General features: G+C 37.3%; 7 protein-coding genes across 8 annotated transcripts; 3 read left to right on the forward strand and 4 right to left on the reverse strand.

Moving 5' to 3' along the window:
• Window positions 1–27,134: 27,134 nt before the first annotated feature.
• Window positions 27,135–30,837, forward strand: LOC144437906 (transforming growth factor-beta-induced protein ig-h3-like). The gene is made up of 5 exons (XM_078126938.1): window positions 27,135–27,422; window positions 27,795–28,018; window positions 28,958–29,153; window positions 29,428–29,646; window positions 30,716–30,837. The coding sequence occupies exons 1-5, from the start codon at window positions 27,191–27,193 to the stop codon at window positions 30,835–30,837; spliced, it is 993 nt and encodes a 330-aa protein (XP_077983064.1). The 5' UTR covers window positions 27,135–27,190.
• Window positions 30,838–31,534: 697 nt separating this feature from the next.
• Window positions 31,535–33,558, reverse strand: LOC144438219 (exosome complex component RRP41-like). The gene is made up of 3 exons (XM_078127259.1): window positions 33,265–33,558; window positions 32,554–32,760; window positions 31,535–31,900 (listed from the first exon to the last, which is right to left on the reverse strand). The coding sequence occupies exons 1-3, from the start codon at window positions 33,433–33,435 to the stop codon at window positions 31,538–31,540; spliced, it is 741 nt and encodes a 246-aa protein (XP_077983385.1). The 5' UTR covers window positions 33,436–33,558; the 3' UTR covers window positions 31,535–31,537.
• Window positions 33,559–33,738: 180 nt separating this feature from the next.
• Window positions 33,739–60,899, forward strand: LOC144437196 (5-oxoprolinase-like). 2 transcript variants are annotated; one of them, XM_078126084.1, is made up of 30 exons: window positions 33,739–33,968; window positions 36,247–36,438; window positions 36,548–36,679; window positions 37,104–37,210; window positions 38,310–38,425; window positions 40,036–40,168; window positions 40,879–40,991; window positions 41,754–41,842; window positions 42,394–42,511; window positions 43,246–43,388; window positions 44,382–44,510; window positions 45,451–45,563; window positions 46,286–46,456; window positions 46,985–47,128; window positions 47,286–47,424; window positions 48,120–48,299; window positions 48,637–48,774; window positions 49,195–49,305; window positions 49,639–49,740; window positions 50,170–50,344; window positions 50,894–51,003; window positions 51,385–51,459; window positions 52,523–52,669; window positions 53,332–53,466; window positions 54,077–54,226; window positions 54,430–54,504; window positions 56,822–56,904; window positions 57,226–57,386; window positions 58,025–58,122; window positions 59,200–60,899. In XM_078126084.1, the coding sequence occupies exons 1-30, from the start codon at window positions 33,780–33,782 to the stop codon at window positions 59,374–59,376; spliced, it is 3,945 nt and encodes a 1,314-aa protein (XP_077982210.1). In that variant the 5' UTR covers window positions 33,739–33,779; the 3' UTR covers window positions 59,377–60,899. The 2 variants fall into 2 exon arrangements, with proteins under 2 accessions (XP_077982210.1, XP_077982211.1); XM_078126085.1 differs by lacking the exon at window positions 54,430–54,504 and adding an exon at window positions 54,565–54,639.
• Window positions 60,900–62,874: 1,975 nt separating this feature from the next.
• Window positions 62,875–65,228, reverse strand: LOC144437907 (uncharacterized). The gene is made up of 2 exons (XM_078126939.1): window positions 64,793–65,228; window positions 62,875–63,089 (listed from the first exon to the last, which is right to left on the reverse strand). Exons 1-2 carry the CDS (start codon window positions 65,226–65,228, stop codon window positions 62,875–62,877), a joined length of 651 nt encoding a protein of 216 aa, XP_077983065.1.
• A 4,653-nt stretch (window positions 65,229–69,881) lies between these two features.
• On the reverse strand, window positions 69,882–71,916 carry LOC144437908 (cytosolic beta-glucosidase-like). Its single transcript, XM_078126940.1, has 2 exons — window positions 70,584–71,916; window positions 69,882–70,096 (listed from the first exon to the last, which is right to left on the reverse strand). Exons 1-2 carry the CDS (start codon window positions 71,914–71,916, stop codon window positions 69,882–69,884), a joined length of 1,548 nt encoding a protein of 515 aa, XP_077983066.1.
• A 1,049-nt stretch (window positions 71,917–72,965) lies between these two features.
• Window positions 72,966–84,541, reverse strand: LOC144437909 (uncharacterized). The gene is made up of 11 exons (XM_078126941.1): window positions 84,410–84,541; window positions 82,769–82,909; window positions 82,552–82,661; window positions 81,729–81,822; window positions 81,117–81,250; window positions 80,357–80,573; window positions 79,470–79,542; window positions 78,642–78,781; window positions 78,152–78,224; window positions 76,055–77,403; window positions 72,966–74,512 (listed from the first exon to the last, which is right to left on the reverse strand). The coding sequence occupies exons 2-11, from the start codon at window positions 82,877–82,879 to the stop codon at window positions 74,372–74,374; spliced, it is 2,442 nt and encodes an 813-aa protein (XP_077983067.1). The 5' UTR covers window positions 82,880–82,909; window positions 84,410–84,541; the 3' UTR covers window positions 72,966–74,371.
• A 270-nt stretch (window positions 84,542–84,811) lies between these two features.
• On the forward strand, window positions 84,812–99,204 carry LOC144437622 (partitioning defective 6 homolog beta-like). The gene is made up of 3 exons (XM_078126603.1): window positions 84,812–84,971; window positions 87,214–87,436; window positions 97,183–99,204. Exons 1-3 carry the CDS (start codon window positions 84,897–84,899, stop codon window positions 97,836–97,838), a joined length of 954 nt encoding a protein of 317 aa, XP_077982729.1. The 5' UTR covers window positions 84,812–84,896; the 3' UTR covers window positions 97,839–99,204.
• Window positions 99,205–105,468: the final 6,264 nt, after the last annotated feature.

Here is a 105,468-nt window from a genome sequence, read left to right on the forward strand (position 1 = left end):
AACAACATCAAGATCTTCAACTACCGATGCGCCTGCAACTACGGAGGAACAAACAACCACTTCTGATTTGACAACAACAGAAGGAGAAACCACCAGACCGGACGTGACAACTACCGATTCGCCCACAACAGAGGCAGAAACAACAACAGCTATTTTGACAACTACTAATGTGCCCACAACGACAGAAGCACCAACCACCTCAGCTAGTATAACAACTACTGATATGGCCACAACCGAGGAAGCAACCACAACAGCTAGTGCCACCACTACTGTTTTGCCAACAACAAGAGAGGAAGAATCGACAACAGCAAGTGGGACCACCACACAAGAGCAAACAACAACAGAGGAACAAACCACAACTGCTAGTGCCACAACAACTGATTTGCCAACAACAACAGCAGAGCAAGAAACAACAACAGGTAGTATAACAACCACTGACTTCTCCACAACAACAGAGGAAGTAAGGACAACCTCCAGTGGCACAACGACTGACACTCCAACAACTGCAGAAGTAGCAACAACAACATCAAGTCTTACAACTAGTGATGTCCCAACAACTTCCGATTTCCCAACTACAACAGATGAAGAAACAACAACAGCTGGTTTAACAACTTCTGACTTGCAAACAACAACAGCAACGACAACACAGGAACAGACAACAACATCAAGATCTTCAACTACCGATGCGCCTGCAACTACGGAGGAACAAACAACCACTTCTGATTTGACAACAACAGAAGGAGAAACCACCAGACCGGACGTGACAACTACCGATTCGCCCACAACAGAGGCAGAAACAACAACAGCTATTTTGACAACTACTAATGTGCCCACAACTACAGAAGCACCAACCACCTCAGCTAGTATAACAACTACTGATATGGCCACAACCGAGGAAGCAACCACAACAGCTAGTGCCACCACTACTGTTTTGCCAACAACAAGAGAGGAAGAATCGACAACAGCAAGTGGGACCACCACACAAGAGCAAACAACAACAGAGGAACAAACCACAACTGCTAGTGCCACAACAACTGATTTGCCAACAACAACAGCAGAGCAAGAAACAACAACAGGTAGTATAACAACCACTGACTTCTCCACAACAACAGAGGAAGTAAGGACAACCTCCAGTGGCACAACGACTGACACTCCAACAACTGCAGAAGTAGCAACAACAACATCAAGTCTTACAACTAGTGATGTCCCAACAACTTCCGATTTCCCAACTACAACAGATGAAGAAACAACAACAGCTGGTTTAACAACTTCTGACTTGCAAACAACAACAGCAACGACAACACAGGAACAGACAACAACATCAAGATCTTCAACTACCGATGCGCCTGCAACTACGGAGGAACAAACAACCACTTCTGATTTGACAACAACAGAAGGAGAAACCACCAGACCGGACGTGACAACTACCGATTCGCCCACAACAGAGGCAGAAACAACAACAGCTAGTTTGACAACTACTAATGTGCCCACAACTACAGAAGCACCAACCACCTCAGCTAGTATAACAACTACTGATATGGCCACAACCGAGGAAGCAACCACAACAGCTAGTGCCACCACTACTGTTTTGCCAACAACAAGAGAGGAAGAATCGACAACAGCAAGTGGGACCACCACACAAGAGCAAACAACAACAGAGGAACAAACCACAACTGCTAGTGCCACAACAACTGATTTGCCAACAACAACAGCAGAGCAAGAAACAACAACAGGTAGTATAACAACCACTGACTTCTCCACAACAACAGAGGAAGTAAGGACAACCTCCAGTGGCACAACGACTGACACTCCAACAACTGCAGAAGTAGCAACAACAACATCAAGTCTTACAACTAGTGATGTCCCAACAACTTCCGATTTCCCAACTACAACAGATGAAGAAACAACAACAGCTGGTTTAACAACTTCTGACTTGCAAACAACAACAGCAACGACAACACAGGAACAGACAACAACATCAAGATCTTCAACTACCGATGCGCCTGCAACTACGGAGGAACAAACAACCACTTCTGATTTGACAACAACAGAAGGAGAAACCACCAGACCGGACGTGACAACTACCGATTCGCCCACAACAGAGGCAGAAACAACAACAGCTAGTTTGACAACTACTAATGTGCCCACAACTACAGAAGCACCAACCACCTCAGCTAGTATAACAACTACTGATATGGCCACAACCGAGGAAGCAACCACAACAGCTAGTGCCACCACTACTGTTTTGCCAACAACAAGAGAGGAAGAAACCACAACAGCAAGTGGGACCACCACACAAGAGCTAACAACAACAGAGGAACAAACCACAACAGCTAGTGCCACAACAACTGATTTGCCAACAACAACAGCAGAGCAAGAAACAACAACAGGTATTATAACAACCACTGACTTCTCCACAACAACAGAGGAAGTAAGGACAACCTCCAGTGGCACAACGACTGACACTCCAACAACTGCAGAAGTAGCAACAACAACATCAAGTCTTACAACTAGTGATGTCCCAACAACTTCCGATTTCCCAACTACAACAGATGAAGAAACAACAACAGCTGGTTTAACAACTTCTGACCTGCAAACAACAACAGCAACGACAACACAGGAACAGACAACAACATCAAGATCTTCAACTACCAATGCGCCTGCAACTACGGAGGAACAAACAACCACTTCTGATTTGACAACAACAGAAGGAGAAACCACCAGACCGGACGTGACAACTACCGATTCGCCCACAACAGAGGCAGAAACAACAACAGCTAGTTTGACAACTACTAATGTGCCCACAACTACAGAAGCACCAACCACCTCAGCTAGTATAACAACTACTGATATGGCCACAACCGAGGAAGCAACCACAACAGCTAGTGCCACCACTACTGTTTTGCCAACAACAAGAGAGGAAGAAACCACAACAGTAAGTGGGACCACCACACAAGAGCAAACAACAACAGAGGAACAAACCACAACAGCTAGTGCCACAACAACTGATTTGCCAACAACAGCAGAGCAAGAAACAACAACAGGTAGTATAACAACCACTGACTTCTCCACAACAACAGAGGAAGTAAGGACAACCTCCAGTGGCACAACGACTGACACTCCAACAACTGCAGAAGTAGCAACAACAACATCAAGTCTTACAACTAGTGATGTCCCAACAACTTCCGATTTCCCAACTACAACAGATGAAGAAACAACAACAGCTGGTTTAACAACTTCTGACCTGCAAACAACAACAGCAACGACAACACAGGAACAGACAACAACATCAAGATCTTCAACTACCGATGCGCCTGCAACTACGGAGGAACAAACAACCACTTCTGATTTGACAACAACAGAAGGAGAAACCACCAGACCGGACGTGACAACTACCGATTCGCCCACAACAGAGGCAGAAACAACAACAGCTAGTTTGACAACTACTAATGTGCCCACAACTACAGAAGCACCAACCACCTCAGCTAGTATAACAACTACTGATATGGCCACAACCGAGGAAGCAACCACAACAGCTAGTGCCACCACTACTGTTTTGCCAACAACAAGAGAGGAAGAAACCACAACAGCAAGTGGGACCACCACACAAGAGCAAACAACAACAGAGGAACAAACCACAACAGCTAGTGCCACAACAACTGATTTGCCTACAACAACAGCAGAGCAAGAAACAACAACAGGTAGTATAACAACCACTGACTTCTCCACAACAACAGAGGAAGTAAGGACAACCTCCAGTGGCACAACGACTGACACTCCAACAACTGCAGAAGTAGCAACAACAACATCAAGTCTTACAACTAGTGATGTCCCAACAACTTCCTATTTCCCAACTACAACAGATGAAGAAACAACAACAGCTGGTTTAACAACTTCTGACTTGCAAACAACAACAGCAACGACAACACAGGAACAGACAACAACATCAAGATCTTCAACTACCGATGCGCCTGCAACTACGGAGGAACAAACAACCACTTCTGATTTGACAACAAGAGAAGGAGAAACCACCAGACCGGACGTGACAACTACCGATTCGCCCACAACAGTGGCAGAAACAACAACAGCTAGTTTGACAACTACTAATGTACCCACAACTACAGAAGCACCAACCACCTCAGCTAGTATAACAACTACTGATATGGCCACAACCGAGGAAGCAACCACAACAGCTAGTGCCACCACTACTGTTTTGCCAACAACAAGAGAGGAAGAAACCACAACAGCAAGTGGGACCACCACACAAGAGCAAACAACAACAGAGGAACAAACCACAACAGCTAGTGCCACAACAACTGATTTGCCAACAACAGCAGAGCAAGAAACAACAACAGGTAGTATAACAACCACTGACTTCTCCACAACAACAGAGGAAGTAAGGACAACCTCCAGTGGTACAACGACTGACACTCCAACAACTGCAGAAGTAGCAACAACAACATCAAGTCTTACAACTAGTGATGTCCCAACAACTTCCGATTTCCCAACTACAACAGATGAAGAAACAACAACAGCTGGTTTAACAACTTCTGACTTGCAAACAACAACAGCAACGACAACACAGGAACAGACAACAACATCAAGATCTTCAACTACCGATGCGCCTGCAACTACGGAGGAACAAACAACCACTTCTGATTTGACAACAACAGAAGGAGAAACCACCAGACCGGACGTGACAACTACCGATTCGCCCACAACAGAGGCAGAAACAACAACAGCTAGTTTGACAACTACTAATGTGCCCACAACTACAGAAGCACCAACCACCTCAGCTAGTATAACAACTACTGATATGGCCACAACCGAGGAAGCAACCACAACAGCTAGTGCCACCACTACTGTTTTGCCAACAACAAGAGAGGAAGAATCGACAACAGCAAGTGGGACCACCACACAAGAGCAAACAACAACAGAGGAACAAACCACAACTGCTAGTGCCACAACAACTGATTTGCCAACAACAACAGCAGAGCAAGAAACAACAACAGGTAGTATAACAACCACTGACTTCTCCACAACAACAGAGGAAGTAAGGACAACCTCCAGTGGCACAACGACTGACACTCCAACAACTGCAGAAGTAGCAACAACAACATCAAGTCTTACAACTAGTGATGTCCCAACAACTTCCGATTTCCCAACTACAACAGATGAAGAAACAACAACAGCTGGTTTAACAACTTCTGACTTGCAAACAACAACAGCAACGACAACACAGGAACAGACAACAACATCAAGATCTTCAACTACCGATGCGCCTGCAACTACGGAGGAACAAACAACCACTTCTGATTTGACAACAACAGAAGGAGAAACCACCAGACCGGACGTGACAACTACCGATTCGCCCACAACAGAGGCAGAAACAACAACAGCTAGTTTGACAACTACTAATGTGCCCACAACTACAGAAGCACCAACCACCTCAGCTAGTATAACAACTACTGATATGGCCACAACCGAGGAAGCAACCACAACAGCTAGTGCCACCACTACTGTTTTGCCAACAACAAGAGAGGAAGAATCCACAACTGGAAGTGGGACCACCACACAAGAGCAAACAACAACAGAGGAACAAACCACAACTGCTAGTGCCACAACAACTGATTTGCCAACAACAACAGCAGAGCAAGAAACAACAACAGGTAGTATAACAACCACTGACTTCTCCACAACAACAGAGGAAGTAAGGACAACCTCCAGTGGCACAACGACTGACACTCCAACAACTGCAGAAGTAGCAACAACAACATCAAGTCTTACAACTAGTGATGTCCCAACAACTTCCGATTTCCCAACTACAACAGATGAAGAAACAACAACAGCTGGTTTAACAACTTCTGACCTGCAAACAACAACAGCAACGACAACACAGGAACAGACAACAACATCAAGATCTTCAACTACCGATGCGCCTGCAACTACGGAGGAACAAACAACCACTTCTGATTTGACAACAACAGAAGGAGAAACCACCAGACCGGACGTGACAACTACCGATTCGCCCACAACAGAGGCAGAAACAACAACAGCTAGTTTGACAACTACTAATGTGCCCACAACTACAGAAGCACCAACCACCTCAGCTAGTATAACAACTACTGATATGGCCACAACCGAGGAAGCAACCACAACAGCTAGTGCCACCACTACTGTTTTGCCAACAACAAGAGAGGAAGAATCGACAACAGCAAGTGGGACCACCACACAAGAGCAAACAACAACAGAGGAACAAACCACAACTGCTAGTGCCACAACAACTGATTTGCCAACAACAACAGCAGAGCAAGAAACAACAACAGGTAGTATAACAACCACTGACTTCTCCACAACAACAGAGGAAGTAAGGACAACCTCCAGTGGCACAACGACTGACACTCCAACAACTGCAGAAGTAGCAACAACAACATCAAGTCTTACAACTAGTGATGTCCCAACAACTTCCGATTTCCCAACTACAACAGATGAAGAAACAACAACAGCTGGTTTAACAACTTCTGACTTGCAAACAACAACAGCAACGACAACACAGGAACAGACAACAACATCAAGATCTTCAACTACCGATGCGCCTGCAACTACGGAGGAACAAACAACCACTTCTGATTTGACAACAACAGAAGGAGAAACCACCAGACCGGACGTGACAACTACCGATTCGCCCACAACAGAGGCAGAAACAACAACAGCTAGTTTGACAACTACTAATGTGCCCACAACGACAGAAGCACCAACCACCTCAGCTAGTATAACAACTACTGATATGGCCACAACCGAGGAAGCAACCACAACAGCTAGTGCCACCACTACTGTTTTGCCAACAACAAGAGAGGAAGAATCGACAACAGCAAGTGGGACCACCACACAAGAGCAAACAACAACAGAGGAACAAACCACAACTGCTAGTGCCACAACAACTGATTTGCCAACAACAACAGCAGAGCAAGAAACAACAACAGGTAGTATAACAACCACTGACTTCTCCACAACAACAGAGGAAGTAAGGACAACCTCCAGTGGCACAACGACTGACACTCCAACAACTGCAGAAGTAGCAACAACAACATCAAGTCTTACAACTAGTGATGTCCCAACAACTTCCGATTTCCCAACTACAACAGATGAAGAAACAACAACAGCTGGTTTAACAACTTCTGACCTGCAAACAACAACAGCAACGACAACACAGGAACAGACAACAACATCAAGATCTTCAACTACCGATGCGCCTGCAACTACGGAGGAACAAACAACCACTTCTGATTTGACAACAACAGAAGGAGAAACCACCAGACCGGACGTGACAACTACCGATTCGCCCACAACAGAGGCAGAAACAACAACAGCTAGTTTGACAACTACTAATGTGCCCACAACTACAGAAGCACCAACCACCTCAGCTAGTATAACAACTACTGATATGGCCACAACCGAGGAAGCAACCACAACAGCTAGTGCCACCACTACTGTTTTGCCAACAACAAGAGAGGAAGAATCGACAACAGCAAGTGGGACCACCACACAAGAGCAAACAACAACAGAGGAACAAACCACAACTGCTAGTGCCACAACAACTGATTTGCCAACAACAACAGCAGAGCAAGAAACAACAACAGGTAGTATAACAACCACTGACTTCTCCACAACAACAGAGGAAGTAAGGACAACCTCCAGTGGCACAACGACTGACACTCCAACAACTGCAGAAGTAGCAACAACAACATCAAGTCTTACAACTAGTGATGTCCCAACAACTTCCGATTTCCCAACTACAACAGATGAAGAAACAACAACAGCTGGTTTAACAACTTCTGACTTGCAAACAACAACAGCAACGACAACACAGGAACAGACAACAACATCAAGATCTTCAACTACCGATGCGCCTGCAACTACGGAGGAACAAACAACCACTTCTGATTTGACAACAACAGAAGGAGAAACCACCAGACCGGACGTGACAACTACCGATTCGCCCACAACAGAGGCAGAAACAACAACAGCTAGTTTGACAACTACTAATGTGCCCACAACTACAGAAGCACCAACCACCTCAGCTAGTATAACAACTACTGATATGGCCACAACCGAGGAAGCAACCACAACAGCTAGTGCCACCACTACTGTTTTGCCAACAACAAGAGAGGAAGAATCGACAACAGCAAGTGGGACCACCACACAAGAGCAAACAACAACAGAGGAACAAACCACAACTGCTAGTGCCACAACAACTGATTTGCCAACAACAACAGCAGAGCAAGAAACAACAACAGGTAGTATAACAACCACTGACTTCTCCACAACAACAGAGGAAGTAAGGACAACCTCCAGTGGCACAACGACTGACACTCCAACAACTGCAGAAGTAGCAACAACAACATCAAGTCTTACAACTAGTGATGTCCCAACAACTTCCGATTTCCCAACTACAACAGATGAAGAAACAACAACAGCTGGTTTAACAACTTCTGACTTGCAAACAACAACAGCAACGACAACACAGGAACAGACAACAACATCAAGATCTTCAACTACCGATGCGCCTGCAACTACGGAGGAACAAACAACCACTTCTGATTTGACAACAACAGAAGGAGAAACCACCAGACCGGACGTGACAACTACCGATTCGCCCACAACAGAGGCAGAAACAACAACAGCTAGTTTGACAACTACTAATGTGCCCACAACTACAGAAGCACCAACCACCTCAGCTAGTATAACAACTACTGATATGGCCACAACCGAGGAAGCAACCACAACAGCTAGTGCCACCACTACTGTTTTGCCAACAACAAGAGAGGAAGAAACCACAACAGCAAGTGGGACCACCACACAAGAGCTAACAACAACAGAGGAACAAACCACAACAGCTAGTGCCACAACAACTGATTTGCCAACAACAACAGCAGAGCAAGAAACAACAACAGGTATTATAACAACCACTGACTTCTCCACAACAACAGAGGAAGTAAGGACAACCTCCAGTGGCACAACGACTGACACTCCAACAACTGCAGAAGTAGCAACAACAACATCAAGTCTTACAACTAGTGATGTCCCAACAACTTCCGATTTCCCAACTACAACAGATGAAGAAACAACAACAGCTGGTTTAACAACTTCTGACCTGCAAACAACAACAGCAACGACAACACAGGAACAGACAACAACATCAAGATCTTCAACTACCAATGCGCCTGCAACTACGGAGGAACAAACAACCACTTCTGATTTGACAACAACAGAAGGAGAAACCACCAGACCGGACGTGACAACTACCGATTCGCCCACAACAGAGGCAGAAACAACAACAGCTAGTTTGACAACTACTAATGTGCCCACAACTACAGAAGCACCAACCACCTCAGCTAGTATAACAACTACTGATATGGCCACAACCGAGGAAGCAACCACAACAGCTAGTGCCACCACTACTGTTTTGCCAACAACAAGAGAGGAAGAAACCACAACAGTAAGTGGGACCACCACACAAGAGCAAACAACAACAGAGGAACAAACCACAACAGCTAGTGCCACAACAACTGATTTGCCAACAACAGCAGAGCAAGAAACAACAACAGGTAGTATAACAACCACTGACTTCTCCACAACAACAGAGGAAGTAAGGACAACCTCCAGTGGCACAACGACTGACACTCCAACAACTGCAGAAGTAGCAACAACAACATCAAGTCTTACAACTAGTGATGTCCCAACAACTTCCGATTTCCCAACTACAACAGATGAAGAAACAACAACAGCTGGTTTAACAACTTCTGACCTGCAAACAACAACAGCAACGACAACACAGGAACAGACAACAACATCAAGATCTTCAACTACCGATGCGCCTGCAACTACGGAGGAACAAACAACCACTTCTGATTTGACAACAACAGAAGGAGAAACCACCAGACCGGACGTGACAACTACCGATTCGCCCACAACAGAGGCAGAAACAACAACAGCTAGTTTGACAACTACTAATGTGCCCACAACTACAGAAGCACCAACCACCTCAGCTAGTATAACAACTACTGATATGGCCACAACCGAGGAAGCAACCACAACAGCTAGTGCCACCACTACTGTTTTGCCAACAACAAGAGAGGAAGAAACCACAACAGCAAGTGGGACCACCACACAAGAGCAAACAACAACAGAGGAACAAACCACAACAGCTAGTGCCACAACAACTGATTTGCCTACAACAACAGCAGAGCAAGAAACAACAACAGGTAGTATAACAACCACTGACTTCTCCACAACAACAGAGGAAGTAAGGACAACCTCCAGTGGCACAACGACTGACACTCCAACAACTGCAGAAGTAGCAACAACAACATCAAGTCTTACATCTAGTGATGTCCCAACAACTTCCTATTTCCCAACTACAACAGATGAAGAAACAACAACAGCTGGTTTAACAACTTCTGACTTGCAAACAACAACAGCAACGACAACACAGGAACAGACAACAACATCAAGATCTTCAACTACCGATGCGCCTGCAACTACGGAGGAACAAACAACCACTTCTGATTTGACAACAAGAGAAGGAGAAACCACCAGACCGGACGTGACAACTACCGATTCGCCCACAACAGTGGCAGAAACAACAACAGCTAGTTTGACAACTACTAATGTACCCACAACTACAGAAGCACCAACCACCTCAGCTAGTATAACAACTACTGATATGGCCACAACCGAGGAAGCAACCACAACAGCTAGTGCCACCACTACTGTTTTGCCAACAACAAGAGAGGAAGAAACCACAACAGCAAGTGGGACCACCACACAAGAGCAAACAACAACAGAGGAACAAACCACAACAGCTAGTGCCACAACAACTGATTTGCCAACAACAGCAGAGCAAGAAACAACAACAGGTAGTATAACAACCACTGACTTCTCCACAACAACAGAGGAAGTAAGGACAACCTCCAGTGGTACAACGACTGACACTCCAACAACTGCAGAAGTAGCAACAACAACATCAAGTCTTACAACTAGTGATGTCCCAACAACTTCCGATTTCCCAACTACAACAGATGAAGAAACAACAACATCTGGTTTAACAACTTCTGACTTGCAAACAACAACAGCAACGACAACACAGGAACAGACAACAACATCAAGATCTTCAACTACCAATGCGCCTGCAACTACGGAGGAACAAACAACCACTTCTGATTTGACAACAACAGAAGGAGAAACCACCAGACCGGACGTGACAACTACCGATTCGCCCACAACAGAGGCAGAAACAACAACAGCTAGTTTGACAACTACTAATGTGCCCACAACTACAGAAGCACCAACCACCTCAGCTAGTATAACAACTACTGATATGGCCACAACCGAGGAAGCAACCACAACAGCTAGTGCCACCACTACTGTTTTGCCAACAACAACAAGAGAGGAAGAAACCACAACAGCAAGTGGGACCACCACACAAGAGCAAACAACAACAGAGGAACAAACCACAACAGCTAGTGCCACAACAACTGATTTGCCAACAACAGCAGAGCAAGAAACAACAACAGGTAGTATAACAACCACTGACTTCTCCACAACAACAGAGGAAGTAAGGACAACCTCCAGTGGCACAACGACTGACACTCCAACAACTGCAGAAATAGCAACAACAACATCAAGTCTTACAACTAGTGATGTCCCAACAACTTCCGATTTCCCAACTACAACAGATGAAGAAACAACAACAGCTGGTTTAACAACTTCTGACTTGCAAACAACAACAGCAACGACAACACAGGAACAGACAACAACATCAAGATCTTCAACTACCGATGCGCCTGCAACTACGGAGGAACAAACAACCACTTCTGATTTGACAACAAGAGAAGGAGAAACCACCAGACCGGACGTGACAACTACCGATTCGCCCACAACAGTGGCAGAAACAACAACAGCTAGTTTGACAACTACTAATGTACCCACAACTACAGAAGCACCAACCACCTCAGCTAGTATAACAACTACTGATATGGCCACAACCGAGGAAGCAACCACAACAGCTAGTGCCACCACTACTGTTTTGCCAACAACAAGAGAGGAAGAAACCACAACAGCAAGTGGGACCACCACACAAGAGCAAACAACAACAGAGGAACAAACCACAACAGCTAGTGCCACAACAACTGATTTGCCAACAACAACAGCAGAGCAAGAAACAACAACAGGTAGTATAACAACCACTGACTTCTCCACAACAACAGAGGAAGTAAGGACAACCTCCAGTGGCACAACGACTGACACTCCAACAACTGCAGAAGTAGCAACAACAACATCAAGTCTTACAACTAGTGATGTCCCAACAACTTCCGATTTCCCAACTACAACAGATGAAGAAACAACAACAGCTGGTTTAACAACTTCTGACCTGCAAACAACAACAGCAACGACAACACAGGAACAGACAACAACATCAAGATCTTCAACTACCGATGCGCCTGCAACTACGGAGGAACAAACAACCACTTCTGATTTGACAACAACAGAAGGAGAAACCACCAGACCGGACGTGACAACTACCGATTCGCCCACAACAGAGGCAGAAACAACAACAGCTAGTTTGACAACTACTAATGTGCCCACAACTACAGAAGCACCAACCACCTCAGCTAGTATAACAACTACTGATATGGCCACAACCGAGGAAGCAACCACAACAGCTAGTGCCACCACTACTGTTTTGCCAACAACAACAAGAGAGGAAGAAACCACAACAGCAAGTGGGACCACCACACAAGAGCAAACAACAACAGAGGAACAAACCACAACAGCTAGTGCCACAACAACTGATTTGCCAACAACAGCAGAGCAAGAAACAACAACAGGTAGTATAACAACCACTGACTTCTCCACAACAACAGAGGAAGTAAGGACAACCTCCAGTGGCACAACGACTGACACTCCAACAACTGCAGAAATAGCAACAACAACATCAAGTCTTACAACTAGTGATGTCCCAACAACTTCCGATTTCCCAACTACAACAGATGAAGAAACAACAACAGCTGGTTTAACAACTTCTGACTTGCAAACAACAACAGCAACGACAACACAGGAACAGACAACAACATCAAGATCTTCAACTACCGATGCGCCTGCAACTACGGAGGAACAAACAACCACTTCTGATTTGACAACAACAGAAGGAGAAACCACCAGACCGGACGTGACAACTACCGATTCGCCCACAACAGAGGCAGAAACAACAACAGCTATTTTGACAACTACTAATGTGCCCACAACTACAGAAGCACCAACCACCTCAGCTAGTATAACAACTACTGATATGGCCACAACCGAGGAAGCAACCACAACAGCTAGTGCCACCACTACTGTTTTGCCAACAACAAGAGAGGAAGAAACCACAACAGCAAGTGGGACCACCACACAAGAGCAAACAACAACAGAGGAACAAACCACAACAGCTAGTGCCACAACAACTGATTTGCCAACAACAACAGCAGAGCAAGAAACAACAACCGGTAGTATAACAACCACTGACTTCTCCACAACAACAGAGGAAGTAAGGACAACCTCCAGTGGCACAACGACTGACACTCCAACAACTGCAGAAGTAGCAACAACAACATCAAGTCTTACAACTAGTGATGTCCCAACAACTTCCGATTTCCCAACTACAACAGATGAAGAAACAACAACAGCTGATTTAACAACTTCGGACCTGCAAACAACAACAACAGCAACGACAACACAGGAACAGACAACAACATCAAGATCTTCAACTACCGATCCGCCTGCAACTACGGAGGAACAAACAACCACTTCTGATTTGACAACAACAGAAGGAGAAACCACCAGACCGGACGTGACAACTACCGATTCGCCCACAACAGAGGCAGAAACAACAACAGCTAGTTTGACAACTACTAATGTGCCCACAACTACAGAAGCACCAACCACCTCAGCTAGTATAACAACTACTGATATGGCCACAACCGAGGAAGCAACCACAACAGCTAGTGCCACCACTACTGTTTTGCCAACAACAAGAGAGGAAGAAACCACAACAGCAAGTGGGACCACCACACAAGAGCAAACAACAACAGAGGAACAAACCACAACAGCTAGTGCCACAACAACTGATTTGCCTACAACAACAGCAGAGCAAGAAACAACAACAGGTAGTATAACAACCACTGACTTCTCCACAACAACAGAGGAAGTAAGGACAACCTCCAGTGGCACAACGACTGACACTCCAACAACTGCAGAAATAGCAACAACAACATCAAGTCTTACAACTAGTGATGTCCCAACAACTTCCGATTTCCCAACTACAACAGATGAAGAAACAACAACAGCTGGTTTAACAACTTCTGACTTGCAAACAACAACAGCAACGACAACACAGGAACAGACAACAACATCAAGATCTTCAACTACCGATGCGCCTGCAACTACGGAGGAACAAACAACCACTTCTGATTTGACAACAACAGAAGGAGAAACCACCAGACCGGACGTGACAACTACCGATTCGCCCACAACAGAGGCAGAAACAACAACAGCTATTTTGACAACTACTAATGTGCCCACAACTACAGAAGCACCAACCACCTCAGCTAGTATAACAACTACTGATATGGCCACAACCGAGGAAGCAACCACAACAGCTAGTGCCACCACTACTGTTTTGCCAACAACAAGAGAGGAAGAAACCACAACAGCAAGTGGGACCACCACACAAGAGCAAACAACAACAGAGGAACAAACCACAACAGCTAGTGCCACAACAACTGATTTGCCAACAACAACAGCAGAGCAAGAAACAACAACCGGTAGTATAACAACCACTGACTTCTCCACAACAACAGAGGAAGTAAGGACAACCTCCAGTGGCACAACGACTGACACTCCAACAACTGCAGAAGTAGCAACAACAACATCAAGTCTTACAACTAGTGATGTCCCAACAACTTCCGATTTCCCAACTACAACAGATGAAGAAACAACAACAGCTGATTTAACAACTTCGGACCTGCAAACAACAACAACAGCAACGACAACACAGGAACAGACAACAACATCAAGATCTTCAACTACCGATCCGCCTGCAACTACGGAGGAACAAACAACCACTTCTGATTTGACAACAACAGAAGGAGAAACCACCAGACCGGACGTGACAACTACCGATTCGCCCACAACAGAGGCAGAAACAACAACAGCTAGTTTGACAACTACTAATGTGCCCACAACTACAGAAGCACCAACCACCTCAGCTAGTATAACAACTACTGATATGGCCACAACCGAGGAAGCAACCACAACAGCTAGTGCCACCACTACTGTTTTGCCAACAACAAGAGAGGAAGAAACCACAACAGCAAGTGGGACCACCACACAAGAGCAAACAACAACAGAGGAACAAACCACAACAGCTAGTGCCACAACAACTGATTTGCCTACAACAACAGCAGAGCAAGAAACAACAACAGGTAGTATAACAACCACTGACTTCTCCACAACAACAGAGGAAGTAAGGACAACCTCCAGTGGCACAACGACTGACACTCCAACAACTGCAGAAGTAGCAACAACAACATCAAGTCTTACAACTAGTGATGTCCCAACAACTTCCGATTTCCCAACTACAACAGATGAAGAAACAACAACAGCTGGTTTAACAACTTCTGACTTGCAAACAACAACAGCAACGACAACACAGGAACAGACAACAACATCAAGATCTTCAACTACCGATGCGCCTGCAACTACGGAGGAACAAACAACCACTTCTGATTTGACAACAACAGAAGGAGAAACCACCAGACCGGACGTGACAACTACCGATTCGCCCACAACAGAGGCAGAAACAACAACAGCTAGTTTGACAACTACTAATGTGCCCACAACTACAGAAGCACTAACCACCTCAGCTAGTATAACAACTACTGATATGGTCACAACCGAGGAAGCAACCACAACAGCTAGTGCCACCACTACTGTTTTGCCAACAACAAGAGAGGAAGAAACCACAACAGCAAGTGGGACCACCACACAAGAGCAAGCAACAACAGAGGAACAAATCACAACAGCTAGTGCCACAACAACTGATTTGCCAACAACAGAGGCAGAAACAACAACAGCTAGTTTGACAACTACTAATGTGCCCACAGCTACAGAAGCACCAACCACCTTAGGTGAAACAACTATTGAAACTCCAACCGCAGGCAAATCAACAACCAGTTCAACTACTGATATGCGAAGAACAGCTCCTAGCATCATGACAACTGACGGGCCAAAAACAGTTAGCACCACGACTACTGATGGGCCACTAACACCTATCATCACGGCTACTGATAGGCCAAGATCAGGTAGCATCACGTCTACTGATTGGCCAACAACAGGTAGCATCACGACTTCTGATGTACCAACAGTAGCTAGCATTATGACCACTGATGTACCAACAACAGCTAGTATCACGACTTCTGAGAGGCCAACAACAGCTAGCATCACGACTACTGAGAGGCCAACAACAGCTAGCATCACGACTACTGATAGGCCAAAAACAGCTAGCATCATGACTACTGATGGGCCAACAACAGCTAGTGTCACGACTACTGACAGGCCTAGCATCACGACTACTGATAGGCCAACAACAGCTATTGTCACGACTACTGATAGGCCAACAACCGTTAGCATCACGACTACTGATAGGCTAACAACAGCTAGCATCACGACTACTGATAGGCCAACAACAGCTAGCATCACGACTACTGATTGGCCAACAACAGCTAGCATCACGACTACTGAGAGGCCAACGACAGCTAGCATCACGACTTCTGATGGGCCAACAACAGGTAGTGTCACGACTACTGATAGGCCAACAACAGCTAGCATCACGACTACTGATAGGCTAACAACAGCTAGCATTATGACTACTGATGGGCCAACAACAGCTAGTATCACGACTTCTGAGAGGCCAACAACAGCTAGCATCACGACTACTGAGAGGCCAACAACAGTTAGCATCACGACTACTGATAGGCCAACAACAGCTAGCATCACGACTACTGATAGGCCAACAACAGCTAGTGTCACGACTACTGATAGGCCAACGACAGCTAGCATCACGACTTCTGATGGGCCAACAACAGGTAGTGTCACGACTACTGATAGGCCAACAACAGCTAGCATCACGACTACTGATAGGCTAACAACAGCTAGCATTATGACTACTGATGGGCCAACAACAGCTAGTATCACGACTTCTGAGAGGCCAACAACAGCTAGCATCACGACTACTGAGAGGCCAACAACAGTTAGCATCACGACTACTGATAGGCCAACAACAGCTAGCATCACGACTACTGATAGGCCAACAACAGCTAGTGTCACGACTACTGATAGGCCAACAACAGTTAGCATCACGACTACTGATAGGCCAACAACAGTTAGCATCACGACTACTGATAGGCCAACAACAGCTAGTATCATGACAAGTAGCATACCAACTACTGAGCTGCCAATAACTACAAAGATTGAATTCACAACATCCGGTATAAAGACGACCACTTCTCCAGAACCAGTTGTACGGGAAGATGACAATGCGGAATACAAAGGTATTTATTCCTTAACTTTTGATACTATTGCTTCTTTCGTAATTATTTGGAGGAGAGAGAGAGAGAGAGAGAGAGAGAGAGAGAGAGAGAGAGAGAGAGAGAGAGAGAGAGAGAGAGAGAGAGAGAGAGAGAGAGAGAGAGAGAGAGAGAGAGAGAGAGAGAGAGAGAGAGAGAGAGAGGGAGGGAGGGAGGGAGGGAGGGAGGGAGGGAGGGAGGGAGGGAGGGAGGGAGGAGAGAGAGAGAGAGAGAGAGAGAGAGAGAGAGAGAGAGAGAGAGAGAGAGAGAGAGAGAGAGAGAGAGAGAGAGAGAGAGAGAGAGAGAGAGAGAGAGAGAGATATGCTTGGAATATACCCATTGAGGCATTAGCTCAGCTAGTCAGAACACCCTGGTTAGTTCGAAAAGTTTCACAAATATGTTGGCGAGTTTCTTAGTAATGTATATGCAGAGGAACTCATTTCTCGTGTTATCGAATTCATGTACAGTGAAATAGATAAACTTTCAACAATAGTGAAAACAGACCTGTAGAGAAATGTATTGACCATATGAATTTGCGAAATTTGTCAAAAATGATAAAATTATTTCATTGCAAAGAAAATAGTTCTGACTAAAGCAGTACATTGAATAATGCGAAGAATCTTGTAGTATTTCTATAGTATATGTCGTTTCAAATGAGTAGAGAACCTGTTTGATGTATAGTGCCTGCATACAGCCCAGCATGATGTTAGACGATATACAGGCTCAGGTCTGTATTGGCAAGTTTGGTCCCATATCATATCACCGCGATCTCGTTTAATTGCTCAAAAATAACAATAAGAGTATTTTGTACATTTCACCCCGTAGACGGTTCAGAACCAGAGATTGTATATTACTACGACATGATGGTAACAGTGGAGGAGACGGTCACTGACGAGGAATTGACAGACTATATAGTCGACTACGTAAGTTTTACTCTCTCCAGTATTCAAGTATCTGTTGCTAATACACTATCTAATCCATCTGATGTATATTCGTTCAAAAGTTATCTCCAATGTCTTTTTAAGATCTTTTCAGTGAAGATGAAGATGAAAATGATAATGCAGACTATTTCATAATAAAATGTAGATGTGGGACAAAATACATCGGGAAGAAGATGTAACAGTTGCAGACATGTTGCTCCCTCCGTTTGATCTAGATCGGCAAATTGAAGCTGCTTTTGTTGTTGTTGTTGTTGTTGTTGTTGTTGTTGTTGTTGTTGTTGTTGTTGGTGGTGGTGGTGGTGGTGGTGGTGGTGGTGGTGGTGATGATGACGACGACAAAGTTGTTGATGTTGTTGGTTTTGTCTTGTCGTTTTTCTCTTCAATTCGTATATTTCATTTTTCTCATTTGTATTGTTTTTCTAATTCTGTTTTCTCTGGCAACTAGATATGTACGTACTATGAAGACTTTTACAAGGACGAATTTCTAGGTTGTAATGTGACAGAAATTACGTAAGTTGGAATATTTATCAAGATTGATACTTTAGTTTACCTTAATTAGTTGCCAATATTATCTGTAGGTAGTGTAGTGACAAGTTTAAATCTTGAGCGAAAGCTCTGTTTTGAATCTGTCACCATGTTAAAACTGTACTAATTGTAACTGTAATTACTGTATCAAATTTCGATTAGAAAACCATAGTATATTCCCTGAAAATTGTTAAAATACCAATAATGAGACATTGTACATGTTTATTAGTGGTCGATATTATCCATAAGCAGTACAGAAACAGGGTGAAGTCGTGGTCACCGTTGAGGGCGTTGATTTTAAGGTGCGGACCCAAAATTCAATTTGATTTGATTTGCCATGTATACAGCTACATAAATAAGTGTACTCACAGGCGATGCAATACTTTTAACATATTACGAGTAACTTACTGTACATAACAAAACATTTTCAAAAAAACTCGTTCCAGTTGCAGACAGTCAACAATTTGTTTCAAGTCGACTGGAATATATTGACAGTATTTCTTTGAATGACAAATTGAGACCAAGTATAACAAAGTTGGATATGTTCGTAGAGTGTAAATGACTGTGGAGTGAGACCCCTTGCTTGGGGGAAATCTCTGTATTAACACAATGTATTGTAAGATGTCTTGCGCTTGTGCCTATGGTTTACGACAGCATAGATTGTACAGTTAGTAGAACGAGTGAATAATTTCGACTAAAAATTCACAATATGGACATTCTTTGTCTCATTATGTTTGTTTAATTCAATTTTTCTTCAATAGGCGGGAAAACTCTGATGCCATAATTCTTCGACGGTTATTAAGTACGCAAAATGTAGCTGTAAGTTATGACGTAGTTTATCAGGCGTTGAGTGACGTAGCCAATTATACTGCCTCTGAAGTGTACCAACTATCAGGCTTGAAGGCCGACATTGAGAACAACACGTCTGACGGCAACTCTACGATCGTCATCACACAGCCACCATGTACCGATGAATGTGGCGGTAAGACATAATTTGTTTTAATAGTTCATCTTTATGTTTGGTCTCAGTTCTGTTTTGCATGACTGTGTATTTGTCTGTTATCAAGAGTGTCGTCAAACAAATTACGAATATACTGGTGTTGTCGAACAGAGCAGAGAGCACAGCGAAAGGATAGGTGAAAGCATTGCGTCACGGTTCATTCTTTATGGTAGCAAGGGCTTCGGGAACCACATTAAAGTTCTTAATATATCTCCAAACTTTTCTGTATGAAAATGTGTTCTTGGTCCCTTTGAAGCAGAAACAGAAATTTTGTTTTCAACATTATAGACAATTTGTTGTTTTCCCATAGAGTTTAAGAACACAGTGTTCAGCGATATTAGATTCTAGAAAAATTCTGATATGGTTAAGGTCATTTTGATCTCTCTTTTTCAAATATGTGTGCGGTGACCCTTGATTGTTGTTGTTCATGATTTTAACTGAGAATAATTTTGAGGTTTTTTAAAAGTAAAAACAAAACTTTAGGATTTTTAATTCCGACGCGTATACCACATTAACAATAATTATTATGACATTCGTGATTCTTAATGACTCTAACACAGAAAACGAGGTGGACTGGTGTTCAGGTGCTACATGTGACATCAACACCATAGCTGTAGACACCGGTTCAAGTTGTATGTGTCGATCGGAGTGTAGCTATGGTTACTGTTTGAATGATGGAGTATGTCAGCATCCGGAAGGTCAACCAATCTCTTGTAGGTAAGCAAACTTTCGAAACCGTTAAATGTATCTCTGTGTGTGAAGAATTCTAGAAGGTCAAGACCTGCTCAAATACATTTTTCTATTTTTATTTAAACGAAAAACCTTTACCCGGGACTGTTTGGCGAGAAAGTATTGGGGGTACTGTAGAAACCTGTAAGCCCACACTGTGGTCAAGCCAGCACTTCACATTGGTATATAAGGATTTCTTGTTCATGTATTCAAACAATTTAAGAAATGCATGTGCTGGGTTTATAATCAACTGACCAACAAGTCTCTAGGATATCTTGTGTTGTCATTTGATGTAAATCCACTCCTTTCTTTATATCCCTTAGCTGTTTATCGGGAAGTGGTCAAACTTTCTACGGAGAGCAATGCGAAAATGTTCGGTACAATAACCTAATCATCCTGGTGTTTTGTGGCATTGTGGCTATATTGGTTATTATTCTCATCATTGTCATCGTCTTCTGTGCTAAAAGACGACGGACAAATCTGGACATTGCAAGGAAAGCATCTGAGTGGAAAGGAAACCAATGGTACAGGTATGTTAAAACATATCCTATATGCCGACTTTACATATTACTACCTTGTATGGGCGTTGCACCGGAGAATGTGATGGTAGTCAACCGGCCGATGTTTAGGGCACATAACCTTTCTATCCCGAGGCACAATCACCACATCAGGGTTGTGTTATTGTTTATTTCATACCGTGTTAACGTCTATATGGCAGGAAATGTATATTGATATTCATAATAATAGTTTAAAATGCCAAATTTGAGAGCATCTTGTAAAATTCGCTGTTTAGATGGGGAGCTTCTTTTTCTCATGTTTATTTCACGTGTGGGCAATATAGCGTCACCTGCCTGGCCAGTATCCCGGATGTTCCTATATATATGGCACGGTAGCACGTATATTTAGTCACGTAGTAATGCACAGTGTATTTTTAAGTAAGAGATACGATAAACATTTTCATAAATCTGCTTACAAGTCGTCATGCTTAAAATACGAAACTGGTCAATGAAGTACAAAACATGATGTTGCTGTCTTCAAAATTAGGAAAGCGTGCCGATCGACGACTTGAAGTTCCGAAATCCGGTAAATCATTGCCTAAAATAGTTCTTGTACGAAAAAAATTGTATAAACATACAAACATTACATAGCAAAGTCGCAAAGTCCTTGTTGCGGCATATGAAAAAGCGCGGTTTGGTCGTGAACACAGCTGAAGTTTCAGTATATCATATATGCTACCCAGTACTGTGTTCCGGAGATATTTTACATAATTTTGACATTTCTTGTCAACAGGCGGTATGAAGCTGAAGTCACCCAAAACAACAACCCTGTGATGAATTCTGATGATGACAAAGACGATATTGCTACAAGTGTTGATTCAGATGTTTCGTCTATTGAAAAGACATGGTTAAGCAATAAACGAGAACAAGCCGAATCAACAGACGACATTTATGGTGGTTGGACGCCGTCTTCGGAGGATGGAACAGATTTCTTAGATGTGTACAGGGCATATGACTTTGACAGACTACAATTGGAACTGAAACAAGGGTGGTCAGATTCGCTAGGGAATTACAATGATGACACACCAACATCCCAAGATATTGACAGTAGAACAACGCAACAACAAACTAGTTCATATAATGAGAGAATAAGACCTGAACGGGAACAATACTATCATGACACAGATGAGTCACATGACTTCGATGACGTCTTCTCGACAACTTCTCTCAGTACACGGACAAGTATATCATTTGTAGAAGAAGACCAGAGGGTAAGCCGGAGCTCGAGGATATACCGAAACCCCGCAGTCAGCTATGTCGATCACGACATTGAGGTAATAGATACTGTAATATTGTCCTCAGACTTTGATAGCTATAAGTACTACATTCACTACTTGTTTCAAGTCAAGTAATTTTTGTTGAAGTCTATGAAAACATAGTATTATGACTGAATCAAAGTTGTGTGATGCATGATGATGATGATGATGGTGATGATGATGATGATGATGATGATGATGATGATGAAAGGGGGTGTAAATAAGTTTAAGTAAGTAAATTTGTTTAAGTAATTGAGTGAGTGAGTGAGTGAGTGAGTGAGTGAGTGAGTGAGTGAGTGAGTGAGTAAAATAAGTAAGTGTGCGTGCGCGTGGTGTGTGTGTGTGTGGGGGGGGAGGGGTGGATGTGATCACTTGAAGTCAAAAACCACCTTGGTATTTAGTAGGGACTTTACTTAACTTGTGTTGATGAAAAATTGTTCAAATGAAAACAACCAGATCAGTGAAATGCAAGTTATGCCCAAAAGAGTGACATTTCATCAATTTCCTTTACATTGTACCTTCTCAAGTGTGTTAATCATTCTGTCAAAAGTCCATTCTCACTCCTAGTTCAAAGTTCACTTCTCACAGACAGGACACAGTGTCCAAAACTACTAGTAGGCAGATTCTTCTGAAAATTGAATTATTGAAGACAGTATGACCTGGTTGTTGATATACAAATAAAGCCTAAACTTGTCATTTCTTGTCAAAAAGCTAAAACTTCACAAAATTACTACCTGGCTAATTTTCTGAAATTTGGTGATGATGTTTCTGGGGGTATAGATCAAGAGCTGTTGATGAAATGGTTATACGATCATTAATATGCATATTATTTCTGAGTTTTGGTAAATTAATTCAAAACTTCGAAACTATTTGGTAGACTAAAAGGAATGCCTTCTTTATAAAATAACAGCTTGGATTTCAATATCAGTTGTGCACAACGCCATTAGCTTTTATTTATTGTAGTCACAGGCAAGAGCATCGAAACGAGATTAAACCCCTTCAAACTATGTAAGTCTGCATTTGCCATAGACATCCCCAATGAATTTTACCGGCTAATAGAAGAACCTGTTGTAGGCCAAATAAAAAAATATTGTATTTCCAATAACCCGACCGACCCTAGTTTAAACCGTCGACCCTAAACATTTTTACATGAAAAAAACCCCACTTTTTTTTTAAAAAGGTGAAATTATGACAAATTATTTCTAATTCTCTGTAAATTTTCTTGCCAAAAGTATCTTTGGTTTCTTTTCTTTCTTTTTTTGAAAACTTTCCAGTGAGAAACGATGTCCTTTTAGTCTTAGGCTGTAACATCACAATTTACATATTGTGTTTGTTTACTTCTGAATCACATAATTGTCTTCATTTACTTCTTTTACATCTCATCAACTGTTATGTAAGTATTGTGATTAACGAGTATCTTGTCTTTGGGGCGAAGTAATTAAAACAAATAAAATGTAAAATAAAATGAAATTCTGACCTACCTACCCTATTTTCTGAAGTCATGCAATCTTCAAACATTTTATTTTTATTTTTACTGTACCTTATTTGTATGATCCCTTAATGTTTGATCTTGAAGAACACAAAAGACAATCATCTAATTTATCAATGTTTATTACAGGCAGATGATGATAGACGTGCAATCAACATCAGATCATCGGCAGCTATCTATGATCCATTAGATGAGGTTAGTGAAATCAACATGTAAACAAAATCTCGGCTGTATATAACAGTAATCTTTATTTACACTGAATAGCTCTTTAAGTATATGAACACTTGTCTCCCAAGAAGTCTAGTGAGGGACATTCCTTATGGGTTCAGTGTTAAGAGTGAAATCAACATGTAAACAACATCCCATCTGCTATGTGTCTAATTCTGTGTATAATCTGAGACCACCTTTTAGTGGGCTGGGGTATGATTTACAACCCATAACACCAAAGTAAAGCATTTTATGTATCCACCACAATCGTTTATAGCATCCACACCAAGTTTCTGTTTCATTTCCAAATTTAACCAGGTGACATTAGAAAGGCCACGTGCTAGGCCTATAAATAAAAAGTATACTTTCACACTTGATATGAATGTTATAAACAAGTGTAGTACATAAAGCAAAGAAAGTGCTTTACTTCAGTGTTACTCGTTGTACCTCGGGGATTTGCGCTCAAACTTTTTCATTACTATCAGAGTATATCGTCTGTAGGCCCATCGTTATTAGTTTTGTGTTTACATCATAAGATGTTTTTATATCACAGATAAAGTTTGGCAAGAGATTGTCAAAATGACTCTTCTATAAACTATGAATATCTCAAAAAACTTATTCTTATTTGTGTTCTTTGTTTTACAGCTGGGTCTCCCAGAGACGTATTTCTAGATCCCAGTCGGAACAGTAACGACCATGATGTTTTTGTCACTGACGAAGATGCCAACACAAAAGGAAACGCATCTCGGATAGTGCACTAACTGATACGCGTCATGTTGGCGTAGTAATTGTCGAATCTTATGCAATACATGTACATTTGTTTACATGAATCATTTTTGATTTGGTTATATTTATTTATACAAGCGTAACATTTATTCGAGGACGTGTTGCAGTCATAATTTGACATGGACGATTAAGAAGGAATCTGTGACTTTAAATTATTATTATTTTCAGTCTTGAGAGTTTATCGTTTTTGACAGTAGTTGTGTGCACGACAATTGCTACGAAACATGTCTTGCTTTCCCTCAAGACACAACACATATATTCGAAGTTAATTAATCAAGTTTATTACAAATTAATTTGTCGATGTGTCTAGGGATATCGTCGACCTGTGATTTTTTCGGATTCGCCTCACTTTATGGAAGTTGGTGTTGCTGAATTATTGGACGATAAAACATCACAAAGAGTATTAAAATTGAAACGAAATATAAACTAAACTACAAATCAACTGTATATTTCATATAAATTTACCCTTTTTCTTATTTACTTTTTAAATATTTATTCAAGAACTAAGTATGTAAGGTACACCGTGACGGGGCGCCCTCACTTATCGGCCAACCCCAATTACGTCACGGTCCTAAATATCGAATATCAAGGCGGTGTTCTCAAAATTATTAATTAACTTTGTGTGATTAACTTGGCGGCCTTGTTAGAGATAATTCGTGATTTAATGTACAAGGCACAAACATGTCACTCAAATATAAATATGAATTTCAAAATATTAAAATCAAGAAAGTCTGTGCATTATCAATTTATATCAAAGATAATTAATTTATCATGTGCAGTTTTTTATATTTAAAGTTATTTCACAAAACTGCAGACCTAAATACTTTTGAGAGGTATATGCTTGACATCATGTTTTGCAATATTCTTGGATGAACTATGTTTGTCAGCCAAAACATTGCTTTATTTGTTCTTTTATTTTCTTTTTGTATTACCGGTACGGCCTGGTGCCGATTTGAATTTTTGAATAAAGTTTTGCATCAGTATACGTGTCCTAAGCTTGTATTTGATGCGATATGTGATCGCTGAATAGAAGATGTAGAGTGATAAACAACCATTTACACCATTAATTAGAGATGATTGTGATCAGAAAGTAGTTTTATCAGTAGAGGACTGGCTTTGAAGTTGCCAGGAAAATCTTCTTTTGAAAGCGTTTATCACATACATACACTGGCATACATACATACATACATACATACATACATACATACATACATACATACACTGTCTTACGTATACACTTAATCTTCCACAAGAAAAATACAAAGTTGTTCAAGCCGTTCGTTTAACAGTACAGACTTGAGTTTCGTGTTTTCAACTTGTGTGTTTTTGTGTATGTTGTATCCCATGTATCCTGCTGTCTGTCAGGGTCATGTGTAGCTATGGGTGAATTTACAAGATAGTATGTTTATATGTATTAAGTTGACATGGTGAAATTGTCGACCACTGACAAATGAGGTTCTGATCACAGGTATCTAATCAATTGTACAAATGGTTATGTAATGAGCCTGAAACATACTACATCTGTGGCGGTACCCTCGACCCATTTAAAAAAATCATCTTTGTGCTCACTAGCAATTATCTATCAGACTGTGTACAAACAAACACCCCCTCTCCCCGTAGAAAAAGGATAATTTATTAACCTTACAAATGCTCGGAGTGCAGTTGCCAGTAGTATAGATGCAGTAGCTATAAATAAAGACGAATCAATGAAAATGAATACAAATTATACAATTTGTTTGCTCATTTTACAAAAAACAAGAACCGTTTGTGAATGTAATGTAAAATCTGTAAATCGTTGAAATATCCACCATACGTAAAAGTAAGAAAATTGTCAGACTGAAACACAGGTACGACCTTTGAACTGTGTCTGTGACCTTTTAACATGTTTAGAAGACTGTACGAAAGACTGTTTGAATTGTGTCGCTGTAGATTGATTAGCGGAATGACATGTGACACACTTAATCCAGGAGTAGTTTTCGTGACTTGGTTCGTGTGTCATTCTAAAGTCACGTAACACTGCTGTTGGTGGCAAATATGTCATTGTTTTGGTTCAAGATTGCTGCATCGTCTATACTTCTGCGTCTCCTAATATTGTGTAGCCTCAATACATACATTATAGTAGTGGACAGTGCAAAGTCAAACACCTTGGAGTGGCCACCTCCACCCACTAAGACTATCCTTGAAAACGCGGCAGAATGGGGAGCTACTAAATACCTAGAATTGGTTCAGCAATCAGGTTTGGACAAGACTCTGTATAATGGGAAAGGTAAGAAATTCATACACACAAGTCAGAGGCAAAGACTCTATGTTTAAAATCCAAGATCATTGTGTATGTTTCCTACTGTCTATTAAATACCGACAATCACTGTTTATTTACTTTAAGTTAGTATATAGAACTGGACGACCACACTAAATGGTGTGTGTGTGTGTGTGTGTGTGTGTGTGTGTGTGCGCGCGCGCTCGTGCGTGCGAATAAATGGACGTTATAGTGCATTAGAAAGCTTTTCTATGAACATGTCCTCCAAATAATTACAATAATCATATCCATACCTAAAATACAATTTTACAAGTTGATTAAAATTAACCTTTCTGCATTCGTATATCTGTAGTATGTATTTTTGTGTAAACGTCATTTTAGGTCCACTTACGATCTTTGCACCAAACAACGATGCTTTTGATCAGCTAAATCCAGACATTTTAAAACAACTGGAGACGAATCAAACTTTTCTACGGGACATCCTACTATATCACACCGTGAATGCCTCTGTGGTAGATAATGATCTGAGACAAAACGAGAGACTGTTTCCCACGATGCTGAAACCAAGGCAACTCAGAAGTGAGTTGTACATCGAGGGAACAAAGGTAAGAAATGAAATTCATAAAATTGTTTCTTTCCAATAATATGACTTCAGAAAATAGGTAGGTAGATCGGGATTTTATTTTAACTTTTTTTCTTTCATATTATTTAATTTAATTTTTTTTACAGCTTTTGTTTGTTGAGAAATTATTTCATCCCCGAGACAAGATACTCGTTGGTCACAATACTTTTGTGGCATTTTGACGAGGTGTAAAAGAAGTAAATTGAACATAATTATATGTGAAGTAGACGAACACAATATGTAGACTGTACAGTACAAATTCAACTTCCTGTCACGTCAAAAAAGAGTCTTTCTGGAATGGGATTATTTGTAAATTGACAAAAGATACTTTGGCAAGAAAATTCACACGGAAATAGTAAATTCTCACCATTTTTACCGTTTTGAATGCCAAATGTATTTCGGAACAACAGCTTAACTAAGATCGGTTAGGTTATCGGATACACACATAGTTAGTTTATCACTTTGGATATGACTGATGACTGAATGCATGCTACAACTTCTCTTTGGATGATACAAATGGACTCTTCTGATTGGTCAATAAGTTGCACGATATCATGTTTGGTCATGTGGGGGCGTACGTAGATCTTCGTACTTCTCCTTTCGTACATTGTACGTCATTCAGCCAAGCCTCTTCAGCCTTCATCAAGCCACATATAGCCCAGAGTTGTGGTGTGATGGGATTTTGTCTATCGTCTCCCCACAAAAGAAATAAATAAGTTACAAAACTCGAGAGTAGACCCCAGACTTCGACACTTCGATTCTTTGGTCTTCCTGACGTCAGTTTTGCAAGGTTTCAATCAAATTCCATGGACGTACTTGGTCATAATCAAAGCTTGAAAGAGCTGTAAATAAATAAATAAATGTGTACGACAAAGTTTATAGTCATATCGACTCATATATCGACTCGTATGTTCGCCTCCAGGTTGGGGTATGGACTGTGTCGGGTGCTATGCTACAGTACGGTGACGTCATGTCTACCAATGGCGTTGTTCAAGGTTTGATGAGTTTGATTTACCCAATACCGGAGAAAGTTATATATGACTATATAAAAGAAGATTCCAATTTCACCATTATTAAGAAAGTCATTGACGTTGCTGGTTTGAATGCCACGTTCAAAGGTAAGCAATATATGGTTATTTACTATCGAGAACAAACTTTTGGGAACTTGTTCAACACAAATGTTTGAATCCATGGCCTTGGACCAGAGCTCTGGCCTTGGAGTTAAAATCTTGTAAATGGAGCTATACAGATAAAATAGGACAATTCGTTTGTTCTGGGTCATCTTCTTTTTTCTACAAGTGTAATTCAACTGTTTTTGACATTTAAATAGCCCGGGTGTTAAATGTTAATTCAATCCTAAATGTTTTTAAAATGTTCTTTTTTATATTTCAGGGAAAATCCCATATTCCCTCTTCGCTCCTTTGGATGTTGCTTTCAACACACTGCCGAAGAGTTTCGTGGATAAATTGCTTTCCGATCCCAGTCTAGCTAAACACGTACTCTACAATCACATGATAAACTGTACAGTGTACAGCGTAGGATTCTTCAATGACCAACCTATGAGAAACATGGATGGTAACCAAATGAACTTTGACACCGACTATTATAACGGTATTTATATTAATTTAAAGGACTCGCCTTTTAAGAATATATTTTGTTATTCCTTGTGACGGATAGAAGCTGATAAAAAGGTCTCTGATGCATCTCATCGTTCAACTCTTGACCAATCATAACTCTCCATATTTACGGTATCTGTAACCTTGGTGACAATTGTATACAATATAACATGCATCACCACTCATGACTGACCTGATTGACAGCAATGTCCAATACATTACATGCATTACTAAGGCCTAACAAAAAAAATGTGTGGTTCCGATTACGCTCAATTTAGAATAGGTAGTGTAGGTCGATTTTTTATTTTATTTTACTACATATTTTTTTTTCATGTGTGAGTGACTAGTTCAGGTTTTTAAATTGATGTCCATACGGTCTCTCAGTTATTGGTTTCTTCCCATCTGATGTACAGCCATTACAGATTGGAAGAACAGTTTTATATGTCTTTTTAAGTTGATGTCAGTTTCCGCACCCATTATTTCTGGCGAGACTTCACAATTTTCACGATTTTATTATTTTTTTCTCGAATACGTAAAAAAAAGTTTATTGTCGGCAGTGAAAAACTAGGCGGGGGTCAGGTAACCGGAACCGATTTTTTTTAGGCCTTAGGCTTCCATTTAATAGATGGCTGCCACCATTTGTATTGAGCGGCGTGAAACTACTTCTCCAAAGTGACTCAAATAAGACACCTTTCTCATTGGTCAAGAAGTTTCAGGATAAGTTTTTTTTGGCCATGTGGGGGCGTGCTACATTCACATTCACATACACATACTTTGCAGTCACTTTGTTCACGAAAACTCTAACTTATTGTTAAAATCAGAAAAGTAAGGGATCAACATGCATCTTCTTAAAACAGACAATATAATGATCTAAAAACTATTCGTATTGTAGTTCAAAATGGCAACAAAACAAAATATTTTAGTAACAGTTTGACAATTCCCTTGATAAGCAAGATGGTGAACAGCCAAATTTCTTGGTTGACTTCATTAGGACCATAAATAAGTTTTAATATGGCAATGTACATATATACATGGCTTAATTTTAAATTTATTTTTTTCTCCAGATACCATCACTGTCAACAACATACCTGTCATTGAACGAGATTTACCCGTTACCAACGGTGTTATCCATGGCATCAATGGTATACTCTATCATTCAGAAGCCAATGAATTCTTAACTACATGAACTTATTGCACATTGTCAATAATAATAACAACAACAACAACAACAACGACAACGACGACACAACTAATGAATAAATGGACAAATAAACATCCAAATGAAATCTAGACGAATTAAAAAGGGGATAATACCCCACTAGCATAGTCAGTAGAATGACACTTTATGCTAGCTTTATGAGAACCATGAAAATAATTCAGAAGAAATGTTGTGTGTAAATGGTCAACCCATCATCATAAACAAACTGAATGGGAAGAAAGTATACCAAAAATAATCATTAGCTTGGTAGATCAAATCAAATCAAAGTTATGCAGGTTATAAGACACAAACATTTCATGTTTCTTTTGGCATCAAGTTTTTGGTCTGTCTTGACTGACAATTCTCATCAGAATGACAAATTCCATAGTTGGAAATCTCAATGCTGAAAGAAAAATTCTGAACTGCTTGTGCAGTTATAATCTGTATATTCACCATGATTTCATATATTAATTCTATACGTGATCCCTAAAAAAATATGACAATCAAAATTTTCAACTGAAAATTCATCTTGAATCAGAAATTTTATCATAACTGTAACATCATGGTTTTTGAAATGTATTAGAAACACAGACATGTTTTTGTGTATAAAAAAAGGAATACATTTATTTTCCAGTTTCATGGCAGTCTCTTTATACATTTATAAAAATCTTGTTAGAAAGTTGGCTTTCTAGGAAGTTTTCATTAGATTTGTCACTTCAGCTACGTGTTCTCTGACAGCTTGGTCCAACACAACGTGAATGTCTTTACAGCCTTTGATTCCCATATCAACCACTTTCTCCAGATTATCTGCATGTAGTCTGGAATTTTGTTGAAATAAAACGATTTGTTGAGATTTGGGCAGCAAAGCTAACACCATCTCTGGTCCACCAGCTGTTTCTTCTAAGTAACTGATATCAACGACTGGTGTGTCTTCTAATAAACTTGATGTACATGCACAGACGTAATCCCGCATTGGTATGCCAGCATCTATTACGGCTAAAGTAGCGGCATTGACACATGCACAGTAGTTACCTCCATCTGATTGTAAGATCTGAAAAAGACACATAAAAGTTTGAAGAGGACAACTAAAACCTCATTTTTTTTGCCTGGGCAGCAGCCAGTTCTCCTGGGATTTTCCCAAGGGGCATTGTTTGCCAAGAGTGTGTAATAGAGCAGAACCTATACAATGTTTCTGATAGAACTTGAAGGAATTATTATTTCCTGGATGCTACTGGGACTCCCCATTAAACCAAAGTGCAAGGTATGGATCTATGCATTGCAAGGTTACCCCTCCCCCTCCCCCTCCCAATCATTGAAGTTCTGAACTTTGGTGAAATTGCTGCCATGTGACTTTACCTACATGTATTAAACTACCTCTCTACATTGCCAAGATTCTACACCCTACTGACAGAAACACCATGTGCCAAACTGCTTGGAAGATTACATGTAACTCATTATAAAGTAAGTTTTTGTGTGTAAACAAGAATGGAATAGGTGAATGATTGACCTACAGTTACACACTCAAAATACATATTTATGCATGACTGCACAACATTCATTTCAGTTTTTGAAGATTAATCTCATAGTGCACATTTCGAGCACAAACACAATCTTGGCTCTTTTGAACATTTTAATTGCTTTTTCACATTTGTCAAAGAATAACATCAATAATCGAAATAGTAAGAGAGAGAGAGAGAAAATTACCTGTACATATATATCAATTTGTGATCGAGGGTAAAGATGGGTCAGTATAGCAGCATCAAATGTTCTTTTTAAGTTTACTGACATTTCCTGTGATCTTCTGTCACCTTTAGGACGGCGTTTCCTTTCACCAGTACTAAATGTAGCCATGCTATACTGGCAGTTTATCAGTACCTTGTCATGAAGTGCTTTAGAGCGACCCCCTGTGATCTGTTGGAGATAATAATTAGACAAATTTGTGAATCAATCAATGTCAAATAGCAGGTAATTTTGTCCATGACTGTACTTGTCTACAGTCTAGACTTAACTTATGGGTACATTATTATGGTACATTGTTGCATATTTATAAATTAGAATAACCAAAATAATGAATATGTACCCAATTTATTGTATGTATGTATATGTATGTATGTATGTATGTATGTATGTATGTATGTATGTATGTATGTACGTACGTATGTATGTATGTGGATTCAAGTGCTTGTGGGTTACTTTCCAAAAATACTATTCATGTAATATAAACTGTAGCGCAATAAAATTCAAGTGTCTATACCGCTAGAAGAAATACACGTAACATTATAGTAATCTAGTATAAATACAACACACTCCTTGGATCCAGTCAATCCAGCAGCACATCGCACACCAGCAGACTACACTGCAAATGTGCGTTCACAATGTGGATGTTTCGAATGGCAGTGAGATAATGAACTTTACCTCGTGGGGACCATACACTGTCGCCAGCACTTTAGTGTTTCCCTGCTCAATGTAGGCAGAACCATCTGCTTGTTGGAAAACACCCATTCGACATCGAATCTTCCGTAGTTCGTGGGGTCTACGACCATCGGCTCGAAAACCTTGGTCTGAGAGCAGCTCAATGCCTGCCATGCTGGGTTTTTTTTTGGTCTGGTTACATCACAACCTCGTTCGCATGATGGGTCATCATGACTAACCTGTGAGTCGTTGTTTCTCTTCAACTAAACGAAATCGTGTGTATGTTATATACTATATTTTTAGAACATAAGAAGTGTCGTAAGAAAGGATAAAAATACCATGTGAAGTTAATATATTTTAAATAAAGTCGATAAAACAGTTACGATATATTCACACTTTAGACGAGGTTAGACCCGCGTGTGTGACCTTAATGATCTTTACGAGGCTTGTTGATATATGCATTTGGTACAATCGATCATTGTGGTCGTGATCGTGTTTGCACACTGAAGGTCCACAGAATGGCCACACGGAAAGCGATGAATTCGGCGATCGGCAAATTCTGTTTTGCCATCGATCGTGGTGGAACGTTCACTGATATATATGCAAAGTGTCCGAATGGAAAGGTTCGGGTAATGAAACTGCTGTCGGAAGATCCTAGCAAATATCCAGATGCACCCCGAGAAGGGATCCGTCGGATCCTTGAAATGGTAGGTAGTGGAAAGAGATGAGGCAGACGGTACATGTATACACCCATGATAGCATGAGCGAACGCATCACCAACAAGTCCCGAACAATTGCATGTTTATGTCTGGGTATTATCACTGGTGTTGCGTACAAAATGCAAGTCACGATGACTAGTGAGTTTATATGATGTGCTGATAAAACACATGTATAAACTAAGAACAACCATGGGTGGGTGGTACTTCATTGTAACAGCCTAGGAAATTACCTCTTTAAAGTTTAAGTTTAGGCAATATTTTTTAGGATCACTTTGCTCCTGGATGTGATCAAATTAAAACAATGTATACATGTATGTATACAGATTTAGCACAAAAGTTAAATTTGCATTTTATAACTTCAACACCGTTCACCATTGTCATAACAATGCTATGTTTTACCTTTTGAATAAGAATAACCATTCTGTGTTGTCGAATGACAATGTTCAAATGAATGCTCCCCATTATTATATATGTAATAGCCTCATTGTGTTGCCTATAAAAGTTTTGACTTCAATTCTGCGAGCATGGGTGGTACATCCATGGTTAAGCTTTAATTTATATATAGTTAACAAATATGTGAATGGGCTTTAAAAATTGGCAGTCAAATGCAACAGACATTGAAATTTCACTTTTGAAATGCCAGTAAATTTAAAAGGTCACATGCAGAATGCTTATATTCACTGATATTGGACTATTGATCACCTGCAAGTGCCGTTACTGGCAATCGCCTTGTCTGATTATGTATGTTTATTTTATGTTTTCTCTTTATTTTATATTGGCAAAGTATCCCAAAATGAGACAATTAATAGTTTTGAATATCTTTCACAAAGTAAAAGTGTTGTGGGAAATTTAAGTACTATATAGCATACTGAACTGATGGCAATAAATGCCTCTCCAACGTCTATGATTATAGCCAGAGTGATTATAGCCAAACTTATTGATCATGACATGGCAGAGGGGTGTGGTATTGGTACCGTTGTAGTAATACCGTATTGTCCTGTGTCACAAATTGTGTGCAACAGCATTTGTGTGTGTGTGTGTGTGTGTGTGTGTGATCATTTTATGAGAAAATTTATCATTACATAGCAAGTATTGTAATCTACTTTATTTGACATGCAGAAGATGATGAAGGGTCAAGATAAGACAATAGAAAAAACTCTAAGAAACTCAGATTTACATGGTAAATATTTCCAGTACATGCATGATGTACCAACATTGTTGATAAAGTAAAAGACTAGTCAAAAATAACCAAGGAAATTATGAATTATACTTTTTTGTGTTGGAAGAGGAGGCCAAGTGAAACAAAAATGTGTATTTGAGTTGACAAATTGTTAACTTGACAGTTGTTTTGATATGTGTGAATGCGAGCTGTCCAAATTGTGACATTTGCTATTATTTATGAAATGGCATGTTATGCAAATGAGGTCTAATGTTGACTTAGGTCAAAGGTCATTAAAAAGTACTGTTTACTTTTGTCATGTTTCAATGTTCCTTTTTTTCAGACTAGAGTAAGACCAGGACATTGGTAGGTAGATGATAGCTAGGTCAAATAAAACATGTGGTTCCCACGTAGATTTACTGCGCCAACTGTAAACTTTTTTATGCTTTGTGAAAAATACTATGAAAACGTTTTAAAAAATCAGATAAATAAAAACTGGACTCATAATTTTTTTTTTACTAAACTAATGCTCATTTGACAATGACTCAGTTATTTGTGTCTCGGAAAGACACATATCATAATTTTTTGTTTCTAAAATGGTGGCCGTATTTGTATCATATTCCCATGGTTGGGGGTGGGGTTACTCATATAGTAAAGGTATACACATATGTACTGCAGTTTTGACCCTCTTTTCGACTAATGTAGACTTTTGACTTCTGATTTGTCAAGCATTATGTAGAGGTTGAATTCCCTCTTTTAATGCATGTGCAACCTTTGACCCAATACTTTAGACAACATAGTTTCAAAGTTGCAAAGATTTTCAAATATTTCAAGATTTTTTCAAAAACTTACTTTCCAGGTTGCCAAAGTTTTTCAAGGCTTTTCAATCCTATTTTCAGACAAAGTATAGAGATTTGACCTGTAGTTTCTGGCTGAAATATTGACTTTTGATTGCCAGTTTTTGATTTTTGTTGCATTTGGGCTTGGAAAAATAAATTTGCCATGGTACACCTGTACTCAATACCCAGCCAAGTACACCATCCCATCCCCAGGATCATATCATTATACTCCAAGTTATAAATAATTTGTACATTCTGTCTTTTTCAGGAAACTGGTCAGACAATGCCCGCATCAGAACCACTAGATACTTCCTTGATTGATTGGATCCGAATGGGTACAACCGTGGCTACTAATGCTTTACTAGAGAGGAAGGGAGAACCAATGGCCTTGGCTATCACAAAGGGGTTCCAAGATCTTTTATATATTGGAAACCAAGCTAGACCCAAAATATTTGATCTTGTAAGTGTCCAAGAAGTATTAGATATTTTTGATATAATTTATTTGTCAAAGCAGTCCTTTCATTCCCTAGATTCAGGCAAGCTGTATAAACTTTTATTTTCTATTACAGGAGATTGTGACACCGGATGTTCTATACGATGAAGTTGTGGAGGTTTCAGAGAGAGTTGTCTTAGAACAAGATAAGTGTCAGGTTGAAAAGAAACCTGGGTTACAAACAGTGACCGGCACAACAGGTGAAAAGGTGAGGGAAAAAATTATTCACAGCTGAGAGCAAAGTAACCAGGGAAAGAAAAAGAAATAGTTTTAAAACTCAATGAGTGAATTGATCAATATCACACACAAAATAAGTTATATTGCACCACAAAAATTGATCATTCAATCGATCAATCATTCAACCAAATAATAAATCAATCAATCAATCAATCAATAAATCAATCGATCGATCGATCAATCAGTTACATGCTCGCTGCCCCCTGTGCTATCACATGCAACAACAATATAGTACATGTAATTTGGTTTGTGTTCATTATACTTTGTCATTACAAACCACAATACTTATGATATCTTAGAAATTTGCTGTCAATTTTTCTGATCAGTTGAAATATCTTGACTGAAACATAATACTAAAGAATTGTTCATTGTAACATCTTTTTTATTTGTTATAGTTGGAGGTGTGGCAAGCAGTTGACAAGGAACAACTCCGAAAAGATTTACAGAAAGTTTTAGACAAAGGTATAAAAAGTCTTGCTGTGGTCCTGTTGCACTCATACACGTAAGTTTTTCAAAAGTATGATGTGAAATAGATAAGAAAAGGAAATGGGACATTTCTTAGATTATATTTGAGATTCAAAATATTTTGACAATGCCCAAATATCGTCAACTTAATATAGTATGTGTTTCAGAGAGAACAGTCTGTATATTTTACTCGTAGTTTGTTCAAGAAAACTTCAACCTGCTCTCAGTTAACATCAAGAAGACAAATGAGCAGTCACCATGCAACATTTTATTACCCTGGTAGTTGAACCTTCATTTTTCTAAGATAGACACCAACTATAACTATTGTCGCAACATGTTGAGACAAATGATAAGCTATTGAATGGATGTTGGTTTAATTACGGTATCAGCAGGGAGGCATCTCTGAAAACTAGTTTATTTAGAGTTCCATGAACATGAAATACTGTTTTGAGACTTCCAATATTTACACTATCTTGATCACGGGGTGATTAAAATCACACAACAGAGGAATCGCTATCACCCACTTGTGTAATCTATCACATTGAGTAACAATATATTTAGTTTGCGTCTGTCTTAGTAAACCGAAAGCTGGAGTACCAGTGTCCTAATTGAAGAATAACACAATCTCAGAATTTATCTTTTACTATACTTCAAAATGGTTACCAAAAACTATGTTAATTTTGTGGGAATTTAATAGGTAGATTCATTGTTTCCTTGAAAACGCGATGTGAACAACCACATTTCTGTGGTGATTTCAAAACGATTAGTAACAAAGTTCAGGAGGTAAATTGTGGGAGATTTTAACTACTTTGATTTCAAACACTTTGGACACTAAGTCACATTCTTCTTTAACATCACAGATATTTAGGAGTGTGAAACTATCAACACATTCACATTCAGATTCACATTCAAAGATGACCTCCAATGTGAATATGTTGGTAGTTTCATACTCGACAGATATTTAGTGTCATAGAATAAGAAGTCATACCAAAATAATCAGTGTTTTAATTGATTACTGTGATATTGAATTGAACACTATAAAGATTGTGAAAAGAACAAAATTATTTGAAAAAATTTATACAATAAAAATAACTCTAAATCAATGGAAGCATGTTTTCTGTTTAATACATACACAGGTTTGATGGGCATGAGTGTGAAGTTGGTGATTTGGCCAAAGAAATGGGATTTACACATGTATCACTGTCTAGTCATGTGATGCCTATGATTAGAGCTGTACCCAGAGGTTTCACTGGTAAGTAATGTGTTTACTCTTACATTTTGTGAGACAGTAAGATTTGTATTTTTTTCAGGGTTTTCTTTAAAATGAAATTCAGTCAGTGCTTATTTCTGCCTTTAGTACACTTGTATTGATTACTGTTATCAACTTAAAGGAAAAGTTCAGTCAGGCTTATTTCTGCCTTTAGTACACTTGTATTGATTACTGCTATCAACTTAAAGTAAAAGTCCAGTCAGACTTATTTCTAAAGGGCCGTTGTGCCGTTCTGATCCGAGCCAGGGGTAATAAATTGTAAAGCGCTTTGAGCACGGTGTGGGAAAGCGCTATATAAGAACCCAACATTATTATTATTATTATTTCTGCCTTTAGTACACTTGTATTGATTACTGTTATCAACTTAAAGGAAAAGTCCAGTCAGGCTTATTTCTGCCTTTAGTACACTTGTATTGATTACTGCTATCAACTTAAAGTAAAAGTCCAGTCAGACTTATTTCTGCCTTTAGTACACTTGTATTGATTACTGTTATCAACTTAAAGGAAAAGTCCAGTCAGGCTTATTTCTGCCTTTAGTACACTTGTATTGATTACTGTTATCAACTTAAAGGGAAAGTCCAGTCAGGCTTATTTCTGCCTTTAGTACACTTGTATTGATTACTGTTATCAACTTAAAGGGAAAGTCCAGTCAGGCTTATTTCTGCCTTTAGTACACTTGTATTGATTACTGCTACATGTTTAAAAGTCCAGTCAGACTTATTTCTGCCTTTAGTACACTTGTATGGATTACTGCTATCAACTTAAAGTAAAAGTCCAGTCAGACTTATTTCTGCCTTTAGTACACTTGCATTGATTACTGCTATCAACTTAACAGAAAAGTCTAGTCAGACTTATTTCTGTCTTTAATACATTTGTATTGATTACTGCTATCAACTTAACAGAAAAGTCCAGTCAGACTTATTTCTGCCTTTAGTACACTTGTATTGATTACTGCTATCAACTTAACGGAAAAGTCTAGTCAGATTTATTTCTGCCTTTAGTACACTTGTATTGATTACTACTATCTACTTAATGGAAAAGTCCAGTCAGACTTATTTCTGTCTTTAGTACACTTGTATGGATTACTGCTATCACCTTACATGATTTTTGAGGGCTACTAATACACTTGTAATTAGTAAATGTTGAAAAGTTGATGCCACCAAGCCATCTTTGCATCTGTGTGTATGTTTCTGTGTATTGTCCATTGATAAACAGCCATTTTTCTGTCATGCATATATCTATATCACAAATATACGCTGACTCTGAAAAGTTCATGGTATGTCACTCACATCATATCTGAGTCATCCATGGACAATTGTCAATCAAGTTCTTATAAAATCCATAATTTGTACAAATCTATGAAAACAAAACCCAAGGAGACATTTCAGAATCGATGCAAATCTGGCATACCATGGAAGTTGCTAGTATGTAGCTTGAGCTGATTATAAAATGTATAATACATTGTACTCTCACGGTCACAATCAAATATATAGACTTTCCTTGAGTTGTCGAAATATTTGAGTGGTGTCTTCAACAAAAAACTCATCCTCACCAGGACATCTTTCTCAAATGTTGTTGTCTTATTTTTTCAGCCTGTGCTGATGCTTATCTGACTCCCCACATCAAGACTTATGTTCATGGTTTTGCATCAGGTTTCAAGAATGAATTAGAAGGCTGTAGGGTGCTATTTATGCAGTCAGATGGTGGGCTCACGCCCATGGACAGGTAAGTCACATGGTAGTCATGTGATGTGCTGTCTGCGCAGTTTGGTTGGTTGTTGCTGTAGCTATAAAGAGATGGAAAATATGGAACTATGCAAATCTGTTCAAGCAACATGAATTTCATTCCTAACACTATCCTAAAAGCATGTTGCTTTGCAGCAATGAAAATAAAAAATCTGTAAAAAAAAAGTTGGATAATTAATTAATTTATGATAATTCTAATAGTAAATAGCCTTCTACTACATATCTTTTGTGATCAGAGCATGGGCACAGACCTGTATCAACACAACAGCCCTATATAACTTCCTCAACTCCCTGGGAGCATACAATCCATTGCAGTTTTTATAAGTGCACAGGATCAAAGCATTCATATATCAACAAACCTGTCCTGCCAGGTCCCCAACTTTACAACTTGGTTGACTGGGGCACAATCATGGTTCAAATCTTGCCCCAAGGACTTCAAGTCTTTCAGAAACAAATGGCAACGATAGGGCTCAAATGTGCTACCTACAGATTCCAAGTCAGCTACTTTAACCATTAAGCCATCATAACTCAATATGAATTGGATGTCTATTTGATAAAATATTTGATATTTAAAATGACAAATATCAGTAAAATTTACAAGTTGTTCACAAAGTTCACTTAGAAGAAATCTATTGTAGGAATCTATGGCATATATGATCTTATAACTAGATCTTATGTCTATTTTTACAGGTTCAATGGTTCCAGAGCGATACTATCAGGACCAGCTGGTGGGGTCGTAGGTTACGCTGTCACTACATATGGAAAAGAAAGCAATCTACCTGTGATTGGTTTTGATATGGGAGGTAAAAATAAAAAATTATTAATATGTAGCTAGTCAAAAGAGGATTGAGGTTTGTGTAGAATAGCATGACTTGTTTATTTCTCAAATAAAAAAATAATTTATCCAGCTTGGTTTGTGATCTGTTTTGTACCCACTGATAGTAAGAAAATGTTAGTCTACATTGGATGACCATTTATTCAAATTCTAAATGATTGGAATTCATCCAAACCTGTGTTTAGAGTTTGTGAATAATTAATGTAGTCAGTTAGAACAGTGTTTCACTATACATCTTTATTCTATGTTTACAAATGAAAAACTATCAGTTTCCTTTGGACGTTTCATATACTATAGAAAGATTGTTTCTTTTATTGGTTCTGATTTTGAAAGTACAACCAACAGCTCTGTTGATATATAAATGGATTTTCTGGCACTTGTAATTGGCTACCGTTGCAATCAAAATCACATTTGGCCATGATTACATCATATGGTAGGTACAAGATCCACTTTGATGTTACTTGATGGTAATTTCAAATTTAGAACTGATTACTATGCTTCCAAGTTTCAAGGGAAAAAGACTTGGCTTGGTATAGAGACCTTCTGGAGATACTAACACCTATAAAACAAGTCTCTGCAGGGCTTGGTGTGGAGAGCTTTTTGAGATAGCAACACTAAGACAAGTCGCAGGGCTATAGACTGATAGTTTGGAATGCAGATTTTGCTGAGAATGCAAATTTTGTGTCAGTCACTGACAAAGTTGATATTATTATCTGGTTCTTTCATATAGGTACATCTACAGATGTGAGTAGATATGAAGGCCAGTATGAGCATGTCTTTGAAACAACCACAGCTGGTGTTACAATTCAAGCCCCACAGGTTGGTAACCACGGAGATGCAAGATCTCAGTTCAGTATCAGTCTTACCTTTTTGTACGTGATGGTCTCCCATGCTCAGTAATCTTTTGATAAAAATTATATTCTCTCTTTGTTGATTTTGTGATAGCTGTTCCCACATTAGAATGGCATTGTTCACACATCCACATTCTGACTGTAGATGGCACTATTTACATTTAGCATTACAATACATATACATGTACCTTATTGCAGACATACAGATCAAATCTGATCAACTTGAAACTGTACTCTAAACATCCCTAACCCTAATGTCACAGTCTCCTTCAAGTTGTCTCAATACTTTTAACACAAACTATGGTACACAAAACATGCATTCTTCAATTTTTTGCATTACTGCATTTATCATCTTATTGTAGTAAAACAAAGCAAGTGTTCAAATGTATATGTGTGAAACATACCGTTTGAATCAAAATATTTTATCTACAAACTAGAAGTCCAACCAACAGTCTGATGTACAATTTTCCATTTTTCATGTCATGTGTAAGTTTAGTTCATTATTATTCTCTTCAATAGCTTGACATCAACACAGTTGCTGCTGGTGGAGGATCTATGCTAATGTTCCGTTCTGGTTTATTTGTGGTTGGACCTGAATCAGCTGGTGCCAATCCAGGACCTACATGCTACAGGAAAGGTAAACCTACAACAAAACCAAAAAAATAGTGAAACTTTGTTGCATCATTTTTCAAAAGTCTTTATATATATATATATATATATATATATATATATATATATCCATTTATGGAAAAGAACCATGAAGTGATCATAAATTAATTTGTCAATAAAAGTACATGAAATTAAGATATAATTATTAATTGTTAGACTGTTAAATACAACCAACATTGGAGTGCCATTAGCAGTGCTAGGCACCATAGTGGACCTTGTCAGAGTGGCAGCGCCCTCTAGACGACAAGTCTTGAAATATGATTTGACACTAAATAGCTTTTCCTTTGATTTATATTTCTAAAAAGGTGGTCCACTCACAGTGACTGATGCTAATCTTGTATTAGGACGACTACTACCAGAATACTTCCCTAGAATATTTGGTCCCAAAATAGTGAAACTTTGTTGCATCATTTTTCAAAAGTCTTTATATATATATATATATATATATATATATATATATATATATCCATTTATGGAAAAGAACCATGAAGTGATCATAAATTAATTTGTCAATAAAAGTACATGAAATTAAGATATAATTATTAATTGTTAGACTGTTAAATACAACCAACATTGGAGTGCCATTAGCAGTGCTAGGCACCATAGTGGACCTTGTCAGAGTGGCAGCGCCCTCTAGACGACAAGTCTTGAAATATGATTTGACACTAAATAGCTTTTCCTTTGATTTATATTTCTAAAAAGGTGGTCCACTCACAGTGACTGATGCTAATCTTGTATTAGGACGACTACTACCAGAATACTTCCCTAGAATATTTGGTCCCAAGGAAGACCAGTCTCTTGACAAGGATGCCACTGTGAATGCTTTCAAGAAATTGTCAACAGAGGTAGCATAATCCTATTTTACATTGTGTAAATTATGGTGCTGAAATCAAGCAGTCAGATACCTGTAAATTATGCATTTTCTTTTTGTGACAGTTCACAATTGATCAATCAATCAATCAGTCAATCAATCAATCAATCAATCAATCAATCAATCAATCAATCAATCGGTCAAATGATTAGTCAATAGATCAGTCAATAAATCAATAAATCAATCAATCAATCAATCATATCAATCAATCAGTCAGTCACATGATCAGTCAATAGATCAGTCAATAAATCAATAAATCAATAAATCAATCATATCAATCAATCAATCAATCAATCAATCAGTCAGTCAAATGATCAGTCAATAGATCAGTCAATCAGTCAATAAATCAATCAATCAATCAATCAACCAACCAATCAATCAATCAATCAATCATATCATTCAATCAATCAATCAATCAATCATATCAATCAATCAATCAGTCAGTCAGTCAGTCAGTCAGTCAGTCAATCAATCAATCAATCAATCATATCTATAACAAGCCAAACTCCAGAGCATTGTTCTGCCCAGAGGCAAGAAAGGGTTAGACCATACCATAAGCTTTGTTCAACACTAAGTCTTGAGTCTCATTTTGAAATAACCCAGTCTGAAGGCCTGATGGATGTCAAGCAGAAATCACTTCCAAAGTTTTGGGGCAAGATGTGAAATGAATGAATTCTGCAGATGATTTGTTTGTCATTTGCTGTTGTCAGCAGATTCATGTTGTAGAACGTAAAGTGTGACTGTGGGTTATAAGACTGAAGAAGATCACAAGTGATGAACTGCTTTGTATAATGTTGAAAAAAACGTCAACCTTTATGCACCAGAGGACTTATTTATGGTTTTAACCTGTTTGTACCCTAATTATTAGGGTACAGGCATAGTACTTGCATGTGTCAAACGTAGTGTTTGCATGTGTCAAGCATAGTGTTTGCGTGTGTCATACATCATATTTTGTATGTTTATGTAGGTAAATGAATTTCTGTCCTCTCAACCGGAGGGGACCCAGAAAGAGGCTCTATCGGTGGAGGAGGTTGCCATGGGTTTTATACGTGTTGCCAATGAAACTATGTGTCGACCAATCAGAGCACTTACTCAGGTAAGTGATAAACTGTTGCTGAGCAGCAAGGATAAATATGCAAATTAAATCTACATTCATTTGGAAATGTAGTTGATCAGGTGTTTCAGACTATGTTTCTAGCTATTTATAAGAATTATTATTTTTCAATGTTGGAGGATTTTTAAAGAAGAATATATTGTTTCTTTAGCTGGAAGTTTTCAAATCTGACATTGTTAAATTTCTGATTTTAGTTTGATAACAATTTAAGCCAATAAGGTTTTATTGAAATTGTGATAGTGTGTTACAATATGTAGAGATGTTGTTGATAGTCGTACTTAAAGGTGCATGTTTCAGTCCCCAGGTTCTCACATTAGTGTTCTCTTATCAGTAGAGCCATAAGGATTACATGGGATCATTCCTTTTTCATCTGTTTTCCGTTAAAAAAAACTTTGAACTGCTTGTGCATTATAACCTATGTAAGTCATTCAAGCTGATGAATATTTATGATTAGTTTCTGTCAATTTATTCCGATTGAAATATACATACAAATTGATGTCTATACCTTTACTACTGATCTGATAGACTTTTACTTATGGTAATGGGTAAGGTACCAGTACCCATGATTGTTACTGTGAACAATTTATCCGTTATTGTGGACTTGCCAGTCTTCCTTAAAGAACAAATACATGGTAGGGAGGGAAGGTGGGGGTGGGCAGTTTACTGCAACTATTCTAAAATTAGACATTGTTTGAACCAAAGCACTGGACGCTTGCCTGTGTATTAAAGTGCGCTAACTTGAGGAAATATGGTAAATAATAAAGTTCAGTCCTTTTTTAGAATTAGCCGACTTTTAATCCTTTAAAACAGTGAGAGAAATAAACGCTTCAAAGTGAAGCTGTAAGTGATATCAAACATGTTCAGTCAATATCTCTCCAAACATGTTCAGTCAATATCTCTCCATTTTTTTTAATTATTGTAGGCCAAAGGATATGATACATCCAAGCATGTCCTAGCATGTTTTGGTGGTGCTGGAGGTCAACATGCGTGTGCTATTGCAAGGTCATTGGGAATGTCAATGGTATTCATTCACAGGTATTTGTTTGTTTATATATCCTATTATGGAAAATTTACTGTAAAGCCCCAGTCACTGTAACGTTTTGCTATTTTCTGTTAATATTTGCCCAATGAGAAATACCCCAAATCATTTATAGTACTGTATACACTGGCTATCCAATGCTGAAGTTTATTTTATGTTCATTACATGGTTGATATTGAATACGTATTCCCCAGAATGCATGTACCAATCAGTATTTGGAGCAGATGGCAGAATATATTTGTCTTCCAAAAAACTACGGAAAAGTTATAAATCCGTAGCACACAGGAGCGCTCACAAATCTATTTGTACAATGCATTTCAATGGAAGATTATGAAACGCTTATGAAGATTAGGGGAACGCTTGGAATAATGACTTGAACAGCCAGGGACGATTACTCACTCATATAGAGTTCAAGTCCATAGGTGTGCTGCCAGGCCTGGATGACCGGGATAGCCTTTGGACTGACTGGGAGAGCTGTGACAGTTCCACCCTGACATTATAGTGAGCGGGCAACATATTCCTGTCATGTAGTCCCAAACCTGAATGGAATTCTGTAGAAATGTGTGGTTGTTTTTATTTGTGTATGTGTTTGTATAAAAAAAATGTGCTGGGAATATGAAAAAAGTGAAAGAACTGAATCATAATATGATGAACAGAAGCATACTCACAACATTTTTGATAAACAGGTTAAATGCTTCGAATGTGTCTACTTTGATAGGTATGCTGGCATTCTATCAGCCTTTGGTATGGCATTAGCGGATGTTGTCCATGAAGCGCAGGAACCCTGTGCCTTGACGTATCAGACAGAATCATTTCAATACATTGATGACAGGATAGAAGCTATGAAGAAGAAATGTGTAGAGGAGTTAGAGAGGCAAGGATTTGAAAGGTAAAGTCTAGTGGACTTATTGTACAGTATAGTATATTGAAGATTGTAAAAAAAAATCAGGGCCTTGTTAGACCATACTCTGTGGGGTATGCTGTGTTGGAGCGCCCTCACACATCTGCCAACCTCTTTCACAAGAAGCAAGGCCATTGAGGATAGAGTGACACTCTATATCTTACAGTCTAGGTCGACCATATGTCATCCTTTAAAGGGGAACATCACTCCAGGAAATAATGGTATATTCATTAACTTTCAGTTCTGGAGAATCATCTCATGATTTCACATCACATAATTTTTGCTCACTTGCCAAGAAACACCAAGTTGAAACTTTTTTTCACCTCCTTTGTTCTTTCAGTCCTTACACCATTGCGTCATTTAGTCATACACACATGAATATTTATTAGATGAACAATGGATATTCGTGACTCCGAAGTGCTTATTTCCTTCAGACTTTTTTAAAGTCATAATACTAATACATACAGCATATCAGAATGACAAGAATAATCATTCGATGTTTTGTTCTTTTACTAGGTCACATATTGAAACTGAAGCATTCTTGAATTTACGCTACGAGGGCACAGACTGGGATCTGATGACACCAGCTACCGATGCTGAGTACAAACCACATGCTGAGAGCTGTCAGCATGGTGACTTTGAGAAAGCATTCACTGATAGGTAAGTCACAATGTCAAAAGAGTTAGCTTGGGTGGCTAGGAATCTGAGGGTTGCAAGTTTGAGCCTCATTTCTGCCATTCATGTGGTTTAGGAAACTGCATCACCTGTGACTCAGTCAACTAAATATGCTGACTTTTGTTACTTTCTGTACATATAGATATAAAAGGGAGTTTGGTTTCACTATATCTGGTCGTTCTATTCTTGTGGATGATATTCGTGTCCGTGGTACTGGTAAGACATACCTAGATACAAATGAAGAAGTCAAACCCAGTGGTAAAACACCCAGAGTAGAAACAGTAAGTAGTAGTTAAACTTAATATACATTTCAAAAACCTAAGCACATTATGAGAGACAACCATATTGTTTTCTGATGTATGTTTTTTGTCTGTATGCAGTCAACACATGCATGCCCCTTCTCTGACAGCTGTAAGTCAATTTCATTCAAACCTTTTTTTACAAAGATGAAACATTTTAAGATGCATAGTTGGATTATTTGGCAGTATGGTAAGATGGTTGTCATTGTAACCAGAAAAATTCACTAGATCGATATTTTCGAATTGTTGCATAAAAAACCAAATGCAATTATGCTATGTAAATATCAGAACTGTAGAAGTGTATAAGTGGGACCTGGTAGGACAGAGGTTTTTATGTGAAGGATTTAATTCTATACACAGACTGCTAGGGTTGCAAAGGAGATCTCTATCATTTATACAGGAAGGATTCTCACAGGGCTGTAACAGACTGTTTTTACACCGTAGCAAACATTCTGTCATCAGTGAATGGAGTGCAATGCAAACTCCTTAACTACAGACCATGTGGCACACAGGGCTGCTACTGTACAGGACTGCTAACACCCCTGCAGCAGCCCTGTCAGTGTTGCAGAGCTGTGAACTTTACTTGTATTATGTTTTTTGTCCCCCCTCTTTTCTGAAAAAGTAAAAAAGTGAATAAAGATAACTTGAAGTATTGATATGCATATTTTATGTTGTAGGTCACCAAAGCTTACTTTGAAGATGGTGGAATGCTAGACACTAATGTGTATTTACTAGATGAGTTGTCATGTGGTCATAACATACAAGGACCTGCTATATTGATAGAGAAAAACAGTACTATTATAGTTGAACCTAACTGTCAAGCCTCAATTACTAAACATGGAGATGTGAAAATACAGGTACGTGTTAGAGATTCATGCATGTGGATGGATTGATAGAGGGATTATATTAGTAGATGGGTTAGTGAGTGTGTGGATGGGTGAACTGGTGGATGGGTGGGTGGGTGGATGGATGGACTGATTGGTAGGTGGATGGATGGATGGATGGATTGATGGATGGATGGACTGATTGTAGGTGGTTGAGCCGATGGATGGATGGATGGATGGATGGATGGGTGGGTGGGTGAGTGGATGGGTGGACTGATGAGTCGGTGGATGAATTTTACAGAACTTTTCAACTTTTAGGTCCAATCATTCTAAACAACTTGAAACATGAATGTTGATGTATTTACTGTAGATTGGCAGTTCTAAACTGAAGGTGATAGGTACAGATCTTGATGCAATACAGCTCTCAATATTCTCACATCGGTTTATGTCAACTGCTGAACAGATGGGCAGAGTTCTACAGAGAACAGCTATATCTACCAATATAAAGGTATGGTGTATTAATATAAAGTACAGGTGTAGTTTTAAAGTGTGCGATAGAACTGTAAGATACACTGCTGGAGGAGTTTATAGGCCTACCCCTCTCATTAGGGTGCAATTGTCTCATGGATAACATGTCTCACAGTCTAGTGTGACACAGGTCGAGTGTATAAACCTGTTTCGCATAAAACCTTGATAAAGGTATTTTAGTGTAACGTTGTTGTTGATACATCTGTTTTATAGCATTGTCATTTCAGTATTGTAAGGGTTTCTCAATATTTTAGGTGGAATGGCATCAATCTACTACAAAATCTCTTAGCTCAGAAATATTCCCAGATATTGACATCACTTGAAGTGTGTTAACCCAGATGTAAATAAGGCAAATGTTTAATGAGTTTAACAGTTTGATATTTTTGTCTTTGCGATTTAGGAACGTTTAGATTTTTCATGTGCCATGTTTGGTCCTGATGGTGGATTGGTAGCCAATGCACCTCATATACCTGTCCATCTTGGTGCTATGCAGGAAACTGTACAGTTCCAGGTGAGATGTGTTTACTTGAATCATGTCTGACATTTCATTCCTGTATATTAATCCCGCACTAGCTGCAAGTGGAGTATTTTTTTTCCATCTAAAAAACCTAGAACATTTTCATAGAAATTGTTCACTTACTTATAAAATGACATTATACCTGTTAATAAGTTGTTGGTTTATCCTATCTAGCAGGTTGAAATCGTTTCTGAACACTTGATTGTGAATTTGGCACATATTGATTTCAGAGATTTTAGTTTTGAGTCCACTCCCAAAACATTTGTACAATGTTCTGTGTATAGTTTATACACACATAGTTTATACTTCACATTTTTGTGTCACTAGATGGCTGCCTTGGGTGATAACCTTCATGAAGGAGATGTGATTCTAACTAACCATCCCAGTGCTGGTGGCAGTCATCTCCCAGATTTTACAGTCATTACTCCAGTAGGTGTCCTTCTGTTGCTTTGACAATATGAGGAAAATCTCTGAATTTTGTTTACACTCTTTGTAACTATTTTTAGAAAGAAGTGTGGTGTGAGGGTGTCCTAAATCAGACTAAAAAAGTCTCATCATGAATATCAATTGCATGTGAAATAAATTCATGGGTTTTGAAGAATTGCTTCATCATAACAATACAAAATGACTGATAATGCCATCAACTTTTAGCTCCAAATGCTAGGAAGGGGCGGTGTCAGGTTGCTTGAAGTATGCACAAAGACCATAAAGTTTACAGATTGTGCCCCCTCTATTAGTAAACAATGTGTAAACCACTATACATGGCCCAACAAAACACAGACTCTTGTGGTTGAGCAGACTACAAGTAAGGTCTCTTCTAAAGATATCAATAATACTAATAACATAATTTTTTCACAGGTTTTCTATAAAGGTTGTGAAAGACCTGTATTTTATGTTGCAAGTCGTGGTCACCATGCCGACATCGGAGGAATAACTCCAGGTTCTATGCCTCCAAATTCTAAGTCTCTGGACCAAGAGGGCGCTGTCTTTATGACATTTAAGGTTGTAGAAGATGGCGTCTTCCAAGAAGAAGGTTAGAAATCAGTCCATCAAGGTTCATACATGTATCTCCAACCTTTCTCATGTGAGATGTGCAAAGAATCAGGAATTTGGACAATCTTATTAAAATCCTTTTTTGTTCACATCTACCTTCAATTTTTGCTTGATCTGTCTTTCATTTTACATGTTCATGTTTTGGTCTTGTTTTCTACCCCAACTTCTGACATTTTCATTACATATAACGTTTCACATGAGACTGCGTTAAAATTCACCATTTAACCAATGAGAATTCATCTTACCATAAATTAACATCGATGACAAGATGTCCCAATGCATTGTACAAAAGGTCCAGACTAGAAAAGTCAATATCTCCATTGATATGGTAAACAAACACACAACGGGAACTGATAAAGTAAATGTTCCAGGATAAGTAACAAATCATGTTTAAAATTCACAACCCAAAATGTGACATTTACATGGAGTTTTTCAGATAAAATTTCATTTCACTCTAACTGTGTTTACCTTATGTAAACATAGAGTTGTTCAAGTTTATTTATAGTTCAAATTTCTGTTTTATTGACAGCTCTCATTGAACAGTTGATGGCACCAGGAAAGTTACCAGGATGTAGCGGAACAAGAAATCTTGCTGACAATCTATCTGACATCAAAGCCCAGATTGCTGCCAATCACAAAGTAAATTTTGAAAACTCAGAGTTAACCCCCTCACCCATGTAACTTTAGAATAGCTAGGCAATGTGATCACCCCCTCCCACACCAACTCATGAAAGTACTGCTCTAGAGAATGCCAGAAGCACTTGTGCACATACACTGTGTCACTAACATGTAATGATATCTGTCATATGAGTGCACAGTACTCCATAGTAATATACTGTCATACATGGAAACACAGAATCGTTACATCTGCGTCTGTAAGAGCTAAGTACGTTATGTTGAATGCCTATACATGTATGCAGGTTTTCTAATTTTAATAGCTCACATTGTATGTAATGTGACACCCACTGTGAACTGTAGAATTTACAAATATTTTTAAAACTAATACTTTGACTTTTTCAGGGTATATCTTTGATCACTGAACTCATAGATGCATATACACTGGATGTAGTACAGGCCTATATGAAACATATACAAGTAAGTCAGTGTTCTACATGTCATTCTAGGCCTTCAGTTTGTGCTTGTTTAGATTGATATTTAGTTTCTTAGATCAGATTTCTTTTTGATATTTTACAAATTATAATTTGTACAATATTGGTTTGTATGATTAGAACATTATGACAACATAGATCAATGCTTTGTCACCAAAGCTCAATATAATTATATTATAGTCAAACCTTCAGATGTTCAGAAAAGAAGCACTATTAATGTTTTCAAATGAGACAAATAAACAGAGGCTTTTGCCGTGAGATCATCCATACTTTGGTATTTAACTGTACATGTAAAACGTACTGATTTGAAGGAGTGGAGATTAAACAGCCCAGCTTTTGTATTTTCCAATTTCCAAAAGTTTGAATTTTTCCATAATTCTGCGCACACATTTATAAAAATGGATTTTTGGTATGTTGAAGTACATTTGATGTTGTTTAACATTTTATAACAATATTTCAATTTCTATTAAATTGTTTGTTTTTGGTCAGTAACCAGTTGGGCAGCAGTTTTACAGGAAAGTTACAACTAGTAATACTGAAGTAAAGCACTTTCTCTATGTGATACACTTGTTTATGGCATTCACATCAAGTGTAAATGTAAACTGTTTGTTTATTTACAAGCCTAGCATGTGGTCTTTGTAATATGGTCAATTAGCAAATGAAACAGTATACTTTTACATTTGATATGGATGCTATAAACGATTGTGGTACATACAGAAAATGCTTTACTTGGATGTTATGGGTTGTACTTGATATGAATGCTATAAACGATTGTGGTACATACAGAAAATGCTTTACTTGGGTGTTATGGGTTGTACTTCACTTCTACGTTAGATCATATCAAGCCTGTTTCTGCACTTTAAGTAATATTGTGACTTTCAAAGCTGGGCAGACGACAACTATGGAAGTCAGAGTCAGTGCAGAAAACAGGATAATCAGGATCCCAGTTTTATTTCATCAAATTTGTCATAAATCACTATGATTTTGATGAATATTTCAAAGTGATTTATTTTTCTCACTTTAATATGCCTTCTTTCTTTCTTTCTCAGAGTCATGCTGATATAGCCGTACGTGACATGTTGAAGGCGATAGCTAGACAAACCAAACAAGAGACAGGACAAACAAAACTATCCGCTGTGGATTATATCGATGATGGTTCTCCATTGGTGCTCAATGTTCATATTGACGAAAAAGAGGTATTTTATTATTGATATTTTATAAGGAAACTAGAAAAAAAATGTAGGTACCTGGTAGTACAAGTCAGCACATTGGGTCTGAGTCTTTTGGATAAAGGTTCGGTTTTGGGTTGTGCAGGCAGGTGGGAAGTCAGTCTGGAACTGGAACATTGATGCTGAGTGCTTGTTGGTTGAGCTGTGCGAGAACTGTAAGTTAGGTTGACGGTGAATTGTCTCACACGGACAGTTTGGAAGAGCCAAGATTATTGGCGGGTCATTCCATAGATATGTAGGTAAAACACTAGCGGTGTACGCTCTAAGTTTTTTTGAGACTGAGCAACTTGAGGAGGAGGAAAAAAATGGAAAGTGTGACATGGTGGCTGCAAAGGCTGGAAGCAAAATCATCTGTTTAACGTTATTTGGGATGTAGGTAACTCGTTTTACCTGCTCTTGGATGCCAAATAGAGAGAAATAAAACTCTATGACAACATTTCATTTAATCATTAATTATACTTTATTTGTATATATTTTCTGTTTCATTCTTGATGCTTGGATAGAAGGTTGCGCTAAACATGAAACATTTGTATTCAAAAATGAACTAGTCTAAGTTTCCCATAAAAGTCACAAAACAACAATTTCACTCATTTTGTCCTAAATTCTCTATTTATTTTACCTTTCAACAGGGCACTGCTGTGTTTGATTTCAATGGAACGGGTCCTGAGGTTTATGGTAATTTAAATGCACCCAAGGCAGTGACGTTATCAGCTATGATCTACTGTTTGCGGTGTATGATTGGACACGATATACCTTTGAACCAGGTATGTAGAAGTATGAATTTACCCATCTTTCTTGTCTTCCTTGGTACTCAATTATTCATCAAATGGTTTGATATTGTGAATTTGAATGTACTTTATTTAAACTACCAAATGCCTGTGTTGGAAGTAGGATTAACATTTTGGTGAAAGAGAAAAAATACTATAGCTACTGGTACATAAAGGTTGGTCCAGAACAGTGCCATGGTGCAGAAATATAAGAACCTGGGATTGAATTGTGGCCCTTTATAAGCTGCATTCAAAGTAGGAATAGTAAACGGCAGCTATCTGGCATAGCTATAGAAGAAGTTGGTCTAAAATAAAGGAATGATCCTTTGTAATCAGGAGATAAGATTATAGAAATGTGAGAACCTGGGATTGAATCCTGGCCCTCTAAGGTAAAAGGTACACATATACACATACTGATGATAACTCATACCAAGACCAATAGGGAGATATGTAATACTTCCATGGTGCTGTGTTATGACATTTTTCAGTTGAAAATTTTCCTCATTTTCATCATCTGTTTTATGTTTAACTTCTATTTGTGCTAGCACTGGTAACATTGTACTGTTGACTAAAATCAATATGAAAATTGCAACATTTCCCCTTTTAGGGTTGTTTGAAACCAGTACAAGCAATCGTACCAAAAGGCTGCTTCCTAAATCCAAGTGACACTGCAGCAGTCGTAGGAGGTAATGTACTCACATCTCAAAGGATAGTTGATGTAGTATTGAAAGCATTCTCAGTCTGTGCCGCATCTCAGGTGAGTAATTCAAAGGAAATGCAGATTTTGAAAATAGCTTGCATATTAATGATCTAGTTGCATAAATATTTGGTTTGCGCTTGGTATTTTACAGGGCTGTGTGAATACTATTGTAGCACTAAAGTCATGTGCCTAACTCTCATTACAGGGCTGCATGTGTACTATGGGTAGCACTAAAATCATGTGCCTAACTTTCATTACAGGGCTGCATGAATAATACCACATTTGGTGACAAAGATGTGGGGTACTATGAAACAGTAGCAGGAGGAGCAGGAGCTGTAAGTCGTTATATTTTTATTTGTGACTTCTAGTATAACGTGTTGATTTCTGTACTCTAGGGGTGTATGAATGTGACTACCCTTGGGGATGACCACCTCGGCTACTGTGAAACGGTGTCTGGAGGGGCTGGAGCTGTAAGTTAGCTTCATGGCAACACATATAGCAGTGATAACGTAGAATAGCTATCAAAGTGTAGTGTTGGGTTGTGATGATGTAAAATGCAATATCATGAATCTGCTGCATAACATGCATTTGTAACTTTTCATTGATAATGGCAAAACCATCTCAGCTAATTAAAGTTGTTTCACATCAAGCTAAAATGTCATTCCAGGCAAAATGTTAGTAGTAGTAGTTGTAGTTGCACAGCATTATGCATTTAGATTATGTAAATTTATGTAAATAAGGTATTTTACGCTGCGTTGCAGATCTCACGAGATATGCAAATATGCCTAGCAACAACGATTGTCAAACACGTGATTTTGGTCAAGCTTTTGCCATTACATGGCCATGTGCGATGATGTTGAGAACAATAGTGTTGTTAAGCAGTTGACCACACTCACGTGGTTGCTATGGTTGCAATGGCTCATGTAGGATCATGTGAGATTTGCCACAAGACGAAAAACGGCTTATTAAGTTTAAATTTCAGTAATGGTTTATGGTTGCTTAATACTGGTAGTTAGTGGTATTCACATTCATGCACTGCAAATTATAAATATGCTATAGATGTCGATAACATAGAGATTAAGCAGAGCCTACAAGAATGTGATAACTATGACATCATCATATTTTGTCTTACATCATCAAAATCTGTAGATGACAAACAAGCAGGTTTCTTGTAAATGAAATACATGAGCATATTTTTGGCCATAATTTCCACATTTGCTGTCAAATTTGGCAGAAACGATTCACGTAACACTTTATAGCTGACTTGTAAAGAATGACGTTTGATCCACTAATATCTACTAAAATATGCTATGTTTTGAAATACTTGCATATCATGTATGTCAGCTAGGCTGTATGATATGACAAGTCATGCCAAGCCTATCAGCTTGTGAAATGTGTTGACCGACACATGAGGGCACCCTGTCATGGTGTTACCTTACAGACTACGAGTCAGCCCCTGTGAGCATTGAGTGCCATGCAGTGACAAAGATGAGCACTCCTCAGTATACCTTTCCAAGTCACATTTATCATGATCGACACCGGATTACAATTTCACATAGCCGTGTGTCAATAGTATGTCCTGTCAAAAAAAAGTGAAAACTTTATGTCACTAGTGTAACAGCCTGCATACCTCGGGATGGCCGTAGAACATGTATTGCATGCAACAGGACTGGGAATCAGACTTGCATTTGAATTTTTAAAAAAATTAATTAAGAGGGGAAGTTAACAAATTAATGATGGAGAACTGAGTTTAAGTTTTCAAAATCACCGTAAAATCATGAGTTTCAGAAGTGTTGCTTATAATTACACCAAGAATGAGAAGTAGTCTCTCACTATCATCACTTTCTCCTAAACTCTGCTTAAACTCTCTCATATCATAGTAATTATGATTTTACATGAAGTTCAGTGTTGTTACGTAGTGTTTTACTTCTTAAAGCATCTCTTTTCAATGAAATCTTAAAACTCGGTGAGTGGTTTCAACCACTGAATTTTTCATACAAAAATTAAAATTTCACTTTTTATAATTTGTATTAACTGGCAAGTAATTGAGTTATGCCATTTTTAGTGCTTTTCATTCAAGGCAATTCATATTGTGATAGATTTAAATCAATATTGGAATTGAAATATAAATGGGGTTTATAAACATAGTGTAGTATTCACCTTGAAATTAGATATTTTTACATTTGTACTGATTTTGCTGTTGCTTTGTTCAAGCAAACTAAAACATGTCCTCTGTTAAAATGAAGAGAGAAAATTGGAGTCACCTTACAAAGTTTTGAAATAAAAGTCAAAATGGCATGATTTTACAATCCAATATGGCCACCAAATAATAAATAAATAATGAATAATATAATAAAATACTTGTAAGGCGGCAATATATCAGAGCAAAATTGCTCAGAGGCACTGTACAATGCTAAAAAAGGTGTTGTACATATGTATGTAATATCGCTATGAGAAAATATTTAGATTGTTGTTTTTCTTGAAAACAAGACAGTGAACCCCAAATTTCTTTTATTATTTTGAAAAGATTAGGAACAAGCTTTCATACGGCAAAGTTTAGAGAAATTTGAAGAACTTTGATTTTCTTGGGTATTGGCCCCCGAAATGCATTCTATTGTATGTCAAATGTTGTTTGATTTGTTCCTGAACTAGGGGCCAACATGGGATGGTCGGAGTGGTGTACACACCAACATGACAAACACACGTATCACAGATCCAGAAATACTGGAACGAAGGTAAGGTAGTCACATCGTAATTGCAAAAATACAACCGTTGCGACTCTTAATTCATGTTTTGCTTCGGTCTAGAAAACAGTATACCAGTAGTGGGCCTTTGATATTCTTTTGACAGAAGAGATGACTTAGCAGTCTTTAGATAAATCTGTTTGGATAAATGAATACAAAATGTTCATGGTGACAATTGTTTCTTCAGATTGGAAGGTTATTTGCCCTCACCCCTCCCCCACCCCTCACATCAGGTGTATCACAATCCAGTCCTCGTGTAAACACCCATACAGTGGCAGTAACATATACTATCTTTGTGTAATTTGTATATAGATATCCTGTCATACTACGTTGCTTCAAACTCAATGTAGGTACAGGTGGCAATGGTCTGTATAGAGGTGGCGATGGTGTTATCAGGGAAATGCTCTTTAGACGACCCCTGACTCTTTCAATTTTGAGCGAGAGAAGAGCCTACAGACCATATGGAATGAAAGGTATGTGAAGAATCAACATCTCTAGAAACGTCTTCATTCAAGTTACTGTAGAAAGAACTGTAGATAAGATATTGCTGCCCAATATTTTTTCTTTTTTCAGCTATGAAAAATGTGAGTGACCTAATGTCACTATGGGTAGCTAGACGAGTAGTGTCGTGACAAACACTTAAAACACGAGTATTCTCAGGCTGACTGAAGAAAAATGTTGTGGAATATCATAATTATATCTCTACAAGCATACATAATTTATGAAAAATCCTGAAAAGAAATGGCTGTTTTGAATGTTTTAACTCACTGCAGAACCAGTGACATAGCCACATGTTGTCATAATGATCTGGAGATAAATTACATATTTTTTGTTGAAATGTGTATAACTTTGGTTGTGTGAAGTATACTGAACATTTTTCAACAATGCATGTCTCCACAATCATGTGTGACAAAAACTAAAAGTTAGAATAATCAAATCACTCCAACATAAGACGTACAGGTGACAAAAATCCTATTATTGCATTTCCTTTCAGTACATATATTAGGGAGTAGGAAAATAGTTTTTGTTAATAGTGATGAAATTAAAAAAACATTGAAGGCAAGAAATCAGTAATCATCGACTATCTTCTTTATTTGTGCTTGGTTTACAGGTGGTGAACCTGGACAACTCGGTAAAAACTACCTCATTTACAAAAGTGGTCGGATGATCAGTTTAGGCGGGAAAGCATCGGTTAATGTAGAGGCTGGGGTAAGTGCACAGAAAGTGACAGGTTTTATTTTGGAAGTGTCATTGTTTTCATCATTTTACTACCAAACCAGAAAGACCATAGAGTTTCAATTAGGTACTCCAATGTTTTTGTTACATACAGACACTGATACCATGTACACAATGAAATGTTACATTTTATCTGACTGTGAACACAAATAAACAGTTCTGTGTTTGAATCTTCCTCGTTTCATCTGACAGTGATGTTGATTTGTGGTCACAGTGAGATTAAATATAGAATTTTATATGCCTGCACGCTATAAGTGTCTGTATTTTGTTTTATGTAATTAGTAACAAAAAAATGTGTGTGAGACATAAACATCTTTGTGCCGCCCAATTGAAACACTATCGTCACTCTGGTTTGGTAGTAAAACACATTGTGCCGCCCACTTGAAACACTATAGTCACTCTGGTTTGGTAGTACCTTTCCTTCTTTCATTGCATTGGACTATAATTTGTTTGTCAATCTTCTTTCTTGTTTTGTTAAAGTTATCATTAAAGTGGCACATATGGATGAGGATTAGGTATTTATTTTCGATTTTTAATTTATAAATTAAAAAATCCAAAATAAATACCCAATCCTCATGGCCACTTTAAGTCACCTAATTTCAATGTATACATGTACAGAACTTTGATAGGAATAATTTGAATACTTTATGTGCTGCAGTAGTTGTAATGGTACATAATATTCGTGCAGCTGTAGTTTCATAAATGGTTAGAGTTGTGGTGGGGAATCTGTAAGTAACCAGTCTCAGCCTCACTGCTGCCATTTTTTCTGAATGCTATAAGCCATGAACAACCATTGTCAACCCAGCTGTATAAATGGGAACCTGGTAGGATAGAGGTTATGTGAAGGATATAATCCCATGTACACACAGCTGCAGTTTAAGTTATTTAGGGTGGTTGTGCCATTATAGGTCTATGCAGTGGATGATAATTGTAAAAGTGCTATGATCATGACAGCTGTTATGGAAAGGTGGTTTAAAATATATCCCATAATTAACTTGATAAAATAGTCACTCACAGTAATTTCTCTGAACATTTCACTTCAATTGACAGGATGTATTCCAGTTACAAAGTCCAGGTGGTGGTGGCTATGGTGTGCCAAAAGATGACAATGATGTTGACCCATCGGAACCTGCTTCTAAGCGAAGAAGATGCGATGCAGTTGGCAGTCAAATTTACCATGAAAAGGGTAGCGTTCATGCTTTCAAATTAGCTCAGGAACAGGCATAGAGAAAGCGGAATGTTTGCTGTTAAATGGTAGCTCAGAAATTATTGTACCTTGTGAGGAAGTTACGTAAAGCATTTTGTGTATACATAACATTTCTGTATTGACCAAATATCAATAAGGACATGATATATACTTTGATGTTGGTGCATAGACCATTCAGTAAACAGCGCCATCTATTGAGTACAATGATGTAAATGAATGAGACTCTTGTAATTTGCATAATTAAAATGAACTGATGCCACTAATGTAGTGGAGATGATGTTACCATTTGTATGGCATCAACCAACACTAGAGGGCGGTGTTTAGCTCAGTCGTTTCTTTGATATTTTTAGACTTTAGAAACATCTATGCAGCCGGGATATAATTATGATGCATTATATAATCTATATAATGTGCTTCTGCTTGAATATTTTTGAATTTTTATCTAAAAAGTGCTTTGGCAAGTTTGAAAATTATATTTCATGTCTTTGGTGCTAACTAGTAGGAAAGGACTGTAAAGAAAGCCAATTTTATACTAGTTAAAAGTAATGGTATATACATTTTGGTCATCAGGGTACTTCTTGACAAAGTCTTCTGGGTGTAGATAAACAGTCAAAATTTTGACGCATATTGAAATTGGAAAATACGCTAACCCAACACAGAGAGTGTCCTTACATTTAACAATAACTACAGTGATTCTGTTTCTATTCCATTGTAAACCAATCATGAAATGATTGAAATGGACATTAATACCTTCACTGTTATGTAACAAGAATAGTATAATTTGCTTGTAAAGCAAGCCGTGAATCAATCAATCACGTTTAATTTTGTAAGTTATAGAATCTAGGTCTTCATATATGTGAACCTATATAGTACAGATTGGAATCATTTCACAATAGGGCTAGAATAGGGCTAGCACAGTGGTAACACCAGGCTGGTATTAACATCTCAACAGCATGTATTAGAAGGGTCAATACTTTGTACCAACCCTATATGTTGATACCCAATAGCACGGTGCAGACACTGGGTTGGTACTAACATCAGCATGTCTTAGCAACTGGAAGGGTTAAATTGCCTGCACCTGCAATACGTTATACAATAAATCGATCCATCAAATTTTTATAGCACCAACCTCCAGGGCTACGTTCTGTACAGTAGTATAGAGGGGTTAAAGCACACTGTAAGTATAGAATGTAAGATTTGTCATGTCACTCTGCCCTCATTGGCCTGCTGATGTGAATGGGGTTGACTGATGTGTGAAGGCGTCCTATCATGGCATACCTTACAGAGTAACTGTAAGCTGTGGTGAACAAGTAAATCATCAGTTTTGTTTATGAAACAGTCCTAGGCAAGCTTGGTGTTAACACCAGACTAACACTGGGCTGGCAAACCAGAAATGATTCTTGAACTCTACATTACTATATGAGGCACAGTATCAAACTAAATAATATGAACAACGCAAACTGTAATGAAATTATATTAGATATGTAGAGAAAAACTGAAATAATTGAAATAACATCAATAGATTAAATTCCACTTGGTTGTTGGTCTGATTTTTTAATTGGGAAATAAAAGTGCAATAGTGAAATATTTTAGTCTTGATTCACATTATTTTATTAGAATTCTGACATCATATGTACTATTCTCATTAATTCAACATGTAAGAGTTAAAATGGATGCAAACTTATGTGATTTTTTTCTCCAAGTGAATGACAACTTGGCTAAATACTACCCATTTTCTGCTGGAGTCAACATTGCTCTGGTAATTACTGTAAGCCTTCGGTTTGCTAAGATAGACACAAACTAAAACTATTGTCGCAAAATGTTGATACAACAGTGATAAGCTATTGAATGGATCTGGATGGTTGTTTCATTATAAGCTCAGTTGGGAGGTGTCACAGAGTTTTATAAGTTCCGTGAACCTGCAGTGTACTGTTTTGGGACTTCCAATGTTTACACTATGTTGATCACAGGGTGATTACAGTCGCACAACAGATGGACCAGCTATCCCCCACTTGTGTAATCTATCACATTGAAGAACAATAGATTTAGTTAGGCTGTTTGTGTCTATCTTAGTAAATTGAAGGATGGATTACGAGAGTCATATCAATAGTCGCACATTATCAACACTTTCATCTGTAATTCTACAGCAAATGACTTGTAAACAAACACTATACTTGCACATATACACACATTACAAAAATTAATTTTTATCATGCAAGTTCAAAGAAAATATTTACTAAGCCTAAAACTTTTTGATGGATGTTTGTACAAATAGAAGACCGTGTACACGTCCACACTTTATATTTATGGTCTTTTATTCAATGTTCTTACTATATATTCACAACTTGCTGATGAATACATTATGTATAATGATTATCTAGCCTATTAGATATGTAGTGTGGTACTGCCCTCGTTGGTCTTCTCTGAGAGAGGAAGTTGCAAGTGATGGGTTAAGTGTCAGTATGTAGAGTACTTTGAGTACCTTTAATGTACAGGAAAAAAATTACATCCCAAAAATGTAAACTCAGCTTGTGCCCCTTGCATTAAAAACTATTGGTTATTGATTGGTAGGTAAAAGAAATGATCCATTTTCCAGTAAAATTGTTCAATATTTATCAATCAGTAATCAGTACAAATTTATGGAAAATAGCAAAAATTTACACATCCTTGAGCTTTGATAAAATCTAGGCTAATATTTTACTGTGGGCTTCTTTAAAATTATCTAAACGGACACAAATTAAAATCAAAGCAGTAAAGAATTACACTCTCAAATAAAATGAATGAATGAATGGCTTATCTTTTGATTCACTATCCCCACTTGGCCCGTAATACTAAATTTGCCAACTAAATTTAAGATATGTTTGCAGATTTTCTGTATAGTATTTCATATTTAAAACTTGTACTGCTCCTCCATAAAATACATGGTTAATATGCGAAAATTTTATTATTTAAAATTTCAAGGTAAAACAATGATAACCAACATTTTCTGGTGATAGATTTTTCCCACCTTTCAATTTTACCTCAGACGATGTATACACAAAACAAAGAACATGCATGAAAATTTGGCTTAGTTGACAGCAAGATTGTTTCAGCCTGATGGAAAATTATTTCAGTCTAACTCCCCTACCTCTTAAAGAAATTTAGCTCCCCCCCCCCCCTTGGGCACAGCATAGGGGAGGGGGAAGCTACTACAGTGGGCTCTGTCCAACTATTCATTTGCGATACATCATTTTCTGACACACAACTATCTGATTTCATTCAAACTTGGTACAAAGGTGATATACTATAGGAGCTATATGTACATTGCTTCTTATCAAAACAATATTAGTATCTTTCTATTTGACTTTGACCTTGACCTTGTGAGTCAAAATACTAAAAATGCTCATTTCTTCTATCAGTCACACAGATATAAAATATGGGGGGGGGGGGGGGTTTGAGGGTGCGTTTACTCTTCATCAATTTAGACCTCACTTCTTGCAGTATCTTGTTTTGCTTGTATTTAGTATGGAACAATACATCTACAACTCGTCCTTCTTTGTGATAGGAAAGCCATTATCTTGAATAATCTGTGAGTAGGCTTTCGCTGACGCTCTAGGAATCCGTGGCAGACTGGGGTCAGTGAAATTGACATAGTGTAAACCAAACTTGACATTGTAACCACTCATCCATTCAAAGTTATCCATTAATGACCACATGAAGTAACCTCTCACATCCACTCCATCCAACACTTTAGCTGAAAAAAAAAATATTCAAAAAAAATGAATAATGTATATAAAACTTACAGCATTATTACTGGTAACTGTAACTGGAAAATTATTCCTTCTGTGTTTTCCCCATTTCCTTGCCAAAATTGTGCTAGTTACTATGGGAATCTTTCTGTACCAAAATTTTGTCAATCAGTATGGGAATCTTTCTTTGCCAAAGATCTGTAAAATGCCACACATAGACTTTCATATGTTTGCTAGTTCTTTGACATTTCCCATGGTATGTTGACATATATATTGTCAAGTGAAATGACACTTTAATAGCAATTTGATGACATGTCTGTTAAAATATATGCCATATTTCATTTACCCACTTGGCAGTTATTAAGAAAAGAAGTGTTACAAGAGGGCATCCCACATAAGGAAAATTGGGGGTTAAAATCACACTGCAGCACGAGGCAGTTAAAAGGCTGTTTCAAAACCAGATCATTGTATTTTCATTATGTTAATAAAAATTACATGGGATCATTCTTTCTTCCATTCTCGCAAACCAGAGCTGTTATTTCTTCCGCCTTCATAAGAAATAAACATCTGGACGACACATTTTAATGGTGCTGTAAAAGAGGCTGTGGTTTGTAATGATGAGTTTCTTCTATACCAAGTTTTTCTGATACTCTATAGCTCTGCCAGATAATCCCTTTTCACACCTAGATTTTAATCCTAATCTGAAGTGGGCCTTTAATCACAAAATGTGGCTAAACACAACTCTCAGAATATGGCGTATGATAGGTTTAATTTTTACTTAGTCTGATCCAGGTCTCACCTTTGAGGATTTCATTGATGTAAGCATTCATATACTTAATCCTGTGTTGGTCATCTAGAAATGGCTCATCACCATCATCGGGTATATTGTTCTCTGTGACAAAAATGGGCGTTTTCTTGTAGTTCTTGTACATCCAGTTTAAATGTTTTCTAATAGCCCATGGTACCGTGGTAAACATTCCTTGCCTTACTGACCATGTATCTCCAAACTCTGAATGAATATTTTGATAGTTGAAGAACATCACTGGATTAAATGGTTCCGAGTCTCGTCTCTTCACCATCACGGTCTCGTAGTGATTCAGGCCGATGAAATCAATTGCCCCGAGGAGAACATCTTCCTTCTCTTCCGGAGTAAATTCCGGCAATTTAACATCTGTATGTTGTGCAAGATATCGCTTCATTTCAGCAGGATAGTCTCCATAGTAAAGAGGATGAACAAACCAACCGGTTAGCATTTGCATATATAAGTTTGCAGCTTCCAAATCTGCTTTCTGGTTTGTCATTGGTTCAGCCCAGATGGAGAACAATGACAAGCCAATCAGACCGTGTTGGTGCGATCTGTAACGTGAGTTGTAATGTTTCCAGGTGAGAGCATGGGCTAGTATAATGTTATGAGCAATATCGTAGCTATGTTGTTGGGAGAATTTTAAACCAGGGGCCAACATTCCGTACTGATGCCCAAGCAACACATACAGCTCTGGTTCATTTATTGTAGTCCACAATTTCACTTTATCGCCAAATTCATGAAAGCACACATCTGCGTATCTCACAAAGTTTCTGACATTTTCATAATTTCCAAATGCACCAATATATTGTAAATTCAATGGTAGATCAAGATGAAATAAAGTAACGACAGGTTCAATATTTGCATCAATCAAAGCGTCGATAAGTCGGTGATAATACTGAAGACCCTCCGGGTTTATCGGTTGTCGCATTGTACCATCTGGTAACAGCCGTGACCATGAAATAGAAAACCGATAGTGCGTAACACCGAGCTTCTTCAAATTCTTAACATCTTCAGCAATTTTGTGGTAACTGTCACAAGCAACATCACCTGTGTGGTTCATGAAAACGTGACCTCCTTCATGAACAAAATCATCCCAGATACTAGGGCCCCTGCCGCCTTCATTCCAGGCACCTTCAATTTGGTATGCTGATGTGCCTACACCCCATGCAAAGTCTTTGTTAAATCTAGCATGCAGAAAGACATCTCGTTCTTCATCTTGGAAGTTTTCATACACAAACTTGCCATTTAAGAGCTCCAGACCAACTACACTTCTGAAGGTGGTAAGTGATACAAGGACACTTGTAACGAAGATGAGATGTATGGTACAAATAGACACCATTTTGTTATGTTGCATATATAAATACACAATTCCTGGAGGTAAAATAAACAAAAAAATCAGTTGTGGTTTTTGTACATTTTGGAAAATAGCAGTCATCTAATAGTAATGTGATGTTCTCCAGAAATTTATATCTTTATACATATGGCACAATACTATACATGCAGTGTATAGTATCTGTTGACCCCTTTCAAAGAGCAGACTGATGAGGCTGGAATGACATGACGCGTACTTGTAACACTAACCACACAATTTCCATACATTATGCAAACCTGTTGCTTCATCTTGTCAGTGTTTTTTTTGTGGCAAAGTTCTCAATGTGCAAGGGTCACTGATGTGTCATTTTTTGACAAATTTACAAAAAAATGCTGTAAAATTATGTTTTCTGCTTTGCAGTCTAAAGAAATGAAACTTTACCCTTTTTTATGCAAATGACAATTAATATTCATATAATCTCACTTTCAAAATGTAATTACATCATATGACAGTGGGGGGAAAAAGGGACTGTGATTTGTAGGATATGTATCGCTCCACAGTCACATGCGGACTACATATGCAGACAGAACAGTGACTATTTTTTTAATATTTGTGTGAGAATGCTTTGTACCAATGTCCCCACCCCTAGCCATGCTTCTTTATCTTGCAATCTTGTGTAGTGAGTGCAAAAAGTTTATATGTTCAAAGTGTTACACTGTATACTCAAATCTTAGGGTCTATGGATAAACCAATAAATCATGCATTTCCACAGTGTTTACTTTGATCACATGATAAGAGTATATTTGTTGTGCACAATGAATACATACATGCATGTACTTGTAGGTCACTGGTATGAGAGGGGGCGGATCAGCTTCAGGTCATGCATTCACAAAAGATCTCAACAATTCAACAGAAAATATTTTTAAACTGGGTTAATTGTCAGCAATTTCTAAAGGTCTTTGTGGGTGTCTAATGTTTAGTCTGGAGCTCCAACCCCAAGGCCATAATAAATATGCTGTGCTTGTACACATTACAGAACATTATGTGATCACCCCGTCATAAAATTGGTAGCTACAATTGTAGTGTTAGGTTGTTTTTTGTTTGTTTGTTTTTTTTGTTAACTTTTTATCATTCTGGGGTTTGCACTCAAAGCTAAAAAAAAAGAACAAAAAAAAGAATCCCCACACAATTAAAAATTACTGCTGCAATTATTGCAGCTTCAAAATTCAATAGTAGCCAGGTCTTGAAGGTGGTCATTGCTATTGTCCCTCCCCTTTGAGAGTACTTACTGCAACAGCATTATGTTATTGATTCTACATTATGCTCAACCACTTATCAATTGAAAACTTACTAGTAGTAGTAGATGCAGTACTGATACTGTAGCAGTTTCGCTCTGTTGCTCTGGGCTTGATTCTCACATATCTTACCTGTACATATGACTGTGTGAAATTTTAAACCAGTCAATCGAATCAGCTGCATTGGAGCATGGAGGCATCACCCACAATTCCTATGGATGATACTTCCAATCCATGATCAGTCTGCGAGCTTCGATGTGGGGGACTCTGAAATGCCGACTGTCTGCCAGTTCACGTTTTAGAACGTAACAGTTAGAAATGAGTTCCCGAACAGTCTAGGCACAAAAAGTGTGCACTGTAAATCCTTAAGTCCTGCTTGCAGACGGTGCACGCGTTTGGAAAAGGAAGGGACGACTTTATATGGTGTATTGAGAATGCTATACGAAACAGTCTATAGCCTATAGGTCATAATCTTGGCACAGGGTACAATGTACAGGAGTCGAGTTATCCATTGCCCACGAATCTGAACAAGTACTGCGTGAAAGCTAAATCATAACGACTCAAACTTGTATTTTCAACTTACCCTAGGCTCCGTCTATATGCTCTTGAACCCGGTGTAAGCTTGTGTTCACATACGTTCATTCACAAGCTATACATCGAACTGTCTTGTCTTGGGACTCTCCTGCATAATGTATATGCATAGCTAGTTAATCATAAACACTAGCGACGACGGCCCATAGATGTGCATGTCGGGGTTACGGGGTTCTACTTCCATGCGCAGAGGTTATGAGTACTTCACACAATTTCACACATTGGACACCTATCATTATTGTACATGCCATGTACGGAGTAATCCGGGACTCGATTCTGACAATTGTCCCCCGTGTCAGTAATAATCTAATATAGACCCGTGCACCGTCTGTAAACAGGCCTAGGTCAGTCTCTGGCCTAGGTAAAGGATAATATCATATGAATCGTGCTACTACAAATGTATCAATATACTCTCCATATAACTTTCCAAAAGGTAGGGGAAATATATTCATGTCAAAACATTGTTATATTTAGCCTGTAGACAAGGAAAACAACAGTCTAAAAAGTACTACATGCCCCTATGAGTTCACAATCCTTCAGAAAATAACCTTTTCCAAAGGTAAATCCCATGGTAACTCTAGTCTGAGCGTCGAGTTCGACGAGTACACGGTACACGATTAGTACAAAATGTACTTGTACACCAAGAAGAAAACAAAAGTGAAAGGTCTTGTCATAAGTTTTTTGATTTGTGAAATTAGAAACGTTGTAGGAGATGAGGTACGGTGTATCATCACGCCCCGATCGGTCGAATTAATTGTTAAAGTATTACAATTTGTATATATAAGTTATATACATGTATTATTATCTTTCTGAAAGAATTTTGAATTTTCTTCGAAACATAAATGAGTACTATCTTTTTCGATTATTACTATTTTTCATTTATTCATCGAACTTATAGCAGGCACCTTCACTTTTTGGACTGAGTATGAAATTTAATTCTGCAAGATATCGTGAATCGTAATTAATACTAGTACTGTCACGGACATAAAGAAATTAAGGCAAGGGCATATCACGGATAACATAATGATGGTGACTGGACTTTGAGGTGTAAAACTCGATATTCGTGATATAATATAGTTTTGGAATTCATTGTGACATATATCCAATCTGTGAACATGTTCATGCAAGGACTTTTCTTCAATTTATTAGAGGATACTCAATAGGCTGCCCATCTCCGTCAACGCTCAGCAGTTCTTTCAATGATGTTATAAATAAAAAACGAACAAAAAAGATGTTCGGTTAGAGTTCAATGGCTGATGTGAATTTCATCTGGGCGCTCCATTCACATTTTGTTTTTACGAATTACACGTACAGACGTATGTTTCATCGGGGACTTTACATTAAACACATTAATATTCCTGTTGTTTCTGTGTTGCTTCTGCGTTACTTGGTTCCAATGCTAACTTAGGAAACACTCTATATCAGTCAATCAATCAATCAATCAATCAATCAATCAATCAATCAATCAATCAATCAATCAATCAGTATCGACATCACTCGAGCACATCAAAAATAGCTCAACTATGCAAAATATAGCTGATTCATCACATGACTGGTCGCCTACTCCTCAGATCGTGGTCCAGTTCTTGTCCCAAACTAGTTCCTTATTCAATTTGATTTCAGTCTCAGTCTCGATGTAGATCCAATCTAGTCTCTTTATTGAATAAAACGTTACTTAAAACGTCTGTCTATATCTCTAAACTCTATATTTTTAGATAGGTCACAATGTCTTCAATATGCTTTGATGAAATTCATAAGATGAAGTTTTCCTTAGTATCTAATATATTAAACTTTAGCCAAAAGCCAACGTCAATCAGCTCAATCTTACATGTGAAAAGATGGGATTCGATTGAATAGATGAGTAGTTAATAAATTCAGTAGTTATTGTTACTGAAATCGTAAATACCAAGGCCCCAGTCTGTAAGATACCACGTGTTGTCCTGCCCTCTTATACAGCGAATTTCACAATACTGTGCAGCTATTCTGTTTGATACTTGGGTTGTAATTGACCAAAGTATAAGGGTGCCTCAACACAGAGTATCCTTAGGAAGACTAGAACGGTGACACGATTACATCCAATGGTGACAATACAGCTGCAGCTTACTGCAACTGTCACACTGTGACAATATGTATATTTTTCTCACTCAACCGAACCCCCCCCCCCCACGATTTTCGAAACAATGAGTAGGGGGACGAAACAGCGCTCAGACTGACGACCAAATTAAATGCTACGACGGCTTGTAGATCTCACGAATTTGAAACAGCTAACGGTGAACAGTATATACAACTCTAGAATAGATGAACAACTGAACGCTTTATGGGAACCAATATACACAGCATACTTTGATAAACAGAGCTTTCCACTGCAAATTGACAGTCTTGCTCATTACTATGATACAATCAGTCGTTATGGTATTGAAAGTCTAAACATAAACATTCCGAGTTTGGCAAATTCTAAGATGCTATGGATAATGTCATATTGTTATATAAACACTACTATGAAATGCAAATTCAGTCAGGTTTAGAAATCACACGTGATGGAATACACCCAAGCTCAACGCCATCAAAATTGTTTCCATGAAGAACGTCATAGCACCAAATATGAAATGCAATACATACATAGAGGCATGATGTATAAATCTTAATCTATAAAAACAATTAAAGTTATGCTCAGTAATATTTTAAACTATTAAATACTTAAAATAAAAGATGGTGAATATGAAATGTTCCCAAGTTTTCTATAAGCGACGTACAATTCTAAAATATTGCATGGTCTGAGACTTATAGATGTAGTTTATAGATCTTCTCTTGTCTTTGAAGGAAGTCCGTTGTCCTCGATGATTTGGGCATATACTTTCGCTGATTTCCTCGGAATTCTTGGCCGGTCAGGATCAGTAAAGTTGACGTAGTATAATCCAAACTTCATACTGTAACCGTATGTCCATTCAAAATTGTCCATCAGCGACCATGCAAAGTAGCCCCGTACATCAACGCCGTCCAAGAATTGAGCTGTGAAGACGAAATTTATATGCCCATGTGTTAGAAAGCTGATGAGTACTTTGCTGATAGTAAGTTCCAATTTGCTAGCTTTATATTGCTCAGACAGTGATTTAGATGTACTGTTTACGTAACCTTTCAAAATTTATTCTAGAAACTGGTATTGTGTTATATTTTCAGGTGTGTAGAAGTTCTTTACAAAGTTTAATTGATGATTTTGTAACTCTTCCTCGGTTTTCTCTTTCGTTATAGTCACTAAATGCATTCATTTTACACTATTGTTTCTGTTTGTCTGTCATTGCCACTTCTGATTGAAAAAGGAAAGTTTAAGTTTTTCCCCACACCTTGTGTCATTGGTTGCTCCCCCCTGTTTATTTAGTATTATTTGATCATCAAATCTATCAAGTGATGAGAAACCAAAATAATTAATACAATATTTTTTTTTCAGGTTTCGGGCTTCGTGTTTTCCTTGTTCATCAGTGCCAGAGTTGCAACCTACCTTTGAGAGTTTCATCAATGTACGATGTCAAATACTTAATTCTGTCCTCGTCTTCCAAGTAGGGATCGTCTCCAATGTTCGGCAATCCATTCTCCGTGACAAAGATTACAGGCTGATTGTAATGATGATCAACCCATTGTAAAGCTCTTCGTAATCCCCATGGCACAATGGTGTAGAAACCCTCTCGGACTTCCCAACTGCCGTTGTATTGAGTGTAAACCGTCAATGGGTCGAAAAGAGCGTTTGGCTCCTCCGTGTCGCGTGCCTTTGCCACGACAGTCATGTAGTGATTAACACCGAAAAAATCACAGCTTCGCGTCAAAAGTTGTTCTCTTTCCTCTGGCAGGAACTTTGGTAAAGTAATGTTTGTATGATCTCTTATGTACTCTTTCATTTCTTCTGGGTAGTCCCCATGATAAAGTGGATGACCGAACCAGCCAATAGTATTATACATATACAAATTGGCAGCGGTAATGTCAACACCCATCTCTCTTCTCATTGGTTCAGCCCACATCGTTGTAAACGTCATACCAACAAATCCCTGTTGCTCTTTACCATATTTGGAATGATATCGTTTCCAAATACGGGCATGTGCTAATATCATATTATGCGCCATATTGTAGCTGTATTGAAGAGGTTTCTTCATTTTTGGCGGCAGCATACCGTAGTGATGTCCGAACATCACATAGGCGTACGGTTCGTTAAAAGTAATCCAATATTTCACTTTCTCACCATACTCTCGAAAGCAAAGATCGGCAAAGAATTGAAAATGTTGAGCTGTTTGTTTGTTATCAAATCCACCAATATCCTGCAAGGCTTGAGGCATGTCAAAGTGAAATAAGGTAATAACCGGTTCAATATCGGCTTCAATCAGAGAGTCGATCAGTCTGTGATAATATTGTAATCCATCATTATTGGCAGGATGACGTAATGTTCCATCCGGTAGTAACCTTGACCAAGAAATAGAAAACCGATAGTACTTCACTCCAAGATTTTTCAACATTTCGATATCTTCAGCAAATTTGTTGTAACTATCACAAGCAACATCACCTGTGTGGTCCATATATACGTTACCACTTTCGTGTACGAATGTGTCCCATATGCTAGGACCCCTACCGCCTTCGTTCCAGCCACCTTCGATTTGATATGCTGACGTAGCCACACCCCACGCAAACCCCTTGCTGAATCTATTGTGCAGGTATACATCACGGTCTTCGTCTTGAAAATTTTCGTAAACGAACTTGTCATTGATTAGCTCCAGCCCACATGTCGATCTGTACTTTGTAAGTACCAACAACAGTCCCATTGTAATGAGAAGATGATGAGAGGCCATCCTTTTATAATGTTCCTGTTTCCGCAAGAGAAAAAATGCAATCTTAATAAACTATTGTTCGGTATACGAGATTAATTTTTCGTCTTAAAAAGCTGTGGAAATGGTTATTTGCTGAGAAAACATTGGAGACGGTATGTAGCATAGTCAGGTCACAAAAACAAACACATGTTTACTCATCCCCCCCCCTCCCTTACGTACACAACCGAACATCACACCTACCTTTTAACAATCACTTTTAGATGAATAAAATAATTTTGTTACACTCTAAGAGACTGGAATTCCTGTCAAAGTAGCTACTATACGTAATCTTATGAACATTGACTTGCACAATACAGACTTTCCATAGCAATGAATTTGGCCTCAAGCGATTTGCATGAGAGACATCTTTGGGCTAGCGTTCACTTCAGCAATGACTTCAGAAAACCAGATTGTAATTATTACTATGTGAAGTCTCCAGAAATCCATGCTGGAAGATGCAAGATGAAGGACCCCCCCCCCCTCCCCACATCACAGTATGCTTGATGTCGTCCATGCATAAGTCTTCCTAATAAAAGTATGTGCAGAGTTACAATGGAATGTTGTAGTGCCATACACCAGCCATTTATTGATGGATTTTAGATCTTAGCAAAACCATTGCAGCTGGTTACAAGCAAGTACACAACGGGTATGTACTGAATTTCAGAATAACAAGTAAACATATTGTGAAAAACCTTGTACACATACCTCAATGTTTTCAGACTGTTCTCTAACAATTTTCAGCAGGGTTTGTATATGTTTACCTGAAGACGTTTTTAGAAATGTCCCACAGTGGTAAAGCGCAGCAAAATCAATACTGTCTTACTGGGGAACTGAATAGTTTCTCTCACCAGGATTATGCAAAGTATATTGATCCTTCGACCTCAGTCAATTCATAACACCCTCCCCCAGAAAAATAGATGGAAGACAGAATATTTTCCTTCAAACATGTTACAGTCGTTTTATTTCTTATGACATTAAGTACATCTTAATATAAAGGTCAACTTTCTCAATAATGTTGAATTTCGTGAAAATACATATCTTCAATTCTTTGTCGTGAAATTTTTTTACAGGGAAAATGTTCCATTTCTTCATACGGTTTGAATGGCTGATATTCAGATATACAAAAGGCTTTTTAAAAAGCACAGGACTTACAACAAAATGGGCCTAAATCCAAAGACAGAAAGTATTGCAAATGAAATGCTTTATTTCAGTTGTATTGCAAAATGTAGAATAATGGTCCATTGTACAAGACATATGCATTTTTATCCACGCTAGGGAGTTGGGGATAGAGTTAGGTTTGGGATAGTAATGGGGTTTAGATATTAGACCCCTTATCACAAACCCAATTAGTATCTTTGACAATGAAAGACCACTATTCTATATGTGCTTCATTTGTCTCCTTTTTTCTGAAATGGATGATAACACGACTGGGTAATTTTGCAATGTATGTCACAGGAAGACTTTGCAAAGTAAGCAATCATATTGCCGATACACAGATTTGGACATAAATGTACCTTGAATACTGACATTTTCAGGAAGTTTGTCAATTTCTAAAAAATAAAAAAATAAAATAAGCAACAGGTTTGCATATTGTTTTTTTTGGCAGCGTTCTTTTGGCTTGTAAACCAAAAAAAATTGAAAATAAGATAATTTAAGATACAGCTTTACAGGTAATTTCTACATATAGCGGCTGTATATCATATATGTATATCATGCTGTTAATATTTTGTTATCTTTCATCAAAATTACAAAGTCTTTTGTTGATGTCAGTGAACATAAAAGATTGATGGAATGATCACCACAAATGGATGTGTCCATACCTGTATCATGACTTCACAGGATCTGTGCAATGTACCCACAGGGACCAATTTAATTGAAAAATCAAAGTTTTTACAATGTCTCCACATTTTGCTAGATGGAAGCCTTTATCTGGTCCTTTTGAAGTGAAATATCTGTCATTGTTTTCCCTTATTTAACAACGTAATAAGCTCCAAACTGACTGGCTAACTACTGTCCTAATGACTCTCCAAACTTTGACATATAGAAGTTCATTCTTGACAGCCATTCAACTGACAGCCATCTGGGAAATTCTGAAAGATATTTTTGGGTTTACAGCCTTGATTTCAAGGAAATAGATAATCTTGTACTTTTCGTTAACACAACTCCAGGATATAAGGACATTTCATAAACTTTGGGGTCTCGAGAGTTATTTCTTGATTTCATATCACTTGCGCTACACATGTTTGCCAAGAAAAAATTAATTGAATCTTTTCGACTCCTTATTTGTTGTTCTGTGTAGTTTTTTCAATGGACACACATTGGCTTATGCGGATGGGAGTAAGCAGACATGCATAATCTGCAAACGCAGAACATAAATATAAATATTCATGATTCACGGTAATAAGCACTTTGGAGTCATGAATTGCAGTGATAGTGTTCATATCATTTCCTGCACAGCATTGCTGTCATACAACTGTAAATAATATGTCTTCATCCAGCTCAGATCAAACTTTAAACTGAGCAGTTTTGTCTGAATCTTCCGTCTATCGATGGTATCCTCAAAGTGAGAATCATCAATCTGTTGGGAGAGAAATAAGAAATCAGAAACATGTCCTTTACATTTGTCATTTCCTGTGTATACGTTTTCAGGGAACACCAGTGAGAATTTTGTCATGTTAGTGGTCAATAATGGGAGTTCGACATGCAAATGAGATGAGCTCTACGACTCATCTGTAAACACAAAGTAACTACCTAGTATGCTGTATGTCAACTTTTCATGACTGTTATTGTCAGTCCCTTACAATACATACAAATAGATACTTTACGTTCAAATAATTTAATTTCATCTCTGAGTAGAGTTCGCATTGAAATTTAATTTCATCAACCAACAGCATACACTAAAATGTGTTGCCAGGAGCGTCCTTATCAACCTTTCCCTGTTGTGGTAAGGGATGAGAAGCGTGCCAACAAAATGGTAGTCTTGCTGCTAGACGTTCGGGCTTTCTTTCGATGCTATAACTATAAGCGAACGAAGTTCGCATGTGAGGGCTTGCCCGAACAGTCTAGCGAATGTCATTTTCAGACCGGACATTCCATTGAGATTACGATAAGCGGTGGGTTGGGCCATATATGCATATATATACTTCAATATATTCAATCTCTGCATGCAGGTGTTGACAAACACATTTATGTCATTACTATGTCTTATCAGTTTATGGTAATTGTGTTTGATGAGTGTGTAGACGTTGTCATTCACACATTTTAGTTAACGCATTGGTGGTTATTTTTACAAGCCCCTCCTTAAGATGAATATGTATGAAAATTAAGCTATTGTCCTCTGTTTGTGCTTGTCGCTAATACGGTTCTATCTCTGATTGGCAGTTATTTATATCCCGATGACATTCGCTAGACCTCGAATGTTCCATCCTCGATAGCGTTGTTCGGCTGTGTGTCGTATTTTATCTGAAGAACATCCGAGGGCTAGCTGATAGACTAACAAAATGGCTGTTCGATCTATCAACAGTGTGGCAAGAATATCAGATACTTGCAATATTTCAACAACTGACAGCCAGTGTCATCTGGGAATTTTATTGCTGTGTTGACTGATGAAAGTTAAAATGTTGTTGAAATAGATATTGGTATACTAATTTTTATGTATTGATATGCTAGTTGTAGGTTCAAAAGAGGCAACCATTGTAAGGTTATCTTAGATTAGGGTTAAAATTGACATCGTTTACAAAGAGTGCAGAAAGGCCAATTAAAAAAGAAAATTGTGTGTTTCAAATATTCTGACAGACCCAAGTTTAAGCCTCCAACCCTAAACATTTTTTTAACATTTAAAAACAAAAAGATAAGAAATTCTTTGTCTTCTTGACCTTCATGTATGTCTTTTTCCTTTCCCCAGTGATGTTTGTATTTATTTCATCAAACCATCATATAAGGGGTACTCTGACCGATATTTTGTTTGTTTTTGGGTCAAAGCAATACTTTTCAAAAATAACAATTAAAAAGATAAAACAAAATAAAATCCCGACCTACTTATCCTATTTTCTGAGGCCATGTTATCGGAAACACACAATAATAATTTTTTTTTGGCCTAATACAATATTTTACTACTTACTTCACTTCCGCTGGGTCGTTTTGGCTGATATGGTGGTGGCAGTGAATTATCTGGAGATGAAATAACCATCTTTTCTTGTGACTTCAGTGATATCTTTATACGATTTGTTGACTCATTGCTAGATTGAATCAATCGACTCTGATCATGTGGATAAGTTGATTCTTCAGATGTCTGTGAAGTGATATCTCTTTCCTCTGTTTTTTCACCCGAGTCTTTCACCTTCTCTTTGTTCCTACATTTCTCTTGTACCCCTATTGTTTCTGTAAATACACATGGATGAACAGAAGATTTCGAAATGACAACTTCTTTCATTTTATCCCTTTGCACTTTATTGCTCAGTTTTTCAATCCCGACATCTATCATAAACTCGTTTTCAAGGTTCTTCCTATATTTTTGTTTGGGCTGACTCTTTGCAGCAACATTTCTGATTTTGGGATATTTTCTTGGACTGCAGTGTTCGATATCTTTCGGTGATAACCTTTGAACAAGAACAAGCACTTCCTTTGCATCAACTGGACTTCCTGGTGCACTTATTGTATTTTTTCCTACATTGTTAGAATTTCCAGATCTAATTCTAACAACTCCATGTTCTACACTTTCATCTTCATGCTTCTGTGTACTGTTGTTGGTGTCTAGTCTCACTACATCATTTTCATTTTCACCATCATGTGTCCCCTTTTGGCCTCGTTTGTCACAATCTTTAACATTTTGCTTTTTTGGACTATAATATGCAACATCATTTGGTGTAAGTTTTGAAATACAAACTTGCAATCTCTTTTGCACAGTATTTGGACTTTCACAATCTTTGGCTGCATTTTTCTGTATATTTGTTGAGATTCCAGATTTGCTTTTTACGCCATCAATGTCAATATCTTGCTCCCCTGGGTGTTCCATTTTCTTGGGCATATCACAGCTCACTATTTCTAAGCCTTCTTCTTCTAACGTAGAATCATAATCAAATTTTCTCTTCCTCTCTGATTTGCCAAGACTTTTTAAGTTCCTTTGACTCATTTTAGCTTGACTTCTTGGACTATAACGTTCTACATCTTTTGGTGTTAATTTTGGAACACACAGGTGTAATTTCTTTTGAGAATGCGTCGGAATTTTCATCAAACTTGCAGACGTTTCAGAGATGCTTCTATCATCTTTAAGTTCTTCTTCTTCTTCCTCTCTGTGCTCTGTCATCTCAAATGTTTCACTATCCAAGAGTTCAAACTCTGCATCATCAATTTCAAAGTCACTGTCAAGTTTTCTCTGATTTCCTTGACATGTTTGATTCTTAGAGACTGTGTTGTTCACATCGGTAGAATTTCTAGGACTATGGCATTCTGGATCTTCTGATGATGGGTCTGCAAAACATAACATTTGTACAAAGAGAATCACATCTTTATTGTTACAAGTTATTTTCAGCATATTACATATTAAAATAGTGCCAATGGTATTGTAGCACAACTGTAAAGTTTGTGATAATTTAAAAAAATGTTTACCCATGTGTCAATCTAACCTTGTTCAAGTTGTTGTTTCCTGTTAATACGTACCATTATTTTAGTGTTGCTATGTGTAGTTTCTAAGTTCCTGGGTGACTATTTGCAATTGTTGGAATATTTATCTACTTGCCTAACTACCCTATTGTTAATTATCTTTGTGATATACAGCATCATTTGGTTGTTGCTATGGGTATATTCTTGTTGCTAGGTATATATGTATTAACTTTTTTTGATACTTATCCACTTGCCTAACTAACCCTGTTATCTTTGCAATATGCATTATCATTTGACTGTTGCTATGGACATGGTCTTGTTGCTAAGCAAATTTGCATACATTTTTTTAATGTTTATTCACTTGCCTACCCATTCCTGTTGATATTGTTAGCATTCTAGCTTTGCTAATTGGCAATAGCAAGTGGATACTTCAGTATTTTAAAGTAGAAACATGTGCCTTTTATATATATGCAGCACAAACTTCTTCCCCCCAAATCATATAAACTCAGCTTACCAGGTATGCCCCTTTCAAATTTGAAAATTCTATCAGCTCACATTCAGAGCAAACCACTGATTACAGCAGAGATGCTAGTTCTCATTTATCATGTGTACATACCTGATGTGGATTGGGTCTGATCAGCAAGATGGCAATCTTCTAAATAGTCAGCAGGGTTACTTGGAATTTGTGACTAAAAAAAATCACATGGACAATGGTAAGTCATGCAAACAGATGAGCTCAATATTGTACATGTACACAACCTTGTACACATCTAAGCAGCTGTCATATCATACATTTTGCAGCTCGAGTGAACGTAAGACAAGAATTGACAGAATACACAAACGTAGGTTGAATTTAGTGATTCAAGGTTTCATTTCTGTATTTTATATAGTCATTAGTAAGGGTATCATGGGTGGTTTTTTTTTACCAAAGATCTGTGCGAATGAAATCTGTTCACAGTCTCACTGTTTGAGATAGGGAGGAACCATAGCGGAGGGGAGAAGACTTGTCAAAACCCTGCAGCATATACATCCAGAGCTACATTTGTACATATTTTGGTTAAAGTCACTCCATCTGTAAGTACTTCTTATAAATCTGTATGTTTTACCTCAGCAAATGAGACAAGTCCATCAATAGAATCATCTCTACTAAACTTGGTCTGTAAACTACCAGTCTGCTGTATGTCTTGGTATGATTTCGAACTTGTACCATGGGAAGACACTGGAGGGCAGTAGTCAGGTTTCCACTCTTAAAATAACAAACAACATACCGTCAAAACACAAGAAAAATAGTACTAGACACATGCACACCACATGATTTGTGATGTTTAATATAGATATGCCATGCATCAATACCTGTAGAATAGACACAACAATGTTCCCCACAATATAATAGGCACCATGCTATGGATTTTTTGAAAATATGATAAATAAAATTTTTGTTGAGCAAAGTTTCTGTGATTTTATTGTTAATTTCTGGCAAAACTCTACATTACATAGTGTGCTGAATGAAATGAGTTTCAGCCACCATAGAGAGTAATATTCAGAGGGAAAGTCACTATTCAGTTTTCATATACATGTGTTGAGCTTGCACATACATTATTCCTTCTATTTTTGTTGGCAAGTTCTTGAAACATTTCACTGAACCTCCACGATAACAACACTGTCATTACACATGTTGGGAGTTACCAGTACTTATAGGAATTCTATATTCATGAGAAAATTAGAATACATCACTGTTTACGGTCACACCATTATACAATGATATCGTATAAGAGTGGTATTCATATTTCAACCATACAGCCTCTACTTAATATATAGATATTATAGCTATTGGATTACAGAGTAGAAAATATTCAAGGTACAAAAAACAACCAGCAATGTACGATTGCACTGAAAAATGAGGGATAATCTATTCTCAAAATTGAAGTGTTTACCTTCCAGACTCTCTAATATTTTCATCTGAAGTTGGGGAATCTCACATTCTTCGTAATTTAAACCATCTGGACCCTGCAAATGGAAAATAAAAACATCTATCGATAACAAGTCTAGAAATGACAGACCTTGGTGAGAGTTACCAACAGTTATTGGTAAACCTGGCTGCACTTTTTCAAACAGATTTTCTTTGAGTATCTTTTCTATTTGGTTCAGAGAAACATTTGACACATTGCCAACTTCATTTAATTCTTGGCATCTATCTTTCAAGTATTTGAGAAAGATGAAAAACTGAATCAAGTCTGACATCAGCTTGTAAATTTTATCAAAGTAAGAAAGTTCCTTAGTCATGAATGTCCCCAGCTGCTGTATTTTTGGCTATAATCATTTATCTTTGCCTGTTAACAATACATTAAACCTTTCTATGACACTTTTATTGGTTCATAGACCCTCCACACAACGGTGGAGGGACTGTTTGGTTCAATCATTCTGATTAGCTGAAATACCTAAGTTCTACCTTCTTGTCATCGTTACAGTATGGTATACAAAGTCTCTTCAAAATAGTATCAACAATTCACTAGTCTGTCAATCATTGACATAAATGTCCACCAAGTGACACTAGAGTAGTACAATGTGTATGTCAGGTGTCATTTTTTGAATTTAATCTGTATCAAATTGTAAACATGCTGTCCAACTGTTGTGTTGTGTCATAATACTGCTTTCAAGAACAAAGGTTGACATTTTATCGGCATAAAAAGTGAGTAAAGACATTGAAGAGATTTCAAATTCTGATTTGGATTGCATTCTATTGCTCTTTTCATGGGCCTTCAGGAATGCCCTGATACTGTTCACACAGAGATCATGAGGGTGGTGAATTGCAAATGCATACCTGAGGTACTCCATACTGCAATGTGAAAGGACTGTATATATCTTCATAAGTATCATTGTATTGTGAATAATTACTTCCATCAGCAGTGACCTGGCTCTCCTTGACCCTATCTGTCATGACATCTGCTCCTTCTTGTGCACACTCAACCAGTTGAGTTAATGTCGATTGGCTGGCTGCGCTGTCAGAATTTTCATCTGAGCTATTTCTGTGTGATTTTCTGCAAGCAAGTGTATTTATTTATCATATATCTAGATGGCAGGTAACTAATTTGGAAAGGCAAATTACCAGTATTTAAGTTTTATTTTTAGTTATCAGTGTCTTCTATGTGCTATTATTTCCAAAAAGCAGCCGTAGTCCTACAATGCTGTAATCTAAACCAAACATTTTGAATTCTGATTCTGGGTAATATTTTGAATGCTTTGATCAAACTGATAACACCATACTCTATCTTGTATGATCTCATAACCATGTATAAAATCTTTTAAACATAACCACTACAGTCGCCCAATTTTTTCCATTCATTATTTGCATAAAACATTTTTTTAAAAACACACACAAACAAACATGGCTGTCTTCTTTTTTGTGAAATGATAATCTTAGTGAATGATTGTGAAACACTTGGGTGAACGCCTAAGCTCAGATAAGTAGTAACTGGGAAATATAAAAAAAAACTGAGAAAAAAAATTTCCTTAAAAAACTTGTAGTGAATAAACATTATGAGACTTGAAAAAAAATGTATGTAACTAGCAAACTACAATACCGCCATAGTTCAGCCATCTTGTTCTGTATGCTAGGATTCTCCATAATGTTTGGTAGTTTGGGTAGGCAGAGGTACTTTTGTTTTAAAGCCCAGGTTGTAATGTGATTAATGTACAGCACAAACATACTGGTATACTGGAAAAAATTTTACAAAATACTACATGTTAGATGGGAAACAAGTGAAATTCTCACTAGTATCCATAAATTTACAGTTTGTTGAAAAGAGTCGAACCACTTAGACATCGTACGTATGTGACAGGGCTTTGTTGCGTGCTCCCTATTACGTCACTGTGGAACTGTCAAGGCTTTCCCAGTCAGTCCACAGACTGTCCCAGAGTCACCCAGGCCCGGCAAACATAGCACCAGCAGGCTCCATGTGAGTAATTGTCCCCAACCTTTTGAATCATTACTCCAGGAGTTCACCCTAAATTTGCACTCGTCTTGTGATTTCTGTCATGATTTTGGTTGTAACAAACACAGGTATAAATTCAACTAAATAGAAGCACTAAACTGTCTCAAGTAAAATTTTAGTGTATTTTTAGACTAAAAATTAATGAAAAATTGCAGTCAACTTGGGCTTCAATAAGACATTGTGCCCTTGACATTGACTTACCAGATTGCTCTCTAACATTGGCAGTACTTTATACTTCTTCAAAATGACCACTGCATCTTTCAAGTCTGTAAAGAAATCAATACCTCCTTCTTCCCTACAATGGAATATACAATAATGTTGCCTGGCATTATTTTCCTGTCAGTTATGCTCAAAATCAAAATCAAAGTTCTTAGTGCCATTTTTCACTGTCTTCCTTCACACAAGAACAATTCATCCTTTTCAAATTTAGGGGATGCCATATTATTCTTTGTTTGTCTGTTTTGAAAACCATTTTATCGAACACTGTATCACAAATCAATAAATCTATGTAAAATATTGAAATACACAATGATATCAAATTCTTCATTTGAGAAAGAAGCGTCACAAGAGGGCATTAAGAATAATGAGGAAATTAAGGGTGATATCAGTACATACAGCAGTCACTAAAACATGGATAAAAATATTGTGATATGAAAATAATGTCAGTGGAACATTTTGACTGATTTAGAATGTGCCCAAATTTCACTGTGAAATGATTCAAAGAAGACTATAGTATTAGTACTAAAGATGTGAGTGGGCCTCACGTCTGGTCCAAAAGCTACTAGTATTACCAAACAGCACTCCTAGTGGCCAAATTATACAATCTTTTGTCTTTCTATAAAATGTGGTGCATATTTTTTTACAAAACACAAGTGAAGACTTGGATTTATTCACAGAAGCTTAGGGTGTACTATAACCTGGCTCAACACTACTGAACAGAATATAGCGCTGGAGACTGTCACTAAATAAATAAATTTGATTGGTTGATTTGACTAGGTGATTATTCAAATGTGTCCATACTTACTCTTCAAATACCTTCAGACATTCCCTGGAAAATATAACTTTGATAATGACATCATCATCTGTCACATGACCATATGCCACAACATCATCACAATCATCTGATTTGGTTACCTGAAAAAAAAATTCAAACATCATTTCTATAAAGTTTAAGCCACAAACAAACTGGCAACAATGTTCACAACATACAACTGCCAATAGAATTGTACAATACAACTTACGTTTTGAACAAACGCAGTGACTGCATTATTAATTTCTTCTCCATAAAATTCACACACCATTGTCTTGGCTATGAGTATATGGATCCATGGCTCTCTTATATAATTGTCCATCACAGAAAACGTTATCTTCGATACTGCAGTCTGACAAAAGAAATAGTCTTTGTTAATGAAATATAGTGTTTTCCTCATATACATATAGCATATTCCAAAGAAGAGTTAATGTATAACAATAACCACACACACACACACACACACACACACACGCACGCACGCACATACGCACACACACACACACTTCTGCAGTGTGCACAGTAGAAAGGGGGGGGGGGGGCTGGGATCGGGAACTGTCTGTTGAAACTATCACCTGACATTAAAGGAAAATGCCACTCCAGGAAATAGATGTATGTATTTTTCCAAACTTTGGGTTGATAAAATTGATTTTTTTTCCAAATGGAATCAGAGTAGATAGCATGACTGACTGATTTGATGTGGAATTATCAACTAATCAGGATGGCATAGTCCTGTTTTCTCAATTTGCAAATTTTTTGGGTGTAGGATTTGGAGTATTATTATGCAGTGAATTTTGAGTTAGTCCAGGTACACAAGGCATCGATGTTAAGTGACAAAACCTTCTATTTTGCCCATTTAATTCCCAAAATCATTCAACAAGAGAAAATGACTCAAACTCCTTTTGGTTATACATGTACAACCTATAACACCAAAGTAAAGCGTTTTCTGTACATACCACAATTGTTTATAGCATCCATACAGCAAGTGTAAAAGTATACTGTTTTACTTGCTAACTTACCACTTTAGAAAGTCCACATGCTAGGCTTGTAAATAAACCAATTGAAAGAATATACTTTTACATTTTATATGAATGCTATAAATGGGTGTAGCACATAGAGAAAATGCTTTACTTCAGTGTTACTCATTGTAAATAGAAGGCTGATATTTAAAAAAATAAATTCAAGCATTAGATGTTAGTGTTTACAATGTAATTATAAATATATGTTACCATTTGAGTGGGGAGGGGGACTATAGATGATGCAGATATTATGTATACCTGTGTATTTACTACAGGTGACAAGTAGGTATCTACCAAGGTCCCCAAGTCATTTTATCAGGGTTTATAACCTTGGTGGATTCTGAGCAATTTCTGCTGTACAGTAAACCAATTTTACCTCTTTCCCCTTCATGTTACCGAGGAAGCACAACCTTAGCAAAAATACTGGGTACATTAGATAGACTTTCCACAATCTCACTGAAATTTCTCTCAGGAGAAAGGAACTTATACCTGTTCTCGTCTTTGCATTTATTAACTTGACCATGTCCCCCCCCCCCTATGTTTTGAGTGTACCCGAAAACAGCTGCTATTTCCATGATGATTATAGTAAACAACTTTGCAACTATTCTAATGATGTCTTTACGTCAAGATAAACGTATATATGGCTTAGTAGTATGATCACATACAATATTAAATTATGACATATGTTTCTCCTCCATTCTTTGTATTAATGAACCCTGGAACATACAACAACACAACGTAGCATTTGGTGTGTACTGGCAGTGGTATTTCCCTGTATTGTGGCACAGACATGCAATGCAACCTGAGAATTCAGCTAAACTTCATCCACTTACCACTCTTTACACACTATCTAAATTTCCAGAGAGCACATTGCTTCTTCCGACTATTTTGATAAACACCTTCAACAACCGACTAACCAGTAAACAACACAAGCAGTCAGCTCTCTCTAGCTAACGCTGGCTCTGCGCCCTCCACGTGAACTTTGCTATCCCAGAATGCAGCATAGAAATAACTGGGTCAAGACAAGTTCTGGCTTGGAAAAACCCTCAAACCCTTACAAGTTACTAACATGCCGATTTGTTTGTGCATCTAGGTCACTGAGAAAATAATTGATTACCAATTTTATCTAAAAGCATTCTCTTTTCCAACGGAGAGTGTGACTGCGTTCTCTAAAACGAGGCTAACCGGAAGCAGGGGATCCTGTGACGTCACTATAGTCGGTTTGCTGGTGTTGATTTCTCGCTCACAAAGTTCGCGGCAGAAGTATTGAAATTTATGACAATTTCCTGGAGTAACTCATGATCGTGATACTTCCCAGTAATGAACATGTCTGTAGAAGTGAACACGTTCACGTATAAGGTTCCTAATAATGGTTTTGTGGAAACTAAAAGTAAGGTAAGTACGACGTTTTTGGAACACTTTCTGTGTGGTAAATGTACAGACGCCCGAACTGGTCCTTATCTCGCTCGAAGGGTGTGATTCACTGCAGGCACAGCAGTATATATCTTGAAGGTGCGGTGGCTATCTTTGTAATTCGATCGGGTTCACAAATGACCCGGTGGCAGCTTATAATGCTACAACTGTCATGTTGTAACGTGCGATCAGCCGAGATTCGAATTCTAACAATGACATGAAGCCCTAGACGTTCCCAGAATTGCACGTACCACTGTATTATCACGATCTGGTCCGTGTTGTCAATTTGCAACCAATCTGTTCATACACACGAAGTAAAAAAAAACTTTCACATGTCGCGTTGTTTACAAGGTGTGGTCTTTGACGAGTTACATAATATCGGATCACACAGGAATGCGTCTTTCGTGTCCGTATATTTTTCTGAAACTGTCAAAAAATGTGAAGTAGAAATACCACAGCCCTGAGTAAGTAACTTTTATCAAACTATGCAAGTGTGTACTTTATACGCCTTAAATTGTTGACACACCTGAATAGCCTGGCCGAATTAACATTGTATTGTACTCTGTGTAAACTGTAGGGGCCAAGGTCTACATATATGTAACACATGTATCACATTACACTATTGTAGTATTTTACAAAGTTTGAAAAAACTGCTATTTTTGTAATAATGGTATTTCCACACACACACACACCCTCCATTAAAAAGAATTAAAAGATTATGACAAATAACAGAGAAGATTATTTGGGATGGGCAAGGTTGAAAATTAAATTAAATTCCAACATGATAAAAGAAATATGTGGTATTGTTACATCAGATTATTATTAATTAAAACATAAAGATGACCTCGTTAATGATGTATGGCATTGATGACCTTGTAATTAAACTGGTATTATGATGGCTGTTGTCTTTAATCAGTGTGTTTATTTTTAGTCATTGCTGTAATGAACATCCCAATGTTTATGATATAAGTTCATGCATGGGTCATGAGACATTAGTAGCTTCATCTAGCTGCTAGTTTATTTATATATCTTGTTATTATGTAAGTCTAAATTTTCTTCTTCAAGTGTTGTAATCCAAATGTACACAGTGTTAAGAGTATTACTGTCAATATTTCAACTAAGATATATCAATGAACAAAGTACATCTATAGTTACACGGATTAAAGTAACCATGGCGACATCCTTCATTATCATAGTAATTATGAATATAATTGACACTGTGAGTAGTGTTGTTATGGGTCAAGTATTTGTTTTAAACCAAAGGCACAGATTAGAGTGCTTTGCTTACAACTGGACAATAGCTTGTACTGTATGTTGTGATTTGTTTATCTTTCACCGTGCTTACTTTGTTGTGATCACATTTTTTAGAATTGATACACTCCTGTACTTCCATGCTTAGTTTATTATGACACTCAGATGTAATCGTTTGTAGATATCTACACAAGGCTAGCATTTGTTTCTTGTCGACATATACCATTCTGATAACTTGTATTAAGTTGTAATACATGTGAAACATGTGAAAGAGTTGATCAATTGAGACACTTCATTTTTTTTAAATAAAAAAGAATGAAGTATGTGTGTGTGTGTGTGTGTGTCACAGTGTGTGTGTGTGTGTGTGTGTGTGTGTGTGTGAGTGTGTTTTATATGGATGGCTAGCTCATCTACTGCCCTACGTTGTAGTCTAGTGCTATCCTACATTGAATCTCAAGATTTACATCTATGTTGAGGGTCAGAGATGATTCGATACCATATTAGTATCTAGACTAGGATTTCTGGATCTATGACCCCTTGACCCCTGCTACACTATGTTCTACATCCCACCTGTAATGATACCAATTTGATGTAGAATGTAGGTCACAGATCATTGAGTTGAAAGAGTTGTCTTAGTCTCTGATTCTCACTATTTCCTGTCAAGCCTACCTTCCTTGAGATAGCAATACCATGATAACTTTGTGGGCTACCAACCAGTAGACAGGCTAGTGGATTGCAGAAGTTTTGGGTTAAGAACACAAAAGGCATTTGGAACTGGTCAAATTGTTTGCCAGCACAAAGTATAGATCTAAACATATTGTTATGCAGATATTTATTCTATGCACATTCCAATAATAACAATCAACATTATTGAATAGTGTACAGTATGAATACCTGCCAGTACAAATGAAAAAGAAAAATGTATTAATCCGATTATTTGCTGAAAATATTTTCTTTGATCTTACCGTTACAGTTTGAGGCAGAATTTCGTCGATTTGGTCTGGATCCAGCTAATTTAGACAAATATGAAGATTTGTATAAGTTTCTTGAAAGACTTCACAGTCTTGAAGACATTCCATTTACAGTCAGTTATACCGATCCACAGAATGATTTGCTACCCATAAATAATGATGACAATTACCATAAAGCAATAATGACTGCGAAACCGTTACTACGGATACATGTCATGAGGAAAGGTAAGATTATCAACATTTTTAAATGGAATTTTTTTTTTTAGTTTAGAAGTATTGGATTGTGCTTTACTGTAAACGTATACTTTAAATCATGTAGATCGACCTTGAAGTGAATGATTTATTTGGGTTGACCTGACTGCCTCTAGGTGAACGGTGAAAGCTATTAAGTGTTAAAGTTGACTTGTGGTAGTTGTTGGAGGGGGTTTCCCCCTCCCCCTGTTGCACTTATAGTTATATGTCAGACTTAGTTAAAGCAAACATCTGGCAGTACATCAACTGTTGTCACGGTAACACCCAGGTTTGGAAACTAGGCTACAAAGGACATGCTTGTAAAGTTATGTTACTATTACTAGCACTGCAAACAATATATATGGTATAACTTAATGATCTTAGCCTGAGTTTTAACCACTGGAGGTGTGCTTGGATCAACTTTTATACCTCAATAAATTCACCACTGGTTGTCAAAGTAGAGAAGTACAGGTGCATGTACTCTTGGCATAATATGAACCCAGATACTTTGAATGTCTTTCTCATCAGGGTACTAAATTAAATGCTCTTTATGTCAGGAACAGTTGTGTTCAAGAATGCAGCCGAGGGTAATGATATGTTAATGTCTAACATGAAAAGTAAATACATGCATGGCCTTTAATATGCAACAGCTGATTAAGGGTTTTAGATTTATTTCATTACCACAATCAGTAGTGTTGTAAAACTGTTACAATAAAACGACTATTTGTCAAACATATATATGTAGTTTATTTCAACATCATGAAGGTTTATTACCAATTGTTTATGGTTGTCAGAGGCTTAGAACAAACTTTGCATATACCTGTCAAATTTATCACAGCCATTCCCCATCATGATTTGGTATGCAAATGATGACCTTGTGAGCTGACATTGATACTGAATGCTCAAATTTGAACTTGATGATTCAACTTGGTAATGAATAAGCCACTGACACGCCCCTCACTGACATGCTCCTCACTGCTACCCCCAAACAAAAGTTGTAGAAAATGTATTGAGTCAATTTTGCTGTTTCTCATATCTTTATTTAGACAAGTCTGGTGAGCATTAAATCTCAAAATCTCTCTTTTCTGGGGTAAAAAAATGATCTGATACCATGTGTAGCATAGACATGAATACATTATAATTCCTTCCTGTGATTGGTTGAAATCTAACATTTTACAAATCATATGAGAGTTCAAAATCCTAAATACCCCAAAATGTTAGACTCCCATTGTGTTGGATTATAGATATCACATCTGTGTGAGCCATTGGATTGTATTTGTAAATGGAATCAGTCATTTGTACAGGACTAAATTTTGTCTCTAGTTTTACCGAGGTTAGATAGCACTAAAACTAATGAAAACAAGTGGTGTCCCAGGTTATCCAACCTACTGTAGTGTAGGACTATACGCAGCAAATACCTTGAAATTATTTTAATCAACCCAAAACTGGTCAAACATATTTTTATAATTTGTGGGGGCTATAACTTGAAAAGGTATCTAAAAATCAATGGATGTTGTTAGTTTATATAGAGTAATTTTATTACAAATTAAAAGCTTGGTCTATAAATGTTAGATTTAGTCTGTCAGTGTCATGGAAAGCATTCACACACAGTGACCCACATACCTACATACACACATACATAGTGACACACAGAGACACATACACAACACAGTGACAAACAAAACTGACACATAGACACATACAGTGAGTGACACAACTTGACGAAATCAAAAAGAATTTTGTGTTATTCAATTTATTCCACTTCCAGGGTACTTGCATACTGCTTTCTTGCAGTGAATAAGTATATATTATGAGAACTACAAAATAGAAAATGTGTGACTGTCTTTATTCCACTTAACATGAGGAGATTTACAAAATCTACAAAATAATAGATTAGTTGTCATCACCTTCCCAGTACAGTAGCTGACAAATAGCCTTCCAACAGTTATTTAACCAACTTACTGTAGATATAAATAGTTCGCTGTGTGAATAAAAGAAAAGCCTACCTCACCTTGAGGTTCTTGCAGTTGTTCAGTTCCTTATATAACTACATACTTCAGTCAAAATAATAGCCTTTCTAGATGATTACCACCACCATGCAAAATAACAACTGCTTCAGATTTGTAAAATAAACAAAAGAAAAATACAAGGTAACTATGGCATATTGTTTCACTTACTGAAATAAGTGTAATTTGTCTCCAATTTAGGGCAAATTAGCAATCGAATGCTGAACAAGTTGGCGGACATTGGCATTTAGTTAAGTGCTGTTTAGGCTTACAAATTTCTTCTCTTTTTTTGTCTGAGATAATGATAGTGTTTTAGTTGTGGTTATTATTGAATGGCATGAAATTGTCCACACAGTTACATAGCACTAAAGTTTAGGAGCTCCTTATCTGTATTTCAATTTAGTTAACCACACAAACTGCTGAATTTTTTCTTTACTGCTACCCAAATTTCAAACATATGGTGCTTCACCTCTCCCCCCCCCTCCCCTCTCTCCACAGCATAGAAATTTTTGGAAAATTATATTTCCCCACTTTCTGGTACTGGAGGTTCGAAAACCTTCAGCCAAAAAAAAGGGCAGAAAACCCCCCAAGGTTTGTACTTTTATGAGCATTACTCACTGCATACTAAAAGTAATCCATATTAACTTCAAAGTGGTAGAAACACCAATGGTTAATGATCTGAAATAAAAGTGAAGTACTTAAAGAGAACAGACTAACTTACATATAGTTGGGGTGATGGCCAGTCTGCCAGACTCATTACAACATAGGGCCAGGTGGTATTTCACACATAATATGGTGAACTTTTCTAGGACAGATTGAAACTGTTTCTTGGATGTAACAATAATCCAATGTACTAATATATTGTAGTATTGATTTAAATATCACTTTTTGTCCCATTTATATCTTTTATGTATATTCAAAAGGGAATTCAGCGTTTGAGTTTGCAAATTTTGAATAACAATTTGGACATTATTTAGTGCTGATGGCAAACCTAAAGAACGACTACTTTTACACAAAATTTTAAAATGTGAAGTGTGTTTCTTAGCATATTAGAAATATTCAAGTTTAATTGTGTTCTTGGTGCTATATTTGATGACTTGTGAAGAATTCTGACAAAATGTATGACATGGAAATACGTGTAGTACAACGAACGCTACAGTGTTACATACATGCATATACACACAGTAGGGACCTATCCAGCATGGAATAATGTATCAAGGACATATTCCATGAAATCAGATCTGTTCTCAGCTGGAATTTGATACTGTCTAATATTGTCGGTACACACTACTTGAATGAATGAAACTAGTGAGCGGATATTGCCACTGCCAATACTTTCAGCCAGTATCCTGTGTGTATATAAAATAATTTAATATTGCTGTCAAAATGTCGTCTGCTCAATGTTTGAGATAACATTGCTGTTTTACTTGTTTTCTTCATTCACAGAGTAATTCAACCACAATATTTTGTCATTGTTATCATCTGTTACTAGTGTTAGGCGTGTCAGGGACATTTAATATATCATTAATATTTTGGTTGTAAATATACATATATATATTTAATGTTTGTGTTTTTGAGTAAGAGAACCACATGTTTTGAAAAATACAAGATTGCACTAATTTTCTAAAAGTGTTGAAATATTGCTTTCTTCTTTACCACATTATGAAATCCATGTCTTACAAAATTGCCCTGATTTTCCAGAAGTGTACACAATTTTGTTTCGAAATTCTATTTGTTGCTGAAGCCCACAAATTTGAAGATAAAAATGATTTGCACTCATTTTCCAAAAGGGATAGCAATGTTGTTCTCGATTCTTTCCCAGTAAAATGTTTACTTGAAGTCATTAATTAAATAAAAATACAAATAGTATTAAAAAAATTGATACAGTTTTCACAAAGTAAAAATGTTGTGCTCAATTCTGTAACACATATACACACCATCGTGTGGCCTTAGTCAAGTGCTATCCCTCATTGAATCTTAAGATCTCTCTTCACTAGAGATGATTCGGTACCACTTTGGCATCCAGACTATGTGAACTAGAAGTCTGTGACTTGGAAATTAAAAAAAAGGCACGGATTTCAATATTTTTTTGAAATGTTCTACATTATTTGTTCAAAAAACATACCAAGTTTATTTTGAAATGATATCCATATGCTTGACTACAGTATCAGTTTGGTTGACCTCTCTGTGGCCTGTAAGTATAAGTCAACGAATAAATTGGAGTATTTGGGAAAGGTGCTAGGAAGGTCACACAGCTCAGTCAATGTTGTTTATTTTAACTGTATATACATACTTTATAAAGATAAACATCATCAGGTGAGATAAATGCATAAATTATGTGTTGTCACAATAGCATTTCACAACTATTTCTGGTATTTTTATTGCATGGCCAAGCAAGCATTAAGCATAGAATACCAGGGTTCTGAGAGAGTTCACCTTACACGACTATATAAATGCTACCAGCAACAAAATTCGTCAATGTACTATAATGTGAAGGACAGTTATCATTTGAAATTGATATTTCACGTGATGTATGAAATACCAGAATGAATGTTCACTGAAGTATGAATGGTGGGAAATATGATACACATTAATTTGCAGATGAATGAAAATGCTTGGCAGTATGGTCTATATAAAAAATGAATTATTGGTTATATTAGAATGAGTAATGTTTTAAAGAACAGAAAGGTCATTTTAAAACCAATTACACGATTGTTATTTGAGATAATAGATTTTAAATATTGCAGGTCTGAAAAAATTATGTGTGCATGGAATTCATTGTGTAGGTTACATTGCAGGTTCTATTTTAGACTCTTTTTAGAACCATAATTAGGAAGGTTTCTCTTATTGAAAGGTTGAACCATTTATTGAGTAAACTTTATTTGTATCAAACTTTGTTTCATTGTCCCATTTGTAATTTTTGTCCTACATAAATGCGAACTACCCCACAGGTCAAATATCTAGCCAAACTTGAGATACCAGTAGAACTAGCCTAGAGGCAAGTATTAATGTGGGCATTTTGACTATTGTCTCCACTCTCGCCTAGCATTTCCCCAATGGTTGTGTATTGGACACTGCAACATTCATAAAAACCCAATATTAATTTGTGCCAGATTTCTGACAGACGTTTCATTAAAGTGAAACGCTGCTACGTAGAGTTGGGAAAATATTATGTGTGAGGGGAGATGATCATCTGTAACGTACGCTGTGATGGGGTGACCTCAGAGGAGGACGGTAAGGGCGGAACGACATGTTGCATCTTACAGTCTAGAGGGATGATAGTCAAAAATCCCCCCCCCCCCCCCAACTCCATGTACTTGACTCTAGGCGGGAGCAGAACAAATAAGTGAAGAATTGCTAATTATATAATTGTACTGTTCAGTGGTTTGAGAGTGGACCTTGTATATACATGTTATCAATATCACACAGGCTTAGATCATAGGAATATATATTTACAACAATAGCAGTAAGCTATGGTAGAAAGTTATTATGAATCTGTATGGGTGCCACAAAAATGTTACTGTTTCATTGATTTGAGAAGTAGCGCGGAGACTATCTGATTCCATACACTGCATATACTGGGTGGCTTGACTCTACAATGTATACCATTACCAATGACATTTTCGAGCCAGAGAGCCAAGCCTCTGTGAAATTTGAGATGGAACTTTGCATATACATGCAATCAATAATCATACAAGGTGACATAAATTTGATATTTTCAATAACACCAGTAAACTATGATATGTATTTCTGAAACTTTACTCTGTTGATGCTATACCAATGTTGTTTGAAAATATATCTATTTGTCACTGCGAATGGTGATCGGAACATGGATTTGAAAACTCTATTCAAACCAACGACAGTACAGTAGGAGACAGACTAGACTAAATTGTTTATAAAAGTTTAGAATTACTAGTATTAAAACTATAATTGGACATAAAGTTTCTATACAAGTTCTTTTGAACAAAATGTATGATAATTATTATTGTATGAATGATCTTGCTCAGTTACAGACTAAATCCCTCACCAATTTCAACAAAGTGTTTCACAATATTATCTCTACCAAAGTGTATAGAAACATTCCACTCACCAAACAATATAATATTTAACACATGGTCTGTATACAATGTGTTGAAAACGCCATAACAAGTCAGTGAAAGTCAATCTATGTAACCTCAAACAGTTGTCAATGAACAATCTGTACTTGTGTGTACACGCACTCGTAGGATTAATGATAAAAAAGGGAGGCATTCAAACATCCATGCTTTCAAACTGTCTAAATTCAAATATTTAATGTTTAATCACAAGTAATGTTGCATGTTGGTCTATAGAACTGTTAAACAAGTGTCGCCATTGTTGAACGGTAGCTTATCTCAATCACCTGGTGTCTACAAAAAAAAAACCCTAAGTAGACAAACTGTATTCTCAATTAGTAGGTGTGTGATCATTAGGGTGCAGGAAATCTCTCTTTTGTACAATGCTGAGCTATTCTGACATAGTTTGATGAGTTTGAGGTGAAGTACTGTAGGCGTTGTTGGTTTAAGAAGTGGGTTGATAGTAAACACAGTATTCAACAGGCATAGGAAGTCATATATAAAGTGTGATGTACTATTACTACTAGATAATGAAGCATGCAAAGTAGCTGTTGTCAATCAGCATGTATACAAGCAGAATAATGTATAGAGTGGAATGTGTTCCTGTTCTACTCAGCATGGTAGCCAGGAATCCAGGCTGTCATGTTCTTCAACTTCTGAATATACATATGTACATGTACATACACATGATGTATGTAGTACATGTACAATCACAGGGAACTCAGTTAGTTTTGTTTATGAAAACAAACAAACAAACAAACAAACAAACAAATGAACAAACACATAGATAAATGAATGAATAAATGCTGACAAACATCAACAATAGAGTAATCACAAATCAGTATTAACAAGAATGGAATGTTTTGCAGTATCAAGAATTAGTGAGTGTATGTTTTCCGATATGTAAAGTAGTCACAATTCCTAACCCCCAGGAGTTGACTAATTCTTGATACTGCCAAACCTTCATTATTGTTGATACTGATTTGTGATTACTTTATTGTTGATGTTTGTCAGTATTTATTTATTTATTTATTCATTTATTTATTTATTTACTTACTAGTATTTATTTATGTATTTGTTTGTTTGTTTGTTTTCGTTTAAAAAAAAAAATTAACTGAGCTTGAGTTCCCTGTTGTACAATTTGTGCTATTTGTAGCCTGGAGTCTGTGCTTTTTGCAATGTAATATGACTTGGAGTCTGAAATCTATGTTGTCTCCTTCTGTAACAATTAAAACATGATTATTTGTAGCAATATAGCATAATAATTTGTAGCTTTTGTGAATTTGAATCCATGTACATGGTGTTCCATGCTATAGGATGGCTATTTTTAGCAAGGAATCCATGCTGTCCTGTTATACACCTATAGCATGGCTATTTGTAGCCTGGAATCCATACTGTCCTGTTCTACAGTATAACATGGCTATTTATCACCTGGAATCCATACTGTCCTGTTCTACAGTATAACATGGCTATTTATCACCTGGAATCCACACTGCTGTACTGTTCTACAGTATTATAGCTGTTTGTAGTAGCTTGGAATCCATACTGTCCTGTTCTATATTGTATAGCCTGGAATTCATATTGTCATATGCTACAATACAACATGGCTATTTGTAGCCTGGATTGATGCCCATGCTTGTCCTGTTCTACATACATGGAAAGATAGGAAATGAATATGATGTATTAGCTGACAAAATAACAGTAAATGTGCAGCGTTGAAGAATAACCAGCAGGTGCCAACTTGAAATAATATCAATCTAGCAAACACAAGAGCAAAAAAAATGGAAATCTGAAATATGTAGTATCTCCTAATGAAGAATTCTCTTGTCTGTATATACACTCCATTGGCTTCCAGTACCCACATACACATTATATACATTGTACAGTGTGTGGTCAGTCAAATGGAAATTTTAACAAAATGGCAACCTACTCTGTTCAGTATACATTGGTCAGAGAAAACTTTTAATAAAAAGGAGACTAGAATTAGATTATAAGTTACAATTACAAATATAATGTTACACATTACATAAAAATTTAACAAGTATTGATTTTTAGTTTTTATATAGTCCATTGTAATGTATACCCACTTCATGTCTGTGACCCCAGGCCTCTGTCAAAGGTATTTGACATACTAAAATCATAAATGCAAAATGTGTCCAAATTACAAGCAGTGTGAATGAGAGAACACATGACTTTTAGGCCCTTCCACATCAAATATACCATGTAAAAATAGATGGGAAGCAAGCTGTGCCTGTTATAAACTAATACTTAACTACTACTAGTTGTTGTATTTATGAGTTGCCCTTGGCCATATCGTGCCTTAATGTTTACCACTCACTTGAAATTAGACTCTGTACCAGTATGTAGGTCAGCGGATTGTTGCAACTGAAAGGAAAGTGGAGTAAAGTGCCCTTAGGCTGAAAAAAACATTATGTAGTATGTACTAGTAGGGTTTTTTCACTACAGTGAATGAATATGTTTACTTGCTATTTGGAGACTGAGAACACTTACATAATCAGTACAGGGTGAAACCAGATTTGTGAAATGTTTTATTTCTTGACTGGCACTTTAGAAAGGAGTGTACACTACTTGGGTGATAATAATAGCCCAGCATGCTAAGTTTTAAAAAAATGCCACTTTACTACTTTAGAAGCAAGAACAGCAGGAATTCTAGGATAACAATTTTACATTTGCTACTACATTGTATGTGTGCCATTAATTTCACTATCACCATGAAATATGGTTTCCTGTTTAGTAAGATTATTTTTTTTTTCATGACATGTGATGCAACTTCTTTCTTTAGGCAGTTTCCAAATAGTTGACAATCCAATGTACGAAGTGTATACTATATATATACATCATGATTTAATATACAATTTTTCATGATATAAAGAACATGTATATTTTCATGCTGAACACATTGGCAACATGATAGTCAAAGTTCACTGAAAAAAACAACATCCTTTCCTACTTTAATCTGCAATAGATGAAACTGGAACATTGTTGGGGCAGTTTTATTACATGACCTTTAACACATAATGACTTACATCCTGAAATATATGATGTATATTGGAGCTCATTCAAGTATATTAAAACTTATATGTGTAGCTGTATAGACAGGGTTAGTCCAGTGACTTGGCTTTCTGTCTTGACAATGTCAGTCACCTAAACAGCCAGTATGTTGTGTCAGATATTGAACTCTTTGGACTAACACCATTTACAGTTGCAGGATTCATGTGATATTTTCTTTTAGAAAACAACAAGCTAAGTAATAATACATATACATGTCCCTGTGGCTAACACAGGGTTGCAGTTACACAGATCCTCTAATGGAAGGCAAGAGGAGAAATTAAACCTGTTACCATGTTTGCAAGCCAGCGTATTTTTTCAGCTTTCACAAAAAAGTACATGTTCCTCTCTGGGATGTGTTCTACCATCACCTCTATGAGACCAGGTGGTTTTGCTACACTGGTCTACTACTAGTCAGTAGTACTAGTTTTTACAAGTTTTTCAGTTCACATGATTCAGGGAATGGAATTCAATAGTTTGTGTACAAGTCTGCCATCACCAAATATAATAAGCAGTTTCATCCTCCGATTTACATGATTTTTTCATCCCTTCTTATTCCTTTTATTATCAGGTGAAGTGCCAGAGAATTATATATCATCAAAGAAGAAAAATCGACTAAGTGCATATTTGGGGAACAACCCACCTAAGAAAACAAATAGGGCAATCGGTCTACCTGAAGACTTCCGCAGGGTGTCAGCAATCATTGATGTGGACGTTGTGCCAGAACAACATCGAAGAGTGCGCCTTCATAAACATGGATCGGATAAACCGCTTGGATTTTACATTCGCGATGGAACCAGTGTGCGAGTTACCCCACATGGATTAGAAAAGGTGCCAGGTATATTTATATCTAGGCTTGTTCCTGGTGGACTCGCAGAAGGTACAGGACTGATAGCGGTCAACGACGAAGTCTTAGAAGTGAACGGAATTGAAGTCGCGGGCAAAACTTTAGATCAAGTTACGGACATGATGGTTGCGAACAGTTCAAATTTAATCATTACTGTAAAACCTGTCAATCAAAGGAATAACCTCACACCGAGGCGTAGTCGTAGAAGTTCATTGGACAGAAACTCTATGATATCAGCAGGGTCAGAACTTTCGACTCGTACAAACGAGGATGCGTCAGTTATTAATAGTGATGATGAGGACATTGTGCAAGACGTCAAAGACAATGCCACGGAACATAACAATAAAACAGACGAAGACAGTGCAGTTTATACTTTGTAACTCAGAAATGGGGGATTTTTTTTTCTTGAAGTTTAACTCGAAATGAGGGCATTGTAATCAAATTCACGCCATATGTGGATAGAGGTAGTATAACCTGAATATTTTATAATGCGAGGAAAATGATGTTTCTTAGCGTGGCACTGTTGTTTTACTAGTATCGTGCAGGGTTGTATGACTGTCTCAAAATGAATCAAATTCAGCAAGTCAAAAATGGAACTATGTTTATAGATGGCAGTACTCTGTTTGAAAGTTGAATGGTTGTGAGGCAGGCGATACTCAGGTGTTTTAAGGCCAATGTACACATTATTAAAGCTAAAAGGCACCACAACTAATCCGTACTTTGGTGTCTTAGGCCAGCATACACATTCATAACTCTAGGTGGTACTGCTAGTCGCGAATGTCTGTCTTGCTGATGTATGATGAAATTCCATGACTTGTGAGAGGGGGTCACTGTATTTTTTAAAACAAAATTGTGCTTTTTTGGAAATTGTTCGAATTTTGAGAATGAAAACCTATTTTATATCAATCATAACTGAATATTTTTTAGAAATAGTGAACTAAGAGGTAGTGTGTGCCTTAGAGAAAAATTGCAAATAATTCATGTAAATAATTAGTTTTGATATGCGGGGCTAATGAGGGGAAGGGTCGTGCTTTGTACATTGTCTTTTTCAACATCAAATGTGTATGATAAACATGGCTAACTTTGGGTCTTGAAAAATTGACAACACATGACTTCTGAAGTCGTGCATTTAGTTTGATTATTTTTTGGGGAGTTTGTATATTGGCCATCTGATGAGCATCTTTTCAACTGTGTTGTGATAATGAAAACTAGACTAATCAAATTAATACAATGCTATAGTATTTTTTTAGTAATCGTTTGGTCGGTGACATTGGGTACCCCCAAACAAGTGACCAGTCAAACAAACAGTTCACTGTCATAGTATTTCACAGCAATATTCTCTTATAAAAAATTGCCAAAAACTCAGCTTTTGATGTGAAATTAAAAAATGCGAATTTGTACATTCTAAATCTAATAATTGAATAACAACTTTTTGAACGATAACAGGATTAAATTCATACTAATTTGCTATTTGTAATTCTGATTGGTAAAATATTGACAAATACAGTGGTGTGCTCACTTTCAAGGATTTTAATTTTTTGATGAAAAAATTTGACAGTATTTGGACTTACAAAATGTCATTGAAAACTGTTTTCACTGAGATTTTTTGACTAGATTTTGTTCAGAGTCATCAGCTAAAAAAATCAATATCAAATGAATTAAAGGGACATGTTCCAGATCTGTCATTTTCTTTGTTTCATGTAAAGAATCACTTGTGTTAGTGCACTTACTAAAAAATATGTACATGTATTTAGCCCAGATAGTCAGTTTGTTACTACTGGGGTGGGGTAGGTGAGTGGTGGGATGGGGTAAGGGTTTATCTCAAGGAGAACTTGGGCAAGTAACACTAAGATGTTTCTGGGATAACATATATTTTGACAGCTTTATGCTTGTCTAGTTTGTTTACCTACAATCCTGATGCATACAATATCAATAACAATTTATGGGTCTACCCTGAAATAATGTGATGTTCTTTTAGGTTCTCTAAATGTGATGCTACAGATGTCCTGTTTACTATGTTTATTAGTAATAGTAATTCTTTACTTGAAAGAAAAATAACAGAAATGTTTTCAGATCTGGAATGTGTCCTTTGATAAATTACTATGTAATATTCTACTGTAGTACTTCCCCATGGGAGGTATCAAATCCCAAACCAACAATCCACCATATTCATCATCCCAAGGAGTCACAAGATTCATTTTCATGATCTAACTAAAGGGGAAGTATTGAATTTTTTTTCGTCTCCTCCCAGTCTGTACAGTGACATAATACACAAGGCAATCAGTTTTACATTGTGTGTCAGCACTTTAAATACTTTTAGAGTTCAAAGTTCAACAGGTCTGACAGTCTTAATGTGTTTGAACTCTGACCTGTACAGACAAACATATAAGGAAGTTGCTGGAAGGACTTACATGTAAACAGTAGTACTGGAAATAAATTCTGAAGTGAGCATATAAACATAAATCTCAACCTTTGAAATAATACTTTGCCACTGAATAATGTATGCCAGCAAATATCAGCTCTTTGTTTTATAAAGTGTACAGACACTCAAAATTGTCAGGTTATGTCTGCGGACCTGGCCCATCACTCCAAATTTTACTACACCCTCACCATGTTTGATTGAAAAGCCCTGTCATTGCCTTCCAGAATTTTTCTATTTCATTACAAACAATAGTACAAGTTGTTGAGACAGACAGATAGTTTTGCCTTGAGCAATGTTAGACAAAAGTAGAATGTTACCAACTATTTAGAGTGAAGTCACAGTAATGAGAGACTTGTAAACACAAACTCATATCTGCATAGTTTAATATATGACAGATCATTCGATTGAAGTGGCACAGTGTGTAATTCTCAGTACCTGCAATGGAATTTACCATCCAGGCACATCCCAAAGATAATGATCATTAGTGATTTCTTGCTGAACATCAAGACTTCCGCTCCATGTGCTACACATACATTACAATATGTGCGCTTGAAAATTAAAGTCGACCTTGTTCTATTTTAACCCCCTAGTGTGAGGTACGATGTTATTGCAGGTACTGAGAATTCTGTCCAGTCAATCTACAAAATGCAAATGCATAGTACTCACTAACACTTACTCAGAAGGAAATCTTAGTGGACACATCATGATAAGAGGTAGCTAAATATATATATACATGTACACAAATAAGTGTGGTATCGAAATTGTCTTTTTTTTTCAAAAAAATTTTGAATCCCCAAATCATGTCAAAATGCCATTTATCATATCTGACTACCTTGTGAAACTTCTACTAGTTACTAGACACCATTCAACATGAAGAAGTCATAACCATACAAAAATAAACACCAAAATCCGCACACTTACAAAATGTGTTCCTTTAAGTCAAAAAAAGATACAGTCTGTGGTCAGGATATAGATTGTCATGCATTTTTTAAAACCACCATCCCAAAATATTTTGAAAAGAATTAGTGGTCTATTTTATGAAAAAAACAAACAATAAGAAGTCACAGAATATTGCTTGATTAAACTTGGAGATACTTCACAGAAATATATTTGATACTGTAAACTAGAAATGATTTGATCAGGTCATCTACAAAAGGTTGTTAGCCAATAACTTTGCACATTACATATCAAAATCATAACTCCTCCAAAATTGTTCATTTTCAAGTGTTTTTTTGCTATTTATTAGATGAACTCTTTATTCTATTTAAAACGTTGAATACCCTTACTATCTTTTTAAACACAGTGTCTGATGTTATTGGTTTTGACGTCAGTTGTCAGAACAGGTAGAGAGCATAAGGTCTGTGACAAATATGAATGTTGCCTCTTGCCCAGTAGTGTATGTAAGCTAGTAATTTTTAACAAAATGTCCAAAAGATGGAAGTCTTGTAAATTCTGTTGTCATGTTAATTTGAAAATGCCTCATGTATAGAGAGTATTCTAACTGTTGTTTTGTGAGATTTACATTTTCAAACGCTATAGTTACCATGACTTTATTAAACCTGTTACATTTGTCATATGCCGCATTCTTCTGCGTTATTTGAGCCATAATGCAAAATGGCCGCCAAATTTTTAGCCTTTGTCACTGGGATGTCATTCTTTGTAACCAATGTTTTAAAAAAGAATTCTTGTTCAGGTGTTATATTACAGACATTCACACACAAAAAAAGTAACAATTCAAACTGAGTTAAGTGTAAATGTGATGTTCAGTTACATGTGAATTTTTAAGATTTACATGTTGGCGTGAACAAAATGGCCGCCAAATGAAAGATATACACTTGATACCAGCTGATATTCCAAATACTGTTTTAAGTTTTCTTCTCATGAAAATACAACTAACAACATGTATGTTTGCAGCCTTTTCAGATAACATGTATGTTTTGCAGCCATTTCAGATATTTTTACTATGACTTGCATCACATCTGTTGTGATGTCAGATATCTGCATTAGTAACATCAATAATGTTGTAATATTAGTTTGAAAGAACACAAGCAAACATTGACATTTTAAATATCTGTGTTCCCAAAGTTGTTGATAACTGTTAGTAAGATACAATGCTCACTTCATTCACGTAATTCGACTGATAGCAAGGGCAGAACCACACTGCATCTTACAGTCCAAATAATCGTTTTCCCCAAAATTGTCACCTTACACGACGACAGAATCCATGAAAGCAGACATTCAATTACACATGTGCATATATATATTCATGCCTCTTCCAAGCGATATTTGAGTCATTGCTGAGACAAAAGCTGTCATTTATGCAAGTGAGCAAAGCATAAAACAGACAACTTACTAAAGATATTACTTGTATTGAAAGAGTATAGAAACATACCACAGAGTGAACAAATTTCACAGTACAACGCCATCAGTGGGAATTCTAAAATCTTTTCTTAATATCACTCTCTTATCCCGTCACTGAAATTCTGGGAAGATGAATTTTTTAAAATCAAATTTCAAAACATTATTTTCAATGAATTCAATAAATTGAGTCTGTAGTCTTTCACAATATCAAATTGTAAAAGATACAATTCTAGACTTTGTACAGTTATTTGTTACCATGGTTACAGTTTCTTTTCCACCAGTATTTGTACTTAAGTTCATTTTACTTTTTTTCCCCCTGTTTGTCGTAGTTTAATTTCATTATTATTCCTCTAGTATTAGAATACTGTAGAAGATTCAACCATTTTAAGAGGCTAATGTTTACTCCAAGTATTTTTTTTTTAACAATCATGTTATTTAAATTCACTTTTACAGATCAAACAAATGTCAACATCTCAACACATTCATTATGTATTTGTTGGCAGGTGTGGGACATTCAAAGTTAAATCTCCGTTTCTCAGCAAAAGTGTAGAATTATTTTGCATATTGGGAAAAGAGAGTGGCAGCACAACATTTGCTATAAAGTTTGGACATTCACAGTTAAATCTCTGTTTCTCAGCTAAATGTAGAATTATATTGGGAAAGAGTGACAGTACACTTGCCACGTTTGGGACATTCAGAGTTACATATTTGTTTCTCGGCTAAGTGTAGAATTATTTCACATTGTAGGGAAAGAGCAATATTTGCTAAGTTTGGCCATTCTTAGTCAAATTTCTGTTTCTTAGCTAAGTTTTGGAATACAAATTTTGCATATGTTATTTGTATTTAAACTTTTGAAGGATATACCATTGCACCAACTTTGTCATGTTTGTACAACATAAGTTAAATCTCTGTTTCTTGTTTTTAAGTTTAAAATATTTAAGTTTGTATTAATTCATGATTTTTTATTTAAATTTAGCATGCTATGTTTGCCAGATTTGGACATCCACAATTAACTTTACGTTTCTCATCTTAGCAAAGCATGAAATATTTCTTGTGATAGATGTAATACATACACTGGACACAAGCTTTGCCAATTCAAGTTGCGTCTCTTTCTCAGTTGAATTAGCATAAATAAAATTTGCATATGTCAAAAGGTGAAGACCTCGCCATACAAATAGCATAAGAAGTTTTACAAATCAACTAACATACATATCAACTGTGGTGATGATGGCTGATATTACTCCATGAAGTTTTTAGAAACAGAGAATTAACGGTAGACAGTGACACAGCTTTGGTATCATTCACTGGAACTTGTTTCCCCTTATTCATTTGTAACCAACAAGTCCAATTAAAACATAAATTTGTTGACGTAATATTGTATGAAATCGGTTTCTGAATTCTTTGTGTGTGTGTGTAAGATTCTGGTTGTTTGCAATCAGGGTATCACAAAAAAGTAAACTATATGTTTTAATGAAAATTATGCAAAAATTGCATATGAGACAAACAAGACCCATTTATGGGATATTTTGGGGTGATCCAAAACTTGATTAAAATTTTTAGGGAAGATTTGGTGACGCCATGGCGTTACCACCATCTACTGAGCCCAAACTGTGTATAGCGCCCTCAGTGTTGATGGAGGTATGCACTCTGACCCTCTAGTTATCTTCAGTGATATCATTGTCAAATTTAAGACATACAGGCAATCAAATTTTTATGGCTTTTGTTAGTAAGAACAGCTGTTATGGAATGTGATATCTCTGTACAGCAGACAAATATTCAATATTTAGAAATCACCGTTATACATACATGTACATGCTACAAAATCCATGTACATCTTTTCTGCATACAAAATTAGAGATTGAATTATTATGTGTATGTATTCAACATTTTACTTGTGAAATCAAAATTTCTTCCGACAAATCACTCCATATTGAATGCTTACATGATATTCTTGGCAATATGTATGTCCATATATAAGGCCACTCGTTTTAATTTTAATTTTAATTTTTCTCAACGCATCATCTAAAAAAATGGTGGGTTGGTCAATCAGTTAAAAAAATGGTGGGTTGGACGATAAGTTAAAAAATGGTGGGTTGCACAATAAGTTAAAAAATGGTGGGTTGGTCAATCAGTTAAAAAAATGGTGGGTTGGTCGATAATCTAAAAAAATGGTGGGTTGGTAGCCTATTGTACATGGTACACCCCTGACAATACTGACGAGACATCGGTGAAAATTTGGGATTTGAGAAATATTTTTACTCTGAGTAGAAATGTCATTACTAAGCATAAACCTGTTGTTCTGATAAAGTCCCCAAAATTTCAGTAATATTTTCGGCTGTATACAAATGTGGTGTCACCAATTATACGGAACATTTACCATCATCAAATCATCAGTGACATTATTATTTATTCCTGATTGATGGCATCAAATTGTTGTATTATTCTGTTGAAGAAATATAGTTAGTCAGGTCATGAGAAAAATAGGCAGCCCTAATCCCTACTTGTCTGGTTGCCATAGTGACCACCACAAGCTGGTATCATGAATAAATAAGCTGAATATAAAAATAATTTTTAAAAGTTAATAAATTATGAATTTAAAAATGCTGAAGGAATAGTGATGTCAGTGTAAACAGGACATTTCATACATATTTTGATGTATATTTCATATTTCATATTTTTAGCTGGATGATATGAATGCCCATCATTTTTTATGAACCCATACCTTCATCTGTTCAATCTATCACCATGATCTATCACTCTATCATTAGAAATACAACAAATATAAAGACCAGCTATGTTGATAGTGGGTTCACTAATTGATGACCTGTTAATTCCGACTATCTCACCAATATTTACGGGTACATGCATGGCCCTGGATGAATGGCACATGTGCCTAGGTACAGCTCCCTCATATCAACTCAACAATCGATAGGACACTGATAAATTGCGCCCTCTAGTGGTGTAAGTGTTTGTGAATGCAAATAAGGCTCCCCTAGCCCTGTAAGGAGTACATGAGTGTTGAATTCATGGTGAGGTCACATTATGTATACTGTACTCTGGTCCAGAACACAAATTCACATTAAGGTATCCCCCCCCCCCCCCCCCCCCCTCATAAAAAAACCCCAAAACCAAAACCAGGAGAACATGGGATAAGGGCAGAGGTTTAGCAAGATGCCACGATACAATTGAATCAAATTAAATTCCTATCATGTCTGACTGATAAACCC

The sequence above is a fragment of the Glandiceps talaboti genome, chromosome 7, assembly GCF_964340395.1.
Source record: "Glandiceps talaboti chromosome 7, keGlaTala1.1, whole genome shotgun sequence".
Classification (NCBI taxonomy): domain Eukaryota; kingdom Metazoa; phylum Hemichordata; class Enteropneusta; family Spengelidae; genus Glandiceps; species Glandiceps talaboti.

What these genes read in the sequence shown, in the direction of transcription:
- LOC144437909 (XM_078126941.1), bottom strand. Translation starts at nt 82,879, where the DNA reads ATGGACAATTATATAAGAGAGCCATGGATCCATATACTCATAGCCAAG. An exon ending in AATATTAGAGAGTCTGGAAG is followed by an intron (nt 78,782 to 79,469) that starts GTAAACACTTCA and finishes TGTTATTTTAAG; the next exon opens with AGTGGAAACCTGACTACTGC. An exon ending in TCAGACCCAATCCACATCAG is followed by an intron (nt 77,404 to 78,151) that starts GTATGTACACAT and finishes TATGTTTTGCAG; the next exon opens with ACCCATCATCAGAAGATCCA.
- LOC144437907 (XM_078126939.1), bottom strand. Translation starts at nt 65,228, where the DNA reads ATGGTGTCTATTTGTACCATACATCTCATCTTCGTTACAAGTGTCCTT. An exon ending in ACAACCGATAAACCCGGAGG is followed by an intron (nt 63,090 to 64,792) that starts GTCTTCAGTATT and finishes TTTTTTTTTCAG; the next exon opens with CTAAAGTGTTGGATGGAGTG.
- LOC144437908 (XM_078126940.1), bottom strand. Translation starts at nt 71,916, where the DNA reads ATGGCCTCTCATCATCTTCTCATTACAATGGGACTGTTGTTGGTACTT. An exon ending in CATTGATGAAACTCTCAAAG is followed by an intron (nt 70,097 to 70,583) that starts GTAGGTTGCAAC and finishes TCGTCTTCACAG; the next exon opens with CTCAATTCTTGGACGGCGTT.
- LOC144437906 (XM_078126938.1), top strand. Translation starts at nt 27,191, where the DNA reads ATGTCATTGTTTTGGTTCAAGATTGCTGCATCGTCTATACTTCTGCGT. An exon ending in TGTACATCGAGGGAACAAAG is followed by an intron (nt 28,019 to 28,957) that starts GTAAGAAATGAA and finishes GTTCGCCTCCAG; the next exon opens with GTTGGGGTATGGACTGTGTC. An exon ending in TGACACCGACTATTATAACG is followed by an intron (nt 29,647 to 30,715) that starts GTATTTATATTA and finishes TTTTTTCTCCAG; the next exon opens with ATACCATCACTGTCAACAAC.
- LOC144437622 (XM_078126603.1), top strand. Translation starts at nt 84,897, where the DNA reads ATGAACATGTCTGTAGAAGTGAACACGTTCACGTATAAGGTTCCTAAT. An exon ending in TTGTGGAAACTAAAAGTAAG is followed by an intron (nt 84,972 to 87,213) that starts GTAAGTACGACG and finishes TTACCGTTACAG; the next exon opens with TTTGAGGCAGAATTTCGTCG. An exon ending in GATACATGTCATGAGGAAAG is followed by an intron (nt 87,437 to 97,182) that starts GTAAGATTATCA and finishes TTTTATTATCAG; the next exon opens with GTGAAGTGCCAGAGAATTAT.
- LOC144437196 (XM_078126084.1), top strand. Translation starts at nt 33,780, where the DNA reads ATGGCCACACGGAAAGCGATGAATTCGGCGATCGGCAAATTCTGTTTT. An exon ending in CCTATATGAAACATATACAA is followed by an intron (nt 51,460 to 52,522) that starts GTAAGTCAGTGT and finishes TTTCTTTCTCAG; the next exon opens with AGTCATGCTGATATAGCCGT. An exon ending in CCAGAAATACTGGAACGAAG is followed by an intron (nt 56,905 to 57,225) that starts GTAAGGTAGTCA and finishes ATTTGTATATAG; the next exon opens with ATATCCTGTCATACTACGTT.
- LOC144438219 (XM_078127259.1), bottom strand. Translation starts at nt 33,435, where the DNA reads ATGGCAGGCATTGAGCTGCTCTCAGACCAAGGTTTTCGAGCCGATGGT. An exon ending in CAGTGTATGGTCCCCACGAG is followed by an intron (nt 32,761 to 33,264) that starts GTAAAGTTCATT and finishes TATCTCCAACAG; the next exon opens with ATCACAGGGGGTCGCTCTAA. An exon ending in AAATTGATATATATGTACAG is followed by an intron (nt 31,901 to 32,553) that starts GTAATTTTCTCT and finishes TGTCTTTTTCAG; the next exon opens with ATCTTACAATCAGATGGAGG.